The sequence below is a fragment of the Coturnix japonica genome, chromosome Z (assembly GCF_054131305.1).
Source record: "Coturnix japonica strain WE chromosome Z, WE-NBRP24, whole genome shotgun sequence".
Classification (NCBI taxonomy): domain Eukaryota; kingdom Metazoa; phylum Chordata; class Aves; order Galliformes; family Phasianidae; genus Coturnix; species Coturnix japonica.
Window position 1 is genome coordinate 8,849,283 of NC_140702.1, and position 121,003 is coordinate 8,970,285.

At 47.0% G+C, this 121,003-nt stretch overlaps 7 protein-coding genes and 3 long non-coding RNA genes across 18 annotated transcripts; 5 read left to right on the forward strand and 5 right to left on the reverse strand.

The window, feature by feature from the left end:
- Nucleotides 1–1,263: 1,263 nt before the first annotated feature.
- On the forward strand, nt 1,264–9,836 carry TMOD1 (tropomodulin 1). Its single transcript, XM_032441459.2, has 9 exons — nt 1,264–1,396; nt 2,897–3,053; nt 4,200–4,319; nt 4,495–4,584; nt 5,118–5,248; nt 5,575–5,682; nt 6,183–6,326; nt 6,514–6,658; nt 8,334–9,836. The coding sequence occupies exons 1-9, from the start codon at nt 1,277–1,279 to the stop codon at nt 8,396–8,398; spliced, it is 1,080 nt and encodes a 359-aa protein (XP_032297350.1). The 5' UTR covers nt 1,264–1,276; the 3' UTR covers nt 8,399–9,836.
- TSTD2 (thiosulfate sulfurtransferase like domain containing 2) lies at nt 8,769–24,934 on the reverse strand. Of its 2 annotated transcripts, XM_015849962.3 has the most exons (9): nt 24,819–24,934; nt 24,407–24,684; nt 23,364–23,472; nt 20,070–20,195; nt 18,086–18,191; nt 16,209–16,327; nt 15,405–15,563; nt 14,623–14,761; nt 8,769–14,349 (listed from the first exon to the last, which is right to left on the reverse strand). In XM_015849962.3, the coding sequence occupies exons 1-9, from the start codon at nt 24,915–24,917 to the stop codon at nt 14,090–14,092; spliced, it is 1,395 nt and encodes a 464-aa protein (XP_015705448.2). In that variant the 5' UTR covers nt 24,918–24,934; the 3' UTR covers nt 8,769–14,089. The 2 variants fall into 2 exon arrangements, with proteins under 2 accessions (XP_015705448.2, XP_085384056.1); XM_085527930.1 differs by lacking the exons at nt 8,769–14,349; nt 14,623–14,761; nt 15,405–15,563; nt 16,209–16,327 and adding an exon at nt 16,019–16,187.
- Nucleotides 24,935–24,975: 41 nt separating this feature from the next.
- NCBP1 (nuclear cap binding protein subunit 1) lies at nt 24,976–51,363 on the forward strand. Of its 2 annotated transcripts, none has more exons than XR_014939070.1 (23): nt 24,976–25,109; nt 25,222–25,307; nt 25,446–25,546; nt 26,524–26,680; nt 27,998–28,105; nt 28,647–28,768; nt 29,290–29,359; nt 30,966–31,181; nt 32,096–32,193; nt 33,214–33,277; nt 37,074–37,184; nt 38,243–38,307; nt 38,744–38,806; nt 40,138–40,212; nt 40,963–41,066; nt 41,590–41,712; nt 42,044–42,146; nt 42,909–43,002; nt 45,474–45,577; nt 45,834–45,948; nt 47,978–48,354; nt 48,515–48,628; nt 49,084–51,363. XR_014939070.1 is itself a non-coding variant. In XM_015849961.3 (23 exons), exons 1-23 carry the CDS (start codon nt 25,067–25,069, stop codon nt 49,195–49,197), a joined length of 2,382 nt encoding a protein of 793 aa, XP_015705447.1. In that variant the 5' UTR covers nt 24,976–25,066; the 3' UTR covers nt 49,198–51,363. The 2 variants fall into 2 exon arrangements, 1 of the variants encoding a protein (XP_015705447.1); XM_015849961.3 differs by having other exon boundaries at nt 47,978–48,109.
- Nucleotides 51,364–51,896: 533 nt separating this feature from the next.
- Nucleotides 51,897–58,412, reverse strand: XPA (XPA, DNA damage recognition and repair factor). Of its 2 annotated transcripts, none has more exons than XM_085527931.1 (6): nt 58,135–58,412; nt 56,937–57,047; nt 55,237–55,342; nt 53,926–54,091; nt 53,708–53,825; nt 51,897–52,640 (listed from the first exon to the last, which is right to left on the reverse strand). In XM_085527931.1, exons 3-6 carry the CDS (start codon nt 55,287–55,289, stop codon nt 52,492–52,494), a joined length of 486 nt encoding a protein of 161 aa, XP_085384057.1. In that variant the 5' UTR covers nt 55,290–55,342; nt 56,937–57,047; nt 58,135–58,412; the 3' UTR covers nt 51,897–52,491. The 2 variants fall into 2 exon arrangements, with proteins under 2 accessions (XP_085384057.1, XP_015705451.1); XM_015849965.2 differs by lacking the exon at nt 58,135–58,412 and adding an exon at nt 57,319–57,555.
- LOC116652524 (uncharacterized) lies at nt 55,907–56,806 on the reverse strand. Its single transcript, XR_004305647.2, has 2 exons — nt 56,714–56,806; nt 55,907–56,031 (listed from the first exon to the last, which is right to left on the reverse strand). It is a non-coding gene; the product is annotated as an uncharacterized LOC116652524 (long non-coding RNA).
- Nucleotides 58,413–61,719: 3,307 nt separating the features above from the next.
- On the forward strand, nt 61,720–63,215 carry LOC107306654 (uncharacterized). The gene is made up of 3 exons (XR_004305646.2): nt 61,720–61,905; nt 62,454–62,545; nt 62,628–63,215. It is a non-coding gene; the product is annotated as an uncharacterized LOC107306654 (long non-coding RNA).
- Nucleotides 63,216–64,641: 1,426 nt separating this feature from the next.
- LOC146753706 (uncharacterized) lies at nt 64,642–91,407 on the forward strand. Of its 4 annotated transcripts, none has more exons than XR_014939073.1 (3): nt 64,642–64,780; nt 68,984–69,096; nt 91,277–91,407. It is a non-coding gene; the product is annotated as an uncharacterized LOC146753706 (long non-coding RNA). The 4 variants fall into 4 exon arrangements; XR_014939074.1 differs by lacking the exon at nt 91,277–91,407 and adding an exon at nt 78,695–79,354; XR_014939071.1 differs by lacking the exon at nt 91,277–91,407 and adding an exon at nt 69,643–71,196.
- A 6,746-nt stretch (nt 91,408–98,153) lies between these two features.
- On the forward strand, nt 98,154–102,130 carry FOXE1 (forkhead box E1). The gene has a single exon (XM_015849940.2). The coding sequence runs from the start codon at nt 98,207–98,209 to the stop codon at nt 99,269–99,271; it is 1,065 nt and encodes a 354-aa protein (XP_015705426.2). The 5' UTR covers nt 98,154–98,206; the 3' UTR covers nt 99,272–102,130.
- Nucleotides 102,131–108,614: 6,484 nt separating this feature from the next.
- Nucleotides 108,615–113,476, reverse strand: HEMGN (hemogen). Of its 2 annotated transcripts, none has more exons than XM_032441476.2 (4): nt 113,108–113,476; nt 110,869–110,962; nt 110,204–110,451; nt 108,615–109,144 (listed from the first exon to the last, which is right to left on the reverse strand). In XM_032441476.2, the coding sequence occupies exons 1-4, from the start codon at nt 113,184–113,186 to the stop codon at nt 109,038–109,040; spliced, it is 528 nt and encodes a 175-aa protein (XP_032297367.1). In that variant the 5' UTR covers nt 113,187–113,476; the 3' UTR covers nt 108,615–109,037. The 2 variants fall into 2 exon arrangements, with proteins under 2 accessions (XP_032297367.1, XP_015705498.1); XM_015850012.3 differs by lacking the exon at nt 113,108–113,476 and adding an exon at nt 111,114–111,256.
- SPINK4 (serine peptidase inhibitor Kazal type 4) lies at nt 113,460–120,716 on the reverse strand. Of its 2 annotated transcripts, XM_085527946.1 has the most exons (5): nt 120,512–120,716; nt 120,083–120,117; nt 119,651–119,763; nt 117,685–117,783; nt 113,460–113,592 (listed from the first exon to the last, which is right to left on the reverse strand). In XM_085527946.1, the coding sequence occupies exons 1-4, from the start codon at nt 120,579–120,581 to the stop codon at nt 117,729–117,731; spliced, it is 273 nt and encodes a 90-aa protein (XP_085384072.1). In that variant the 5' UTR covers nt 120,582–120,716; the 3' UTR covers nt 113,460–113,592; nt 117,685–117,728. The 2 variants fall into 2 exon arrangements, with proteins under 2 accessions (XP_085384072.1, XP_015705433.1); XM_015849947.3 differs by lacking the exon at nt 113,460–113,592 and having other exon boundaries at nt 117,601–117,783; nt 120,512–120,712.
- Between the last annotated feature and the right edge of the window lie 287 nt (nt 120,717–121,003).

The following is a 121,003-nucleotide window of genomic DNA, read 5'->3' on the forward strand; positions in this document are numbered from 1 at the left end:
TCATCCTCCTGAGCTTTGGGCCCAGTCCCAAAGCTCAGCCAAGCTGCTCAGGTCCTTCTCCAGGTGAGTTTTGCAAACCCAAGTGCTGCTCCCACCAGCTCTCTGGTCCCTGTCCAAGATCTGCATCACTTTGTGGCAAGGATTTTTTCACAGATCCCCACTTAGAATTCCTCGTAGCGCCCTGCTCTGTACCCCTTCAGCTCCCCCAGGCCCCTGTTGTGCTGCAGGCATCACACTGGATGCAGAATACAGATGCAGCTCCACTGGTGCTCACTGGAGGGGAATAACCTCTGTGGGCAGTACAGACCTACAGTGTGGGCATGGTCCCCTGCAGGACCAGCAGACACCCTGCTCAGGTCTGCCCAAGAGGGGATGCTGGCTCCAGGTGTGATGCTATTACACTGCATTTCATCCCCATGACAGCACACCTGCATTCGTATCCCTTGTGAGCAGCAGTCAGCAGTTGTCCACGTGTTGCAGAACCAGGGAAGACCTGCTTTGTGGGTGGCTGCAGTCCCTCCCAATAGTAGTGGCAGAGGTGCTGGTTGACGCCGTGTTTCTTGTGCTGTAATGATAACTCCCTGGTGAGGGCCAGGGAGAGCTGCCCCAGGTGGGTGCTTAATATGTGCTGGGAGATGAGCTGCCTGCTGGCGCGGCCACCAGTGAGGCATCATTCCCCAGCCCCAGGTGCTGAGTGTCAGGAATGCGGGGACTGCAGCCCTGCCAGGAGAGGCCGAGCATCCAAGCAGATGTCGGCTCTAAATTTAAGGGCTTGCCGTCGAGCTGTGTACGTGTTAATGTGCCCTTTTGTGGCCAAGCTAAAGATAATTCTCCTATCTGGAACAGCAGCTGCCCTGCAAGTTGTGTAGAGAAACCGCCCTGCTGAGGAAAACTTGCTTTAAATAAGTTTGGTATCCTCTGCAGGTCTGAGCCAGAAAATGGCCATGGGGCTCCAGGGGGCTCCTTGAGCACTGCCCAAAGGGTGGGCTTTGGGGTGCAGCAGTGCAGCGATCCCACCCAGAGGTGGCTCACACTGCAAGACCACAGGGCAAGGTGCGTCCAGCACCATGGAAATGGGCAGGGGGCCCTGAGCAATCTGACCCAGCTCTGGAGATAGCCACGCTTAGAGCATAAATCTTGTGCAACTCTGTGATAGCCAGCACTCCCCCGCCAGCAGGGCTGCCGGGTCATGTTTCATGCAGGCAGTGCTATGCTCTGTGTTTGCATTTCAGGTCCTGCTTCGGCACAGGAGTGAGATTCAACAGACTGCTTTAAGATGTCTTACAGAAAGGAGCTAGAGAAATACCGGGACCTGGATGAAGACAAGATCCTAGGAGCCCTGACAGAGGAGGAGCTCAGGAAGTTGGAGAATGAACTGGAAGAGCTGGACCCTGATGTAAGTTGCTTTTAAATGAGACCTGCTTGGTGGTAAATCCCATGTAGCTGTGGGCAGACGAGCTGTGCTAGTGCCCTGTTCTGTGACCGAATCCTCTGCAGAGCCTGCACTTGGTGCAAGGATGGAGGAGGCCCCAGAGAAGCAGAAGCAGTTGTGCCACTGCCAGCACTGTCTGTGTATGGGGCTTTGTTTTATGCTGTTCCCCGGCCCATTCCCAGTGCGCACACTGCAGTGTGACAGCGCTGTACCAATTTCTGGCTCAGCAATTAATGGCCAGACTGTTGGAAAACTTGCTTGTTGTTGCACAGCTGTTGCTCTGCACCGCTTTTTGCAGCATGGTGTTGGCCACTTGGGCTTCTCGCACTGTCCTGACACCCTTCTGTTTTGGCAAGATCTGCCTTCATACATGGGAGCCTGCGGAAGCTGCTCAGTCACCTTGGAGGGGGCATTTGGGTTTTGAGGGCTGGGTTTCGTTTTCACAGCAGACTGCAGGTGGTTGATACGTCCCTATGTATAGGCAAAAAAGCAAACCTGCAGGATGGGCCAGTTGCTTTATCTCTTCCTGACTTTGGCAAGAGCTGCATGAATGCACACACCGGACATCATAGTGCCAAGCAGCTAATTAATGCCTTTTGGATGTAGAGCTGTCCTGTGCCCATGGCAGGGGATGTGTGGAGCCAGCTGGCGGGCTGCTGGCTTATGGCAGCACCAGGTGATGAGGCTGGGCACTGCCAAGGGAGAAATTGCTCCTGTGATGTGCAGTCAGTGTTACTGGGGGAAACGATGGGTAGCGCCGATTGCATCATCAGTGTTTTTAATTGCAAATGTCAGCACAGAAGAATAATTGAGGGGTGTCAGGCTGTCTTTTAGGATGATGCATGTGCGCTGGTAGGCTCACCTGGAACAGCACAAAGCTGGAGAAGCTGTGCCTGATCAGCACCAGGTTCAGATGTGTCTGTTCCCTATTAGTTCTTCATAGGATTTTCACTGCAGTAGGTTTAAATTAAAGTCAGTTACGTAAGTGGGCTTAGAAAAAAAATGAGCATCTTGTTTAAAATCACCTCGGATGTCTTAAAGAATAAATGGCGACTTCTCTCCAGCAAAGCTTTAAAGAACATGCCTAGCACCAAATCCGGGAGCAGTCTTACTTATTGCATTAAGGCTGTTCTATATTTAAATATAAGCAGGTGCTTACGTGCCGTATGTGTCAGGCACAAAGCAACTTCCCATGGCGGCCCATGCGGCTGAGTAATAAGAAGGCAGCCTGGAAAGAGAGATGGGGCTCTCGGGGCTTTGTTCTGTAGTGGAGCTGCATGTGAAGCCATTCTGGTGTGACCTTCTATGCCTGTGGTTGTGTGAAGGGTCACAACTGGCTGCAGAGAGCACTGCAGCTCTGTTCCTCTGTGTGACACATGTGGGGGGTTGCCTGAGCTGATCCTTATGGGATTGTGGTGGACCAGGCCTGCAGGGATAACCCGTGTTCCCCCCTTTTGTGCACAGAATGCGTTGCTGCCAGCAGGGCTCCGACAGAGAGATCAGACGCAAAAGCCACCAACAGGCCCATTCAAAAGGGAAGAACTGATGGCCCACCTTGAGCAGCAGGCGAAAGACATTAAAGACAGAGAGGACTTGGTGCCTTTCACTGGTGAAAAGAGAGGTATGGTCCTGCACTGCACTGTGGTGAAGGCGGGATGGGTGGGAAGCCTGCAGTGCACACACAGCAGGACTACCCCCTCCTCCTGTGGGTGCTGCTCTGCCTTCCACCACAGCTCCACTCAGCCATCACGATCCCAATGGTTTCCTTCTGGCCTTCATCATGCCCTAACGGTCTCAGCCGTGTTTGATGATGAGCCATTTCACCATTTCACTGCTTATTGCCACCCCCATCTCGCCACGGGAGAGCCCTCCATGCAGCTGCTCCTTCCCTGGGGCTAAATTTAGTTCCTCTGTGCCTGCAGACCCCTGTGAGCAGGATCTTTGTTTCTCCCCTCCGGTCTCTGGCTCTGGTTTCAGAGAGGAGATGAAAATAGCCCTGGCCGACGTGCCGGGCCTTGCACTTGCTATCTGTGCAGCCATGCTGGGCTCTGAAGGGAAGGCCGGTAGGGCCCTGCCACACAGCTCCTGCCCTCACAGAGCCTCCCTATCACAGGAGGGGTCCCTGACAGGGCAAAGCCCAAGGGCTGCAAAGGGAGAGTGCCCTTTTTTCTCCTTGGGGTGGCAGAAGGGCAGTTTGATGGGGGACACAGCCTTCAAAGAAGGGAAGTTCCCCAGATCAGGCTGTTCTTTCTGAGATTGGACTGTGCTGGCTGCACCCTGATGGGAAGCCATGCTCTGCTACAATGCTCTCCCTTACTCCACCTCTGCAGCAGGACGGGGTGTGGGAGGGAAAATGTGATGGAAAAAGGCTCAAGGACTGAGATAGCAGCAGGGAGATCACTCACCAATTATGGCCACGGGTCAAACAGACGCAGTGTACGGAGATGAGTGTGATTTATTGCCTATTGCTAAGAGATAAGAGCAGTCAGATCCAAAAGCAAACTAAAATCACCTCCCACCACCCATCCCCATTTTCTCCTTCCCACAGGCAGCACAGAGGAGCGGGGGCTGCAGTCAGTGCCTGACACTTCAATTTTGCTGCTACTCTATAGTCCCTCTCTCCTAGGTCTGGCTGTCCCCGCTGCCTTTTACACCACACAGTTCCCACCCCACAGAAACACGCTGTCAGGAGGAGCAAAACAGAGCCCTGCAGCTGTGGGACAGGTGCTGCAGCTCTGCCGAGTGTGACCTCACTTTGCATTTATAGGAAAAGCTTGGATCCCCAAGCAGAAGCCAATGGATCCCGTGCTGGAAAGTGTGACTCTGGAGCCGGAGCTGGAGGAAGCCCTTGCTAATGCCTCTGATGCGGAGCTCTGTGACATTGCTGGTAAAGCAGCTACATGTTAATTGGGGGTTATTTAGCTGATAGTTTATCTTTTTTTTCTTTTCTTTTCTTTTTTTTTTTTTTAATGGGAGCTCAGCTCTTTGCTGATTGCGTAAATGTCACCAGTTTTGACAGGATTTAGTTCTTCATTTTTGCTCACCTTTTGTTTTATTTCTAGCCATCCTTGGCATGCACACCTTGATGAGTAACCAGCAGTACTACGAGGCGCTGGGCAGCAGCACCATCGTGAACAAAGAAGGACTTAACAGTAAGTGATCCCGCACGCCTCGTGGGCTGCAGCATTGCCTGCCAGCCTGGATGCAGAGGTGAAGTGGGAATTATTTTTAGGCTGAGGGTTGGGTTTTTATTTTCACTGGACTCCTGCCACCCCTGCCAGGCTCGTGTGTGAGCAAAGGCCCTCTCTTTGGCTGGAGCACAGTTGCTACAGCTGTCCAGCCTTGGGCTGGTGCCCACCAGAGAGACGTTTCCTTTGCAGTCTGCCATCTCCTGGTGTTTGCCAGAGAAATGGCTCTTCTGGGGTATATTTCTTTGTGCTCTGTCTTTCCTTCCAAATCATGACCAGTAGGGGAGGACAGGTAGCACTCAGAGGAATGGCAATGGTGGCATCACAGAGCAAACCGATGGGAGGAGGCTGCTGCATTAGCTGACAGAACACTTTGCAGTGCTGTGGCTGTCCCTTCTTTGCCATCTCCTCATGTGTCTTAGCATGGGCCTTCTCTCAGATGGGAGTTTGAAGAGTGTGGAGGATCACAGTATCCTCAAATAGCTTTTCACTTACAGGCGTGATTAAGCCCACAAAGTACAAACCAGTTCCTGATGAGGAGCCAAACTCAACAGATGTGGAAGAAACTCTGAAACGAATACAGAACAACGACCCTGATCTTGAGGAGGTCAACCTCAACAATATTATGGTATGTGCACCCACCTGCCTAACAGCACCAAACGTTTGATATGAAGAGGGCAAAGACTGAGCCTGCTTTGCTGCATGGGGTGATACCATAGTAAAACTGGGCGATGATGGTAAATGACATCACCGTGTTCCTTAAGCCGTACAATTATAGCAAGAGAGCTTATAAAAGCACTTATCAATCCCTTCCTAAATCGCTTCAGGGCACCTAGTAAGGTGATCTCAACAAGGTTTTCGGAATATAGTTCAAATGTGTTAGATATCTTTGATACCAAATGCATCACATATCTTTCATGTCCTAACACAGGTCCTCTGCATTCCTTTTTGCAGAATATTCCCGTACCAACTTTAAAAGCCTTTGCTGAAGCACTGAAGACTAACAGCTACGTGAAGAAGTTCAGCATAGTTGGAACGAGGAGCAACGATCCTGTTGCTTTTGTAAGTGTGGTGCCATGCTGTGTTGGCTGCTTGTGGTAGAGCTGCAGCAGGGCTGGTTCTCAGACAAGGTGTTTTCAGAGTCAGGTGGGCAAGACTTACAGCTAGTGGCAGCATGGCTGTAGTGTCGTATGGAGTAAAACATGGGCAGGTTGAAGGTTTTCCAGAGCCATGGTGCTGGCTTTGTAAGAGGGGTGGGTAAGAAGGACTGTCACAGGGCAGCCACAGGAGGGGGCTGTCCTTTTTTGGGGTGGGTCTGAACATTTCTGCATACAAGGCATTGCTGTGGTCTCCAGCATGCTCAGCTTCAACAGTTCCCTCAGAATTAGAGGGAATCCCCTTCGTCTTTCACAGAACTCTCCTCTCTGGTGGCAGTGATGCCCCAGAGCATGCCAGCTCTTCCAGGTATCCGCCAGAGAAGAGGGGAGTGAACCCCCTCTGCTGTAGAGCACTCTGACACTGCCTGTGTCATACCAGCTCTTCCCAACTGCTTCTGCCTGCAGGCACTGGCAGAAATGCTGAAGGTCAATAACACGCTGAAGAGCCTGAATGTGGAGTCAAACTTTATCTCTGGGTCTGGCATCCTGGCTCTCGTTGAAGCACTTCAGAGTAACACATCCCTCATAGAGCTCCGAATTGACAACCAGGTAAAGCACAGACAAGCAGGAGCTCTGGTCTAGTGACAGTGTCCTGCTAGCAGGAAGTCAAGCAGCTGGTCAGAGGGGAGGTGACTGCCTTCTGCTGCTGCCAGTTTGTTTTGGGAAGGTTTTAGCTCCTTGTTTGTGCTGCAGGTCTGCTTCTATCTTCAACAGTTAACTTTTCTGTTTTCAAAAGAGCCAGCCTTTGGGCAACAAGGTAGAAATGGAAATCGCAAACATGCTGGAAAAAAACACCACCCTGCTGAAGTTTGGGTACCATTTCACTCAGCAAGGCCCCCGGCTCCGCGCATCCAATGCCATGATGAATAACAACGATCTAGGTGAGTGGGCTGGCGGCAAGCCCTGCAGCCACTGTGGGCAGTCCCTTGTGGGAGGAGGACAACCACTCACTTGTAGGCTCTGCTGGGTGTACTTGAGTCAGATCCCACCTCCCCAAGGGCCTGATGATTCCTTGATCCTTAAGGAGGAACATCTCCTCCTGCCAGTTCCTAAATGCCACAGAACCGGTCGTGGCTGCTTCTGTTGTGGCAATGGAAAGTGCTCTTAACCTGGAGATGCTGTGCAGCACAAAATAGTGGATAAGTGTTTCTGGATGTAAGAGTGGACCTTGTTGGGAAGGAATGAGAGCTGTAAATGTGCCTTGGCAGTGACATCCATCATACGGCATATGGCAGCGCTTGTGATTCCTGCCAACTGCTCGTCTTCCTCCAATTTCATTTCCACCTTAACTAGGAGATGAAAAATATTAGAGATGCATTTGGAACACAGTGGGACTTGGCCCCTTCTCCTCCGTAAAGCAAACTGGAAGTATTTCTAGGGACAGGTGGCTTTCAGTTCTATTAATACTCCCAATGAAGTGATCAGAACTGCTTGTGAAGCAAAACATGGTAAGTCTGAAAAGTGCTGTTTAAGCTAATGCATGTGACAGAGGGTTGCCACTGCACTCTGGGACAAACCCTTCCTTAGAAGTCTGCACAGTGCCCAGGGACAAAGCCAGTGCCTGCCCCAGCAGCTAGGGAGGTTCCTGCTAGGAGGTGGGGCCATCTGAGGACAGACCTGATGTTAAAATGGCAGCGATGGAGAAATGGTGAAAACTTAGAACCCTGCATTTTAATCTGCATGTGATTTACCATTTATGGGGTCTTCTGATCCTTTGTGAGTTAAATTCAGCTCAGAAAGCACAACAAATGCTAAGCAGTTGTCATACTCAGATAATAAATGTAGTGTGATTTTTGTTGGCTTTCATTTTGTTTTAAATAATGAAGCAATCTTGCTTCAGGCAGTACCATGTGTTTAGCAGACACAACCAAGCATAGACCCATGTCAATTCCTCACTGACCACACAGAATACTTACTTATTACAGCTTATTGTGTATTCATTCTGCCTTCTGCTGGATTCCTGTTCACTACAGAACTGCTCCAGGAAAGGCTTGCCATTTTCTGTCCTCAGAGCAAGGCTTTTAATGAGCATGAATGCACAATATTCAGCTAGAAGATCTGGATCTAATGTTTCAATTGTTCCTGCTCTTAAGGGAAGGAATGTGCAGCTTTGCCTTTGACCAACTTAATCACAATCGAAAGCCTGAAAGCTCAAGTCATTAGTTAAAAATGTTGTGTTTGGTTGTTTTTTAAATGTATATATGTATGTATATTTAATCTGACCAGGAAAAACGAGAAGAAAGAACTACGACATCTATCTCTTGTTGTCACCACATCTGCCATTACCACACACCTTCCAGAAGAGATGTTTTAGCCCAAGTCAGATTACTAAGACATCTGCATGACTAAGCGAACAAAGGCTGAAAGTAGTTTCTGGCTGTGAGACAGCAACCTCAGCCTGCTTTCCTTATCTTTAACCTGAGTAAGGCCATACCTGCTCTTCAAAGCAGGCATTCAGAAGCTTGTGCTGTAATTTATCTTTCCTGGCAGGAAGCGTTTCTAAGGTCCTTCTCCTTCCCTTTGCCATGGCTGACTCCTCTTCCTCTTCTTTTTCAGTGAGGAAGAGAAGACTTGCGGAGTTGAACGGGCCTATCTTTCCCAAGTGCAGAACTGGAGTGTAGCTCCCAGCCACGGCGGTCATTCCCAGCGGGTCTGTGCTACTCTGACAACCTACAGGCAAAAAAAGAAGTGCCTTGACAGAGTTATTTGTGGTGCCTTGGTTCTGTTTCATGCACTAACAGTTTAAAGTACCTAGTGGCTGTAGTTGAAGATTTTTATCCAGTAGCACTGTTGATGTTTTCTGTAGAGCTGGAAACTATTCAAGCCAGTAACCTGACAATGTTATGCAGCCTCAGCTGAGCGTACATCCCGGTGTAAAAGTAACCACATTAACCTGGGACCTTATTTTTCTATAAACGTTCTGCACAGTGTTCTATAGAGGTAGGATGTAGCATATATGCATGAGTGAGAGATACAGCTGTTCCACACACATTACAGAAGTATTAGAAAAATACTTTATTTTTTATTCCCCCCCCCAAAAACGATCTCAATTAACTATAGAGGAGCAACTAGTTTAACAAGCATTTCTATTATTCAGAAACATGGCTAAATTAGTGTACTTTTTTTACCAACATTTTGCTGAGTCAGTTATTTAGATGTGCTGCTTTTCAAACGAATCCCCGTGTTTTCTTAGAGAAGACTGATCCCCACCCACAGCCACGCAGTTAAGTTGAACGTAAGGCCACCAGTTGTGAAATAAGAGTCTCAAAAACTGAGCGCTGGAGAATGGGGCAGCATCATTCCACCCTGCGTGTGTCTGAGTACAAGCATCACTTCTATGGATCTGATGCGTATCCCGAGTTTAGTTTGGCTATTTCAGGCCAATCAGTAAATGAGAGTCCTCTCTTCTAATCCCCGCAGTTTCATAACATTAAAAGTGCACGTCCAGATTCTCACTGGAAACAACTCAAATCCCCTTTCTCCGCTGCTTTGTCAAGATGACCCTGTCCATTAAATTCTGTTATGCTGCAGATTGTTTTGTTTAATGCCACCCATAATACATGCATCAATGCAAGGGTAAGCACCATGTCCTCAGAAAGCTGCTAACAAACACAAATATCCTGACTCTAAACTTAAGACTGCCCACAGCCTGAAAGCTTTCTGTCCTTCACAGAGGAGTAATTAACTCCCCCTGGGGATACGCGCCTCCCAGACACGCAGTGTAGTGGATCCAGGACAATCCCATCCCACATCCCTGCTAAGATTCTGACTGATAGGAAGACTCACCGGGCAAAAGCATTGCCATACAAAAGCCTTAGTCTGACGACAACACATCCTAGCAAGAGTTCTCACTGGCAATAATCTACCTGTTAAAAGTAGTTCTACAGCCTCTTACACATACTCCAGCAAAAGCCCCACGGATTTCTACAGAGCTTATGCACCGATACCATTCACTTTGGCCCTGGACAACAGAGCAGAGAAACACTACTTCCATCAATGTGGGAAACATATTTGTCGCTCTTCAAAGCTTAATAAATGTGCCAGCAATGCCAAATAAAATGTGTTTCTATAGCTTCTTCCTCCCTCCCCCCAGGCCTGCAAGTTCCATTTCATAAAATGAAAACAATACATAAGAAAATGGCTTGAAGATATTAAACAACAAAAAAGAAACTGGCAGAGAACGTCTTTCTACCCATATGTGCTGCAAAAACTTCAACTAATTCATCAAGGTCAGCTGAAACAGCCTACTGAGATCATAGAATGGCTTGGGTTGGAATGGACCTCAAGGATCACCAAGCTCCAACCCCCCTGCTGCATGCAGAGCCAACAACCTCCATATCTAATATTAGACCAGGCTGCCCCATCCAACCTGGCCTTGAAGACCTCCAGGGATGGAGCATCCACAGCCTCTCTGGGCCGTAGCAGGATGAAGACAAAACAGAGCGGGTGCTCCTCAGAAGATGAGACCCAGGACAGGCCTAAGCTGCATGACAGAATCAGGTGCTTCAGGAATTCAGCAGTGATAGAAGAGGAACATCTCATTCAGCGTCCTATGGACACTCAGCCTCTACACTAACTGAAATCCCACTTGCCCAGGCACTTGTTGATGAACGTTGTGTGAACATATCAGAAAAAGAAGTTACGGATCTCTTTGAGAAAATGATGGAAGACATCAATCTAAATGAAGACCGTAAAGCTCCTTTAAGAGACAAGGATTTGTCCACAGAACGTCAGATGGCTGACAAGTACATTTCTGCAACTGCCAAATCTGGTGGACTGAAAAACAGTAAACATGAATGCACCCCATCCTCAACAAGGGTACATTCATGAATTCCAATCTGGAATTGCTGAGGAAAAGCTTCTTAGCTGTCCTGAGCCTTTGAGAGTGCCTTTAACCAGCCACCCAGTTAGCTATGGTAACAGCTTTGGACATGAAGGACTTCTGTTGGATGCCTTGGAAAGGCTTCTGTACAAGAAACAGCAGAAAATATCAATTAGAAGAAACAACATACACTTGCAAATGTGGATTGCAAAGGATTCTAGGAGGAGAAAGAAGTCTCTTACTGTTATCAAGAGCAACTGATGCAGAGCAAGCCCATGATGACAGCAGCAGTGAAAATACTTTCTGCTGTGTACACAGACTTGAATGGAATGGGTTCAGCAGCCCCAGTGACTTCAGAACTGCATAAACACACCTTACCCTGGGAAATCCTGATGGCACCCAGACATGCAAGGAGATGCAGGGAGCACCGTCATGGATGTGACAGCAGCATCCAGTCTTCAGCAACAAAAGCCCTTTAAGAAACATCTTTTCCTGTTTTGCCAGAGTAACATCCACATTAACCACACAGTCCAATCACAGGTAGGCTGATGGTACCCAGCCCTGATAACTCAGCTGATCTTCCTCATGGAACTGCTTTGATAAACATGCATGTCAGAGAACATAAGTGAGCTCACTAACCACTGTCAAACAGAGATGTTGCTGTGCCAAGAAGCACCAGGCTTTGTGGTGAAAGGCATCACACTGTGCAGCAGCGAAGTTACAGTGATGTTTAGGAGCAAGTGGATCACTGTTCCATCTCAGCAGCTCTCCGGCAAAAAGGGAAGAAAGCTTCTAGGTGACTGTGGACAATCCTGGCTCACTCACCTACCCTGGAGCTGACATGCCTTCTCTAAGGCATTACCACCAGCACACAGCAATTCATACCTGCATTTATCTCAGAAAAGCAATGCAGAGAACAGGACAAAAAGGCATGTATCGTACCCTTCCCCTCACCTCTCTGCAGCAGAGGGAACCTCTGTCTGTACATTTCAAACCCTTCTCCACTGTTGCCTTAGTGCAGCAAGGACCAGAACAGGCCCTGTGACTCTGAGGTAGGTAGGATCTCCAGCTGCCTGCTCTCAGGAAAGTTGTACCTGGTAGCCAAGTCTGCCACAAGTCTGGGTTTCAGCATTTACTGTTAGAAAATTAAGCACCAACGACACACGAAGTGTATTTGTGCAGTACTTTAAAAACTATTGATGGAAGCGCTGAAGGTTATTAATCATTATACCATTTTCAGAGGATCACAAATATAGTCTTCCTTGCTTTATTCTGTACTGAAAAGTGGTACAGAAACAACTTCCAAATGACTTTCACTGGCACTAACAAGCGTAGCCAAGGTGACAAGACAGTGGCCTTTTTTATGATAAAAGGTGCGGCTTGCTTAAGCAAATGGGTTGGAGAATCTGAACAACAGCTTTGTTTATCATTTGATAGGCCTCTCAGGTGAGACCTTCAATTATTTTCTTCAATGAGATAAATGGTCTTGCACCTGTTCGGTCAAATAAGCAAGATCAGATTCACAGTTTAGTTTAATTAACATTTCTGGCACTTACATATAGCTGATACAGCAGAAGGGAGATTGCAGTTAACAGAGGCACCAAGAGACTAGATTCCAGAGCTCCTACTTTAGGAAGACCTGCACACTTTGATCCAGAGCTGAAATCTTGCCAGATAAAGAGGCTAGAAGAAAATCTGCAAGACTCACACCCACAGCTGGGCACTTTTCTTAATGAGCTGGATGAAGTGCGTGTTGGATATTCCGGTGCTGATATTTCTGCATGCTGCATCTACCCTGTGTGCCCTTCGCTGACACTATCCTCAAAGAGTATTGAAGTCATGTATTAAATAGAAGATTTTCTCAGGGCTATGCAGAAGACTGTCCCAGCGTCACAAGGGTGGTGGCTTCACCTGCACAAGTACCGTTACTTGTTATTAAGCCACCTTTCAGAAACACGCTAGACAGAATTCTAGAAGCCTTGAAAAGGTTATTTTCACACATAGACCTTGCATAAGAAGACCAAAAGCAAGAAAGTATAGATCAGGCATGTCCAACCTGTGACATGGGAGAGCTAGTAATTAGCCCCTCAGATTTGTCTCAGAGGAATCTGAGACAGGCTCCTCAAAGAAGCTGAAGTACATCCATACTGATGCTCACAGCATGGGAAATGAGCAGGATGGATGCCACGGTGCAATTAGAAAACTGTGGCCTAATAGCTATCACAGAAATGTGGTGGGACAAATCACACAAGTGGAATGCTAAAATTGAGGGCTACAAGCTTTTTAGAAGAGATAAGCAGGGAAGGAGGGGCAAAGGAGTTGCCCTCTATGTTAAGAAGTGGACAGATGGCAAAGAGCTGCCTCTGAAAAACAACCATGAACAGGTTGAGAGCTTGTGGGGTAAAATTTAAGACCAGACCAATAAAAGGCATCTGTTGGCTGGTGTCTTCTACAGCCTCCTGGTCAAGGGAAGCCTGTTGATGAGGCCTTCCTACTTCATCTACAAGAAGCACTGCGTTCAAAGAATCTCATTTTGTTGGGAGATCTTAACTGCCTGGATGGGAAAACAAGGCAGCAGGTTTTAAGCAATCCAGAAGACTCCTAGAGTGCACTCAGCATAAACTTCTGGTCCAGATATTAGACAGACCAACAGTGGGTGAAGCATTTCTGGACCTGGCCCTCACCAGTGCAGAAGAGCTCAATGAAGAGGCTAAAACAAGAGGGAGAGTGGGCCATAGGGATCACAGAACAGCTTGGGTTGAAAGGGACCTCAAAGATCATCTAATTCCAGCCCAGCACAGGAAGCCAACTGTTTCCTGGGCTGCATCAAAAGAAAGGTGGCCAGCAGAGCAAGGGAGGTTACTGTTCCCCTCTGCCCCCATAAGGCCCCATCTGGAGTAATGCATCCAGGCCTGTGGTCACCAGCACAAGAAAGACAAGGAAAGGCTGAAGGGACTTCAATCCAAAAGCCATTCTGTTTCTATGATACCGAAACTCAACCTGTATTTGCAAAGCACAAATGCTCCCAACAACCTGAATTGTTTAACATGGGTAATAAATCTTATTGCTTTTTCAGACATTCACACACACATCACCATCACTTCCATTGCCATAACTGGTATTATGACAGTCTCTGTCCTCCCCTCTTTGTGTCTCAGTAGCAACTTGCTTCAAGCTGTCATTTCTTTCTAGTGTAAGCACAGCTGAGCCCCATCACACAATCTCTTCTGCAAAATCCCCATTGTAGAGGCCTGGCTACAAGACAAGGCAGGGAGAAGAATCCAGTGGCACTAGTAATATATTGTACGCTCAGGTATATAATGTTCAAGTAATGGATATTTTTTCAGTATACTGAAGTGAGTTATAAACAAGACTTTCCTAGCCAACAGACTTTTGTGATTTCTTAGTAATCCAGTTGAGTAACAGATAGGGATTTGGTCTTAGAAGCCCTTCAAATCAGCATGAGTGCTGGATCAGCTAATGAAACAGCTTAATCTTCTCCTGTGCCCCGCATCCCTTGTGAGATACGTTCAATGGGTACCCTTGGCCGTCTTTTTGTACATTCACATTCCTCCTTTAGTGCCTGTCCTGGAGCCCCTGAGGTCACCTGAAGCTCTTTCTCTTGACAAAGTGGACAGCAAGCTGTAAGACCTTTCTTGCGACAACTCAGACACGTCAGGACAAGCTGCCGGCAGTGCTGGCTGGAACAAAGTTTATACTGGTCCCACAGCGTCCCACAGTATCTGCATGCTGGAAGGAGTTAAAACAAACAAATACATTAAGACCCACACTGCTCCATCTGACCCTCATGCAGAAAGTTCTCTGTGGCATCAGGAGGCTGGAATCTCATTTAAATGGCTATCCACTGTCCTTCTGCTTTAGTTTTATTTTCTAAAAACATACCTCATTTTTAAACTTCTAATTTTAGTGTTAAAAAAAAAAAAACAAACATGTTCTACACATCTCAGTGGAACCCACTGCAGTAACTCCTCAGCCTTCTGTATTTCTGTTATCTGTTCTTACCTGAGATGACATCTTCATTGGAACAAATGGCATAACGATCATCAAATACAAACAACTTCCCCCTGTAGAACCCATCTGGAAATTCCTCCAAGTACTTATGAATTCCACCTTTCAGCTGGTAGACTTCTTTGCACACTGCCTGTTCAAAGCACAATAGCAGAAATACTGAAGGAGACAGCAGCAGTGGGCCTGTGCCAGAACTACAAAATCAAACTTGAAGGCATTAGGGGTTCACTGAAAATAAGCAGTTTCTCAGTAACCCTCAGATAGCACCACATGTGCCCATAGATCTAGTCAGTGCCATGGCTAGTCTCACAATGCTGGCTTGTTGACATAATTCAAAATGTATTGCACAAATAGAACAGTGCAGTTCCAGCTCCACTGCACTGGAAAATCACTGACAAGCTGATTTGAACCACAGTGAAATGCTCAAGCTGTGCTGCAAGAAGTACAAGTGTTGCCTAGATAGAGCTTGCAGAAACACAAAGCTCTCAAACTCTCCTAAAACTCCACTAGAATGGTCAAGGCACTTATAAGTAAATACCTTTTCTCAAGAAATAGGTTACTATTTTCACACCCACAACTGTAAGCCTATGCACATCATGCTGAGATGCAATATACCATCTGTGCCCTGGGTAGGCACCATGAAGCAGATGTGAGACAAACATTTCCCCACACTGAGCAGTTTATACCAGTAATCATTTACCAGTAAAATAAACGACAGGCCACCCTTCAAGCAGTCTCAGCTCCTCAACACTATCACACTCAGAATGGTATCTCACCTTGCTCCGCAGGTATGCAGAGCCTCTTTCACAACGAATGCCTCCTGTGCAGTACATCAGGACACGTTTGTTTTTGAACAGCTTCAGGTTTTCATCAACATAGCTGGGAAAATAGCTGAACTTCCTGATATCTGGAGCCAGACAGCCCTGGAAGCGTCCCTGCAACAAGAACAGATAACCATGTAAATCGGGTATAAGCTCTCTTACATGGTAAGGTCTGTATCTCAGACTAGAGGAAATAACTAATTCTGGGACCAGATCAACCAAGTTACTGCACACACCTAACACTACACCTACTTAAAGCTGCTCCTCAGCTGTGATTATGCATCACAATAGCTGTTAAAATTGTTAACAAAATTCTGTATATGTTTCTTCTCATTCAAACATAAATGAGGAATCTAGTAAGAACACACTGTCAGAGAAAGGATGAACTACTCGTATAACAGTGCTGAAGAGCTGGGAAATGGAATACAAAAGGCAGGACAACCCCATCTGTGACATATGGGACAAGGCAAGAATGCAGGAAACATCCTTACAAATTATACTAATTTTAGTTCAAACTGTCTGATACTCTGTATTCATGCTTTACAAACCACTTTGTCTTTTCCACACTCCAAGATGTTTAAGCACCCTGCCAGGCAGGCTCCATTCTAGGAGTCCCACTGCCTGTATCTAACCATCACTGCTAAGCTGATCTTGTTACGTGTTCCAGTCAGTGTGACCAGTCTTGGTAAAGTTACATCCCCCAGGCGTGGACTGCTTCTCTGCAGCACCTGTAACACACTGCAAGAAGCAAACACTTACTATTTTACTTTCATAGAAGTTCCTACAATCCAGCAAGATGGTATCACACTGTCCTTGACTGGACTGAGACAGATAATGTTCTACTTCTCTGTGAAATTCCTGAGGGGTCAAATGGATTCCTTTAAAGAGAAAGAAAACAAACACAAAGTTTTGAGAATCAGAACTACAACACAGCAATCATATATGATCTTGCTGATTCAGATTCTCCTCAGATTTCCAGTCAAAAGCCAAAACAGAAATTTTTCTGTGACAATTTAAGAAGTTATCATCTCAACTCATCTAGACATTATCCATGTTCAGCTTCCAATTGCAATTCTTTCCAAAGAAACCATAGTTATTTCTATTCCTTGTGACAGAAAAAGCAGCAGATAGTTGCCTGTCTGTATGGTTGTCTTTGTTACATCTCCTTAGCAACTCTTACTACTCTAAAGAAATATCAAAATATGTTTTCTTCCACTTGGCTCATCTTTCACTGCATTTAGATGTGCTGAAGCTTACAAAGGAGCAATGTTTTACCTGAAATTCACATCTGTTGATCAAAATGAAAAATTACTGTAACTGTTCACCTGCTTTAAGGCTGCTCAGGACTTAGAGCTCCCAACTTACTGGAAAACAAAAAAGCCTCATTCACTAAAATCCCTTAACATACCAAAAAATAACCCTACAAGCAAATCACCAAGGTGATGGGAACCATCTCCACAAAATACTGTTAAATAGAAGTATAAAAAACAAATTGGAAAATAAGAAAAGAAAAATACAAACCTGGTAGAACATGAAAAGCCTCCTTTACATCCTGTAAACTGTTCCCCTAGAAATAGGGGAAAAAACAAACAAAAAACATCTGCGAAAACTGCAGAAAAACACTGGGGAGAGAGGAAGTCACAAAAACATGCTGCAGAAATTTGCCACCAACAAAAACTGCTGGGGGAAAAACATGCTCTGCTAATCAGTATTTGCAGCGCTACTGCTCACTGTTCAAGTGCACAGTAACATGAGTACAATTTAGGACTGATCAGAGGAGCTTTATGAAGTGAAAGATTGGACAGCAGCTCCCCCTTTGCTCCCTTCTTCTCTGTGATGTGAGTACAGAAATTCAATATATCATTTCAGGAAAAAAAAAAAGTACAGGGTGAGGAAAAGTAATGCTAACAAAGGCAGGTATCCATGCCTGATAGTGGTGGATTAATTATTAACAAATAACTGTTAATAAGGGCTCCCAAGAAGTGGTTCCCTCTGTAGCTTGTTAATTGTCACAATTGTAAGTAATCAAATGATGAATAAGATGGAGATGGCTCTTGACGTAGCCCACACGAGTGAAATATCCAGTATTATTTAAGCTCAGAAATGGAGCAATGCAATGATCACAGACTGTCAGCTTCTGGTTCAAGGGAATGCTCTTTTTCTTGAGTAATTTCTTAGCCAGACCTCTTAATCTTAAATATAAATAATTCTATCAACACTTTACAATCTATTTAAGCGTCCTTAGGGTAGACACATAGCCAGTTATGTGGCTTTCCAGTCTTAATCCATACTAAACATTTATAGGAAGCAGAAAACAAATGTTGTTTGTGTCAGGAGCTGTCATGGATCTGATTCAGAAGCTGGTTCTGCTGTGCTGTGACAGACAGGAGTGTGGCTGCTACCCTCAACACACAGAAAGGCAGATAACAGTATCAAATGAGGAAAGATGTATGTACTCAAGAGTGAGCTCCAGCAGGATTCTAGCAACTTCTAGAAGGAAAAAAAGCTAAATGCAGGTCTCTGCATCCACAGCAAGAGAATCCACTGTATCCAAAGGACTGCAGGCTAATGACAATAAGAGCAGTGGAGTGCATCTCTCAAGTGAGATCCTCTCATTTTTCACAAAATCTACTCACCAGTTTCTTTATAAGAGATTTCTTTTGGATCAATGCCCAGTGGTACAATTTCTTTGAATACTCCAACTCGAAGATCTGGGAAACAGTGAGCTCCTCCTGCACTACTCTAGGAAATAAAACACAGGAATAATCCAATACAGTTTCCAGGTGTGAAGATCAAAAATATCTACTTTAATTTGTACAATGCACTATAAACTTGAAATTGTCTCAGTGGCTGAGAGAAAACAACTGCCAAAATCCAGAGGGCTAGGGATCAGTTTGCTCCCAACACCAACAGACAGGTGTCTTTGTCCCAGTGACCTCCCAGCCTGTGTCAGTCTCCATCTGTTAGGAGTCAGCAAGCAGTGATAAGGCTGAGAAAACCTTTCTTAATTAGAAACACGGTTGTTAACATCCATGACATGAAGGTCAAAGCCTCTGACCCTTCTTCTTGGCACAGGAACTTGAAACACTCAGTCACTTCAGTATTTGGCATGCAGAGGAATCAGAGCACATAAAAGGCCACCATGGACCACCACCATCAAGAGTGCTGGTGCCTGGAGAGATCATGCAGAACTGCAGATTTTTCCAAGGTAAAATTCCATCTGTATTTTGTTTTTGCAACTGCACAGTAGCTGGTCAGGTTTGCCTTTGTGCCTCATACAAACTCAATACACAAATTGCTAAGAGTGAATCAGTGCTGCAGTTCTATGTGGGATATGAGAGTCACAAGCTTCACTAACATATTTCAATTTAGTTATTTATGCAGAATACAGTATTACTCCCTGCAAGAAAAACTATGTGGAAAAGCAAACAGCAGTAAAAACAAAAGTAGCTTTTCTTCCCCTCAGAAAAACTACATGCAGTGAAGGGTTAGCAAAAGCCCACCATAAAGCCATATGGTGCACACAGGTGCCACCATCATCTGAAGACAGTATTCAGCATATATGTTTAGGCTTAAGTAGTTATGCACTAAGTGCAGTAAGGAGGAAACTCTTGACTCCACTTATATATACTTATTTATTTATGTATTTATATAATTTTTCCCCTACAAAACATCTGCATCAAAACATGTCAACATGGAATTGACACTGCACCCTGTAAGGACAGCAAAGCCTACACAACACCTAAACCAGTAAGTAAGGACCATGAGAATACACTGCATGGGTTGAGAAGCCCAGGTTTTGACAGTTAAGTAAGAGTAATTGCTTGCTGAAAAACAGCAGATTAAAAGCATATTCCTTCCTCCACCTGTACACAGCCTACAGGCTTTGCAACGGATGCCATCACTCCTTACAGTAACTGCTACTGCTGCTTGCACCAGCAGATTTCTAAACAAAGTTTAGGAACACCTATCTGCACAAAGATAGCAGAACTGCTGCTGAGCCACAGAAGTATTGAGAGAAATGAGCCTTGTTCACAAGGTATCCTCACACACAAGTTGCATAGAAGCTTGTATATTCCTCTCTGCTTGATGTCTATACTTATTTTGTAAACTCTCACCAAATACAGCTTAAGTTACAAAGGTTGATCAACAACTTGAACTTAAGAACTTTGGACTTACTGTACAGGCTTAGTAGGCTAATAAATACTAAATTCTGCGCCCTGAGCAGCATTAAGTTGGAGTTAATTACAGATGTGATGCAAGATACAAAGTGGGGGGTTACATATCAGGGGAAACACATATTTGGCAGACAGGGAAGTCTAAAACCTCCAAGTACTTCAGCCAATGAGGAAAGGAAAAGGGACCATAAAGTCAGAAGGCAGGGATACAAAGGAGGCTGTGGAGGCACTTTGAGACCCCAAGGGGAAATGTCCCTGTCCCTTTATTTGAGTCAAAAAAGCCAAAGATTCTCCTCTGTCCATTTTTGGGGGAAATAAAGATTATTGAGCATGCCTATTTAAGCAGAATTTTTCCCATCAAGTATATTATTAATAATCAGTGTGCTCATTTTTTAAAATGTCCTACATTAACAGGGCCTAAAAAGAAAATAGTTTTTCATACCTTGAAATCATCTCGACACAAAATGTCTTTGAAGAGAGGCTGAGCAAGCATAACTTCAATGTAGAGATTGGTAGCTACTTTGCTTCCACCAACTGTTCCATTAATTCCTTCCGAAGCAACTCGTACCTAGAAGGCAAGAGCAGAAGAAAAGGCCTACAGCTTAGTACCAACAGAAACAGATTGTGGTGAAAATGAGCAAAATATGATTCAGTTATGAAAGGCAGACACAGAAGTAGGTTTGGAAAAGAGACTAATGAGGCAGGGATGGAGACAAAAATGATTACAGTGAAGCTGAGCAGAAAAAAATAAAGCATAGTAAAACATAAACTGGAATTAAAGAAACAAACAAACCAGGAGCTGCCTTTATGCTATTTCAAAAGACTGACAGAGAGGTAAGTTTGAGCAGTAAACAGAGATAATAACTGGTTAACTGGTAGGGTTACTCCAGGCAACCCAACAGGCTCCCAAGCAACCCTACATGCTTGAGTTGGAATAGCTGAAAACTGCTTGATGGAAAGAGACCGATGGGCTGTCAGCTGAATATGAGCCATCAGTGTGCCCAGGTGACCAAGGCCAATGGCATCCTGGCTTGTATCAGGAATGGTGTGGTGAGCAGGACTAGGGAAGTCATCCTATACCTGGCATTGGCACTTCAAGTACTGTGTTCAGTTTTGGGGTGCCCAGTACAGAAAGGACATTGAGGTGCTGAAACAGGTCCAAAGAAAGGCAACAAGGCTGGGGAAGGGCTTGGAGAATCAACCCTATGAGGAGTGTCTGAAGGAACTGGGGCTGTTTAGTCTAGGGAAAAGGAGGCTGAGGGGAGACGTTATTGCTCTCTTCCAATACCTGAAAGGTGCTTACAGCGAGAGTGGGGCTGGTCTGTTCTCACTGGTGACAGGAGGGGAAATGGCCTCAAGTTGCACCAGGGGAAATTTAGTTGGCTATCAGGAAACACTTCTTTACAGAAAGGGTTGTTAAGTACTGCAATAGGCTCCCCAGGGAGGTACTTGGGTCACCATCCCTGGACGTGCTTAAAAACAGTTTGGATGTGGTGCTCAGGGACATGATTTAGAGGAGGGCTGTTAAGATCTGGGGTAGTATGGTTGGGTTGTGGTTGATCTTGATCTCTAAGGTCTTTTTCAACCTGAGCAATTCTATGATTCTATGATTAACAAGCAAATACTGCAGTCAGCATTCAAATTCCTACTGAAAGTCTGCTTCAGGAAGAGCAGTGGGATTGTGCTCAATGACTCAGATAGCTGAAAGGAAAATGTGAGAATGTATAATACAGCATGCAGTACTAAATGTCAGCATGAGTCATTTCACCTACATCACTGACACAAATCAAAACTTCTGAGGTGAAATGGGGAAGAAAAAAGACTGAACACAGGAGTGGAAAGAAAAAAAAAAGCATTTGAAAAGGCAACTGCTGAAACAAATTGGAAAGGGAAAGAAAAAAAGACTTTCTTCCTCCCCTATCCAGCCACTAGAAAAGATACTGAGCCAAAGAAAAGAAGTTAGTGCATCAGAGGACATTTTACCCTCAGACTCTGCAGATGTGGACTAAGGGAGATGTCTTCTTTTCTTTCCTTTTGAGTAAGGAAGGTTGGGTCTGTAGAACATGGAGCACTGAACCCATTCTGCTTTAAAGATACCCACCAGCAGCAGTAATGCACTTGAACACAACATGGCTTATCTTAAGGTACAGAGGCAGGTCTTCTACTATTGGCATAGAAAGAAAAGCTATTCAGGAAGACAGGTCATATATCAAAGTAGTGTCCTGATCTGAGCTGCCCTCTTGAAAAAGTCTTCCTCTCTTAGGAGCTTTTGAGCCCAGAGTTTGCCTCTGCCCATAGCCTCCAGTAGCCAGCTAGATGAGCCAAGTGGCCTGTTGGCCCAAAATGAAACTGAAGCTGAGAAAAGTGAGAAAGTAACGTGACATGCCAATGAGTGTCAAGCAGGCATTCCCTTTATTACAACACTGAGTGTGTATAATACGTACATGTGCACTGAGAGAAGCAGAGACTCCGTATTTAAGGGTATTGCATATACACACTCATTACACTCCAAAGACATGGGCAGAAATCCCCCTTCTACTCAGCTCTTCTGAGGCCCCATCTCGAATGCTGCATCCAGGCCTGGGGACTCCACCACAAGACATGGAACTCTTGGAGTGGGTCCAGAGGAGGGCAGGCCACTAAGATGGTCAGAGGGCTGGAGCACCACTCTAGAATACTGAAGGAACTGGGCTTGTTAAGCTTGGAGAAGAGAAGGCTCCAGGGAGACCTCATTGTGGCCTTCCACTATTTGAAGGGAGCATATAAACAGGAGGAAGAACTGCTGTTTACAAGGGTAGATAGTGATAGAACAAGGGGGAATGGTTTTAAACTAAGACCGGAAATTTAGGTTGGACATTAGGAGGAAATTTTTCACATGGAGGGTGGTGATGCACTGGAACAGGCTGTCCAAGGAGGTTGTGGATGCCCCATCCCTGGAGGCATTCCAGGCCAGGCTGGATGTGGCTCTGGGCAGCCTGGTCAGCTGGGTGGTGACCCTGCCCACGGCAGGGCCTTTTCAACCCAGGCCATTCGATGACTCTATGAACCACGGCTGGGCCTTTTCAACCCAGGCCATTCGATGACTCTATGAAATTCCAAGAAATAATTAACACCTCTGGTGGCCATGGGATGAAGCCAAATAGTCATTCTCATTATAAACTTCCAACCTTTTAAGGGGGGGGGGGGGTAGACCAAACAGGTTCTGACTGATTTTACATTGAGCTGAGGCATCCGTTTTGCCATCCTATCTTCAACAACAGGACACCTCTATTCTACTTTCTTATCTTCACTTGTTAGTTTCACAGCCTCCACATTTTGTACTTGAGCTTACATTTATGCAAACATCCTGTCCTTCAGCTTGTATCCGCTCAAGATATGCAAAAGGCTGTTCTCACAATATGGAAAAGCTGTTCTCATGATTCAAAATGAACAAAGATACCATGTAGGAAGGAGCACTGCTATGTTGTGGTGTGACCAAAGCAGTTAGTTGCTCGCTTTTCACTCTTGACAATTCTGAATTACAACTTGGTGCCATGACCCCAACCACTGCACTTGGTATTGACACATCCAGCAGACCCCAATCTGTGTGTGCTGCATGTCCAGCTTGGCCTTCAGGGCATGCTGAACTGCACTTGTTACCTCACCACAAGGTAAAATGAGCATCATTGATCACAGAGCCTACAGTACATCACTCACTCACATGTTCATATCTTAATATATCTGCCTAGAACCTTACCTTGCCAGTGAGATGCAGATGCTGGCACAGAGCCTTCTGCCAAGCACAGAGTTTCTCTGGATCCTTCACCTCACAGTAGCAGTAATACAGAAGTACTTCTCCCACCTTGCTGCCCAGAACACACAAAAGATGAACAAGTAGGAAAAGGATGTTAGAGTTGAAAGCACAAACCCGTTAAAAAGCTGACGATTTTCTCCTGGTGGATGTAACAGGGGAAAAAAACACAAAATTCTGGAGAGGTTAGAACTGCTGAGTCTAACTCATTTCCAAGAGAAAAGATATAAACTAAGGGTAGTACCAAAATTCCTTCTTCTATGAACTAAGGTGTGGTGTCCCACCTTCTGGCTTGCCTGAGCCAGACTGACTGAAGCAGAATCATCTTGGGCCACATATATGTAAGGCTGATCCAAAATTAAGGCCTCCTATATACTCTCAGAAAGTACAGTCCATGCAAAGAGCACAATAACACTATTAGAACAACTTATCACCTAAAAAACACTGTTTTTCAGCATTGCCACCAGCATTAGCTACACATTTCACTAATGATGAACAAGAGTCTGCATGACAAGCTAGGGATTAATTCTGGAGCAGTCCTCATAAAATGTATAGAACAGTTTATATCACAGAATCACAGAATGACCCGGGTTGGAAGGGACCTCGAGGATCATGTAGTTCCAACCCCCCTGCCTAGCAGGGCCACCAAACATACACCTTTACTAGATCAGGTTGCCCAGGGCCCCGTCCAACCTGGTCTTGAACACCTCCAAGGACGGGGCATCCACAACCTCCCTGGGCAGCCTGTTCCAGGGCCTAACCACTCTCCTAGTGAAGAACTTCCCCCTAACATCCAACCTAAATCTTCCCTCTTTTAACTTAAAACCATTTCCCCGTGTCCTGCTATTGTCAGTTTATGCATGTAAGTATCTCATTGCAACTCAACACATTCCATTGAAAACTTATAGCTCCTATTCTCAGGTTCCTGTAGCAAAATAGAAAGCAAGAGTACATATTCGTGCATAGAGCATAAGCCACACCGGCCTTACCTGGTCAGCTCGTCGCTGCGTAGGCCGCTGGTGTCGGGCAGCACCTCGCAGAGCTCTCCACAGGCCTGTCCTCCCGCCCGCTCAGCACACACCGCCCTGCTGATGGTGCCATGCCCTGCCGCCTGCTGCTCCACGTCCCCGCCGTGCTGCGTACCGACGTGCCGATGGATACCACGGCGCTCACGGAACGTCTGCCGGCAGCACCTCCACCACACGGCCGCCCCGCTGCACGGGTAGGCGGCCGGCACCTCTTTGGCCTTGACGAACAGGGAGAACGCCTGCAAGGCAGACGGCCGTTACCACAGGCGGCCGTTACCACAGGCGGCCGGTTACCACAGGCGGCCGGTTACCACAGGCGGCCGGTTACCACAGGCGGCCTGGAGCCCCAGCGCCCCGTGCCCACCCTACGTACCTTCCTTCTGGCGGAGGCACGCTGTTTCCTAGCGGCGGCCGCCTGAGCCGCAGCGCTGCACCGAGATACAGCCTCCGTCTGCGCCTCGCCCGGCGCCATCTTGCTCCTTCGGCCCCACCCCCGGAAGAGCTGTGAGGCTGAAAGCGGAACTGGAAGTGGAGGCGAGGCCGACGGAAGCGGGCGGGGAAGGAGCGCGGTCGGCTGAGTCCCGCTCGGCGCGGCCCGGTGTGTGCTCGTCACTCAGCGCCATGTCGCGGCGGAGACACAGCGATGATAGCGATGACAGCGATGGTGAGCGATGGGTGCCCCCACGCTTCTCCCTGCGTGGCCCTGTGGTGGGCGGGATGGGTGGGCGGCAGGTGAGAGGCTGGGCGGTTAACGGTGTGGTCGCTGTGTGGAGCAGGGCAGCCCCACAAGAGGCGGAGGACGTCGGAGCCGTCCGAGATCGAGGAGAGGCTCGAGTCGCTCATCTGCAGAGTGGGGGAGAAGGTAGGACACAACGGCGGCCGCGTGGCGCACGGAGCGGGGCTGGTGTACTGCTGTATTCAATGGGCGCTGTTAGACTAAGTGTTGTCTGGTTGATGCTGCAGCATTTCTTTATTTCTTCCTTTATTTTGCCTTCTGTAGAGTAATTCATCCCTGGAGAGCAACTTGGAGGGCCTAGCTGGTGTGTTGGAAGCTGATCTGCCAAATTACAAAAGCAAGATATTAAGAATTCTGTGTACTGTGTACGTATGCAGGCTGGGGGGGACTGAGAGGTGCTTGCTTTCCTTGCATTGGAAACATTGGAGTGTTTGAGGCAATCTGAGCATTCTGTGGTGGTTTTTTAGTTCTCAACTGTTGTTACCTTTCCTACAAACAGAAGAAATAGAAGGGATGAACTCACTGAGTTCTGGGGGTAATTTAAGGAAAATATTTCCTTGCCGTATGTGAACTTGAAATGTATACAAGGCTTCAAGCAGAAGAGAATCAGCACTGCTGCCCAGCAGCAGCAAAAGCACAATGCTGGGTAACACACTGCCCCCCAAAGAAATAGAGGCATTGAACCTGTAGGCTGCCAGTACCTCTTGCTTGTGATGCCTTCCTGTGGCCTGTTCCTCTGCTCTGGGCATGTGGTGGTGCTGATTAATGAGCCCATCCTTGGGAACACAGAGGGGCTGCTGGCAGCACTCCAGTCACTCCCTATAGTGGTAAAATGTATTTGAAAATATAGAGTTAGTCTACAGGTATGCAAAAAAGGTTGAGGAAAACTAGTTGTTTACAATAGGACCCACCATTTTCTGTTTTTTCCCTACAATCTCCCTAAATCAATTGCTTTGACTCAAGAAACTTAGGATCAAATTTATCAGTGTAAAATGTGTAAATCTTGTGTAGTCTTAAAAGAGCGTTTTGCATCTTTGAATAAATTCTATCACGTTACTTAGCCCCATCTCCAGGACATTTAGAAATTAGAAATAAATAAAAAGCAAATTACTTAAATTAGTTGCAAGTGACATCTGCTTTCCTAAAAGTAATCCTCCCTCCTAGAAAAAGAAACAGTCTGAAAGCATTAACCATAGGAACAACTACAGATTATGTTAATGTTTTTTGTTACTTCCACATGAAACAAGTTTAGCTTACTATAAGCAAGTTCTGGGCTGGTATGCTGTTGTTGGTTGGTTTATGATGAATAAGTGCTAACGCTGTGTTTCTCTTTCTGTGTCAGTGCACGTCTGTTACCAGAAAAGCTTACTGTTTACACAACACTAGTTGGGTTGCTGAATGCCAGGAACTACAACTTTGGTGGGGAATTTGTAGAAGCCATGATTCGTCAGCTTAAAGAATGTCTGAAAGTCAATATGTACAATGAAGCTGTGCATTTAGTAAGTGTCTCTTTGTGTTAGATGTTTTCCTCGCCTTTTTTCTTTCCTCCCTTTCACCTTTCCATGAGAACTTGGCCTTTCTACATGTATTACAGTCTTTAAATTTCATTGATGCTTGCTTTTATGTAGATAAACTGAGAGGAATTGTATGTTATATGAGGAGTACTTCCTTCCCAAGGGGAGAAAAATCATGTCACAGTTGCAGACTGTGTTTCAAATGTGTATTTCCTCAGTTGCAAATTAATTTGCAGCCAAGGGAGGTCATTCTGCTCTTGCCAGCCTTTTCTGCAGCAAAGTATAAAAAGTGGATGAAACTCATGCTTTTTGATATTTTGTATTAGTTGCTCTTTTGGCTCCCATGGAAGGGGAAAAAAAGGCTCAGTCTTAAACTAGTGTTTCATGACTGCTACCAGGCCTGTGTTATTTGTCCCCCAAAGAGGGGTAGTCAGAGAAAGCAGACAATTGTTAGTGCTTTCTCTGAAGCCACTTGCTCAGCTCTCACTTCAGAGATCTCATAAGAGAGAAGACCAGTTGCAAGCTACACTGCTTCTTTTAAAGCCCATTGATGAGGGAAGAAAGAAGAGAACAGTTCCCACTATAACATGTTCCCAAAACTTTTTGTAGTACCCCAAACCTTTTCTACTTAAATTGCCATTTATGCTGGTCTGGATTTCTTGTTAGTATGCCTCCAAATGAATGATGTATTCCTGCCATGAGGAATGTTTTCATTGCCAAGGCTGATTCCTAGCCTTTGTCACCTTTCTGAGACCTGACAATGCAGTCAGCTTTTACATCAGCTTTCCCTTTGTAGCTATCTGTGTTTATGAACAAATAACTATGGAAATTTGTCTCATCTGAAAGACTCTAAATGATGCCATTTCTGGTTCACCTCTGGACTCATGAAGAAGTTGATCAATCCAACTTCAGCATTTAAGAAGGCATTTGTGGGTTTGTTTGTTTGTTTTACACTTGGGGAAGAGAAAATGTGGTTGTTCTATATGTTTTGTTACGTGCTTGCGTGCCTTTAAATGCATATTGGTGTTTCCCACCCTGCCATTATTAGGAGTTGTAGTGTTACAGTTATTACGGATGTTACAGACATTATGGACCTCATGGACATTACAATGAGCAAATTGTTTGACTGTGCTTACATTGTTCCTTGTGGTTGCCAGGGGTACCTGTACAGTATTCAGTATTTCTGCCTTCCCAGTGCTGAATGATTACCTGTATCTTTGGTTGTAGTTGTTGAAGTAGTGTTTATCTCGAGCAGCCAGCTAAAATACTTTCATTGAAAACACTTTTTTTGGTCTTTTTTAGGTTCGTTTTCTGTCTGATCTTGTGAATTGTCATGTCATAGCTGCACCTTCGATGGTAGCTATGTTTGAGAACTTTGTGAGCGTGACGCAGGAGGAAGACGTACCACAAGTAAGCCAAAGATTTGTAGGCTCCTCCAGGGCTGTTTTCAAGGACATCATTACTTTACCATTGCTTTTGTACTTATGCTTGGCACAGGATGGTTTTAGAGACAGCAACCTAGATGGACTGGCATCTGCATGTTCCTTGATATGAGTGAAAGTGGCCCCTGGCAGTTGGGAAATACTTATGTATAGTAAGGAAGTGTGAGCCTCCATAGTGAGGTATCTGCACTGAATGAATCTTACTTTACCTTGGCAGCTGCACAGTGCCTGGCTTGTTCTGCCAGGTTTGTTTACACTCAAAATATAAAGATAACTGCAGGAAGACTGTGAAAGTGATTGTTTTCAAGCCTGATTGTCATAGTTCAAGTTAAAAGTTGTACATTTCTAGCAGTAATGTATGTTTTTTCTTCATTACTTACCTACTGAGTCTTCAGCTGCTGATCTTTGTGTCACCACAAAGCAGTAGTTTAAATTAAAATGGAATGTATGTAGGAAATCTTCTAGAGCTTAGTTGTGTGCTTAAGTCTCAGAATATTTCTTTCCTGTAGGTACGATGTGACTGGTATATGTTCGCATTTCTGTCATCTTTACCTTGGGTTGGAAAGGAATTGTATGAAAAAAAGGATGCTGAGATGGATCGTCTTTTATCACAAACAGAAAGCTATCTGAAGTAAGTTGTAAAATATTCCTTCAGGTACTTATTCAGGATAACAATAACCTTGATTAGTGTTCATTTAAAAAATACCAGGTCCTAGGTCTAAGTTGTTTTCGTTGGGGTTGGGGGGAGAATGCATGGAGAAATGTAAGAACACTGTAAAAATGGACAGATGGAGTAATCTACCTTTTAAAATTTAAAAGTTTAGTTGCATTGTCTATTGTTAGGGTATGGTGACAGTCTTGTCCAGCTTGTGCTGGGACAGCTGTAGCAGTAACTGCTGCAAATACTGAAAGGTTACCTTAGTACTATGCAGTGAGACTAGATTTTGTCTAGGTGATTCAAGTTAGGATTGCTCTCAGGATATGATTACAGAGATGATAATTAAAACTCTTTTTTTTTTTTTCTTTTGCATACTAGACTTCAACAACTGAAGAGATTAAGTAGTAGGGTACTTGTTTTTTCTTTTTTTTTTCCTTATTGTGACTGTACTAAAAATGCTGTTAAGGGTTAGGTTTTCTTTTCTGTGTAAACAGACGCCGCCAGAAGATTCACGTTCCAATGTTACAAGTCTGGACTGCTGATAAACCGCATCCACAGGAAGAGGTGAGTGGGTTCTGTATTGTATTCTTTGAGAAAGTCTGAAAATCTGTTGTGGTAGAAGCACAGGCAGCTTCTATTCAGACAGCTAGAAGATTAAGAGGTACCTCTGAAAGTATTTGTGCTGTTAATTGTCTCCTGTTTGTCATTATTTAAAACAAGTTCTAGGTAAGGAGTTCCTGTCTAAATCTTAGACCTAAGTTGTGGCATGTTATGGGGTGAGTATTAGGTGTTACTAAATGAAGAATGGCTGTAAGCTGCGGCAGTGCTTTTGGAACTGCAAATAGAAGGCTTCGTGCTACTTTTGTGAAAAGCAAAGTGTAATTCCATGCCCCATAGTGTCTTCTCTTTGCTAGGAAGGAGTCTTTAAAGTGGCTTTGCTTTCTCAGCACTAGGAAGTACTAAACAAATGTACAGAAACTGTACTCAGCAGCTTCTGTGCCATCTTTCTTGAATTAAAGTAAAAATACTACAGAGTGGAGGTGGTATCTTTGTAGCTTGGTGTAGAGTTTACCTTCTCTGGTTTTGGTTTTTGTTTTTCTTCTTATTCCTCCCCCAAGTTTGGGGGCAAACTTGGTTGAAAAGTGTGATTAAAAATTAAGTGTATCTTCAGGGAGTTTTTTGACTAGTAATCCTTTGTACATTTTTCTCTGTTCTGATTAAATCAAATCCCTGTTTTTAAATCTCAACAGTCTTAACAACTGTCTTGTTAATGCCAATTTGAAGAAATAGGATTTCTGATAATGACTGTTTCATCATGAGTACTGTCCTTGCTCAATATCTGTTTTCTCATTTAGTTTAGTAAAAAAGAGATTAGCAGAAAGCATTTTAGAGCTTGTGATGTCCAGCATACCTTCAGTGTTACTTTTCATATCAGGTGCTAGTTGTTCGTATGTTTTTTCCATTTCATAGAGTGGTGCAAATGACTTCTTTGTGGAGATTTTTCACCTTAAAACGTGCATTCAGTAAGGCCACACACAGATTGCTAAAGTCTGTGGCCTCCAGACTTCTTGAGCCTGCTTTTAGCAGGGGCATTGAAAGCAGCTGGACAAAGTAGACATGTAGCTAGTATTACAATTAGGTGTGTGTACCATTTCTGAGAGAGTGTTGGGGTTTCCAATTGATCTGAAAATCATAGCAAATATATTTAATTGTTGGTACTATTGCAATTGTCTTCAGTATGCAGCAGCTGGTACTTTTGAACATGGTGGTTCTCCAGAATGTCTCTTCACTTTTAAGTACAGATACTGAATCTCTTTGAATACCACTTGTGAGCACTGACTGAAATGACTGTAGTCTTGCAGATGTGTTCAAAGGGTGGCTGTCATGCTTGCCTGGACTGTCTTTTGCTGTTTAAGAACAGTGGTTAAATTTTGTTAACAGGATATTTGGTGAAATTGGGAGCAGCTCTGATGTTTAGTTTTTGGTTTATTTCTTGATTTAATAAATACTAGATCCCACAAGAAGTAATTTAAGAAATTTGTTTTGTTGTTTTGTTTTTGGGTTTTATTTTTCCTGAATTTAAGGCATGCATTTCTGATTGCACCATAAGCTGCAACTTTTGTTATTGGATTCAGCACATCTGATGTTTTTCACTGTTTTTTCCCTTCAGTATTTAGACTGCCTCTGGTCTCAGATTCAGAAGTTGAAAAAAGACCGCTGGCAAGAACGACACATTCTGAGGCCCTACCTGGCTTTTGATAGCATTCTTTGTGAGGCTTTGCAACACAATCTGCCACCATTCACTCCTCCACCTCACACTGAAGACTCAGTATATCCCATGCCAAGGGTAATTTTTAGGATGTTTGACTACACTGATGACCCAGAGGTACGTAACCCCTGCAGGGGAGGGTGAACTGATTTTGCAGGTAGTGTCATGGTACAACCCAGGTCAAAATATGATGTCCTTTCTCCCAGAATAGTTGGTGCTTTGAAGATGTGCAGTAATTATACTTCAGTGCATCTGCAGAAATGAACTGGATGACAAAGTTACAGTGCAAAGGAAGTCGATGAGGAGTAGAATTTAGGGAGTGAAATTTTTCCAATGCTTGGATTCAGTATTACAGTGCTGAATAAATTCTCTTATGTCTCTCATAATAGCAATCACAAAGATTTTGATCTTTTACCTGACTGGGTATTTATTGCAGTCTTTAGAAAGTACAGTTTACTTCTCTGTTAAAACAAGATGATGCACATTTTTGGGGAAAAGAAGTGTGATTTGTTGGAGTAGGGGAAAGGTCCGTCTAGCCCCCACAGACTACCTCCAGCAGTAGTCTGCAGCAGATGCATAGATAAAATTGTATAGGAATGGGGAGGAGTATGTACTGTTTTCCCCTAGAACCTTTGTAAGTCCCTTTGCTTTAGGTCTACTACCTTCATTTTTTGTCCAGTGATTTTTGCAGTCAGTGAGATCATGACTTTATTCTCTCTGCTCTATTTTTTTTATCATATCCTTACTCAAGAATGCTTCTGAGCAGCCTGTTAGTGGACTGCCTGATTGCTGTATAGATCATAGGAAGAACTGGGTGCGCTGTGAACTTGTGATTATTTTCTCTAATTTTGTTTCCCTCTGTAATGAATCCTCGTATTCATTTTGTTTTAAATACAGGTCGTCAGTGTGCATTCCCAGTAGAATACAAGGCAGTTAAGAACTCACCATGTTTGTTCTATAAACAGCTAACTGTAGTGGCACTGCAGTAATCTTTCATGAGTCATCACCTGTTGTTTTTTCTGTCTAACTAGGGCCCTGTCATGCCTGGCAGCCATTCTGTTGAACGATTTGTAATAGAAGAGAACCTTCACTGCATCATCAAATCCCACTGGAAAGAGAGAAAGACTTGGTAGGAAGAGCTTTGCACTATGGAGCCCAGGCACTTTTTATATAAGAACATGGCTTTGGTAGCATCAGGGATATTCAGAATCCTGGACTGGTTAAACAAGAGCTAGAGATTAAACATTCCCTAGAGCATTTGATTCACTATGGTTATCTGTATTGAAACTGTTACTTGGAATACTGTGGGGCTGTAGTGATAGTGAAGAATCCATCCAATCACAGGGCTGGAGTGGCTGTGACCCCTTGGGAAAGGAATTTGTTGATAATGAAGAACATGCTGCTAAAACTGACACAGACCCACCTACCTCTTTATGCTCCCATGAAGCCCAATGGAGTGTGTGGTCATATTATGCTTCCTGGAATTTAAGAGAAGCTGATCTGTTGAGATGCAGTGAACCTTTAGTTAGTTTATCTATAGCTGGTATTCATGAAGGTGCTTTTGCTGCCTGCTCCTTACTGCAGTCTTTATTTTTGGGATTACATGGGAGAGAGAACTCAGGTAACTGAGCAGCCATTACAGAGCCATAAGATTTCTGCTATTTGAATTTGGAAGTGCCAGGAACCAGTCAAGCCATGTTTCTTCCTTTCTGCTTTGGTAAAGGCTGATGTGGGAAGTGAGGTTGTTTGCCATGGGTAATTAGTTGCCTGTGTCATACTTCTGTGTGAAAGCCACCAAAGTTGGTGTAGTGTGTAAAAATGGTCAGAACCAATGTTTAATAGAATTTGGTGAAGTTATTTGCTTGCAATTTCTTTTTTTATTCTCTTGAATCGGGGTTGTTGCAGGCACTGGAATAATCTCTTACTCCTCTGACAAAGTAAAAGAGGAAAATTTAGTTTGCCAGAGGTAAAAATGTGCTAGTGTGATCTTGTGTTATTGGCAATCTTTGGAAGGGATTTTGGTTGATTATTTTTGCGTGACTTGTGTGACTTCCTGCTGAGAATTAAACATTTCCTATAACTTTGTTAGTTAATCTTTACATTACGTTTGCTGTGTTACACTGAACTAAATGTGTCCGTTCTTCTGCAGTGCTGCTCAGCTGTTGAGCTATCCTGGAAATAACAAGATACCCTTGAACTATCATATAGTAGAGGTATGTATTTTATGAGTTATCTCTTTTGTGGCTCTTTTTTTGCTGTGGTGTTGGTTTTTTGTTTGTTTTTCATATTGACTCTGTTGTCCTGGTCCTGAAAAGAGCTTGTAATGGTACAGTGGTTTGCTTATTCCAGGGCACCTTTCATTTTAGATGATGTATCAGAAAAACAGTACAGATTTTCTCTTGCTGCCAGCCTTCAGGAGTCTGTTTCTAGGATGCAGGGCTGTTTAAAACCTTGTTCATGTCACCTAAGGCTTTATGAAGAACTAACTACAAGTAGAATTTTGTAGTTAATTATAACAATAAATATATCTTCTGTAGGAGATTTATTTTAATAGGATGGGATTGAGAATTCCTGCTGGCAACAAAATGACAAATAATAAAAGTGCTGTTAAGTTGTGTTACTTATGGTCAAGTCTGCATAGATGAAATGTCTGCACAGGAATGCAAGATTGGTGTATGAACTGTATGAATGTAACCATCAGAATTCTCTTTTTTTCTGCAATTTCTGCATAAATTTTAGAACTTTATTTAGAATTTTATTGCCTATGACTGTGAATTTTTAATGAAATTCAAGAAGCTTTAAGGCATAGCATGTATTTTACAAGCTTCTGAACAGTCTGCTTGCTACTGTTCCTTTATAAGGTCTCTCTCAATAGTCAGGTTAGTATTTTGTTGCTTTCAACAGCAGTTCAGCAGAATTTTCTCATACATTCTGTAATACAACTCAGAACAGCAGAAATAACATAGTCTAACAAATACAGGTGTTATATAAGGTTCAGAAAGTAACAGAGTGACAGAACTAAATGTAGCCTGATGCTGCTCAGCATCTTCCCAAAATGCACTTAGTTTTGAGGTCCATGATGCTCCATGTTGTAGTCTGTCAGCTCAAGCATGGAATGCTCCATGCACAGGACTCTGAAACGTGTTGCCTTTTCCTCAGTACTTTCTTATTAAAGTTTACGTGGGTAATACTGGTGGCTGTGAACAGAGATTGTCTGCACAGCGTCACTAGGCTGTTAAACTAGTATGACCTGTTGTACTTGTAAAGCTTTTGGTACTGCTTGGGCCAGACAAAGTTTATATGTTCAGGTTCTCAGTGTATTGACCTTTCTTGTCACTCAGTTGTTTCCACAAAATTTGGTACTGCATGAAATGCTTTACATGAATATTTGATAATGAGCATGTGAATTATATCAGAATTATCATCTAAAGCAGCATCTCAAATAGCTAATGACCTGTCATCCAAGTGTTGTTGTTTCCTGTCTTGAGAGCAGTAGCTCTGTACTTAACGTGTTCCCCAGTGCCTTTTTACCATACATTTCTTAACAACATAATTGAAACAGAATGGCTTCTGTGTACTGTGGCTTTAGTTTCACATGCACACACTTCTCAGCACTGTAAAGTCTCTGTGGATGATATCCCTTCCTTCTGCTGCATCACCTGCACCACTCAGCATAGTGCCATCAGCAAATCTGCTGATTGTGCCAACCCTGCTTTCTAGGTCACTGATCAAGATGTTGGAGAACACCAGTTCTAGGATGGGCCCCTGGGGATCACCAGTCAGTCACCAGCCTCTACATGCTGAACACAATCCTCTGGCTGCAAGCATCCAACCAGTTATTTAACCACCCTTCAAATCTGTATTTCTCTAGTTTAGGGATAAGGATGTAGTGTGGTGTTGCACCAGAAGGGGTTCAGGTTGCATATTAAGCAAAACCTTTCCTCAGAAAGGATGGTGAGGCATTGGAACAGGCTACCCAGGTAGGTGGTGGAGCCACCATCCCTGGAGGTTTTCAAGAAGAGTGTAGATGCAGCATTGATGGATGTTGTTTAGTAGGCATGGTGGTGATTGATTGGTGGTTGGAGCTGAGCATGTTAGAAGTCTTTTCCAACTGTAACTATTTTATGAACATGTCAAAGGCCTTGCAGAAGTCTAGGTAGATGGTATCTCTTGCCTTTCATTTGTCCACTGATGCTGTCACTCCATCACAGAAGGCTGCCAGATTGGTCAGGTATGGTTGGCCCTTGGTGAAGCTCTGCTTGCTGTCTCATATCATCTCCAGTTTCCTGCCTTCTCTGCTTAGTAGATTTCTTATGCTGGGGATGGAGAGGTGTCTTGAAAGAGCTGCCAGCTCTGTACTATTCCTTTGTCCACAACAACAGCTTTATGGGGATCCCATCCAGTAATTCTTCAAACAGATGAAATGTCACTCTCCTGAATGTCAGGGTCCCGGCTTTGATCTGTGCCAGGCCCATCTTCCTTAAAATCACAAACTCAAACAGGATGTAGTTGCTATAGCCCATGCTGCCTCCAGTCTTAACCTGTTTCATGATTTCAACTGCATCAGTGAGCTCCAGGTTCAGTAATGCTTCATCCCCTGTTGGTGCAAGGAAGCTGTCCTCAGTAGCACTGCAGAAGTCTCCTGGATTGCTTAAGGCTCACCATGTTGCTTTTCCAGCAGACATCCATGTGGTTGAAATTCCCCATCAGAATGGGGACAGACCACACATCTCTTGCAGACAAAGCAAGAAGACCTCATCAGTGGGCTCCTTGATCAGGGAGCCTGACCACCAGAGGTCCCTTATTGGTATGGTCCCCAGAAGCACTCAACCTGATTGTGACTGTTTTCCAGAGGCAGCTGTTCACACTCTGCGCTTATAGAGCAACTCCTTCCCCACTCCTTCCTTGCCTGTCTTCTGAAACGTTGCAGCCCTCAGCTGAAGTGTTTCCAGTGTTGTGACTTGTCTCACTATGTTTCTGCAATGGCAACTACATCACAGTTTTTAACTGCACCATGGTGTCATCTCCTGCTTATTTTCCATGCTGCATGCATTGGTGTAGAGGTACTTTGGGCAGGCTGTTGGCCACGATGCCTTCTTGTAAGAGCCCTCTGAGACAGATCTGAGGTTTTTCTTTGCTGCTTTCTAAAGTGACAGTGTTTCCTGGCTATTCTCTGTCACTTAAAAGTACAAGCTCTTCCCCCATCAGATCTTATTTAAAGTTCTCTTAGCCCAGCCAGCTTTCTGCCCATTAAATTGTTGCTCTGTCCCAACAGTTGCATACCATCCAATGTCAGCCTACCCAATCTCTTGAAGGTGTGTCCAGAATCACAGAACCCGTAACCCTGAGATTGATACCATTCCTGCAGCCAGTCACTGGCATGGTCCTTTCACTGCATCCACGTGGGTCACAGTCTCCAGCCAAGAAGAATGAAGAGAACACTACCTGTGTTCCTGATATTTCTGTATCCCAAGGGAGGAGCTTATCGTGTTTTTGTCATTTCCTTGTGGCTTCCTCATGTAACTCATCTTGAAAGAGCAGGAGTGGATAGCAGTCCTCCATCTTTATCAGACCCAGAAGCTTTCTCCATGGAGTTCATCTCCTTATAGAGTATAGAGTGAAAAAGTACTGTCTAATTTTCATGTTGGTTGTCTTTCATATTATATACTTAGGCTTTGCTTAATGTGTTTAATGTTTATTGTTTAGTAGAATCAGGTTATTCCCACTTTGTTTTGCCAGCACCATTTGGTAACGCTGAATAGAGCATAATGTAGATGTATTTCTTAGATGTGTCTAATGCTGGGACTGTGTTGTGTTAGTACAAAACGATGAGAGTGGTTTAGAATCTTCTAATATGATGTAGAGTTACCACTGTCTTTGTAAGCATCACCTTTTTCTCCTTTTGCTTGACAGAATAATAACAGCCAATTTGAGTATGTGCTTGTTTAAGGCTGATGTTGCTGATCTGAAGCTGACTGTGCTCTGATTCTATGCCTTCCTCTCCTGCAGGTAATTTTTGCAGAGTTGTTTCAGCTTCCTTCTCCACCACACATCGAGGTCATGTACACAACGCTCCTGATTGAACTGTGCAAGCTTCAGCCTGGCTCTTTACCACAAGTTGTATCCTTCCTTTGTTTCCAGAGAGCATTTTTAAAATGGAGTCTTTATGCCACTTGTTCTGTAGGTGAAGAAATAGCAATAAATATTGTCAGTAATCTATTTTACAGCTGCCATATGAGGCTTTGCTTGTAATACTTGCATGAAAGAACAGCACAGCCCGTGTAGCATCGGTCTAGTCTGGGTGACTGAGCAAGACTACTCAGATTTCTGAACACTACGCTGGTACTCCTTTCACCTTCCAAAGAGTTGCTGTTCTAGTATCCTGTTAGGACTGCATAACGTGTGGCCTGATTGCATATTGAAGGCTGAGAAGGAAAGGAAGGGATAAACTTAATCTGTGTGAGCATAGCAGATCATTTAAAATGAACCTGCACAAGTTCCTACTCAGATGCTCTCAGTGGAAGCATCTGGACATGGAAATCCAGACATGGCCTCACCAGGGCAGGAAAGGGAAGGATCACCTCCCTCAGTGCATTAACCACACCTGTTGTAATGCACCCCAGGGTACCATTGGCCTTCTTGGCCAAAAGGACACATTGTTTGAAAATCACGTAATGCCAGTGATTAGAGTTAGAAAGGTTCCTAGAACTGTGGGATCTCTGTGCAGAAGGCTTTTAATGTTAATAGGGATGCTGTAAAAGAACAAAGCCTTTGTTGGGCAAAGCCAGCGTAGACATAGTTTCTTGAGTTTTCAGTTATGATCAAAGGTTGTTTGTGCATGAGTATCAAGAGCAGCCTGTTAAGGTACAAGGAAGGTTACAGAAGTACTTGATTGTTATCTGTTTGTGTCTGTACAGTTCTGTTGCTTGAAGAGAATTCTAACTTGGTGTAGCAGACAGCAATCTCACTGCCATGGAAGAGAAACAGTGTTAGATGGGAAAATGCTTTTTGGCTTCTTGTCTTTCTGTTATCCCCCCCCCTATGAATTTAGTGTGATTTACCTGCTTCTGGAATAGTCCAAAGGAGCTATCAGTTCTTGCCGTTCTATTCCAAAACTGAATGGAATTGCATTTGATTTATCCTAGTGCTTTTTTGTTAACCTTAATAAGAAACTTCAGCTTGCACAAGCCACAGAAATGCTCTACATGCGTTTGGATACAATGAATACAACCTGTGTTGACAGGTAAATGTGTTTTCCAGGGATGGAAAATATTCTTTGTTTTTTCTATGTGCTGGGCATTAAGGAATCTACAGAAAAAATAATCCAAAATTCTTACTATAAATCCTTAGTGCCATTCAAAACAATTTTGGAGGGCTCTTGATATGATCAATGTAAATAGAAGTTTGGGGCCTTGTGCCCTTTCTTTCTAAAACACTCCGCTATAGTGCTGGCAAGAACTTCTGTGTATCCATCCATATGGTACAGTAGGACATGACACTCTCTCTTGGTCCAGAATATCTGGTTTCTGATTTTCCCAACTTAGTCTTTTGACAGAAGTGTAATGCTGTGCTGCCTTTGACATATAGAATGTATTTACAAGAAATTCTCAAAGGAAGGAATTTTCTGCACTCTGAATATTTAATAAAGCTTTTTTTTTCTTCTTCTTCTTACAATGAAGATTCATTAACTGGTTTTCTCACCACTTGAGCAACTTCCAGTTCCGTTGGAGCTGGGAAGATTGGTAAGTTTATCGCATATTAATATGAAACTCATATTGCAGAAACCATAAACTTTCAAACTCAGCCAGAAAGTGTCACAGTATACTGGCTGTATTAATTACTTTCCTCTAACTTTTCAGAAATTTATTTTTTTTAATCTGTTCATCACCATTGTCCTGATAATCCTTTCAATTTCTGTATTGTCCCTGTCTAATTTTGTGATAAATATCAAGGCAGCAAGAGTGTTCCCTAAAGAGGAGGAGTAGAAACACAGTTTCTTTGTTTTGTCTTGTATCCTCGGTCTGTTGTTGGCTTACTTTCTGGAATGGCTCCCTAACTGTAATGATTTGCCCTTGTGCTCTGTGTGTATCATGTACTCATTCTGTGATGTTCTGTCCTACCCTAAACCTTCAATTTTCATCGTTATCTGTGAGATCTTTGAGTCAATTTCCCTCCTGCAAAATCTTAGTACCTGACATTCCAGCAGAGCTGGCCCCGCTGTCCATTCTTATGCTAAATCTTGAACTTGCATTCCTGGCAAGAGCTCAATGGTTTCCAACAATGCCTAACCGTAGGCTTCCATGGGATTTGTATTCCAGGCACTCTGCTGGCTGCCTGCTGCCTTTCTCATATACTGTATGCTGTTGCTCCCTCTCCCACTAAGACTGGAGTTAACTTCTTAATACAGTCCCAACTTCTGTAGACTGCTACCACATATACTCTCCATGGCTGATCCACCCGGCTGTCGTGGAGTGATATTCAGTCTTTCTTAAGATATTGTGACATTACTTAAGTTTCTTGTATCATCCTCACAGCTGTATGCTTGCTCTTCAGTCCAAGTAGAATGCTGACTGACCCACTGCAGGTCTTCATAGCACCAGTTTTTTCTTTGCATGGATGCTCCTTGACGGGATTGCTTATGTGCTTTTTCTCACAAGCTGCTGTTTTTCACTAATCTTGTAATTATTTGAGATATTTCTTAATCTGAAATGCATCTGAAATTGGCCAGAAACTCAAGAAATTCCTGTGAAGGAGAAACAGGCTATAAAATCACACCATGTTCTTTTCCTAGAGAAAAGGAAGGCAGAATAACCATGAGCACAAGTTGCTTTTAATCTGTTGTGGAGAGCTACTTAAATACATCACATAAAGATGGCTTTTCAAGATTACTGATAGTAAGGAAATAGTGATGAGTTATCTCACTGTGTTAAGAATGTGTATGCTTTAGAAGGGTGTCAGGCAGTCCAGCTGTGCTTAGACCATGATTGTTTTATATGCATCTTTTTGTATAGCCACAAAGAGACTAAATCACAAACTCTTTCCCTGAAAACCATCACTTTTTCTTCTTTGATAGGTCAGATTGTCTTACTCAGGACCTTGAAAAGCCCAAACCCAAATTTGTGAGAGAGGTTTTGGAAAAATGCATGCGGTAAGTAAAATCTGTAGGTAGCTCTGCTCTAAGTAAAGTGATCTCTGCTTCTGGGTGCTGCCACGCTCCTTGTAATGTCTCCCTTACATGTCTGTTCTTCTAACTCCATTTTGAGTAAGGGATGTGTCTGTTGGTCGTATAAACTAAGAGTGGAATTTTAATTCTTGTGAGTCTCTCTGATGTCAGTAGTCCATTTTTAAGAATACCCTGAAGTTAGTCCAAAAGTACTGTCTCCTGCTTTTATTATGTTGCCCACAATGCAGATGGTGGCGGTATGGCTGTAGGGGTTGAGCCTTCCCGTGAGGATTCCATTCCATGTTGTGGCTGTGCAACAGATGGCAGTAGAGGGGCAGTCTAGCAAAATGGCGTCTGATAAGGAAGTGCATAGGGAGCAAAGGTGTGGGGTTGAATTCCTTCACGGGGAAGTTAATATGTAGATTTTTTTTTTTTCCTTTGACTGGGGACTTAGTAGTTTTCTGGATGGCTTCTTAAGCTTTTACATGAGACATCCTACCAAGCAGCCTCTAAATCTTGTCAAAAGCTGAATGGTGTGAGGATGAAGTCCCAGTGTCAAGGTACTCAAGTAGCGAGCATCTGTTAAGAAGTTACTTAGATCTTACTCATGAGCACTTAATTCAGTACAACTGTGTTTTCTTAACATATGTGAAACATAAATACCATGGAGCCATTGTAAAGGAATGACTTTAGAATTAACCCTTTTCATTCTACTGCTCTTAAACTTATTTTCAGACTCTCCTACCATCAGCGAATAATCGATATCGTTCCTGCAAGCTTTTCTGTTCTCAGTCCTGCAAATCCAGTGTGTATCTACAAGTATGGAGATGAAAGCAATAGTAAGTATTAAACTCCACGAAGAGTCAAGTCTGAAGTGCCTCAGAGCAAGGGAGCACACTAGTATTTTGAATTTAATGGAGCAGTAGAACATTCCACTAGTAATGGAGCATACAGAGACAGCAGAGAACATGAAGACTGAGCGGGAAAGAAGTCACTTCATGTAACCAGTAATAAAAGGAGTCATGGACAGTCATAAATGTGAAGGCTTCGTCATCCAAGATTAAGGGAAAGAAATAATTTAGTGTTGTATTTTTGGAAGTTTAGGGAAGCAATGTGGAGTGTTAAGACAGAAGAGTGAGTTATTGGCCTCAGCTCTAAAGATCCTACTGAAAGTTTTGAATTTGGCACAAAGATAAGGAAACCTACTGAGCAGTTTTAATACAATAACAATGTGGACTGTGTTATTGAAACAATTGGTTATGTGCAGCTGGGAAGTGTACTTGCTTCTCTGAGAGGCAAGTTAATATCAAAAGATACTCAGTTCCTTTCTAATTTTTGTTTTACCTGTTTGCTGTTGTTTAGGGTCTCTTCCAGGATACACTGTGGCACTCTGTTTAACAATTGCAATTAAAAACAAGGCCAGTAATGATGAAATCTTCAGCATTTTAAAAGATGTGCCTAATCCAAACCAGGATGATGATGATGGTAAGGTGTCTTCTGTTAGGTTTTGCAAGGCTGTGGTTACTGTATACACTTTATATGCTGTGTGTGCAGATAAGATGTCTTGAATGCTGGCTAATCTTCCATAGAAGATTCTCCCAAGATAGAAGCACACAGTGCCATGGCAAAATGGGAGTGTGATTATTCACAACATGGATAGTGCTTAGGAAAATAAATGTAAAATTGTTTGCCAGCTCCCTTCTCTGCCTTGCATGGCCTTATTGCCAAATCTTTGCCATGAAATGAGTTAAAACCATTGGTTATCTCTACTGCTTTATATGTAATACTTACAGTATCAACTTTAAATAATTTGCAGATGAAGGATTTACTTTCAATCCTTTGAAAATAGAAGTCTTTGTTCAGACTCTGCTCCATCTAGCTGCAAAGTCTTTCAGCCACTCCTTCAGCGCCCTGGCAAAGTAAGTGTAACATGTGCACTATTTGAGGGTTGACAGAGCTGTTTGGTTCTAATAATGAAGTGATGAAAAAAAAAATTTAAAAAAAACAATTACCTGCAAGCTTCAGCAATGTTTTAGGTACTTCTCAATGCAGTAGGACTCTGAGAGAGCTAGTGGCACTTTTACTGAAGGAACAGAAATATTGTTAATGTTAAATGAAAGATATGAATGGAGTTAACAGAAAGGTATATGTCATACTGAGTTTAATACTTTGTGCTTTGGAGATATTAAGTGTTTATGACCCAGGAAGGCAGTAGTCAGATGCACTTCAATGAATTACTTTTCTGTTCCTCAGTAAAAGTATGTGATTGATACAAAAACCTGTACATGGAAGCATTTTACAGGCATGCTTACAATAAACTGCAGGTGCTAACCTGCAGTCAGTAGTATAAGAGGCAGGCTGAGGTGAGTACATTTTGCCCCAGCTGAGCATAGGTAAGCACAGGAAGCATTTCTGTGTGCCTTGTACTTCTAGGAATAGGACAAATACAATCCTCCTTCCAGGAGAAGATTCACCACTGAGATTTAAGCTACTTTTAGGAGTATATCTTTGTTAGTTCAAATGTTCCAATGGTTATATTTTCCTGTTAGGAGTTGTTCAGGAATTGCTGTATAAAGTCCCAAAACTTCCTTTTTTGGACAATCTCAGCCACTTAACTCATGTCAGATAGCCTTTTGACCTGAGCCCTGCTCCTCCACTGACTGATCTACGTCTGTTAAAAGGTTTCATGAAGTCTTCAAAACACTTGCTGAAAGTGATGAGGGAAAACTCCATGTTCTGAGAGTTGTGTATGAGGTCTGGAAGAACCATCCACAGGTGAGGCGTTACAGTGTCAATCATTAGTTGAGTTTAAACTCTGAGGTCACGTTAAATAAAGCATTACAGTTTGCTTTATGTACTTTAAAACTTTCTTTGCCTTATATCAAGGAAAGTTTAAATTCTGTTTGCCATTGCTAGAAGTGTTTAAAGTGAAGGTTGGAGATAAACTGCCATATAGTATATATTCTATTTCTCAGTGTTACTTTTGTGGGAGAGCAAAGGCTGTGTCATTCTAACTCGGGTTCATGCTGTGCTCTTTGTCATACAAGAGAACTTGTTTCTGTTCAAAACTGGAAAATGGTGTTGATGCTTAGAATTGAAATAGGATGTTGATCTTGTAACAAAAGCAGGCCAGATTCTTGGAAACGGGGAAACCTGGTTGGCCTTTAGGCTTTTTCCACTTGCTAGCAAAAGCTAAGCAGTTACTCCACAGAGATCAACCTGAAGTTGCTGTTGCATATGGGCAGAATGAGCAGAGCTGCAGTCAGTAACTGTTCAGAATGGAGCAGTCAGACTGCAGAGGCATGATTGCATTCATTCTTGAATCAGAGGGGAATAGCACCCTGGAAAGCCTATGGAAAACACCTCAGCTATTTAAACAAGTTATGTTTCTTCACAGCAGTTGTTTTCTCCCCCAGCTGTCATTCTCCTAAACATAGAAATAAAAATGAGGAGCTCACACTGAATTTGCCTGTGTTAACTATGTGTTCCTTACTGATGCACTTGAGTTACATGGTACTGTATTAGAAAGGGGAGCATACCTCACGGCTGCATTGTACAGACATTAAGAAACAGTTCCACTGTGAACAGGGGATAATCCTTGCATCTGCTGCTAAACCTATGGTCTGTTTTCCATGTTTCCTAAAGGAAATTTAGTGCCTAAAAGACAAGTGGCACCTTGTATAGATATCCTTCAAGACCACTTTTTAAGTGTGTGTGTTATATGTATATATATAAAAAACTAGTTTTTTTTTAAATATATTAGATTTCTTGCCCAAAATACTGACCTTGAAAATGTGATGATTACAATCTTGACCTCCTTTTACTTTAATTGGATCAGAAGAAATTACATTACTGCAGTCTAATGTCCATATCCTTTTCCTCTTTGTTCCTTTGTACTGCAGTATGACCAAGCTGTGGTGGAGGCTTTAAAGTCATAATGAACAGTTAGGTCAGATTTCTATGAATAAACTGAAACTGTGTTTAAAAGAATACCAAGTGCTGATGTTTTGAAGGCCTTGACCATGGAACCTAAATTTCCTTTCCTGTATGTACTATAGTTGAGTCTTTTGCTGCTGCTCAGGTGCTGTCTTGTCTGTGTGTCCACAACATCTCTGGCACACTGGCACTTGTAGAGCCAGTTTCCTTGAAGGAAACTACTCCTGTTCACCCTACTCTGCTGTAAATGGGAACATCTTCTGGTGTGCTTTAAGCTGTCAGTGTATTGAGGGCCATGTTGCAAATGGTCATTTTGGTAGTCACTGGTCTAGTTTAGTGTGGTTGTGGTGGTGACTTCATAAGGAGAAGTTTTGACAACAAGATGAGATGTTTTCCCCAAAATCCTAAGCTTGTTCCTTGGAAGATCAGGGGAAGTAATCAGAGATTCTTCTTGGCATTGCAGGAAGACGCACAGAGTATAAGATGCTATCCTGGGATGTGAAAGTTGAGTCCTGAGTCTTCTGTATGATTCATTTGGTTATTTTAACTTCCCTTCCTTAAAAGGAGCTTTGTTACACTTCCTTATGTGTCAGAGGGTCGTTGTGAGGATAAATGCATTGCAGGCTGTGGTTCTTAGACGTTGTGACATTCAAGCACATGAGTAACCAAGATAAGCCTTTTTTTCTGAACAGCTTGTAACTGCTTTAGTCTGCAGCTCTTCTCTGCAGTTTCCTTCTGGATTACTTGCAAAGCCCCTGGAATCATAGCACTACCTGCAACAAGCACTTCACTATTGGCTCTGTCCTAAAATGCAATAGTACCTGCAGGAAAGAGGTTACTGCCATATTTGAAAACTACTGCGTCTCAAGGAGAGTGTAGGCCAACAGCTGCTCTTTCTCTTTGGTGATGTGACAGTTGTGTATGCTCTGGTTTGAGTACCTTGATGTTCTATATTTGGAGCTGTGTCTGTGCTGCTTCACTTCCAGCCGTGATGCTTGTGTTTTTTGTTTTCAAAAGGTAGTTATGCTAATGTAGAACGATCTGTTACTTTCACAAGGAATAGAAGAAACTGTTAATCAAAATAAGAATGCTTGCTTTAGGTAGTTGATACTGATCCTTTAAGTAGCTTTAGGCTAGACAAACCAGATGTCATTTTTAGACAGCACTGGTTTTCTGAAGACTTTAAAATCACCCAGTAATACTGCTGTTGAGTTCATCAAACTGTTTCTGGTTTTATGCAAGGCTGGGGTACCTGGGCTGGCTTTTCTTATCTTGGTAGAAATGACAGTTTTGTCTTTCACAAAATACAGATGATCGCTGTGCTTGTGGACAAGATGATTCGGACACAAATCGTTGACTGTGCTGCAGTAGCAAACTGGATCTTCTCCTCGGAGCTTGCACATGATTTTACTAGGTAACATGTGAATTTGTCTCTGAATTAGTGTTTCAAGTGACCAACTTACAGCATAATCTATGAAAAGTAATGCAAGGAAAGGGTACACTTGACCTTTAGTCTTTTCTACAGAATATGTACAGAACATGGGATTGTGTTTATATGACAAGAATCTTTCTAGCATATCGTTTTGCAGTTAGTCTCTGAACATGTCAGATTGGAAGGACACTGGAAAGTATTCCTAGACAAGAGCCGTTACTCCGTTTTGTGTGTTTAGGTTTTACATCTGGGAGATCTTGCATTCCACAATTCGTAAGATGAATAAGCATGTTCTGAAGATCCACAAGGAACTGGAGGATACAAAGGCAAGATTGGCCAGACAACACAAGAGAGTAAGTAATTTGTTTGTCATTTTTAATTATCTTAAGTGAAGTCAGGCAAACCTGCACGCAGTCAAAAATGATGCCTATCTGCTTTTGGGGTAGGACAGTAAATATGCCTATCAGGATGCATGTATCTATATAAACATGTCATTTGTAGTAGAAAGACAACAAAACTGGATACATATTCTCAATCCACATTTCTGAAGGTAGCCATGACTTAAGAATTTAGTGAAATCTGTAAGGGAATTCATATGTCTGTGCTCTGTCCAGGCTTTCTCGAAGAGGTATCTGTTTCAGTGTTAGCATGTCTTGTATTTGCATTCTCATCTGGATTCCATTACCTAATTGGGAAACAATAAGAGCAGGTAAAAACTATCTACGTATTTAGAGTAAGTTCTGTTAAAGAGTACTCTAGTGGCTTCCATGCAGAAGTGCACGGAAACAGCTGTTGCCTATTGAAAAGTTGGCTGTTACTGTTCTTCTCATGGAGGCTGCTGGATTCTGACGCTGGCACCTGTTGTCTGCTTTTCCAGGTTATTTTTCTGAGCACTTCTGTGTGACATAAGTTACTGTGTGCAACAAACTGATGGGCAAGCCACTGTTGGGTTCTGTTGTCTGAGGTGGGATAGTAAAATAGGGTTGAGAGTGGGTCTGTCTGGCAGCTGTTGGGACATTACTGTTGGCTGAGTTAACACTTGTTAGTGACTGAACAAGTCAGTCTACGGATACATTGAGAGCTGCAGAGAGCAAGTTTGCTAGTCAGTGATTGGTCTTTGAACATAAATGTTTGCGCAAAGGTTTTAACTTGTTCCAAAAACCGATAGTTTTTGAAGAAATCCATGCAGGTCATTCATGCTTTCAGAAGTATCTGCAGAGAGTTCACGAACACCTTGCAGTCTGTCTGTGTCAGTTTGTCCCAGCCCCCTTTACTCTAAGCAACAGCAGTTACAGCTGTCTGCATCCTCAATCTACATTGATCAGCAGTTAATAAATGCCAGTAATTATTTGAAGGCCTGACTGCAGTCATTGATATTACAGTAAGGCAAAGAGCTTCTCTGGCACGCTGAAACAAATATGGCAGTGCTTTTGTGTCTGTTCTCATATCTTGCTGCAGCCCTTTATTACTGAATGCTTCAAATGAGTATTTTGCCAGGAAGAAGCATTTGTATGCAACAGTGAGTGGTCCTGCAGGCTGGTGCTCTGCTGCATCATCGTTCCTTTTAGAGGCAGTAAACTGTCAGATTTTTATGTTCCCAGCATGAAGTGGATTGCCTTACTATGGAAGGAGTCCAAAGCTTCTCTTAGGTTGCACTCAGCATTTTAAGTTCAAGAAGTCTTTGTAGATAAGGGGGCAGAGGGTGGAAGTGAGATCCTATAAAAAGAATACACTGAAATTCCCATTGCTCTGGGATTTCAATTTTTTGATGCTGGCTTGGAGCAATTGCTATCTCCTGTTAACTAGTTTCATTTGCTGTTTAATACCTAAGGCATGGTAAGTCCCTGTGTTTGTCACAGGCTGCACATGCTCCTTTTACACATACTTGAGCTTTTTAGCAGCTAATTTGTGGGTGTTTTTACACAGAAACAATCAGGGAAATAACTTCTGTATTTGAACGTGCTCAGACTGTATACTGTTTGATCTTGTGTGAGACCTTGGCTATCTGAGAATGCAAGTTTGGCACCATGTTCTTGTGTTTATTTTATCAGCTCATTTAGTGAGGAGTGTTACTGCTTTACTTTGGAGGAGTGAGGTGTTTTGGTTTGTGGGCAGTGATAAAACGACATGTTTTGGCTTTCATGCTAGTAAATATCTAAGCTTCCTCTGGATACTCTGATAGCTTTTTTCAGACCTTTTCCATACTGGCTTTTTTCTTCCAAGTGGATTTTCTGATTGTACTGAAAGTAAATGCCCTTCAGAATACAAAACCTGACGAGCTAAAAAGCAGTCTCGGTCTCTCTGCAGCTTGTGCCAGGTGGAACCATAGGGCACTGACAGTTGTCCACGTGTTACTAGTTAGGTTTGTGTTGTCCTTTGCAGCGAGACAGTGATGATGATGACCGGAGCAGTGATCGGGAGGACGGACCTCTGGAGGAGCAAATAGAGCGCTTGCAGGAGAAGGTCGAGTCAGCACAGAGCGAGCAGAAGAATCTCTTCCTTGTTATATTCCAGGTAATGGTGGATGAGCTGTCCTCTCTGCCAGCTTCAAAGGTTACTGAATTTACAAGGTTTCAGTGCTGCTTGTATCTCAGGCATCTTGTGCAGGGATGAGGATGTAGGAAAAAGCTGAGAGGCTTTGCTGTGGGTTGGAGTTGATCCTTCATCACAGCAGGCTGCAGACAAGCAGGACAGGACCTCTTTAGTTTTAAGCATACAGAAAGGGAATTATTTGACTGTGTGGATTCCTGGATGAAAAAGTAAGTTGATTTATTTTCCTGACACAATCCAGTGTCTGTGAAGTGAAATAGCTATTTTTGTGTTGTTATTTGAAGTTTCTGTTCTCTTGATGCTCTTATCTGAGGTGAGGAACTGCTTTCATTTGATGACATTGAGTATATTTTTTCTTTCCTCTTGAAGCGCTTCATTATGTTGTTAACTGAGCACTTAGTGCGCTGTGAGACCGGTGGAATTGATGTGTTTACCCCTTGGTACAAGAGCTGCATAGAAAGGCTGCAGCAGATCTTCCTGCAGGTGAGTGCTCTCTCTGCTCAGCTCGGGAGGTGTGGGCAGGTGTAGGAGTGCTGGTGGCTGCTGAGCGCAGCAGTTATAGTCTCTGTTAAATCAGGTAATGCTTGACAGTTGCAGTGCCTGTGTGTGCTGCATGGAAAGGTGGGTGACTGCAAGGAGCAGTGCTGTAATTCTCCTGTGGGCTGAAGCTTTATCTGGTGACAGATGTGGCTTCAGATTAACACAAATGCCTTGGGTCCATTACAGTATCTCTGCAGAAGTCTCTGGATATGACACCTTGCACTCAGTTCAGAAGTGTTGTGCTTCCTGGCACCACACAGCAGTGTGCACTTTCCCTCTGCCACCAACCCTGCATAGTGCTTTTCTAGTCGTTGGTGTGTTTGCCATGGAAATGAAATGTGCATGGTAACTTTGACAGCATTTCACCAACACAGGTGTTTGTTTTTTTTACCTGCCAGCATCACCAGATAATCCAGCAGTACATGGTGACCTTCGAGAACCTCCTGTTTACAGCTGAGCTGGACCATCACATACTGGCTGTCTTTCAGCAGTTCTGTGCTCTGCAGGCCTGAGGAGTGTTCCTGGGTGAAGTCTTGTTTGCAGGACTGTAACAATTTCTTTCTTTTTTTTTTTTTTTTTAAACTTGACATGGGGATGAAAAAAACTTTTTGACTAAAACTGGCTTTCATATGCTCCTGCATAAAAACAATTCAGTTCTCTAACCAACAGCAGACTGCAAGCGTCCTAAGCCTTACTAGATACAACTCATAGGGGATTGACATGAAGTGTGAATCTTTTAACCTGTTTTTATTTTGGTTTGACTCTTGACTTCATGGTGGCATTTTTCTTTCTCCCCTGTGTACATAAAATTGAGAACTGGGGGGAAAAAAAAAAATCAATATAGAATTTGTTACCTCTGCCTGGCCATTAAATCAGAGAAGCTGCAAAAATGTGAAGCAGTCTGTAGTGTTTTCTAAGTGTGAAAGGGAATGCACTTTCTAAGTGAGCAGCGTGATGAAGTCTCTAGTATGGCATAGGAACGGTGTCTTAATTTGGGGGCATGTGAAACAACGCGTTAAGCTTTTGAAGTAGTGTAGAGCATATGGATTGAGTATGTTTTTAAAATGTATTGTCTGGTGTCTTATTCCAGTAGCTATAAGCAATCAGTAGAGGAGTTTGATGGATAAATTCTGAAGAACACAATCCTTTTTGCAGTCTGGTCAAAGCTATGAGCTCATCTTGGCAGTCGCTGCCACTGCTAAATGGAGGCAGTGAGCAACACGTGGAGTGGGGCAGACATTCTGCTTTGGCACTGCAGCCCTTACTGTGTTTCAGGGCTGCTGTGCTTGCGCTGAACAAGACCTGCAGGCCTGCAGTGCTGCCAGAAATGCTTCTGTTACCCACAGCGGATAAACCAGGTGCCACTCCGTGTCTGGCTTAGCAACAACTGCTTTGTGGTGGCTATATCTGCTCCCGTGTCACCTGAGAACATATTGATGCTCACTGAAGTGGTACCTCGCCAAGAGACTCAGACTGGGGAAACACGTAACCTGAAGATAGAGTAGCCTTAGTTTTGAGTTATGCAAATAACATTACTTATATAAATGCCAAATCAGAGTGGTCTGTGTTATGATAAGCAGTGATGAATGGCAAAGACACTGCCTTAGGTGCTCAGGTCTGTACTGTACAGTGTACTTCCAAGCTGTTTATGTTCTCTTAACTTTGCGGGTGAGTGTTTTTAACAGTTTCATACACAGCGCTACACAGTTCAAGCTTGAAAGCGATGAATTTTAAGTAATTTTATTCCTGTACAAATTATTATTTTTTTTTTTTAGTGTTATGCTTCGTAATGCAATTCATCCCAACATTAATAAATTGACCTCCCAATAAAGCGAGGAGAGCAAAAAGGAACATCTTTTGAGTGTTGACGTAAGCTTGTATGTGGCTTGTTGCCGCTGGATATGTCCTCATAGGCTTCAGTTCATTACTCCTGCTTTCACTGCTTAACCCCCTCTGGTTTGACTGATCCCTCCTTTCCTTTTAGGGTATACTATTATTTGTTATGAATTTGCTTCATGCAAGGGTTCTGTCAGTTATGCACAGTTCAGATCTTTCTGTTGATGTTCTTGAGCAATTAAATAGTGTTTTTGTGGTTTTTTTGTTTTGTTTTTTTTAAAGGAAACATTTAGCATTGTAGAGGTTTTAATTGGGGCTTGGCTTTTTCCTTCCACTGTCTCTCAGATCGGTAAGGAGTTCTGATATTAACTAGTGATGGGGATCTAAAGGACCGTAAATGTGATTTATAATGTCTGTAGAAGTGACAATGTGGTTACAACGTGAAAACCTGTAACTTGCTCTGAGCCTTGACAAACAGTGGTGCTGGGGATCCAGTTGCAAATACTTGCACGTGGACAGTGTAATCCTATGACTTAAAAACCAAATCTGCACTTTCACTATAGATGGAATTCCCATGATGGGCTTTGACATCTCTATAGCCTGTTGGAAACCTTTCCCCCTTTTTAAGTCCAGTAACGTACATCTGTCTTGACTTGGGAAACTGGTTGGTCTGCAGGAAGAATGAGATGCTTTTAAAGGGATACCAGCATCTAACTTGAGCAACCTGGTACTGCTGAAGCATGGGGTGGTGGATAGTGTCAAGGTGCTGCAGAATGTGGTGTGCTTGGAAACAAAAATGCACAATTATTAAAGTCAAAAATAAATGAAGGTGAAGCAGGTTACTGATGTGTTTGTCCTGCCTTCCTGGGGAGCCTGTGAAGCAGAAGAGCAGAGTTACATAGGCGTGAGATGCAGACAGTGCTTTCATTTCCACTGTCCCACTGCTGGTACGCTGATGCACTGCTGTACATCTGTGTGCTATGGGCTATCTTAACTTAGCCTGTTTGCACAGCCACAGTGAGTGTGCTGACACAGATCCTCCCTTTGTTCCCACCTCTTTTTAGTTTTAGTGCTGCACAGCTATGGGGGTCCGGGCTCCCCTTATTGCCTCACAGGATTTCACATTGAATAAATAGAGAACAGCTGAGAGGGTGTTCCCTCATGGTGGCCACTTTCACACATTTTCACCATTCCCTGGTCGCTGTGTGTAAGCAGTGAGGGTATGAAAAACCTGAGGAATTTGAACTGGGACCAAAGTCCACCTCTCATGCAAACAAACAACGCTGGGTTCAGTTTAGACAGGCCTGCCCTGCAGTGCTGCTCCCCACCTGCCCACCAATAGATCTGTACCAGAAACCACTCACAGACACCAAACTGGTAAATGAAGACATGCTTTTACTTTATTAAGAGTCATCTTTTTGGTCCAAAATGTGAAAGAAATCAGTAAAGGATACTTAGGCCATCACAGTACAGAACATGGCAGCAGCCTGTCTGAACGCTGTAGCACCGTGCTTTCCTTTGAAAATCCCCATGAAACAGGAAACCTCCCTCAAGATGGAGGTCTCCATCTCCACCAGCAGGGAGAACCAGCCTTGTGGCACTCTAACCGCTTGGGTGGAGCTTAGGAACTGGCTGCCTGAGACACAGAGAGGCAAACCGACATCAGCTGGAGCAACTACAGAGACTTCCTTCAGCTCTGACGAGTCAAGGGAAAATTACCTTGTTTAAATTTCATCAGCATGTAAAATGAGTGTAACAGTGCCAGCTTCTCGTCCTGCAAGGCAGCCATTTCCAGCCTGTTACAGAAGTGCATGCTGTACCCCAAGATCTAGCTGAGAAGTCCTAACCTTCTGTGCAGAACTCACTGCATTATTCATGGAGCTTGATAACAGCTTGTTCCCAATCGCCATTTCTTTAATAAAGAATACGATTAAAAATGATGATAATTAATTTTAACAAACAGATCAACGTTACATCTTTTCATACGTTAATTCATGGCCGCATACAGTACACGTCTTCTTGTATGTATCTTCGTCAATGTTTTCTTCTGGTCCGTATTCATGCTCATGGATGCTAGTTGTCTTCTTCCACAAACTGCTCCTCACCGCACGGCGAAGCTCTGGTGAGGAAATTTAAGTTTTTTGGGGGGGTTTTGAAGTGTTAGTTAACAAAACTCGAGCCGCCCACCTTCCCAAGGCCTACACTCGGGCAGTGCCAGCTCACTGCCTTCATGAACATGGAGGTAAATCTGGTATTTCAAGAACAAGTTTGGATTTGCCTCACAGCCAACGTAACCTCACCTGGTTTGCATGACTTTAAAGGGTATGAGCAACCCTGAGAGTATCTCACAGGAGTTTTCTGTCTGGAGGGAGCACGTGTTGCCCACTGCCTTTTTAGGTGCTGCCCTTCAATGGCATCTATAAAGGATGGGTGGGACGAGGAGGAAAGCATCCCACAGAAAGCCCTTTTATAAAGGCCCCCCTGGTCTCACAGCACTGAAAAGAGCTTTCCATGCTGCTCTCTAAGCTTTATGCCCCGCAGTGTCGGTTGGGCATGCAGCTGCAGCAGCAAAGTTGCGACCAAACTAAGCTCAGATCTGTGCTGCAATGAGTAGCAAGAATATCAAGCAGCAAAGGGTGGTAACGCCTTCAAACAAGTCAGTCAGGGCGCAACCACTGTCATGTCAAGGCCTGTCTCCCTGCCCTGCGCTCCACCATCTTGGCTGCAGCCTGCTGCAATTCCCATGCTTGCTCAATCCTGTGCTCTGCCTCCTCCAGGCTCAGTGAATGAGAACTGGAGCTGAGCAGGCATGATATGGGCAATGCAGACACCATGTGAAGCAACAGCTCCTGCTAAGAAACTAATGTGCCGCATTAAAAACAGCCAGCATGTCAGAGCTGAAAGCACTGGTCAGAATTAGTCTATCTGAAAACTGTTCTAAACGTTAACTTGGAATAGTAAAGGATGATAACCACTAAGAACACGGGCACACTATGCATGACACCAGAGAATTCAAATAGCTCTGTAATGCACTGTGTGCTGTAATTCATTTCTGAGGCAGTTCCCAGCCATGGCAGACCTCCATTTTGTCTTACTGAAAACTGACCATGTGGGGCAGATGGAGGAAGGAGCCATCAGAACTCTGCTTTAGCTGCTGTGTTATCTAAGCCAAGTTCACCCATTTACCTTTAACTTTCTTATCAAACTTCTTCTGTTTCATCTTCTCCCTGCTGTCGCGGCGCTGCTCCTTTGCTTCTTGCAAGGATTCCTCACTCCCCCATACTTCCAGTGCACGCTTGATTACCTGCAGGGTGGACACAAAGGTGTTTCTTTTTGCCCTGAAATGACAAAGCAAAGTCATACGGAGGTAAAAAGAGTTGGAAAGGTCCCGGGTTTCTCTATACCTGCAGTTTTAAGTACAGTTTCATGTCACCCCATCGAGGATTATGAGGGTTTTTCTTCACAATGAACCTAAGCACCGGCTCCCTCTTGTCTAAGTCACAGTCTTTAAGCAGATACTCTTCTTTTGCTTCTGTCCTTGTGATGAGCTTATGTTTATCTTCAGTATCTCTGCAAGACAATAAAGTAACAATGAGAAAGCTGCCCATGAAACCCAGGCACTATTCATTCTCCCAAGTCCCCATCAAGTCTGCACGCATTCCTTGAATTCCAGCGGAGCAGCGGCCCCCATCCATCCCCTCCATTTTAATGCCCGCAGCTCATGGAGCTGCACGGGCCCAGCTGAGCTGCAGGACAGGTTTCCCGGGATCGAGTCCCGTTTCACCCAACAGGCTGAACGCCTTTTGTCTGAGACCTGAAGGGCTTTTTTCTCCAGCTTTTATTTTATCATAAGGAACGTAACCCCAACTGCACGGCATTACAAATCAGTTCGGCACAAACTGGGTGCGATTCTGGGGACAAAAGCACGAGAGCCCAACACATGGCTGAGAGATAAGCAGTGTGATTTGAGCCGGGCCTAACACCGAGTCACAGCGCACACACTGTGCCGCTGGATGCCGGAGGAAGCAACGCAGCTTCCCACCGCCAGGCCGAGAGCAGCAGAACACCGCGATCTGCGATATTAAGCCGTAGGGCGTGCAGTGAGGAGCCCATTCATCACTTAATATGGGGGGGATGTACACCATGTATGGCTGGGACCACGCGGTGCGGGGCGGCATGGCCGGGCAGGAAGCGCCGCAGCCGCAGAGCAAAGCATGCGGCCTTGCAATGGAGCTCACAGCCCTGAGCTCACCCAGCTCGGAGCTCACAGCCCGGAGCTCACACACCCAGCTCGGAGCTCACAGCGCCGTGCCCTATAGCCGCAGTCGGGCAGGCAGCCCCACGCTGCCGGTCCGCACGTGGTACCTGGCGGCAGAGCTCCGCAGCCATCTTTTATCCCCACCCATTCCCTGCTATCCGCCGGTTGGCTGCGGCGCTTCCAGCACTTTCTCCGCACTAAGGGGACGCGATGGGGCACACCGGACCCGTCCCCACCCCCCAACCTCCTCTTTGGGCCTGCCCCGCTGTGCCCCCTCCCCATTTACCGACCCCGCCGTGCCCCGCAGGCCGCCATGCGGCGCTCCCCTCCGTCCCTCCCCCCGCACACCCGGCTCCTCGTGGTGCCGCTCCCCGTTTCGCAATGCTGGGCTCAAAGGTCAGCGCTGCACTCCGTGCTGCACTAAGGGAAATGAGGGCTCGCCCCATGTCTGCAGTACCTGCAATTATCGCACGTGGCCCAATCAAAGTGCTGCATTAGGTACGAGTCCATGAATTCTTTGCCACAGTCTCCACAGATGAGATAGTCAAATTCTAGCACGGGGGCTAATGGAAAGAAAAACCTCGTGTTTTTTTTCTATACCGGCTTTAAACACAACGCAAGCGAAGTTGGGTACGGCAAGCAGCTTTACTACACATTTAATTGTATTTCACACCGATGGTTACAGACCGACTCCCGTTCTCTATCATTCAATACAATACATTGCCGTTCGCCCACGCCCTCCCCGGTTGGGTTTCACATGGATTTATCTTTAATGTCTAAAGGCAGCACAGCCCCCATCCCTCGCAGCCTCACGCCCGCTCCCAGCGCTCCCTCCCCACGGCCGCACATGGCACCACGCGGCACGGGGCCGAGCGGAGGGCCCGGGGGAGGGGGCGGATGAGAGGAGGGCGGTAGGGGCGGCCGGGAGCCGAGCGGGCACTCAATGGCCTCAGCTCGGCCGCCCGGAGCCCGCACAACACACCCGGCTCTCTGAGGGTTTGTGGACGCCCGATGAGGGCACGGCTCCGTGCTTCGGCCGGCAGCAGCGGGGGTGGATGGCCAGAGAGCTGCTAGGAGTGGAATGGGGATGGAGCTCCACTACAATCCTCTCCCCAAGCCCTCTCAGCACTGCTCCAAGCCCAGGCTCAGGTCTGCGCCGGCCGGGTGCTGTCCTCGCTGGGTGCTGGGCTCCGTCTGCTCGTGCTCCGCGTGACACCGAAGAACTGCTGCTCGTTTAAAACAGAAAGCCATCCTAGCAAAAAAAAACCCCACGCCTTACAGTTCCCATTCATTGGTAGCGCTGTAACAGGGGAAGAATATTAATAAAACCTGAAAGAGAAGGTTAATTCGCGGCGTGAGGAGTCATTCATCTTTAATAGCGGCCGCGATGGAGCGGATCGCGCCCAGCCGACATCCGAGCCGGGTCAGCCCGCCCGCATGGCGAGCGCTTACATCACGTTTCGTAATGCACGGCTGAAAGGCGCTGTATTAGGACAATGACATCATGAATTACACAGCACCAACCGCCCGCTGCAAAGGCATCCCGCACCCACACGCCTTTTATCGGGAGAAAAAAAAAAGAAAAAAAAAATTAAATTTAAGCGAAATCATCTTTAAAAAAAGGGTAAAAAAAGAGGTAAAAAAAACCCCATCCCCAACAGCACGGGGCTGCGCGTTGCCGTAATGAATCCGGCTAACAAAGGACACTGCACCACGGCGCTGCGGCGGATCCGGCGCAGAACAAAGCGAGACAAAGGCATTCCCAGAAAAGAAACTGCCCTACTATTTCGGGATCGCGACGCCTCCGTTTGCTGCCGGGCTGAATATCGCGACGCAATATGTCGCCATCCGTTGTACCACGCGGGGCAGATCGCCCCGCCGTATCGCAAATCCGGCATCGCGAAATAAAAAGGCAGGAATAGAGCGGCTCTTACCGGCTGGGCAGCGCCCCGTGCCCCACTTTCCCGTTCCGCAGTGCCAGCACAGCACACACCGCGGTGTGCACGGCGCGGCGCGCCAGGAAGAATGGGGGTAGGGACAGCGGGGAGGGAACTAAAAAACCCGGGAAGGGGGGTAAAAAAAAAACCCGCGGAACCGCCCTGCCCGCGTCCCCCCGCAACGCCCTCCTTCCTTCCTTCCCCGCCCCCGCGCCGTTACCGGGGGGATGCACGATCCTGTCGGCGCTGTGCTGCTCCTCCTCCTCGTCCTGCAGGAAGAATCCCCCTCCCGTGTCCACGTCCTTGGCAGGTCCCCGTACCCTCGCTCCTCCTGCAGAACACAGACCCCGCCGTCTCAGCTCGCACCGCCGCCAGGGGGCGCTCCCCGAGCCCGCCGCTCCCCGCCCCCACCCACCCAGCCCCCCCCGCAGTGAGGAGCGCGCGCGCGCCAATCCCTGCCCCCACCCGCTGTGGGGGATGGGCCCCTCACAGGCGCCCCCCACCGGCCGCTCTTTACCCCCCCATTTCATTCCCCCCCGCCGTTCCCAGCCGCCTTCCTCCCGCTCCTCCCGCAGCCCCATCAAAGCGCTCGGTGCTCCGACCTGCGGCTGGGTACGGTCGGGCCGCCAGCCGCGCCTGCCGCAGCGCTAATGCCCGCCGCCGGTTCCGCTCCATCCGCGCCATCGCCGCCGCCGAGATAGCGGGCCGTTCGCTCTCCGTGCCTCCATGTGTGCCGTGTTCCAGCCCGGCCATGGCGGCGTCGGAGCGGAGGAGCTTTGCCGGTCCCCCCCGCACGGAGCGCGGCTCGCCCTTCCCTCAGCGAGCCGCCGCCGCACTGCGCCTGCGCACACGAGGAGGCGGGGGAGGGAAGGAAAGGGGCGAGGCCCGCGCGCATGCGCACCTCCATCGCCCCGCCCCCCCTCCCCGCCGGCTCGCTGGGGGTGCCGGCCCGGCGGGGCGGGGGCTGCGGCCTGCGTGGCGCCGGGCAGGGGGCACCGCCCGCAACGAGGGGCTCCGGAGGGCGGGGGAGGGGAAAAGCAAGGCCCGGCCATTTCACAGAGCCGTTCGAGCGCTTTCTGCTGAGCAATGTGGTTAAAAAAAGGGGAAAATGGGTAAAAAAAAAAAGCCTCGAGGCGCAGCGCCATCACGCGCCGCCGGCGGTGACCCCTTTGTCCTCAGCCCGCCCCGTCTCCGCAGCACAATGACCCGACACCAAGCGGTTCCTCCTTTCTGAATAAAAAGCAGGGAAAAATGGCACACCGAGCCCCCCCCGCCTCGCTCTAACCCCACACAGCCCTATATTCCCGCTCCCACTGCCCCACTTCAGCCCCACACCCTTCCCGGCTTTGTCATAACTAACACGGCCCGACCCGCTGCCGTGTCCTTGAGCACGATGCAGACATCACGGCCGCCATTACCTGCCCGGCCCGGCTCCGTCCCGCAGTGTCGATGTGAGCGATGGGCGCGGGCTCAGCGCAGCGCCGACATTTTGTGGTGCACATCCCGTCAACCTTCCTGTGTGCGATGAATCGCCGAGTCATCCCCTGCCTGCCTTTCTGCCTGCCTGCAGCACGCTGGTTTTTCTGCAGGAAGCCGGAAAGTACCGCAATGGGCATGTCCCGGTGCCTCCCAGCCGGGCAGGCTGGGGCGGGAGCGAACTCAATAGCTGAACGCATGTAAATGTTGGCGCTGCCCCCTCAGGAAATGGCCCCGCCGTCAGCAGGCGTTGGGCTGCGCTGCTTTAGGCCGCCGCGGTGTTTAGCAGGTATTCTGCAGGTATTTAGCTCGGCTGAGCGCCGTGCTGGCACTGAGATGTGGAAATGGGAGTTCTTTGTTTGTAAAACAACCGCCGGGTTTCGAGAACTATCAGCAGAGTGTTTGAAAACAGCCCTATCTGTTTGCGTTTCTTGTGGTCGCCTTATCGCGTTAATGCCTCCCGCGTCCCATCCGAGCCGAAGAGCCGGGAGAAGTGAACTTTGGAGCCCTGCTCTTTGTGTTGTTCCCCGAGCTGAAGCTGCGTTTGGTGCCATTAGAGGGTTTTGAGCATAGGAGGATATTGCTGTTATGCAACCAAATCGGCATTAGGATTAGAAGAATCCATAAACAAAAGCAAATTTGGAGAGGCAAGGCACTTAAACAGCATAGGCCTTGCAGTGCAGACAGGGCTTGACTGAGGAAAAAGAGCAGTGCTCCATGGGTTTTCCCTTCCCTCAGGATCTGGGCAATCTGAGGGGCTGCACATGAGTTAATAATAATGCAATCATCGAATCCTTTAAGTTGGAAGAGACCTTTGAAGGGCATCTCACTTAGTCCAGCTCTCCTGCACTGAACAGGGACACCATCAGTGCTCAAAGCCCCATCCCCTGACCTTGGGTGCCTGCAGGGACACAGCATCACATGTCTTTTGATATTAAGACACAAAAAACATACTTTTTCCACCTTGGGTGCCTGCAGGGACACAGCATCCACCACCTCTCTGGGCAACCTGTGCCAGTGCCTCACTGTTCTTATTGTAAAAACTCCTTCCTTATATCCAATGTAAATTTCCCTTCTTTCAGTTTGAAATCATTTCCCCTTGTCCTGACACAGCAGGCCCTGCTATAGAAGCTGTCCCGTTCCTTCTTACAGCCACCCTGTAGATACTGAGCGGTCACTCAGCTCTCCTGGAGAGCTCTCTTCTCTAGGCTGCACAGCCCCAGCTCTCAGCCTGTCCTCACAGGGGAGGCAACCACAGAACCATGGAATATCCCAAGATGAAAGAGACCCATAAAGGTCAGTGTCTCCAACTCCTACTGCCACGCAGGAACACCCAATAATCAAACCATACCATCATTAGGTTGACCACACTTAGATAGTTCTTCAGGTATGGTATGCCAGGCAGTTTATGGCTGTGGTTACTTGGCTGCTGGTAGCCAGTTGTGGATGTCCTTTATCAGCATGCATTAACTCATGGCCATGGAATAGAGCATCAGTGAGCAGCTGGGTGTGGGGAAGCAGCTTCACAAACGGCACTTGACAACTCAGCATTTTCTTGGAGGAGAGAAAGGGTGAGCAGTAAGACAGCAGTGCCTGCTGGCAGCACAACCATTGTGGAGCTGGCACTGCAACCTGTCTGCTGGCAATACTACCCTTGTCAAGGACGAGGGTCATCTGTGAAGAACTGTGGGTATCTGGGCAGTAAAAAAAGAGTAGGGTAGATAAATGATGTACATGGGGAAGCCTAGTCCTAACTGTACCTAACTGGTATCTGAACCTCTCATGAAAAGCAGTTTGGTAGGTCTGGGCCCTGCACCCTGAAAATGAATTACTTGGAAAGGATGTGCCTAAGGCCTGACTCATCCCAAGGGCTCAAAGAGAATGGACTGGACTGGCTGTCCAAGTATGTGTGGTCTGGTGTGCGGTGGTAGGAAGCCTTGTTAGAAGGTCCCCCTTGCACAGTGCCATGGGAGCAATGCACACCACATCTCTACTCAGTGCAGGCTGCAGATAGAAGGTGTTTCTCTGGGGCATGGCAAGATTGTCCAGGCAATGGGGAGAGCCCATGTAGTCAGTGAATGAGCACCCTCTGACGATGCAGCAGTCTCCCTGTGCTGGAAATAGTTGGGGGCTGTGGGAGTGTTGCAGAGGAGGAAGCTCAGACTTGCCTCATTTTTCATTTTCCCTCTGTGTTTGCCTGTGGCCAGTGGAGGAAACAGGGCTGAGCGGATTTGGTATCCCAGTCAGTGTGCCTCTTCCTCCTATTCTCTGAGAATCAGCCTCTGCTGATATTTACTATCTGGAGCCATGTGTGATGGGTTCATCTGTACTGGGAGTCACTTGCGGAGCAGCTGCTGTGCTGCATTTACATTTCCCCTCGCAATATATTTATTCCTGTGTCCAGAAAGTATTAATAGCAATCTGCATGCGGTTGCATATCTGCAACAAAACCTTTTATTTGTCCTTGAGTGAAAATATATCCTCCACGAGAAACACCCAAAGTCATCTCGTTTTCCTTGGGTCGGTCTACTGAAGGGAGTGGCAATGCAGAAAAATCTCTCCCCTCTCCCTCTGATGGCTCAGGTGGATGCATGAATTTTAGCCGCATTTGAGTTGTGCAGTCAGCAGCTGAGCGGCCAATATGCACAGGCTGATTAAGTGGTTGGCTGCTTCCTCTTAGCATGACTAAGGAATTGGATTTTGCCCAATGATTTCAAACGTTTTTTATTGGAGAGAAGACATTTATTGCATCCTTGGGGACGTGAGGCAAAAAAAAAATAAATAAATACCGTGCCCTATGAGATGAGGCTTCCGTTGGGTTTTTAGTTTGATGCACCTATTTCTTGGCACTACCCTAAAATAATTAATAAATGGCAGAGCATTATTGGTGAAAAATGAAGCATGAGGGCTGGAGGAAATGAAGGGAGTTCAGCTGCCTCTGTGCCCGACTGCTCTGCTTGCGCCCACCTCTGCCATAGCGCCTGGGTCAGAGCCGCACTGAGTCATCCTGGTGCACAGAGTGGGGCACGCGGGGTAAATTGATTCTCATCTCCCTGCGAGATTTCCTCATTTGTTCTTTATCTGTAGGAGGGGATTTCCATAGTAATGCGACCTGTCTCCGTGCTCCATTAATCGTCTCCCAGCTGATGTAGATCGTCCCGGTTGAACAGATAGATAATGGAGAAGTGTTGAGTGCTTGAGCGACGCATCTGAAAGGAACAGGTAGGCAAGAATTGAAGTGCAAATGTTTAAAGACAAAACCCGACATTCTTCCCGGACAGGATGTCTTCATGCTAGTTTACTGTTATTTTCTAGTTGCAGAACGCGATAGGATGAGAAATTAGAATGTAAATGTTTTATTTTTTAGTGTTGCACGTGACTTCTCTGGTAAGTTACTTTTCATGAACAGAACTCTTAATGACCTTTAATACCAACAGCAGTCACTGACTTTATGTGTGCCAGTACGAAAATGTGAAGTTGTGATGAAAAATGCTGTTTTTTACGGTGTCAGAGGTCACCAAAAAGCTGACTGCACATTTCTGTTGCGAGTTGGTTAGTCCAGAAAAAGAAATGCTCCTCCAGGATTTTGCGTCTTCCATCCACATAAGGGAGTGAGAAAATGTAGCGAAACAACAAACGAACACAGAACTAGGAAGCTCAACATCTTTTTTGATGCCCTCTTCAATGCGAAGACTAACGAAAATAGCAGGAAGGTAGGAAAGAATGCTTTTTTCCCTCTTCCCCTCCCCGCCCCCCCAAACTAAGGCACCGTGAGGTTTTCCTTGCCTCACCCAGGACCCGTAGACAACGTCACAGAAATAGGTTTGAAGACCATTTCTTAACTGCCACGAATTCTGTGAATTCAGAGTTGAGCAATAAAGTTAAAAGAGGAAAGGGGGGAAAAAAAAAAAGAAAGAAAGCCATCGGGCTGGAATTCCTTAACAGCAGCACCCTGCTAATGACCCTTTTGTCCTTAAAGCACCACTCAACCTCTGCTTTTACATCCCGGCTTGTTTTGTTCTGCGGGAATATTCACATATCACTTGAAAGGGATGTGTGAACAAACGCATTTTTTCCCCCCATCAATATTCCTATTTTGTCAGTTACTTAATGCATGCAGGAACCTTTCCCATAGCAACACAGAAACCTTAAGAAACTTTGCCTAATTCTTTAATTACCTTTTTCTTTCTATTAAGAGGAGCTCGGGCATTTCTGAGACAGAAAATCAATACATCATCTATTATATTATTCTCTGGAACAGGAGATCTGGCCGTACTGATGGTGAAAGGCCGAGTTTTCTGGAATAAAGTGTAGACTTCTGATCTTCCTGAAGTAATTAAGGAGATTGAAAATGTAAGTATGTATAAAGTAACTTCAGGTTTATGTTTCACGTGATTCAAAGTATTATGCTCTTTTTTTTTTCTTTTTTTCTCAGTTTTAGCAATACCATAAAGAGCTCATTTCTGTGATTCCAAGTCAGCCTTAGTTGTTCTAATGTGCATAGCAGCTGGAAGAGAAAGCCACGCGATGGCTGAAGAAGTTGTCTGCAGCAAGAAAATCACATCTCAGTTCCCAGGATTTCAGAGAGATGAGTCTCCTTCAATAGTTACAAACCTCTGCAAAACGTTTTGGTGCCTGTTGTGCACTGGTTTGATCGGATCTTGGTGATTTCCTCCTGCATGCAATCCAGGGCCTGGTTCTGCTCTTCATGATGGATGATGCTACCAGGAACCGTGGCTGATTCATTGTGCTGAAGGAGGAGAGAATGGGGATGTGGAGTTGATCTTCATAATTGGCCTACGTATTTTGGGTAACATGTAACGTGTTACATTTATTCTAGGCTCACAGCAACCTAGTTGTGAGAAAAATGTGGAACCAACATATGGCTTGGAACTGCTAGCAATGCAGGGCTAGCAGGAGGCACTTCTGAGGTGCCACGCCATCCACAACATTCGAATTTTAAATGTGATCTGAGTGTGTCCTCTGTGTGTGACCTGACAATAATTATTGATCGGGGTCTTAAGTCGCTGCTTTGAATTCCTTGGGTCAGTTGGTTTTGTCGTCTTTGTTTTGCTTGCTTAGGGGAAAGGTTGTTTGTGCTGGGAGGGGAGGAATTGCACCCACCATAGCACTTCAACATGTAGCACTAACAGATTTATTCCTTGGGACAAAAAAAAAGGAGGGGGTTTCAAAGGTTCTGATACTCCTTTTTAAACCAAAACAGTTGGCAAGGAAAAATGGAAGAGGAGTTAGTGATGCTCTTGACTACTTTCTTACATGTCTGAGACTATAGGTGTGTTAATTCCCCTCCGTCTAAGTGTTCCTGACTGCTCCGTGCCTTGCCCCGAGCGGAAAGATAAAGAAGAGATCCTTCCATTTGTATCAGACATGGCTTCCTTCCTGGGTTGCCTTTCTTTGTGGCGTAGGTACGCTGAACTCTGCCGCTTTCCAGAGCCCTTTTTCAGAAGGTTTTGGTACGTCCAGCGTTTGCCCGGGGCTCGGGGCCATTTGGGGGAAGGGAGCGCTGGGGGGAGGGGAATCTTTGTCTCTTCCCGGGCAGATTTGAGATCTTGCGAAAGCGCACCGCTTTTGTTGCAGGAGACTACAGTTTCCCTCAGCCAAAGTTTTAATTACATCAGGGGTCAAAGGCTCGCTGTTTTCAACCCCCAGTTTGAATGCGGAGGCAATGGAACGGTTCGCCTTTGAGCGAAGGCATTCACACTTCCCCGCACATCTGCCCGCTCCGTGTCACACGCCGCTGCCCACCATTGTGCCGGGCCTGGCCCTGCGGCCTCACGCTGCGAGGAATGCGGTGATAAACCTCTGTAGCACGGCGGCAGCCTCGGCTATGGCCTGACAAAGTTCGTGTCTTCCTCAAATCACTTTATTTGTTGTTTGTTTCTGAAACAGAACTTCGTTTGGCTTCGTCTGTTCTGAAGTTTGCAGGGGGTCCCGAGTTTCGCATATACATCAGCGCTGTCACTGTAGTATTGATGAGATTCTCGTTTGTTTATTCATTCGTTTATTTACAGCTTTCCTGTGAAAGCGGTAGGTGGTCACAGACGGAGATGAAGATGTTGTTGGCAACACCCAATGTGTTCATTAGCTGCTCTGTGCCATTCAGCCCATAGGGATCACCTCGAAGGTCCGCAGGCTCCAGCAGATATCTGCATTGCAGCCCCACCTTTGAGCAAAGCTGTCTCTGTTGGTACCTTACAAAGCATGGCTGCTTTACCCCATGTCATGCTTTCCCAGGCCTGTTGTCAATGGGAGTGATCTTCCCACTGCAGAGCAGAGATACAAGCTCAGCTTTAGCCCTAACACCCCAATAACATAAATGTGTGTTTTTAAATGCTTATTTTTCATTCATTTTGTCTATTCCTTTGGACAGCACGGCGCTGGCAGAGCTCCTCACGTGGCACAGGAGCCGTGCTGACTCACGCGCTCACACGGGAAATCCCAGCATGCTTTCTGGCTGCTTCTCATTCAAACGATTCTTCCCAGCCTTCTGCTTTTGGGAAGGGAGCCTCAGTCTGCACCTCACACCCCGGCACTCTGCTGCTGTAATTCAGCACAAAGATAGCACAGGTAACTTGACCAGAGCTGCCTGTAAGTTACCTAAATGTACCCATCTTGTTCTTATAACTGTTCTTACATCTCACGACTGTTGCCCTATAGTTTAGTTTAGCGAGTATTACTTTGATTTAATCAATAGAGGCTTTAGTGAATAAACAACATACAGCCTTGCCGCTGTGCTGAGTAAAGCACCGGTAGCGCACAGCGCACGCGCGTGCATATTCATATGGACTCAGAGAGTGTTCCGTGTAAGGCAGCAGAGCCATTAACTGTTTGCTTTAATTAATTTCCGCGTTAATGACCACCAGAGGGTGCTCGTGTATCCGGGTGAACGCTGCTGCATTTTCGTCCTCTGAGGAACTGGGACGACGGATTCCAGCGCCGTAGGAATGAGAGTGAATTGAGAGTCGAACCCCATCAGTTATTTAAGCCGGGCACAGCGCCTGGCCGTGCGTGCCCCACTCAGGTGTGATCCCTCTGACTGGGGGCTGCCTAAACCAGCAGGGTCTTCTGCCCTACGTCTTCAGTACACTGTGCTTTTTAAACAGCAAAGACAACAACAAAGGCTTTAATTTAGCTGAGCTGCAAGCGTTGAAGTTAAGAGCTTCCTACTAAAACGCTTTGCATTTGAGACAAAAGCAATGCTCTTCCAAACATAACAAGAGTTTTCATGTTTGGTACAGCCAAGGCTGAGCAGTGTGATGCTGTGAGGCTGCCCTATCTGTATGCACGCTGCCAGTGCCCTGTGCGATGTGTGCTGAAACCGCAACAACTTCCAAGCAGACCACCCACTGCATTGTGCAGGAATGCCTTTTACATATCGCACAGACCTTTGAGTTCCTCCCTTTTTTTTTTATCTTATTCTATCTCTTCTAAATCATGTTCCTCCGAATCTGTCATTTATTGAAAGATAGATGCAAATAATGGTTTGGTTCTCTGGATGTTCACACTTACTGACAAGAAACTATCAAGATTAGAGGGAGGGAGTTTTGTCTCTGCAGAAAATGAAGTGGATGAGATTACTCGTGCTGCAGCTCATGCTGTGCAGTTCTGAATGAGGCAGCCAGCTCATGGCTGATGCTTTTTCTTCCTCTCAGAATGAAAGGAGGTAGCCTTGAGATGTAACTATTGCAGCAAAAGCCACCGTACTCCTGAATTAGCCCAAACCGCAGCTGTGTCATTCTGGAGCTGGGAGCCTTTCCCACAGGGCAGCGCTGCCATCCGACACGACAGAGAGGTGAAGACAGAGCCATTCTTACCATGGCACAGCACTGGGATGCTGCTGTCAGAAGCATCTGCATCTCTCCAAGGGCTGGCAGTGCTGTGCTGCTCTGCCATGTTACAGCTGCCCTGGCAGACATGATGCTGCTCCAAAATGTGCATTCGCTGCAGTTGGCACAGTTTCTTCTTAACAGTTTAAGTTCTGTTTGGTTGAAGTGCATTTTGTAGACTTTTATAATGACGTGTTTTGATTAAAAATACAGGTCTTTTAAGGTGGACAGATCAGAAAAGCACATAATTTCTTTGTACACACACCATCAGTCAGACTGCTTCTCTGCTGCCATCTGTCACACTGCAATAGTGTGGGATGGAGTATAGGTGGGAAGGTGCAACCCCTACTGCTGTACCACCAACATCCATTCTGATGTCATGGGCCAACATCACAAATTAGGAGGCATTACTTCCAGAGCAGCCCTTGTATAAAGTGGTTTGTGGGCATGTTGTGGTGGTGCTTTACTTTTCTATTTTCAGTCACCATCCCTGCAGACTATCAGTGTGTAGCACAGTTCTGTTCAGATTGTTAAGGGGTGGAAAAAGAGAGCAGCTCAAAGTGAGCCACGGCAGTGTACCATTTCTTGTATGCTAGAGACCTCAAGATATGGGGAATGATGCTAGAATCATGATTCCTCAGCAAGTCCTCATTTTCCCATACATAAATTTTTCCAGTCCAAAAACAGAATCTGGTGTGGGTTTGGTTAGTTTTTTTTTCCAGCATCTGTGGGTGTCTGGTAGTCTATTCAAAGAGTGTAACTTAGCAATAAGTATCTCAGCATGCATTGTTACTATACAGGAATCCTTAGTAAGGACCAAGAAGTGTAGATTCGTTTTGTTTTGTTTTGTTTTAACAACCACTAGATCCTAAAGACCTGGAAGATTCCAAGCCCTGGTCCCTGGTGTCTGCAGTCATCCTTCATGTGCTCAGCCAGTCCTGGGTGTCCCAGGCACATCTGTAAAACCTCTCCCTGTGTGCTCAGTAAATCCACATGGCTACACAATGATCACCATTCAACTGCTGCATGACATGTATCCAAAATATCATCTGGTAGAAATATGGGAGCCTTGTATAAAAATATTAAGGATTATGACATCATTACCTCAGCCAAGATGACGATTTTGGGTGAAGATCCTGTGCTGAATTTGTGCCTGAGGCAATTTGGTTTCATCCACAGGGTGTAAAGTATCCTTCACAAGATAACATTTGGCCACTGTTGCAAGGTCTTCCTACCCCCAGGCAGGTCAACACTTCTAGCCAACTTGGTGTCATTTGCAAACTGACTGAGGGTGCACTCAATGCCCTCATCCAGGTTATCACTAAAGACATTGAACAGGACAGGCCCCAGCACCAACACAGGGGAACACCACTCGTGACAGGTTGCCAGCTGGATTTAATTCTGTTTATCGCCAGTCACCCCTGGTCAATTTCTGTCACTTCTGAGATCTCCAGCTGCATTAAAATGAGCAAAGGAGCGGAACTCCTTGGTTGCAAGAGAGTCAAAGACAATTTACATTACAGTTGGGCTGCTCTTGAGTAGTTAGATCAGGCCCAACTCACAGTGCATTCAGCTGCTAAATTATTCTGAATTCAATTGGTAACTGAGTCAGACCAGAAACTGGAGAAATGAGGCAATAAATACATAAATAAATGAATAAGTGCATTATTTGAACGACTGTCATTGTTACCTTTGTGGTCAGTAAGCAAGCAGAAGGATGGATCTCTCCGTGTTTACAAAGTGCTCTCTGATGCATTCTCAGCTTCATAAAGTTTTATCTGAGTGACAGAAGATGCTCTTCAGGGCTTGTGAGTCTTACAGCAGCGTATGCCTCCTTTCACTTCCTCCAGAAAAAGCAAATTGCAGAAGTGAGACAGAGAGAAAAATAATGTTGTTACAGGGGATGTGGAGATTTTAATGAAGAGATCCAGCTGAACTCGTGGGTCTGAGCTCTGTGTGAGGAGAACTGTATGCATTATTTGTCCCGTGTTTTAGAAGGGCTGAATCACGGGAGCTGCTCTATGTCAGGGCTACAGGAAGTGTCACTGCCTATTCCCACCTTTCCCAGTTGAACAGGAGTCCCTCGCTGCGGTAGACCTGGTGTTGCAGATCCTGCTGTACATCAATGGGACACTGAGCTTGTAATACAGCTGGAAGGGGATTCCTACATTTAAAGCAAGACGCTGCTTCTCTTTTCCCTAAAATATCCCCTAGAGGGCACTACTGGAGGGCTGCTGCCTGCAGGATCCTGCAGATGGCTGCTGACAGCTTCCGACCCGCTTACTGGTCAGCACAGCCCAGGTTATGTGGATGCTTTGTCTTACACTTAGCTCAGCGGGCATGAAACTCAGTTTGGTCTACAACCAAAGCAGAACATGCTGTGTCAAGTAGACAGCCTCCAAAATGGTATGAAATAACAGTTTTCAGCCTGGCTATCGTTTGAACCAGGGAAAAGGCAAAACCTGTGAGATTTGTGGGAATCCCTGATGCAGATTATCACAAGGCAAGATGGTAGAGAAGTGGCTGGAGGTACTGCAGCATGTGTGCTAGATACAGCATCTCCCAAATCCTTTCCAGGACTGCAGGGCAGGCAGCAGAGCGAGGGTTCTTCATGAGCTGAAGGCTGAGTGCCACACCACACAAGAAGTCTGTGGGCTGATGTCTCAGCCATACACAGAGGATGTTCTTCTGTCTAAAACACTCATGTATTTGATTAAACGTGGATGAGCAGTTTTTCCTTACATCCAACCCTTTCTTGCACCTTGTGCACACGTTCTTCTCCCCATCACCAGGAACCTTTGGTTAGAGTCTGGCTCTTGTTTGCTCTGTAATGCTCTATAATGCTTTCTAGGTGCTTGAGGGCTATAATCAGATCACCCTCAGCTATCTCTTTTCCACACGAAGAGGTCTTTTTTTCACACAAAACGTTATCTGTGTTTTGCAGAATGGCCTCAGCTGAGAATATCTTTAGCACAGTTAAGAACGTGTCAGTCTCCAGCCAGAAGCACAGAAGCAGCACACATCTTTAGATGATACAAGCCAACCTGCTGCCTGGAGGTAAGGGTGGCCAGCTTTGAGATATTATATCTGTCTTTATTGTACCAATACACACAGCTCCCTGAGGGGACAAAAAGGCACGCTTGTGGAGGCTCACCGCAAGACATCAGCACATGTTACAGGTGATGCTGCATGAAGGTGAGGTCTAGCAATGAGCAGCTGCAGTTCTCTGTGCATGGCTCAGCATGGGCAGGGGCATCACACACCTCTCTGCTCTGCATCACTATTTGGCTGTTTGCTGAGTCAGAGTATATTCCTCCCAGCTACAGTAATATTTGCTGTATGGATTTTGTAGCTTTACTCTTTGACTTTATCCATAGACTTCTGTGAATTTGTCCTATGGTTTTTTTTGAGATAGGCAAAGCTGCCAGAGATGGAATGTCTAACAGTAATGGCTCACATGGTTCAGCCATGTCGGCTAAGAAGGAATGCCTCCTTGTGAAGGAGGTGAAGCTGCCACCTGCTGGTCTTGTTCGTTGCCTCTTTGCTCTTTCACTGGGAGATGCATGAGCAGACTTTGCCTGCTGATCTCTTTCCCTTTCACAGCTGGTGGGATCTGCCTTCATATTTGTCATCTCTTCACATCATCGTGTCTCCATACAGCCGACTGATGAAGAAACTTTTCTGACTTCTGATCATCCCTTCATACGTTTCTGTCCTTTCCAGTTCTTCCATCTCCTTTTTGAGTTGAAGACATAGAGGTCAAATATTGCTCAGAGGCACTAAAAGAGGCATATGAAGGAAGAGGCATTGGTGGATGTGTTTGGATATGCTTAATGAGGAACAGAGAACAGGCTAGTTGCTAATTGTTTATCCAATGCTGTCACCAGCTGTCTGGAGTCTTCCCAGTGATGTAGGTGAAAATGGTGACCTGCACAAGGCCTTCACTACTTCGCAGTCACCTTCTCCTTTGTCCAGGGCCTGGTCCCAGAGGCAGCTTCAGTAAAGGTCCCAGCAATGCTGTAACCCTTTCCATATTGCCTAATTCATTGCCTGCCAAGACATGTTTGAAATAGCCCTGTCTGCAGCCCTGAGGACAAGAGCTGTGTTATTAACAGAGTGCTTTTAAAGAAAAATGGCTACTTTTATTTCCTCTCTCATTTATTTATTTGTTTGTTTGTTTGTTTCACTCCTGCCCCAAATGATCAAGATAGAGAAGCTAAATATTGCTCAGTGGCTTATGTTGTATGATAAATATTGTCTGTTTCAAGGTGCTATCTGAAAGCTCATTCTCACTCATTTGCAGACAGAACGGTTATTTCAGGACGGGCATAATATGGAAATGTTTCTCCTACCCATTTCTGGAGTCTTTTTTGGTATCCTGAGCAGCGCCAGATATTGGAATGGCTATACTGTGTCTGAGTGAAAAGACAGGGTACCTCAGCAGTGGCATCTACAGCAGGGACAACCACATGGGTTGCTCTAAATCAGGACCAGGAAGATTGTACTGCACGAGAGACTGCCAAAGCTGACATGGGCCATGATGTCAGACTGCTGGAGAAACACCTGGAGGAATGAGGGGCAGTGAGGGGCACTCATAGAAGCAATAAAAGGGCAGAGAAAGCATCAATTTACCAGTAGGAACAGTATGCTAGTAAGATGTGCTGTGCTCCTTTTTCATACATTCTGGGCCATCCCTGTGGGCGGCATGACGGTGATACTTCAGACCAACATATAACACTGTGCAGCTCAGTACTGCCTTGAGAGCTGCACCACCGGTGATAAGAGACAATGCAACACGTGCTGCTTTGCCCTTGAGTCCCTCCCTGTCCCCTGGTTCTGCTCTACAACCCATTTATTTTCCCACCTGAATGCCATCTCTGTGCTTTCCTTTAACTTTCACCAAATCCTGCAGGGGTCTGGTATTGCAGGAGAGTTTCCTCCTCTGGCTGCACACCTGAGAAAGAGCTTTAACGAAACTAGAAGATGGCCAGAGATTTTGTGTTCCTGATATTCCTCGCAGCAAATAGATATCCACTGGGGAAATCAGGTTATTTTCTTATCTCAGGAGCTGCTGTAGATGATCTTCCTTCAAATCCTTACCAGAACTGAGCCACTGCTGCTGGTGGCAATTAAAACACATGCCATGAAAGGAACTGATGGAGTTATGACTGTGTTGGTGAAATGCTGGTCCCCACAAAGACCCTGCCCACCCCCACCAGCCTGGACCATGACACGATTCATCCTCCATCACTCTGGAGCTGGGCAGCTTCTCATGGCCAGGTCAGAACCAGCACCTGGGCTGAAGGCATTGGTTACGAAGAGTAAAACAGAGAGAAACAAACAGCAGAACTCTCTCCAGAAGTGCAAACAGTGCTTGTGAGAGGCAAGAAGGCAGCACACATTGATGGCAGTGCAGTTTCTATTAGATGAGTATACTTGACATGACCCTGGCTGCATCCGTGATCAGCAGACCACAATACCACCACATTGTCAGCTGCACCCTCAGAGTCTGTGTGAGCTTTGCTTGGAATTAAGAGCCAGACTTTGTTTGTGCAACAGTCATTTATTTCTGCTTTCTTTACTTGTTGTCCAGCATAGGCCCTGCTTATGGTTCTGGGCTCTTCCAGGACTGGGGAGAACACAAGGCGCTGCTGGCCCTTCTCTTTGGCTGTGCAGGTGCACAGTGGAGTCAGTGAGCCCACTGATGAACTCTGCTGTGCTGCAGGTTGGCTTGCACAGATGATGCCCACTCACATGTCACAGCAGATGGGATACGGCACCTCTTCCTGAGTCATAGTGTCAGCTCACTGCAGCCAGCTGGAGAGAGCTGAGGATGTGTATGATATACTCCAGCCTCATCCTTGCTCCTCATGCCTTGCATCAGGGGAGGGGAGCCAGCCATTCAGCCATTCCATGAGAATACAGCCTGCTGGGAGGTCCCCACCATCCTTCCTACAGCAGGGATGTCTCTGGGCTGGCGCTGGCTGGCTGCTCAGGAAGGTAGAGATGAAGCTGCAAGCCAAAGATGGAGCCTAGGGCCAGCAGAGGAGCAGAAGTTATTTGTGTCTTAGGTATCCTGCTCTCTGCTCTCTGGTCCTGGTGAGACAAGCATTCAGGAGAGCCATTCTGCAGTACTGGTACACAAGGTCTTCATCACAGTGTCCACGAAGAGAGCAACAGACAGTTCTCAACCTGTCTGATTGCTGCTGAGTGCATGGTTTGTACTTGCTTCACTTCTGCCTCTCTCACTGCTTTACGGCTCATTTGGCTGAGCTCTTCATACAAAATAGCGTGTTAGACCAGCTCTGTGCTGGGAGTGCTGCAGGAAGGCATTGGATGGCTGGGAAAGGGATGGGCAAAGGGGACTCTGCTTTCAGCATCCACACTGCCTGCCTACCATGCTATTGCGCTTGTTTGTTTTGCTAACCCATATGGAATAATAATAATGTTTCAAGTCAAAGAAGCACACCTATGAAACCAACCCTTCCTGGTCAGTGACTCTGCCCCCAATCTTCCCACAGCATGTCCAACCACTGTGCTGCAACTCTTTGCTTTGTGTCAGACAAGGAAGAATGAGAATAGCATGTGCCTGATATTTGGTGATACATTGGTATATTCAGTACTGATATATATTGATGCATATTTGGTGGTATATTGACATGTTTGGCAGTATATGAATATATTCAGTGATGATGAATGAGCAAAGGAGATACTTCCAGAGCTCCATTTTCAACCTCCTTTCAGCCTCTTGGGGGAGCACCCAGAGGACATTTGCTCTCTCATTGCTGGCCCCATTCATGTCTGCAGTCTAACAGACTCACACATGAACCAAGGCCAGTTTTAGAAATCCTTGGTGGAAGTACAGTATGTCAGACATAATTCCACTGTTTGGAAACATTCCTTTTTATTACTTGATATTTAGATCATTTCTGTCCATGTTTATGTTTGTGCGCTTCCTAACAGGCATCTATTTGCAGAACAGAGTATGAGAAGTGCTTCTGACAGGCACATGTAGTGGCTGGTTTCAGAGAGATGGGGCAGGACTCGCCTTGCAGACCTTTTAGACTTAATTAGGAAGAGTTGTGGGGAGAAACAGCTGCACCCACATTTTCTTTTTTTTCTGTTTCCCACTGCTTTTGGCTGCTATACTGTGGGATGCACTTTTTGTGTGTGTGTGTACAGAGCAAAGTTCATCTGAGCCTTTACAGCACGGCATTATGGCAGATGGAAACCATTCCCAGCTGCCAGCTGATCTGGTTGCCCTTGGTGTAGAGCAGGACACTGAATAGATAACCCTCTGCCAAAGCAACAGGTGCTGTGTCAGTGTTAGGGGTTTTGTCTTTGTGTGGTTATAGCTGCCCCTCTAGCCTATGCTTAGGAAAGGCGATCTTCCTTCTTCATGCCATGGTGACCAATAGGCTGTCCTGAAGCTTTTTGCTTTTTTGCTGGTTTGCTCTGGCTCCTGCAGCAGCACCAGGCAAGCCAGGAGGCTTAGTTGTCAATGAGAAGGGAGATGAATGTGGGGGTGCTACCAAGAGCAGAAAGGAAAGGAACAAAAAAGGCCGCATCTCCTGTGCAGCCCTCCTGCTCAAATGCCACCATAAACAGTTTTTATTTTATTTTTTTAATATAGAAAATGATTTATTTTCTAATCAAATGGCTGAGGGGTTTGATTCATCTCTTGTGATCCTCCAAAACCATAAGCTGTTTGTGTAAGTTGCTTGCTGATTAAACTCTGTACACTGCTGTAAATCAAATCCTGCATTTCCCAGAGGTGATTGGAAGCGATCGTGCTGAGCTCTCCAGCATTAAGGCCACATTATTTCCTTCCGTCCAAGGTGTTTTCCAGGATTGCACAAAGCAAGTGGAGTTTGAAGGAAGTCTTATTTCACATTTTGGAAATGAGTAACTTCTGGGTTATGTTCAAGCTTTTTGGTAACCAGAATGGTACATTACTCATCTGTTCTCATTAAATGGGATTCAGCAATGGCTGAAGTCCCAGGAACTTGTGTATGAAGAATACAAACAAGATGGTTCTTTTGCTTCCTTGTGCTTTAACACTGCATTGTATCTCTGCATGGTTTTAAGGTGTCAGGAATGGATCCAGAAGGCAATCACGTCACTTTGTGCTCCTGTGTTTGGGCAAGTTGTTACTACATAGGCATCAGCAGCAAAAGGTGAAATCCAGATCTACGCATCCCCCTGTCTGAGTGGCTGCTTATAGACAAAATAATTGCTTGTAGTTAATTTGGATATATGTATCTTCCATTTGTAAGGTAGTATATACAGAGACACATCTGATTAAGTGACATTCTGCCATTATTGCCTTTTATTAAACAAAAAGAAACTGGAGAGTAACTCTTATAGCAGTGAATTGGAAATAAATGATAAAAACCAGGTTCCTTTCTCCCCATACAATTTTGTTCAAGTGTCACATATACAAGGACGTGGATGTGACTGTTACTGGCCACAGTAACCCCATGCAGTGCTATAGGCTTGGGGCTGAGTGGCTGGATGACTGTGAAGAGGAAGTGGACCTGGGGGTGTTGGTTGATGCTCAGCTGAACATGAGACAACAGTGTGCCCGGGTGGCCAAGAGGGCCAACAGCATCCTGGCTTGCCTATCTTGTGGTTTTCTATGACTGATGTCATCAGAGGACTAAAGAAGAGCAAGTGATGCCATCTGCCTGGACTTCTGGAAGGACTTTGATATGGTCCCACACCACATTCTTACTTCCAAACTGGGGAGACATGGATGTGAAGAATTGATTATTTGGTGTATAAAGGCTTGGTTGGATTTCCACAGCTAAAGGGCTGTGGTCAGTAGCTCTATGTTCACATGGATGTTGGTGATGAGTGGTGTCCTCCAAGGGTCCAAACTGGGACCATTGTTCTTCAACTTCTTTATCAGTGATATAGACAGTGGAATTGAGGGCACCCTTACCAAGTTTTCTGACAATACAAAGTGAAGTGGTGCAGCTCACCCAGCAGAAGGAAGGGACACCACTCAAAGGGACCTGGACAGACTTGAGAAGTGTGTCCAGGTGAACCTAATGAGGTTCAACAAGGCCAAGTGTAAGGTGTTGCACTTGGGTCTGGGCAATCCCAGATGTGTACAGACTGGGAAAACTCACTGAGAGCAGCCCTGCAGAGAAAGACTTGGGGGTCTTGGTGGATGAAAAGATGGACATGAGGCAGCAGTGTGTGCTTGCAGTCCAGAAAGCTAACAATATCCCAGGCTACGTCAAAAGAGGGGTGGCCAGCAGGGTGATAGAATTATAGAATAATAGAATTACCCAGGTTGGAAAAGACCTCGAAGATCATCAAGTCCAACCGCAGTCTAACCATAGTACCCTAACTCTAAAAACCCTCTGCTAAATCATATCCCTGAGCACCACATCCAAATGGCTCCTAAACACATCCAGGGATGGCGATTCAACCACCTCCCAGGGGAGCCTATTCCAGTACATAACTACCCTTTCTGTAAAGAAGTGTTTCCTAACATCCAACCTAAACTTACCTTGGTGCAACTTGTGGCCATTTTCCCTCGTCCTGTCACTTGTCACCAGTGAGAAGAGACCAGCCCCGCTCTCACTGTAAGCACCCTTCAGATACGGGAAGATGGTGATAAGGTCTCCCCTCAGCCTCTTTTTCCCCAGACTAAACAGCCGCATCTCCCTCAGCCTCTCCTCATGGAGCTGATTTTCCAAGCCCTTCACAAGCCTCGTTGCCCTTCTCTGGACCTGCTCCAGTACCTCCACATCTTTTTGTATTGAGGTGCCCAAAACTGAACACAGTACTCAAGGTGAGGCCTCACCAATGCCAAGTACAGGGGCAGGATGACTTCCCTAGTCCTGCTCACCACACCATTCCTGACACAAGCCAAGATGCCATTGGCCTTGAGTTCTGGATTCTATATTCTGCATATCAAGAGAATGGAATGTACTCACCAGATCACAAAGATCCATAAATCTTTACCTTAAAGGTAATGTTGGCTAGTGGACTGAGAAATTTCTTTTATCATGCCTTTGAGCTGTAGTGGTCTGATGATAACGCTCTAACAGTGGTACTAGATGGAAGAAAATCTTGCATGCTCTTCAGATCCTGATAAAAGTAGGAAAGGATTAATTCTCCATCCAGGAATACTCCTCTGTCTTTGGGTCTGACACCCCTGATCAGCAATCCTGTAGCCATGTTCCAGGAAAACATTAGCCCCAGTCTTTTTGTACTGCAGTATGCCTGGGGGACAGAGAGCAGAGTGGTAGGTGGCTCAAACCTATAACTATTTATTAACTGTCAAATGTCTGCAGCTTTACTGCCTTAGCTTAATCTCACGGCTGTGGAAGTACTCATATCTACACACCTAAGGAAACAGACTGGCAGGCAAAAGCCAAACTCTGACTATTAGGTTAAGGCCATTTAGCTTCTGGAGTTGCTCACCTGGCTCTTTTGTACTGTGGTTCCAAAATTCAGGAAGGACAATCCCCTCATTTTTAAGATCCTCAGCATGTATTCACTGCAAACAGCCTTTCCAGAAGTGCTGAGCTGTAAAATCACTGCTAAGGAATGGCACACGATGCACGGAAATAAAACAGTCCTCTGACAGAGAAACACAGAGGAGTACAACTACTGGGCTTTCAAGCCATGTTGGCTGTCCCAAGGACCGTTAATGGGAAAACACAATTTCAGCTTGAACTTTGGGGTATGTGTTTACAATGGGCTTTATTTACTCCTAGGCACTGGGGCTTTTTGTTGTCGTTGTCATTTGTTTTTTGTTATTTGCTTGGTTGGGTTTTGTTTGTTTGTTTATAATGCATATGTAACTTAAATAGCTCTCATTTTATGCTTGTTGCCTCTCTAATTCAATAGGACAAGTGGGTTGTAGATACATCATATTTCCATCAGTATTAATCCTATTACAGGGCACAATGACTACCTGCTGTTTTGGACACAACAGTAGTGTAGGTCAAACTGCCAGCTGCTCTTGCTCATGTAATTACCTCTGTGCTGATAATGTGAGGCCTACGTTGTTTCGTTTCTGATGCATTTAGAGCACCACAAACACAAAAGTCTGTCAGAGGGGGAGGTAAAATTGCCACAGAATTACAGTCATTCAGATTTATAATAGTCAATGAGACTGCTCATTGCTCTGGAAGTATTTGGGGTGTGAGAAAGCATTATGTACATGTTTGAAGTTCATGTAAAGTGTAGAATTTGGATGAAGAGAAAAGAATGCAGTTCATTCTTGTAGGTGGCAGTAGCCTCCAATCCTCTGGGACCTCTCCAATTGAAACACTGGCAGATGATGTAATCTTGTGGGGCTTGGTAATCACCCCCACCAGCTCCCTCAGCACCATTGACGGGATCCCAATTGACCCCATGGACCTGTGGTAGTCCATCCAGGTGGAGTAGTAGGTCTCTCATGGTTTCCTCCTGAATTGTGGGGGGTTTAATCTGTGCTCCATCCAAGATTTCCAGGTCAGGGAGTGGAGTACCCTGAGGATAACTGACAGATGAGAAGAAGGCAGTGAGAACCTCAGTTCAAGCTGGGCTTTTGCCTTTCTGATTTTATAGCAGCTTCTTTGTAGGGCAGGATATGGCAACTCCTTGTTAAGCTGGGTATTCTACTGCATGACCATGATACCATTACATGCTTCTGGTTTCAGTGTGAAGTGCTAAGTGTACCTTCTGATCAGTAAAGCCTTTGCATTCTGCCATCTCAGATGTGTTCACATGAGGTCCTTTGTTTTAGCAGGGTAAGCTGCTCAAGGTCCATCTCCTGCAGCAGACTTCTAACTTAACAGACCTTCGTCTCCCCTTGTCTAAACCAGTGGAAATTCAGTCTCTTGACACCACTGGAAAGAGCCTGGCTTCATCATTGTTGCGGCCTCCCTTCTGGGCAGGGCATATCACTGAGCTACATTTAACTTGGTGTCTGTCAGGACTCCTAGGTTCTTTTCTTCCAAGCTGCTCTCTAGTTAGAGCATCCCTCAGAACACAGTAATGCCTGGAGTTGATCCTCCCCAGGAACAGGACTTTGCATTTCTTGCTGAACTTCATGAGGTTATTTCATCCCATTTCCCCAGTACACCGAGGACCCTCTGGATGGCAGCATAACCCTCTGTTAAGTAAGGTCCTCCACAAGTTCGATGTCACCTGTGAATATACATAGGGTGCACTCTACCCTAACACCTGAAGCATCAAAGATACTAAGCAGGTGTGAACCCAGTGTTGATCTTTGGGGTACTTTACTCACTGCTGGCTTCCAACTAGACTTTGCACTACTGGCCATCGCCCTCACAGTCCAACTGTTCAGCCAATTATCAGAGGCCTTCCCTAAGCCTTGTGCTCTGGACTGAACACACCACAGGACCTCTGCAAAGTCTCACTGCCCTCAAGAAAGTCAGCAGTTCTTCCTGATTTAGTACTGTCCACAAATTCAGTGTGTGCTCAACTCCTGTGTACATGACATACATGGAAACACAGAAGAGAAACTGCCTTAAAATTGAATGTTGGGGAACCCCTAGTGACTGGTTGCCAGTCTGATGTAATCTTGTTTACTATAACTCTTACTTCATTACTGAAATTTATCAGGTTGGTCGAGTATGATTTTCCTTTGGAGAATACACGATGTTTACTCCTTATGATTTCCCAGTCATACACATACCTGCAAGATGCTCCTGAGGTTACCTGCTCCATCACGTTCTGAGCTGAGGCTGTCTGGCCCATAGTTGCTCAGGTCTTCTTCTTGCCTTTCAAGAAGACAGGAGTGACATCTGCCTTCCTCCCATCTTTGAGTACCCAGTTGCCATAGTCGACCATGGATGATGAAGTTAACCTCACCATCAGCTCTGCCGGCCCTCTCACCACTAGAGGGTGCATCCCATCCAGGCCCACGAAGTTGGAAATGCCCGGTTTTCTTATGTATGTATCTGGCTTTTGTGACATGTATTGGAAAATGCATTCAAATGTATTGGAAAATACTCTTAAAATCATTTTTTGTTAGGGTCCAATAGCTTACAGTGTTCATCAGTTATATAAGATACCCATGGATTTGTCAGTATGTTTTTACCTGAGAAAGCAAGAAAGCACTGAAACCCAGTGTTTTAGAGACAGATGCAGAGAATGGCAGCCTGAATTTCTCAGTACTCCATCATGGCAAAATGAACTTCAAAATGCATGTAAGGATGAGCTCATGCTGTGTAAGATGAGTCAGATTTTGTGTGCTGAAACTCTGCAGCATAACCATCCAATCTGCTAGTTTTATGTTTCTGTTGCTTTTTTTTAATATATATTTTAATTAAAAATGTATTTTAAAAGAAGTTTTGATACTTACCATGTGTTACATCTTATATATTTTACATGTGGCCCTTTATATGCAGCCTAAGACAATTCCTCTTCACTCAATGAGGCCCAGGCAAGCCAGAAGGTTGGACTCACTTCTTCTACTGCTTGCAGTGATTTGCAAGTGCCATGTGAGTTTGAGCATGTTAGCTTTCATATTAGAAATTTAGCTAAACCAAAGAAAGACTGTGTTTGTCTGTGTGTGAGAGCTCTACACCTGAAGTAATCTGAATGGAAGCTCCCTACTTGCAGCAGCCAGATGCTGCAGGCTATGCAGCGCCTTAAGGATTAGTGTCCTGCTATTCATTTTGGTCTTTTCAGAGTGACAAGCAGTGTAATACTTTAGCTGCAGAGCTTTGGCAGGCATGCTGTGGGTATTACTCACCACACACCTTTGTCAGTACGTCAGATTAAAGCACACCCAACCTGTGGATAAATCCAGGTTTCTTTGCAGCATGTAGATCATTTCAGTAGTACGCATTTTGTCCCAAGATAATAAAAGTGTCAGTACTCCTTTTCTGCTAATTAGTGAAGCTATGTTTACAAGGTACGGCCAGTCCACTTCCTTCATATCATCTATTTTATTGTCTGGTGAACAATATGTGAACTTTCTAACTCTAGGTATTTATAAAAGATGGATTTCCCTGCTAGTTTTCATACATGACAAAGACTTTTTGCTGGTGCCAGTATGAAATGAAGAGTGGGTGTTCTATTTTATAATGAATAGGTATTCATAACAGCAGGCATGACAACAAAACACTTATTCTCAGGTTGAGTCAACACCAAAGCATCACAAAAAGTGTGTCCACAAAAAGTGTGTCCACAAAAAGTAGTGCTTTGCAAACATTACTTTTGTAGCTAAACTGATGTAATACAGACCTCACAGATGAACTGCAAAAGATGCTGGAAAACTGAATGCTCCATCAACTCCAAGGATGCTGCTGCACCAACATCTGGCTGGCAACCACTTACAACTGCTGCATCTCAGGAGTCAACACCTGGCTGGGATTGTTCAACATCTCCACCAACAGAATAGAAGAGAGGATGGAGGGCACTGGGGATGGTACCAAACCAGAGGAGCATTGCATGTACTTCAAGGCAGTGCTGCCCTTCAGAGGACCTCAGCAGGCTGCAGAAAATGGCTCCTGATAGCCAACTGGAGCACAGCCCAGTATTCTGCCCTTGGATGGGACGAGCCCATAGCAGTGCAGGACGGGACCAGCAGCCTGTAGAGCTCTGCAGCCCTGGTGGGCAGCCAGCATGTGTTATACAAGGACTCTGTGGCCTCAATGGCTGACCAGGGACTGAGTGATACTTGCAAGCTTATAGAGGCTCTCCCACTGCTTCTTAACGCTCATTGGGTTGCTTCTAGAATGGAGCCCGCTTTCTGAACCTCCAGTTTAAGAGAGATTTTTCAGTAAATGGTGACAGATCTACCCAACAAGACAAGTGTAAACCTGGGAAAGCATGGAGAGAGATGGTGGGATTTCCATGTTTGGGATACTCAGTGGGAATGTAGGAACCTCACCTATCTTTGTTGTAAGCCCTGTTGGAGCCAGGTTGGGCTGTAGTGGTGCCTTCTGGTCTAAATCATTCTCAGTTCCTTTGATTACATTTTGCATGACATTCGCAGAATGACTGAAACTGAGGCAGATAATTAGTTTTGACTGGTCTTAAGCTGTTCCTACCAGCTTTGCACTCTCCTTTGGACATTCTTCATTTCTGGTGGGTGTGTGGTGGGGCTCTATATGGCTGTTTCCTGTGCATAACGTCCTGGCACTGTACAGGTCATAACAGAAATCTTAGTCCTATCTCAGTGAAGTGTGAATGACAATCATGTATTAAAACACAAAAAGAAGCATCAGAAAAAGGTTAAAAGGATAGTCATTATTGACAATCAAGGGAACAACTAATAGCAACAAGCACTAAGAAATGCAGCTTCTTACACCATGTCTAGAAGACTTGCGCTCAGATGCGTTTGGGACTTAACAACAGCAGAGAACCTCTACACAGAGATCAAAAGGAAGTCAGAGAGGTAAAACTTCACTTTTGTATCCTGGAAGATATGAAATGAAATTGAAACAAGCTCTGCAGTTATACCTGGAGGCAGCCAAAAATGGTAGTTTAGGTTTGGCAAATGGCCTCTCTTCCTACTGGCAACACACAGGTAATTGCCTACTTATTTGAATCCTTCTCCTAAACAGATACACAGAAGATGCTGTACCAGAGAAACAGCTGAGGAATTATAGGTGGAAATCTTGTGTGTCCACTTGTCTTACACTGTCAGAAGCTGAATAATAAACATTGGGCCATTGAGTTACACTTAGTTTTTCAAGAAAGTCCTACACTTGGTATTCATGTGAGTAAAACCCTGGGTTAAATTAATAACCCTCATGATTATCGAGAAAGTCATTTGTAAGATATGATTGACACTAGCCTGGGAATTCAATCAAACATAAACCCATTGTACCTCTGAGAGGATGCTGGTAGCCACAGGTGCTTTCCCTCTTTCCACATCAGCACTAAACCAATACATAAATAAAGCACACTACCTTTCTGTTCTCTCCTTTTTTATCAACTTTGCTTTTCCTTTTCCTTCATCCCTTCCCTACTTCCTCTCCCCTCTCCTATTTTTCTTCCCTATTTTTCTCCCCCTTCCCTTCCCTTCCCTTCCCTTCCCTTCCCTTCCCTTCCCTTCCCTTCCCTTCCCTTCCCTTCCCTTCCCTTCCCTTCCCTTCCCTTCCCTTCCCTTCCCTTCCCTTCCCTTCCCTTCCCTTCCCTTCCCTTCCCTTCCCTTCCCTTCCCTTCCCTTCCCTTCCCTTCCCTTCCCTTCCCTTCCCTTCCTTTCCCTTCCCTTCCTTTCCAACTTGTGCCAGGTCACTAAGAGAGAAAAGCAGAGCTGATCTTGGTGAGGTGAGTCTGCTCAGCAACAAGAGAGCACAGGCCTTTTTCTGGGTGTTTGGGAAAGTGCACACATAAAGCCATAGAACAAAGTGGTAACTCTGACCATGTCAGACTTTGAAATCGTACTGTACCTGATACCTGTTTGTGCAGCTCTTCCTGCTCACCACAGTGCATTCACAGCTTGCAGGCTCACTGATGGATACAGTTGGTTTTAACCAAACACACTGATTTCAGCCTTAACCTCATCCTGTTGTGGACAGGTGCACACTGAACTCACTGTTATGGTCTCTCAGAGGGGTGCAGCTGAAGTTTGAGAGCCTGGAATACCTGCTTCCATGGACACTGCCCACTGCAGTCAGCCTGCTTGCTGGCCTTGGCTCTAAAGCAAGATTTAGCAGTTGCCAGCTCTACTCTAGGTAAAAACAGATACGAAGCAGGGAATAAAAATGAGATGCAGTAAGCTTAAGAAGATATGCCAGCATTTCTGGTGTCAGCATGCTGCTGTGGAGTAAGTGGATGTGACTGGTTGACCTGGAGTTTGCAAGAAGCTCACAGAAATGCATGTCAGAAAGAGCAGCAACACAAAGAATTCTCCAGCATTTGTTCCTCAGTTGTACTTGTTTAGACAAACCAGACAGAAAGTACCTGATTTAGTCTGAAGAGAGAAGCCAGAGTCCAAGGTAAACATGTATGGGCAGCACTTTTGAGTAGCTTGACTTTCAAGTTTCCTGAGAGCAGTCATGCCCACAGAGTCGGTAATGAGAAGGAATTTGTTTGCTGAAGGATTTCTGGGGCTCAGTGCTTCTTTTCCAGGTGGGGGCATTCAGACAACCGATGAATGAAGCGTTTTCTGTCTGGGACAGTAAATATTTAACTGGAAAGTTTAGAAAGATCTGCGTTTCTGAGTTTTCAAGGCCTCTCCAGGGGAGAAAAAAAAAAACACACACACAAAAAAGAAAGCAAAACCTTAAAAAAAAAAACCCACCATCTTTTCTGCAGGCACGAAACAAAAAGCACAGAAAGGAGGAAAGAAAGTGGGAGACACAGGGAACTCAGGAAGGCTGTGCTCTCCTACAGCGTGCTGTGGTCCAGCATCACCTTCTTTGCAGAATGTGTAGTAAACTCGTTGTCTCAGCATCTGCAACACACTGCAGAGCAGTTCTGTTTCCCTGTTCATATTATTCCACCACCCAAAAAATCCCATTAGTCACGTGAAATCCAATCACTGGATGTTCAGTGTTTTCATTCCTGAGGAAACCAAACAACACAAAAAGTGATCAGCTCAGAAATCCCAAATTGATGAGAAAGGGCACTTTCTACCCGAAAATGTCTTTCTCAGGTCTTCCCAGTGTTGTGCCTAGCAGGTTTTGCATATAGGAGTGGTACCACCAAATCTGGCATACAAACTTCAGAGCGGCTGGGTTGCCAAGGACATGCTGGGATGGTGCATGCAGAGCCCCAGCATGATGGGCTTTGGGGCTTGGTCCAAGTAATGTAGGGTTTCCAGTGATTTCAGTAGGAACTGAAGTTGCTCTCAGGAAGATGAATGTTGAAACCAGCAATATTCTCCCATTCAGTAACAAGGATTCATTTTCTGCTTTTTTTTTTTCCTGGAAAAGCAGCTCCAGACAAAGCCTTCAGCTGTTGTTCTTTGACTGACCTTACTGCCTAAGAAGAGCTGTCTTTCATTGCCTTCTAAGATGACTGAGATAAGTGCTGTGTGCACCTGAGGCCACGGCAGGTTTGGTAGTCAAGCACAGTGGAGAGCCCCCAGAGATCTGCACGCTCCACTGCTGCAACAAACTCAAGGGCCTTCTCCTTTCTGGTATGATGCACACACTGGCGCTGGTGAAATGCCTGCTTAGCTGTGCTCTCACAAGTAGGCTGGAATCCACACTAAACCACTCCAGGACTCATCCAAGTGAGGACTGGGAAGAGAAACACCTGGGGACAAAGTGTTCTCGAGGAGAGGTTGCAGTCTGCTGTCCTGAGAGCAGAGCACTTCTTCCAAGGTCACCATTGGTAAGAGGAGGGCTGGAAGGGCAGAAGTGAAAAAGCAGAGATGAGATCTATCAAGAAGATTAAACGGGCTTGCTCTTGCTGTGAGCATTCCTCTGGAGCAGGTCTGTGTCGATCTTGATGGATGGGTGCTAGCGGATTCTCCAGGCTCCTGCTGTAGGATGATTAACTTTCTTATTGATGGTGGTCAGAAATGGTCCTTTTGGGTTACCAAAACTCTAAGCAGTGAAAGTGAAAGGGGTTGGGATTGTTTAGGCTGGTCAAGGGGGTAACAGGCTGCTGCCTAATGGAGCTATAGAGAAAACAGGCAGATTGATCTCACAGGTCCACAGGAGAAGAGCAAAAGGAAAAGGAGACAACAGGGAAAGTTCTGGTTGGACACAGGGAAAAGATTCCTTCCCACAAGAGTGGTGCTGCTCTGCAACAGCCATTAGAGAAGTGGTGGGACCTCTGTCCTTGGAGATACTCCAGATTGACAGGGCAACATGATATAGCTTTGGTGAGCCTTGCTTTGAGTAGACTGTTGAGATGAAGGCTGTGAGACACAAACCCTAAGATCATCCACAGTGATCCTTCTGTGATCGATCACAGAGAGGGAATGCACACAAGTCTAATGCCAGCACATGAGAACACTGGCTCACAAGCATGTAAAGAAGTTACTACAGCTGCTGGCCCTCTGTGCCCCATGAATGTAAGACTCATGGCTTGCTGCATAGGAGGTGTCCCCCAGTCCTTGATAGTGCAGACACACCACAGCTAACACGTTCTGCTAGTTAGTGTTTGGCTCCTGTCATGCCACTGATCTTTGCAAGAACAGCCATGTCACTGCCAACAACCTTTGGATGAGATGTGTGTTAGCAGAAATTTCTCTATGCTCTGCAGGAGGAGGCGTGCAGGATGCAGGGAAACCAGGGACCAGAGAAGACAGTGCAGGAAAAACAGTAATAAAGCTGTTGGAAGTGTCCATAGACTTGGGAAGGACTTGATGAGCCTACAGTGGGATGCCATGCTGAGGCCTGTATGTGTACAAGAAGAAGGAAAACAAAGGAGAATGTCAGTAGAGGCAACACATAACAAACAGTGAATCCTCTCCCAAGGTTTTCAGATGCCAAGTTTTTAAATGCCAGGTTCTCCTTCCTTTCTCCTAGGAGCAGGATGCTTGCAGTGCAGGGCTGCTGTGTACCAGGTTGTGTTCTGCCTGCTCATCACAAATTTGATGTTCCAAAGAGTTCAGTGAAGAGAGTGCTTTCCTTCTGTTATTTTTCTGATTCAGGATTTTTGCACCCAAGGCAAAGATTAGGGTGGCAATGCACCTAGAAGTACTCAATGCATCCACTTGGCTTGTACTTTTACATGTTATCACAAGCACAAGCTGCCATTTACCTCTCAGTATTTCCCACCCCATAACAGATATGCCCCAGATAAGACAGTGACAAGCTAAATACACTGCATGCATTCAAGGCCTGCCCACCAGCAGGTCTTGAAGCTCATCATACGAGCTTTTGGGCTTCTCTCCTTTCAAAGCCCACAGAGCTTTGCCAGCGCTCCTTATGTAAATGGCAAATTTATGCGCACACACACCCATGCATGTGCAGCCATCCCTTCTGCTTGCTCTCTAAAAGGCTGTCAGATATTTCAGTTTTTCCAGCTGAGGCCTCTCTTCCCAGTCACAAACTGCTGGACAAATGCTGAGGATTTCATGTATCTCCCTGTTACAGGTTTACCAGTGGTGTTTGGCCCTGTGTTGTTTCCAAAAGTGGAAGCATGTGGATTTTAGGAACTGCCTTCCAGACTATGTCCCATTGCTATGCACTCTTATAATGCCCTCAGGATGGGAGCATTGCCACTACATTGTGCACCATTACTAGACCCCCCCTTTTAAACTGACCCATGTCTCATGAAGGAAACTGGAAGATGTTCCCCCCCCATCACCCTGCCACATCACCTGCTATTGAGTGAAGTAACTCTATTAAGAAAATGGCTCTTCATGTTTCTTATGGTGCACGGTGCGACATCCTACTACTGTGCACTGCAGCCAAGTGAGGCTGTCCCTGTAGCACACTTTGCAGGGGATCACACGTTTTCTGTGCTTTATGGCACCTGGCACAGCTCGCTTTCCCTTCCCCATCCTTTGAACAAAAACTGCAGAAGCTGCAGATTTCATCCAAAGGTGGCCAGCAGATCAGATGCAACAACCTAACATAACAACCTCAGTGAAGCAACAGCCACCTCAAGAATGCTGAAACACCTCAACCACACAAAGCATTTTCTGTTGGAGGATGCAGCTTGAAGCTTTCTCCCCTTTCCGCCTGGCTTGCATTTGAAACCTGCAGAGGCCATGCAGGAAGCTGGGGAAATGTGACTCACACTCACTTACACCCGTGAGTGATCCTGCATTCTCACCAGTCCTGCCCAAACTCCAGCTAAAGGCGCTGAGCAAACAGGAGGATGGCAATTATAGCCGTCAAATGGCTTTGCCAGCATCTTCAACTTAATCTCATTTAAGTGACTAATTAGTATCCCTTGAAGATCTGTGATGTGCTTGTCACATGGATTACAAGGCAAGCTACTGATAAAAAAACTCAGCATAAAGTCCTGTTTTTGATGATTCCTGACACAGATTCAGCAGGCGTCTGTTATCGGTACAGCACTCCAGAGCAAAGCAGCCCAAGGTCTATAGAAGATGCTGCTGCTGGTGAAGTGGAGGCATTGGCAGAGTGGCACAGTGCGTGTTATACCTCACACACATCTAGGAAGCACAAGTGTCAGCAATACTTGAGCACGGGGGCTCATGCATGGGCAGGCTGTGTTGGCAGCTGCCCAAGCTGAGACAGTCAGAGAACAGCAGAATCATTAAAATTGGAAAAGACCACCGAGTCATCTATTGCCCTGCTTCCATTGACAGGCTTCTGAGATGAGAAAGCACGACAGCACTGCTCATCTGGTAAGTCTAAGTTGCTGCCTGCAGGTTTTTACACTTATTTCCAAAAGGAAAGCTTCAAAAAGGAACCAGGAGAATGATAGCATGTGAACAAAACACTGAAGGAAAACAAAAAGGCAGAGTAGCATAGAGCCAGTGGAACAGAAAGAGATGTGAGAAGTATCTCCAATGGTAAAGCATCTCTACTAACAGGTAACCCCACTGCAGCTTAAAGCAGTCAGACATTTTAGAGTCTGCAAAGGAAAATCTGCAGCAGGGAACATGTCTGCAGGAAGTTCCTGCAGGGTTGGCTGCATTTCTTTTAAGGGTTAGGACTTTGCTTTTATACTTGGTGAAAATCATGATGTTGACTGAAGCCAAAATTCACAGATGGGAGAGGAAAAATGACAGCAGCCTGTTCACAAGGAAGGATTATTCTGTCACATAGGATACAATAGAACCTTCCTCTTTTACCACTTCAACAAGTTTTATTTCATGCTGGAATTCCTGCTTCAGAAAGGCACTGTCATGGGAAACAGATTCTGCCTGCAGACCAAACATTGCTCAGGATATTGCTTCCACCTCTGCGTGCTATTCATCATTAACGCAGCTCTAAGCAAAATCACAAATCTATTGAAATTTCTTTCTTCATCTCCCCCTTTCTCTTCAGTAAGCGTGTAACAAGGATACAATTGTCTGAAAGCTCAATGGTGGAGAGAACAGAATGAAGCCTTCAGACGTGCCTCAATGATTCAGATACTATTTAGATAGCCCTAAGTCTTGGGAAAGACTGGAGGTCTTCCATTGTGTTGAGCTCATCCGCAGGTCTTGAGATGCCACTAGCAGATGACCCTTCTGTGGATGTCCCACCTAGGATTATCCTGACTCTGGGATAGAACCCTTAGTAAACCGATGGATCACAAGCCTTTGTCTTTGAGCACATGCAGTTTGTGTTGGGCAGCTGCCCATTTGATCAGCAGGAAATTGCTTCTTCATTGAAGTGATTGAAGCTTTTGAAAAATGAAGGTAATCAGCACGGGGCTGCATTTGAGGAATATCGATCCTTGTTACCTAGAAGTTACTCGTCAGCCTGCTGCTAATGGAGCGTGAGCAGAGGGAGGATGTCCAGCCATTGATGAATACATACAATCCCTGGTCAGAATCCAGCCCAGCCCCACAGAACGGGCTCTTTTTCTCTTTTGCCTTCAGCTGCTGGGTCACCTTGTGCTTCAGCTTCTGGCTAGACTTTGTCTTTCTTGGTGCGCGTAATGTATGCAGGCCCACTCTCTGCTGGGCCATAGGGAGCACTGGGAAGCAAGTCTGCAGTGGACATCCAAATCCTCTCAAACCACCAAAGCTCCTCTCTTGGTGGCACCTTTGCTCCACTTCCTAAACACAACACTCTTTTCAAGCCCATCACATTTTTATCTCTGGGGCAATACTCTCTCCCTGGGCTACACGTTGCCGCAGGAGCAGGAGGGCATGGGGAGGAGATGTTTGAGCCCCATATGTTGAGGTTCAGTCATTTAAAGACCACTGGGCCAGAAAGTGGACCCAGGGGCAGCATCACTTCTGCTCCTGCTCAGAGAAGTGTTTGCACATTTTACATGTCAGCAGTTTCATGGAGCAGCACTCCAGAAGTCCTTAGAGCAGGACAGGCACAATGAACCCTTCCTGGCAGGAGCAACTGCCTGGTCACCCTCAGAGCCCTGTGCTATTTCAGCTGGAGCACAGGGTGCCCCAGCCTTGGTGCAGTGCACAGCACAGCTCATGGTGGGACAGCCTGGCTCTTGCTTTTCTGCAGTACATTCCTGCACCATTCAGGAAGATGATGCTGACTGATCCACGACAGGCACTGTGGTATTACTGCAGCCTTTAAAGAAACATGGCATTAGCAATCAGTGCCATGGTGGCCAGAGTGCCCAGAGCAGTGCTAGCTGCTGTCACACCCCTGTTCAATGCTTGGAGGTATGTATGCTGCTGGGCTCATCAGTGAGAACAGAGGAGCGTGCTCCCAGTGCAGCAGACTTTGATTCCACAACCATTTGTGCAGAAAATCTTCTATTCTGACTCAGAATAGAACCAGAAAGAAATATGTATCTTACTGCTGCCTCTCTCTCTACATGACCCCACCACATACAGTGATCCTGAAAGCCCTCTAGGCTTTAAAACAACACCCTCACCCCCCCACCCCCCCAACAATAAAATAAATAAATAAAAGAAGCAGTACATGATGAGAACCATAACGTGAAGAAGGACCTCAGGCACCATTTAGGAAAGGCACAGTCTCTTGCTCTGGCACAGTGCCACCCATGCTCCATGCCTAGAAGGCTGGGAAAGGTTCTGGGGAGAAAAAAAAAACAACACTGTGCGGGAATGTTTTAAGGGCCTGAGTGGTAATGAGTCAGTGCTGAGGTTTGGGTTCAGATGTTTCCTACCTAGCACCTGCCAAATGTGCCAGAACTCGATGGGGAAGGACATGGAATAACTTTATCTCTGGTTCACAGACAGGAAATAGGAGCTTAGCAGAGGGAATGCATGCTTGAGACAATACTAGGAGAGGGATGAAATCATACAGGTGTCAGGATCCCTGACGTACAAAAGGCAGGAGCTGGAAATCCACCATGCCCATCCTGCAGCTATTGCTGTTCTACTGATGACCCCCACAAAGGAAGGCAGGAGGAAGAAGCAGCTGCTGTCCCAGAAGATGGTGTGTGATAGGTGGACCTCCCCTCTCCTACCTCATGTGCTGCTGTAGAGGTTGGGCAATAATCAGCAGGAATTTGATCAGGAGCTCAATCCTGGTTACCAAATATGTATTGCACTGGGCTGGCATGTGGGTGCAAACCCCTTATGCTCTGTTTGCACTCGTTCTGGCGCTGACTCCATCCTTGATGAGCTCACTGGAAAGCTGCTTTGTGCACAGCAGCCCTGAGAGATAGGCTTTCCTCCACACCCAGTGCTGGCCCCAGTGTGGGAGGGGAGACCCAGGAGGCCACAGCCTGCTGATATGCCAGCAGGGATAGGTGGCAAGGCTGGCTAAAACCCACATCATGCCTGGGGTGGGGGGCTTTGGGCCAGAGTCCAGCTCTGCCACATTGCATGAGAGCGCATGGGAGGGCTTTGGTGTGCAGAGCAGGGTGTTTAGGCTGAGCCCTGTGGGGGAAGAAGTTGGCATAAACATCTTTTGGACTTCCTAAAGATCAGACCTTTAGTGGCAATGTGAGCTGATGTTGCTTTTCTGATCAGAGCAAAGATTCTCCAAGAGCTGTGTATGAAAAGAAGCAGAACAGCACACACATCTTGGTTGTGTGCTTATATGAACAAGGTTTACTCCTGCGCTAGACCAGCTGTGTTGAGCAGCTCAATTGGTGTACAAGGGAGGGCTCAGTCCCCAAAGTATTGAAATGAAAACCCATTTTCCAGCTTGCTTTGTAGCAGCACTAGGCCTCAAAGCCACAGACAGTGGCAATAAGCAGCAGGAGATGAATGCAGGTGGGTTGGTAGTGCCCTCATCTGGTGCTGGAGCTGCCAGGAAGCATTCCAGATCTTGAAAGACAGGTGGTGACCATCCCTCCAGTCATCTCCAACAGGGTCTGAGTTGAGAATCGCAGAATCACAGAATTGCCTGGGTTGGAAGGAACCTTAAACGTCATTTGATCCAACCCTCCTGCCATGGGCTGGTTGCCCCCCACCAGATGGTGCTCATTTAGCCTGTGCCACTGCCTCAGCATCCTCATCATCAAGAATTCCAGCACAACACTGAGGGCTACCACCCATCCAGTTTTTCAGGCTGCAACACATTGTGGGTTTCGGGTTGCACTGGGAGGACATTCCTATAGCACTACACTCCCTGCAGGGCTAATCCGCAGGGGAATGTGCCTGCAAGGTGGGGCTGCCCTTAGGCTGGCCAGGCTAAAGAAAGCAGTTGCAGTCTCACTGCATGCTCGTGCCAGCCTCGCCTGGCCTAAGCCCGGACAGATATTGGAGAAGGGACCACATCAGATCCTGGGTAGTCTTACACCTGCCATGTGTTGCTGTTTTTTGCAGCTACCCTGACAGCAACATGTGCTCCATGAAGTCTGAGCAGCTGAGGACACCACTGCTCTCTGCAGAAGCTTGGGCACAGGGACCCCAGTGCTCCACTGACACTTTTAAAAACAGTGGAAAAATGACACCCTCCAATCCAGATGCTGGAGATGCTTCTCTTTGAAACACTGCTCTGCAACTTGCTGAACACGCATGCGAAGATTTCAGGTGAAGAAAGCAAGCTGAAGTAGTTAAACAGTGCAGAGGAGAATGATCTCTATGTCCAGCGCTGCTTCAGGAAATCCAGCCTCCCTTCTCCCTGCCCACTTATTTAGGCAGGAATTCTGCTTTCACCCTTACCTACCATGTTGGCCTCGATGGAGAAAAGTGGCTGCAAATAACCCTGAGTTCTGTCAAAACTCCAGTGCCGCTCTGCCTGAACTTGGCTGGTGTAACCCCTGTTAAAAAATGCAGAAAATATTTCAAAGTTAAACTTTAAAGGGACGGCCATTGTTTTATTTGTGTTTAATTAAAAATAATAATAATTGTTTTCCAGTCCCATGGTAATTAGCAGTCCGATCTACAGCTCCCATGGGAAAGAGCCTGGAACAAGTGAGCTCACATACTGCCTTGCTTTAGACATTACCAAGGTGTTGAGTAGAGCAATTTGTTGGGAGGGGGTTTCCAACTTGGACTCTGTAGCAGTCAAACTGTCATGCTCCAAACCACAGAGTTTTACTGCGGCCTCCATTTCCCTTTGTTTTACCTGAACTTCTCATCCTGCTCTACAAATCCTATGCCAGAATGAGTCATTCCTGCAGGACTAGCTCTTATTTTTCAGCTCTTCTGTCAGTGTTGCCTGGACTAGTTCAGAAGAGAGAAAAAAAAATTGACACTCCCCATTCAATAAAGCTGTGTAACAAGTGACTGAAAGAAATTACCTCCAGTGCTCAGCTATTTACACTGAAGCAGTGAGGAACACCCTGTCTGCACGGCCTCCAGCACAAGCCAGGGGCTCACAGTGCTGCTTCCCACCCCAGGGAAGGAGTGGGGGGCATAGCGAGCTGCCTGTGGGGTGTTTGCAACATTACAGCATGGTGCTCTGCTCGTGATTTGTGTCTGAGGACCTATGTGGCACAGGCAAAACCACCAGAGCCAGCTGGGAGAAATGAGATCAGAACATCAGGCAGGAGGAAAAGTTGTTTTGCTTCTGTCCATGGGTCATTTTCCTAAATGGCTGACAGGATTGGAGCTGACTTGGTGGGAACTTTTGGGAATCGTGGCTCAGCCTCACAGTGTCTCTCATGGTAATAGAGAGAACTGCAGAAATAATGAGGTCTCTGGTCCAGCCTCTTGCTGAAAGTGCAGGTGAGGATGACTTTCTATGTGATACCTGCTGGGCTTCACAAGGCACAAAGCACAGAGATCCTGCTGTCCCCTTGTAAGCCTGTCCTCAGGCACAGCTGTCATACATGACATACGGACTCATAATTGAACAATTAAGGCCAGACTATTCAAATGATGCTGCCAGTGCACAGCCACACAGCAATGTTACAGCACGTGGCTTTAAATGCAGCACAAAACTTAAAAGCCCTTCCCTCTATCCAGATTAGCATGGCGCACACACTCCTGGAAATACATATGGCCTCAGGTAAACGCTGAGATTCTCACCCAGTGTAAATGCTCAAAGGCTTTGCAGTAGTACTGCTGCTATTCACAGCCTTTGCAGAGCAAGGCAGTGCACCTAGCCATTGCTACACAAGGACAGTGACAGTGATTAAGATACATCACCAGTTGCCCTCATACTTGTTATTGTGAATCTCAGTGGTTGTGAGATTCATCCAGCGGTCAGCTTTGGTTCCAGGCTTGCTGTTCAGGCCCTACCACTTCAAATAGGTGGCCGTGGTACCTCAGAGAGGTTTGGTTGGCATGCAAGAAGGCTGATAGAAGAGTGCTACCCACGCCATAGGTCCACATGGATTATGTCCAGTCTTCCCCATTTCAAAACCAGGTGCAGGGATTCAGGCCAACCTTTTCATTCCTACACTGTTTCCATAATGAAGCATCTCAGATTGGATTTGGGCATTAGATAGTTTCCTTTCTCAGGACAAACTCTCAGCTCGTCCACAAGGCTGGTGCCTGGGCTCTCCAGCCAGGCTGACAAACTGCCACAAACAAGAACATGGGAAAGCTCATAAATGCACTCACCTGCACTCACAGCCTTTCCTTTTCCTACTGTTCCTCTTTTACTACTAAATATCTGGAGCAAAAGAATGCTACTTCTGTCGAACAGCTTTGATTCACCCAAATAGTGGGCCTACCTCCTGCTTTGATCAAGGAAACAAATGACTTGGAGCCAAAGAGGGTTCTGTAGCAAATATGGAAACAGAAGATTTGAAAGTTACACAGTATTTTCTCATTATTAACTTTCCAACATTAATAATGTTCAGTAATACTGTTTAATCACTGAACTTCCTTGTCCTTAAAATAATAATAAAGAACATGAAGAACCCAACAGTCCTCTCACAGACCCTTTAAGATCAATCCTAAAAAGCTGTAACATTACTTCTCATGTTCATTTGCTCAAACCTCACAGACGCTTACACACAGAAGTCTTTGACTCCAAGCCGAGCCTTGGAGGAGAGAACGCTCTGGTGGGCATCACTTTCTTTTGTCTCTCTCCTCAAGATCTTCTCCATGAGAGAGACATCCCAGCCAGTCCTCCAGAAAAGGTTCTAATCTTCTTCCAGCTTCAGGCCCAACCCTTCCTTTCCACTGCCTTTCTCCTTCTCCTCCTCCTTCCCCTGCTTCACATGCTCTCACCCTTGCTCTACCCTTGCTCTCTCATCTACTTGCTCCTAAGCTTGTTATCTCCCTCCTCAGCCCACTGTCTTGTGACCACAAGGAAACTGATGCTGAGCCTTCTGCAAGGACTGTAACATAGAACAACATGTCAGGGACAGACTGATTAAACTGCTAACTAAATCACAGGACAACTTTCGACTGCAATTTGTTAAAGACTTAATGGCCCTACTTGGGTGGAACAAGAAGAACACTGCCACAAAGAACACAAACACAAATTCTCTCCTACCTGTGATGGGGAATTAATCTCCAAACAGTTTGTCTGAAGATGACCCAACCCCTCTCCATCCTGCTGAAGCACTGTTTAGAAAAAGATGATGTCCAGAGTAATGTTGTTCTGTCTGCAATGAAGAAAAAGAAAGCCAATGTTTCTTTCCATATAACATACTGAAATAAAGCAAGATATTTGCAAGGACACTTTGTTCACACAGAAGCAAGTAATTAAATAATTATTCTTCCTAGGTAAGCAATAAACTATTATCTCCAAATTGCTGCATCCGTTGCTATTATTGTCTATTAGGTGTCAGAATTCACCACTAGCTGCAAAGAATGATGAACCAGAGTTCCAGCAAGCAAAACTTCACACAACACAGGCCTCGGGGTCTTCCAGGCCCTGTGGGCCCCACAGCAAAGCAGACGGGTCCCAGTAGGGCATCGATGAAACACAGGTCTCATCTTGCAGGATCTAAGCCACAGTTGTGTCCTCCATGCTTGGCCTTTCCCTGCCCATCCAAGGTTAGTGACATGCCTGTGACTCTGTTGCCAAAATCTGCACTGTTTGTCCAGTGTCCCTTGCCACCATCCCCAAGGGTGGCAGGGTGGACTTGGGGGGAAGGAAGAGCATTTTTACAGGGAGTGTGAATGCTATAGATCTAAGCCACCGTGAGGGGATTAAACCTCTCCAAACTGCTGAATGACTGTTGAGACGGGCATTTGGTAGGCAAAACAAGGGAACTTATTTCCATGCCAGCAGCCCGATGGCTATTCAAAGATACCACCTGCAAGATTTTCATGAGCTGGTGAAATGCACAGGCTTTAGAAGAGCGAGAGCCATGCAAACCTCACAGCACCTGCAAAAAAAAGCATAGCAAATGGTTTTCTTCCTACAGCAGTGAGCCTGATTCTACTTTGCATGTTCTCAAAAAAGTCAGCTCCTCCTCTTACAGAAGCTGGCAGATCTGCTCAGCTCCCAGTGATTTCTTGGAGGTACAGAGGCAAGAATGGACAGCTCATTCTCTTGCAAAGTGGCTCTAAATATTGCTCACAATAAAAACACAACTGATGATAAGCAACCAGGCTACTGATGCAGCATGAAACCTGGCTCCCACTGGAGTGGGCATGTAAACATCTCCTGATGTAAATATGCAAAGATCACTTCCCATTCATTGTTGCATTCCAGCCTCTCTCCTGCTGCATGGTCACAACCCCTATGGCAGCTGTACATCAGTTCAAACAGAACCAACAGAGAACCAAAGCTGCCATCCCATCAGAGATCCAGCTGTGCTTTGTGTGCGGGCTGTGCTGCAGCATATTGCTCTTGTTCCACTCATGTTGAGCTGATCCAGACATGACTGGAAGCACATTAAATACAGCTCTGAGTTCCTGGGACATGGAAGCAGAATTAAACCTTTCTCCCTTTGGAGATGAGAGGCATTCTGATGTTGGAACCAAAGCTATGAGTGTGCAGCACCTGAAAGGGCTGTCCACACACTTTGTGCCCACTTCCCTCCAGTTTGGTGGTGGAGAAGCCCTCCAGGGCATGGGGCTGATGGGGAGCAGGGCTTCCCAGATTACTCCTGAAGTATTGCAGGGGTGTGGTTTGCAGCACTGGAGTCAGAAATGAAGGATGCCTGGAGGACTGGATTTTTTCCATGGTTGGAAATTGCCTTTGGAGATCCAAGCAGATGGGATTTTGGATGGGATAATTCTCTGGCACCTACTGCTACTTACAAACTCCAGCACTGAAAGTCAGCGGCACAATGCAGTATCTGCTGCATTTGAAGGCAATAGGATCTGACTTGGGAAATTCAGACAGAAATACACTGACAGTGCTGGTGCTGTCCAAAAATGCTCTTGAACAGGAAGAGCATCAACCCTCCTGCTCCACCAACAAGCAGGACTTTGATTTATAGGAGATGGAGAGCAGCAGCCTGAGATGCACCTGGCTGAATCCCACAGTCCCACTTCCCATCAGAAGCGGAAATCAAAAGAGGTACCAGATGTACTCCTGCTCCCAGACTGGAGAGCTGGATGTGCTTTTAAGTAGGCAGATGACAACTTCAGATTGAGGATAATCACCAGGACATCACGTTACATGAATGCCACTTCACTCACAGAAGCTGGCTTTGCAGCTTGCCACGTACAGTGAGGGAAAGAGAAGGAGCAGGAGCCAGTACATGTAATTTTGGTATCCAGTTCACTTTGCTTACAGGCTGGGATCTACTAAAGAAAGTGCTTTCTTTGGAAAACCATTTCCATCACCAGCAGGGAGGGTAGAAGCAGTTCCAGCATGCCATCCTACCCTGTGCACACCTCTCCTCCATCATCTACCAGTGCAGAGTGAAGCATGATCTGACTTTGCCCTCTGGAGGCATGGAATTGGCATGGCGCAGAAAGGCACAGCCCCAGAGGGACTGAGACACCGAGCTGATTTTTAGACAGAGAATTCCTGCCCTACTTCAGATCTCTTTGAGCTGGAGGGCTCTGCAGGAGAGGCAGCTCCACTGCTTTCATGCAGGAGGAATCTGCTTCTGGGTTTCTCCAGGGCAGCACTACCCCAGGGTTCTGCTTACTTTAAGAAGAAGGGTGTCGGTGCAGGAGGATGACTTTTGGCATGAAGGCTGCAGCATGCAGCATCAAATCCTGCCACATCTGCACCCAGCTCCTGGGGCTACAACTCAGACAGAAAGAGGCACTGCTTACTTTTTGTTCTGCTAGTAGATACAGAAATAGGCAAGTGGGCTGAGACTCTAGGGACTCTTATTTAGCTGAGAACCAGGGCTTGGGCTTGTTTGGTGCATGCAAATGGGTCCCCACACACACAAATTTGCCTCTAAGTGGAGAAATGGCATTGCTGCACTTCTGTTTCACTGGGAGCATCTCCCTTTATTCACCTGAAGACCCTTTGTGCAATGGTCCCAAAGGTTCTGAAGTGCTTTTCCACAGCTCAAGGCTCATCACATTGCTGACACGAGTTTTGGTAGAAGTGACAGTGGGCACCAAGACACGGGCAGCACCAGCTGCACAGCCATGCAGAACATCTGCATGGATCTTTAAGTCCAGATCTCTGCACACCTGCATGTCAGCCTGCCTGCAAACCCACTCCTGCACACCCATGGACATCATGCCCCGTACCCGAGCACACTGCCACACATAACTAAGTGCACTGCAGATCTCTGTGCTTGCACACACAGACACATCCCAGCGCAGACCCCATGAGCTCCATGTCCCCAAGCCCAGATCAGCAGCCCAGCACACTTGTGCCTGTGTGTGCTGTCTCCTGTGCACACACACCTTTGAGCACGCCTGGACACACTGATTCCATCCATCCCAGCTCAAGAAGTCTCACATCCCACTCACTACTCACTGGTCATGAGCTCCACATGCCAGCGCAGGCAGCTGTGCTGTTGCAGTGCTGGTGCAGGGGTAGCACTTCTTACCAGCTGGTGTCACTCAGATGTGGGTCTAACCCTAAGATCCCAGTAACAGGCAAGAAGGGGCTGTCAGCTCCCAGCAGCAGCCAGGGAGCACCCAGGAGAGCTCCTTCCAGCTCATAAGGACAAAGTCCCGAGGCACTGGGACCAGCGGGCTGTGTGGGGTGAAATAGCGCACAAGCAGCCAGCGCTGTGTCGGGTCATTGCTCGAGACGGGGGTTGCGGTCCGAGCACGTCTCGCTTAGACAGGCTGCGCTTCGCTATCCAAGCCCGCTCACTCACCGCCCCGCTGGATCTGTCACAGAACTGGGCTGCGAGCCGAGATTGCGCTCCGCACTCCAGCACCGTGGGGTCCCGTCGCGTGCTCGTGGGGCTCCCACCCGGCAGCGTGGAGTCGGGGAGGGGCTGCGGGGCTGGAGGGGCCCGGAGCGGGGCGATGCTCCTACCCCTGCCCCTGCCCGAGGCGGCGGCGGTGCGGCACGCCCGGCCCTGCCCGCGCCTCCCGGGATGCGGGGCGTTGCAGGGGGAGTGCCGGCCGCCGGGGCGCGGAGCCGCCGGACACCGCCGCATAAAAGCCGCGTTGTCGGTGCCGCGCTGCGCTCCTCGTCCCGGCCCGCGCCGGGGCCGCCCCGACGGCCGCATGACCGCCGAGAGCCGGCTGCCACCGGGACCCCCGCTGCCGCTGCCGCCGCTGAAGGCGGACCCGGCGCCGCCCGGGGAGGAGGCGGCGGCGGCGGCGGGGGCGCGGGGCGGGCGGCGGCGGCGCAAGCGTCCGGCGGAGCGGGGCAAGCCGCCCTACAGCTACATCGCGCTGATCGCCATGGCCATCGGGCAGGCGCCCGAGCGACGGCTCACGCTGGGCGGCATCTACCGCTTCATCACCGAGCGCTTCCCCTTCTACCGCGACAGCCCGCGCAAGTGGCAGAACAGCATCCGCCACAACCTCACCCTCAACGACTGCTTCGTCAAGGTGCCGCGGGAGCCCGGCCGCCCCGGGAAGGGCAACTACTGGACGCTCGACCCGCACGCCCGAGACATGTTCGAGAGCGGCAGCTTCCTTCGCCGGAGGAAGCGCTTCAAGCGCAGCGACCTGTCCACCTACCCGGCGTTCCTCGCCGAGCGCCCCGCCGCGCCCTGCCGTCTGTTCCCACCGCCCGCCGAGCTGGCCCCGGCCCCCGCCGCCCCGTCCTGCGCCTTCGCCGCCGCCTGCCCCGCTCAGGGCTGCTCCGGTGCCGCTCTGCCCCACGGCTACGGCCCGCTGCCCGCCGCACACGGGCACTACGCGCCGCCCGGCGCGGGGCCTCTGTACGCGCCCCCGGGGCGCTTCGTGCTGCCCGCCTCTCCGCCCGCCCCCGCCGGGCTGTACGGCCGCCGCTCGCCCGCGCCCTACGCGCCGCTGCCCCATGCCTACGGTGCGGGCGGGCAGGTGGGCGCCGCAGACCCCGGGCTCCGTCAGAGCGCCTTCCACGGCGGCCCCGACAGGTTCGTCCCCGCGCTCTGACCCGCGGCGCTGCCCGACGGCGCGCACCGGGCGGAGGCGGAGGACGCCGGGCCCGGAGCCGTGGGAGCCCGGAGAGCCCCGCCGCCGTCGGGCTGGGTGAAGGAGCCCCTGGGTGCTGCCTGCTTTGGGCGGGCAGGTGAGCAGAGCTCCCCGCTGCTCTTCCCGCTCCCTCCTGGGGCTGATGCCTGGGACTCTCGGAAGATGCCGCTGTGAAAAAACTCTGCTGTCCGTGACTTTGTTTGCAGAGGAAACTCCTGTCGGTCTCGGGCAGGAGGGAGGCAGGAGGATGCCCTCTCCAGCCCCGTCGAGCGGAGCAGTGCAAGTGTGGTACGTGGTGCCGATGGTAGCGCGTCCCTCATTTCACACTCTTGCCGCATCGGTGATGCTGTGTCCCATATCGGCAACACAGCCAGGATGGGAAAGGTTCGGGGAAGCAGCTGAGCCCAGTGGCATGCTGTGTGCTGCAGGAGGTGGGGAGAACTCTGGGACTCAAAGGGCAAAGTTCTGCCATCAGCCCCTAGAAGTAAGAGAGACCTAGGGAGGCTCTGGGGTCTCTGCCCTCAGTGATCTTCCCGACTTGATTGGACAAAGCCCAGGGATTCTCATCTGGCTTTAGAGTGGGATCCAGCACTGAATTTTGACCGTGGTGGTTTGGGCCAGAGATCTGCAGGGAGGATTCTCCCGTCCTCAATTACTCAGACCCTAGAGTCAGCCCAGCTCTGCCCGTAGCCTAGAAAGGACAGCATCTCCTTCAAAAGCAAGGCAGAGATGATGTCTTCTGATCTTTGGTTGCACATTTTCTGTTCCAAGCTCTCCTAAGGATGGAAAAGTGAGAAGAAAACACAGAGAGGAGCTTTAAAAATCTATCCACGAGAGGCAAAGGCTTTAAAATAGATCCATGGAGAAACCCAAGCAGATCGCTCCAGACAGATCCCACCACCTCTGGAAGGAGACTAGGAAGCCCAGAAATGAGCAGGTCTCACTCAGGAGCTGTGAGCAGGGGGAAGCAGACGTAGCCCTGCTACTGCAAGGATCCCATACAGCTCCTTGTCCTATGGAGGTGGGAGGCTGTGTGAGTGGGGCAGAAGAAGAAGGCTGGTGTGTGGGTCGTACAAATTGGTGGAGCTCTGACTGGGGAAGGTTAAGTGGGAAGCACAGCAGGAGCCTCAGCAGGAGTGTTGGGAATGGAGAGTGTGCACATCAAAGTCAGCATTGGTGCAGACTGCAGCGTGACTCAGGTGGGAGGCTGGAAGTTGGGAAGCTTCTGTTCCAGCCTCATGCTCAAAGGAGTCAGCCAGGAGTAAGGCCAGGTTCTTGGGGCTCTCTTGCAAAGTCTAGACAATGTCTGAGGCTGGAGACAGCAAAATGGGCAACTTGACTGTCCTTTGGGGGGAGTTTCTTCTGTACATACAGCGCTTCTCTAGTTTCATTTCATGCCTCTTGTCCTGCTGGTGCAAAGAGCTCACATCCCCTGAGGACAGATGATCCTTCAGACTTTTCAGACTTTTCCCTCAGAGGATGGCGTGTGGTGGATAATCCATTTGTGGGTTAGCCCAGAGATGCTGTCCTGGCCTGGGCAATCTGTGAACCTGATTGTGTCCACCTGCACCTTTATTCCTAAGGAGCAGCATCGCCCCTTTCCATGTCCTTCCCAGTCTCAGAGTGCCCAGGGACTGCTGCCATCGCAAGTGGTGCTGTGCTGCATCTTCCCAGCTCTGCTCCCAGACAACCCTCTCTGAACAGCAGGAGGAGCCTGCGTGCCGCCTAGGGCTGCATGCTGCATTCAGGGATGCTGTGTTTGGGCCTGCAGGGTGCGAGCTGGATCCCTTCACTCACCAGGTTGTGTTTCCTGGGCTTTGTGCAAGCAGGGCAGAGCTTTGCTTCCGAGGGAGCTGCAGCTGAGCGGTGTGCCTTGGCTCTTGGTGTGCCTGTTCTGCCTGCAGGTGGTGGCTGCACATACATGTGCACACGTGTGAGTGTTGGCATGTGGGTGCAGGTGTGCCTGCATGCACTGCTGCTTGTGTCTGACAGCTTGCACTGGTGAATGCACAGCTCACTGTGGACTGCATGTACATATGGGTGCATCTTCTGTACTTCTGTACAAAGTGCCTTCCTAGCATCAGTGCTTTGCATCGGTGCTGAGCAGGGACAGAAGGTTCTGGGTTCACCAGTCCTCAGCCACCTCACCCTGGCCTAACTGGAGGTACAGGGACATTTATGTTAAGTGTGGGTTATTTTTTTTGTTTTATTTTTGGTGGGAAACTGTCTCCTCAGCCTTCCTCTGGCCAGCAGCTGCCTTCAGTTGCCTTTACCGTCTGCTGCTTCTCCTCTTGCCAGGGGATGAGGACGGCACGGGGCCACACACCACCTGGGGAGCATCTGTGCTCAGCAAGGAGCTACATGGCCCCTGTGTGCGACTCTGCGCAGGGGCTGCAAGGAAATGGGGATATGCCACATCTGTGGGGAAATGGGGATACGCCACGTTGGACCATGGGATGTCAATGCGTGTTTATCTGACTCTTCGTTTGTAATTCTCAGAATAAGGAAACTTTTGATTTTTGGGATCTCGGCTGTAAATATTGCAGGGCTTTCCTTGCAGCAAAGGTAGTCTAAGATTCAGAGTAGCCTTTTATCTTTGGGAGATGAGTGCAGCAGGCTGTGGTGGGCACTTGCAGAAGGACAGAGCAGTGCAGCTCCTGCTCCACGTGGGGTCTGGGGCAGGCACACCTCACCTTGCCTACAGGAAAGCTGTTGATGAGTGTAGGGGGGGGGAATTTAAGTATGTATTAGAGATATTTTTTGTATTTACTCTTCTACTTCACTTGTAATAGAAATAAATCTTGGTCCTTTTGTTTGTAACAGAGTGTTACCGTAATGACAGCATCTGCTCATTGTCCAAACTGATGCAGGAAAGCAGCAATAATGCAGCTGAGATGGCCATACACAGAAAAGATCCTCAATGTCTAACCCCTTCCCTTTCCCATTCCCCCCCTTTCTCCTTTTCTCTAAAACTACTTTGATTTGATTAATGTGTGCTAGTGATCCTACACTGACTGACCACCGCAACCAGCTCAGACCCTTGCTGCCACTCTGGAGTCACAGACAGCTCAAGCCACACATAATAAGTACTCATTATCAGTATAAATCAAAGCAAGTGTATCTACAAGTTATCTGACCACGGATGGGTGCTGCAGCCCAGCTGCGTTTAAATGCGATCCCACTCCGTGCCGCGGACACGAGGGGCCGCAGCTGCAGCGTCTGCCACCAGGGGACGCGATAGGCCATGGAGAACAGGGAGATGGATCGGGAGCGTGACTGGAGCCCGAGGGGGGGGGATTACGGAGCGATGGGGAGGGGGTTTCTCAGAGCTGTGCCGCTAAGGGACGAGGTGTGACAGCCCTCCCATGAGGCTGCTCTGGGGCTGAAGGGCTGGGATAAACTCCAGTCTTGGAGACTCATTTGTTTGGAAAAAGCCCCGAGCAGAATTAGCCATAATTAGCCATGCTCTCAGCGTTGTACTCAGCATCTCTTGGGGTCTCTTCCCACTTTAGTCTCCTATGATTATGTGGTTTCCTGGTGACACGGTGCCCACAGGGCACACCACTGCAGTCCTTGGCAGCCCCAGCGTAATTAGAGGTGTATTTATTTAAATGGAGGGATCAGAGCTAACATTTTCTCAATAAGCAACAGTGACCAAGGAGGGAGCGGGTGTTTGCAGTTACCAGGATTTATTGCTTAAAGTCAATATTGGTAAATCAACAAGAACCTCAACAAGAAAAACAGTTCTCATTCGGCAAGGCCAAGATCCGTCAGGGTGGAATGGCTTTTCAATGGCCTCTGCTGGCCACCTTCTTTCTGCTTTGACTTTGCTTCTGCTAACCAGCAGAAAGCCCTCCAGGTTCAAAGCATGTCCTATGAGCAGGAGCCCCTGCAGATCTCCCCCAGCTGCCTGTAAGTACAGGGTACCTCATTCCTGAAGAGCAATTCAAAAAGCACAAAGTGGTGAGCAATGGTGGATAAACCAGAACATCTCCCATGCTGCTGGAAGCTCTGTCTGCTCTGAGTGTAGTTACCTGTGGGGCAAAGCAGGGATCTGTCAGGTTGGGGTGTCACACTGTGGCTCATGATCCCGCAGGGAACTCACTTGTCTGTGTCACAGCCCCCTGGATGGGGGGATTTGTGTGGCTGTGTCCTGTCATTTGCTTTCTGCAGTGAGAGCAGAGGATATGCTCAGAGGCCTCTGCCATTCTGGGATGTTTACCAGCTGTTTAATCTCTTAAGAGGCCATGAGAAAGATACCTAGGAGCAACATGCCACTGCGAACTGTTTTCATTACACTGTGGTCTGTGCTGTGATTGTGTGAAGTCCAAACTACAGCTGTGTCTTCAGCGCCAGCAGCACTCCTCCAGCCATCAGCTATGGAAATAACTATACGGCAGGCAGGGGGGTTTATGGAGCTTGACCATCCCTATCTCCCTCTATGTCCCTGTCTCATGCAGTCCTGGGGCATGGCACCATGGGACTCTGTAAGACACAGCTGACCTAGTGCTTGTCCTGCTGTCATTAGAAAGCTCAACCAGAGATACCGTTCCCTAGAAGGTTTATGGTCACAATTTATGACCATCATCTATAGCAAACCTTTCTTCCTCCCCAGTGGGAAGCAAAGTCTTCCATTCACATACACCCAATCCACAGCTAACTGTAAACTCATAAAATCTTGCATCATCAGTGCCAGGCAAACTTCACCAGGTGAGATACTGCTTTTTGTTGGGAGTGGCCCTCAAGAAACCTTTGTCTCCCATCCCAGAGCGAACTTTGCTCCTGCAAAACCAGCTCGGGAGTTTGCTGTCAGGATGCACTGTTTCTTTCCTGTTCCTTGTAACAGTTAGTGGAAGGAGGGCATCTCCTCCTCTGTGTACATCTGGTAAAGGTCCTTGTCCAGTGCCACAAGGTATTTGCAAGGGAGGAAACGACAAATAAGAACACACAGGGACACAGTCTTGACAAACAAATGATAAGAGTGGTAGGAAGATCAAACTGGACTTTGCAGCTGGTGAGATTTTGAAACAGGGTAGAGAACATCAGTGGGACTCTGCAGACCTGTTGGGGATGGGCAGGGGAAGCACAGCAGGAGGAGCAAGGTCAGGGAGCTGGCAGAGGAGAGGAGGCAGAGTGAATGGGCCAAACCTGTGTAAAAAGAGTGCTTTGCTCACCTGTCTGCATTAGCCTTGTGCCTACTTGCCTGTCTGCCTTGTCTTCTTGAATCTTCTTATTAAGCCTCTTCTTAATTCTCCCTTTGCAAATTGCACCCTCTATGCTGCACGTCTGTGTGTGCTGCAAGGACTCCTCAGTCTGAAGGGCTCAGGTGCCCTGTGGGAACCTCAGCTCCCAGTTGCACAGCACAGCACAGCAAGGAGGAGAGCACCATGCTGGGCAGTGGCCTGGTCTCTGCACTGACCCCATAGCTCAGTAGCCATCTCCCTGCACCCACCACCCTTCCTGCATCATCAAGAAGCTCCCTGATCCCCCCCAACCCCCCCCAGCCTTCCTCTTCATGTTAGACCCAGACCCTCTGAGTATGGAAATCTTTCCTTGTTGATCTCCTTTGCTCCAGGCAACAGCATCTCTATGGGGCTCAGGAAGGAGGGGAGGAAGGGATGAGTGAATGTGTTGTATCTGGATAACAACTACCTCTCTCCCTTAGATGTAACAGCTTTTACTTGTCCATCCTCTGCTCCATTTGGGCAGCAGGACCCATCTGGGGGTGCCCATGGACCACTCTGTGGCCAGTTCTGCACCCGAACCCCTGGGAAATCTGCACAAGCAGGGAGCTCTGTTACCTGTCCTCATGCCAGAGGAAAATGAAGTGTGGTGTACAAGTGAAAGTGCTGATAAAGAGGGCTTTATCTTTGTCGGGGTTATTATGCAATAAAGTTTACTACCTGCAGACACACCTTTCTCACAGGCTGCCAAAGAAGCCAGCTGGAGTGAGAGCTCTGGTGTGGGTGCACAGTCACTGTGCACAGTCACATCCCTACCTCTATGTGGGGACCAAGGAGGTAAATCCCTCCCCACTGTAAGGGTAGAGCAAGTCCAAGAGTGCCTCCTTAGAATGAATGAGTATAAGTCTATGGGGCCAGATGGCGTGCATCCCAGGATCCTGAAGGACCTGGCTGAGGTGGTTGCTGAGCCGCTCTCCATCATATTTGAGAAGTCGTGGCTGTCAGGTGAGGTCCCGGATGATTGGAGGAAGGGTCACGTCACTCCCATTTACAAGAAGGGGAGCAGGGAGGACCTGGGGAACTACAGGCCGGTGAGTCTCACCTCTGTGCCTGGGAAGATTATGGAGCAGATCCTCCTGGACAACATGCTCGATGACATAAAGAATGAGCATGTGATCCGAGACAGCCAGCATGGCTTCACCAGGGGAAGGTCATGCTTAACTAATCTTGTGGCCTTCTATGATGGAGTGACGGCCTTGGTGGATGGAGGGAAGGCGACCGATGTCATTTACCTGGACCTGAGCAAGGCCTTTGACATGGTCCCCCATCACATCCTCATCTCCAAATTGGAGGGAGGTGGATTTGATGGGTGGACAACTAGATGGATAAGCAATTGGTTGAAAGGCCGCAGACAGAGGGTGGTGGTCAATGGCTCTATGTCCAGGTGGAGGCCGGTAACAAGCGGTGTCCCTCAAGGGTGTGTCTTGGGACCGGTGCTCTTTAACATCTTTATTAATGACATCGATGAGGGAATGGAGTGCACCCTCAGCAAGTTTGCTGATGACACCAAGCTGAGTGGTGCAGTTGATACGGTGGAGGGAACGGATGCCATTCAGAGGGACCTTGACAGGCTGGAAAGCTGGGCTCGGGTGAACCTAATGAGGTTCAGCACAGCAAAGTGCAAGGTTTTGCACTTGGGCCGGAAGAACCCCAGGCACCTGTACAGGCTGGGAGGAGTTGTCCTTGAGAGCAGCTCGGCTGAAAAAGACCTAGGGGTCCTGATAGATGAGAAACTTAACATGAGCCAGCAGTGCGCTCTGGCAGCCCGGAAAGCAAATGGGATCCTGGGCTCCATCAGGAGAGGGGTGGTCAGCAGGGATAGGGAGGTGATCGTCCCTCTCTACTCTGCTCTTGTGAGGCCCCATCTGGAGTACTGTGTCCAGGTGTGGAGCCCTCAGTACAAAAAAGATATGGAGATTTTGGAAAGGGTCCAGAGGAGGGCCACAAAGATGATCAGGGGGCTGGAGCACCTCCCCTATGAGGACAGGCTGAGGGAGTTGGGTTTGTTCAGCCTGGAGAAGAGAAGGTTGCAGGGTGACCTCATTGCAGCCTTTCAATACCTGAAGGGAACTTACTCCCAGGAGGGGACTAAACTCTTTGAAAGGGCTGACAATAGCAGGACACGGGGAAATGGTTTTAAGTTAAAAGAGGGAAGATTTTGGTTGGATGTTAGGGGGAAGTTCTTTACTAGAAGAGTGGTTAGGTCCTGGAACAGGCTGCCCAGGGAGGTTGTGGATGCCCCGTCCTTGGAGGTGTTCAAGACCAGGTTGGACGGGGCCCTGGGCAGCCTGATCTAGTAAATGTGTATGTTTGGTGGCCCTGCTAGGCAGGGGGGTTAGAACTACATGATCCTTGAGGTCCCTTCCAACCCAGGTCATTCTGTGATTCTGTGATTCTGTGTGACTCCAGGACCCCAAGGCCACCAAGGTCAAATAGCTTGGGGAGGGGGCTGCTTTCTGTGGGCTACCTTGCTTCCTACAAGTCCCCTCCCAACAGCAGTTCCCCAGGCACAGCCACAGGGTATGGCACCTCTGCCCACCCAGTGCTTCAGAAAGGATTATTTCCCTGTGCTCACAGAAACCCTGCCAGGCTTTCACCACTTCCCATGGCTCAGCTTTGACAGCACAGGGACAGGGCACACATCATTTCTTTGTGTGCTCTTGACTGAGGGGGGCAGTGATATGAATGTGAAACCTCCTAGAAGCTGCTGCTCCCCAGCATCCAAAGAGTGGTGGGATGTGGGTGAGATGAAGCCTCTGTGGGTGTGCAGGTGGATGTCAGGGCAGGATTCCTTCCCTGGGGGTTCTGAAGAGGGCTGGGGAGCTGGTGACAGCTGCCAGCTATTGCTGCCACTTGCCATAGCATGGGGCTCTGCAGACAGGAGTGTCTCCAGGTCCTACAGCCCAGCTGCCTGCAATGTGGTGTGGATGCAGTGCTTGCAAGAGTACTCTGGCACAGCTCTCTTTATAGCGCTCATCTGTGAGTTTCTCCTTTGGCACCCAGGAGATGTTTTGTTGCTGCTGGTGCTGTGACAGCAAAGGGTCTCAGCAGGTGGAGAGAAGGCTGCAGGTTGTGCCCATGAGCACTTATTATCCCTCATGCAAAGCCCCATGGGCCAAAGGGGGGTTGGGTGCCAGTGATGTAGATGCTGTCTCTGGTGAGATGTCACATCCATTGAGATGTGCAAATCAGCATCATGGATATCTCTAGAGTGATCTCACTGGTTATTCTGCTACTGGAAGCCCACATATCACCCCAAAATCAAGGGTGACCTCAGTAGTGGGACAGCCCTCTAATAGTGGTCAGATGGTGGCAGTGAAGACATCCCTCCCTCTAACAAAAGGAAGACCACCTGTGTCACGATGTTACAGCAGTGTAAAAAACCTACCCCCAGTGAACAGAAGAGAACATCCCAAACCCCTGAATGTGGAAGAAAGAGAGGAAACCTTCATTCTTCCCTAATTTCACACACAAAAAATGTGAGTACACTGCGTGGATCTGCTTCTCTAAAGTCTTGGCCTGAAAGCTGGCTGTGGAAAGTGAAGTGCCACACCTGTGCAGAGTGGCCTCATGCTTTTGCCTCTGGTTGGACTTTTCTGGCTAAAGTGTGCAGTTCAGCTGACTTTCAGTCTGCTGCATTCAACTGTTCTCAGCCACCCTCCTTCTGCCCAACTCAGCTCAGCAAGGTCAGTGTGAAATTGCTGGCAAGACAAAAACAACACACCTCCCAGGCTTGAGGAGAGCAAGCTGATAACTGGGGAGGAAGGCAGACTATGAGAAAGGCCTTCAGGCCCTGCAGATAACAGCATGAGGGATTGTAGGATGTGCTGAAAAAAGCCCAAGCCACTGCACCCCTGCCTGCTGAAAGACAGAGTGGGGTTCAGCTTTGTAAAGGGACTGATGTTTCTGTTGGACACACTGGGGAACATTTTGGAGGTGAGGATGAACATGGGGCTCACCAGCCATGCTTACAGCTCTGCTGGGGCTGAAGGAGCAGCATCCTTCCCCCCCTCCCCCACCCCCACCCCCAAACCCCCCCAGCCAGAAAGCAACACAGGAAGCATTGCAGAGAGATTTTTATTGTTCCTGAGGAAAGAGCAGCTTCAAGTGTCTTAAAAAGACTTTTCAGTATTTCTTAGTCTTAAATCTAGAAGAATATACATATGTGACACAATATACACAAGTGACAGGATGAGGGGAAATGGCCTCAAGTTGCACCAAGGTAAGTTTGGGTTGGATATTAGGAAGAACTTCTTTACAGAAAGGGTTGTTAAGTGCTGGAATAGGCTCCACAGGGAGGTGGTTGAATTGCCATCCCTGGATGTGTTTAAGAGCCATTTGGATGTGGTGCTCAGGGATATGATTTAGTGTAGGGTTGTTAGAGTTAGGGTACTATGGTTAGGCTGTGGTTGGACTTGATGATCTTCAAGGTCTTTTCCAACCTGGGTAATTCTATGATTCTATGTTAGTTGTTACATAAAACTTTAAAACGGGCTTGATGAGTTTGTGTCAATTTCTGATCCATTATTTTCCAGTGAAGAACTCAGTACGTCCTCTAACTCATCCGCCAGTTTCAGCATATCCTCTTCACCTGCAAAGGACACCAGAGAGAGAGGTCAGTGCTGCCAGGGGCTCTGCTGGCTGGGCCATGGGGTGCCTGTGATGACAAGCATCTCCTGCTGGCCCTCATGGCTTCCAGGGGATGTGCTGGTCCCCTGGGTTGTGGGGTTTAATGGACTTAATGGCAGAAGACAAATAAGTGCTGTCTTGATTCTTGCCATTTCAGAGTCTTGAGACTGGAGGCTGGCCCTGGTGCAGGGCAGTGGTGGCACAGAATCACAGAATCACAGAATGACCTGGGTTGGAAGGCACCTCAAGGATCATGTAGTTCCAACCCCCCTGCCTGGCAGGGCCACCAAACATACACATTTACTAGATCAGGTTGCCCAGGACCCCGTCCAACGTGGCCTTGAACACCTCCAAGGACGGGGCATCCACAACCTCCCTGGGCAGCCTGTTCCAGGGCCTCACCACTCTCCTAGTGAAGAACTTCCCCCTAACATCCAACCTAAATCCTGCATGCATTGTGCCTCCAGCTGCCCCTTCCCCTCCCCACCACCCTGGGACTAGTGGGCTGTGGGCAGACAGTGGCTGGCACTCCCTGACCTCTGGGATCTGAGCTCAGGAGGTTGCCTATCCTTTTCAGAGCACCTCTGCCCTGGTCTGGCTCTTGGCAGAGGAGTGGTTAGCATTGGTGACTCACCATCATGGGCAATTAACTGCTGTCCTTCTGGCCATCTGTGGCCCTCTGGTCACTTTCTTTAGTTTCAGGCAGAAGAGGACCTGAGGCAGACACTTATCTGTGAACCAACTTTTGCTGTTGTATATAGTGTTTCCCTTGCTGACCTGTTCTCCTGGGGGAGGTGCATCAGGACACAGCTACATCTTCCCCCTTCAGGAAAGGCTGCAGAAATCCTTAGGACAAGAAGCTCTATATGGGACTAGGGGCCACAGACCAGGGTGCCAGTGATTCTACTCACAGCAGTGAGCTTTCAACCCCTCCCCATGATTCAGAGAGATGGATCTGTTCCCACAGCCCCAACCTGCAGCCCCCAGGATCCCATGGGGATGGCAACTTTCCATGGCTCACCCAGGGGACTCTGGCTCTCAGAGGCCAATATCCCTTCCAGATCTGCCAGCTGCACACCAGAAAACAGGTCCTGCGCATCTATCTGGGAAGACTCAGCTTGCTGCGTAATCACGGAAGACATCGTCTCATCTTCCTCTGTCTTCAGGGACTGAGGCCTTTGCTGTGGTGCAGGCTTCATTACATGCCCACGCTTCCTTCCCCTCCTGGCACCTTGGCTTTTCTTCTGACGCTTGCTTTTCTCATAATCCCTGCAAGGAGATTTCATGTAGCAAAGAGTTAGGTGCCAAGGGCAGCTTGGCCCCTCCTTACCTGGCATCTGCTCTCTTCCCAAGAGACTTTTGCCAGCACTCAGGCTGTGAGTGGCACTCAGTTCACCCCTGCAGAAACCATAATTCTCCGCATGGGAGTTTCCCATGGCCAGACGAGGATGCAGGGGACTGGATGCCAATTTTCCCTTGCCACCCACCCACCACCTATGAGACCCCCACTTGCTCTCTCCTCAGCACCAGTGCAGCCCTTTAGCAGATACAGGCTGAAGGCTGCCTGTGCCAGCCAGGACCACTCCTCACAGAGAGCACAGGGATGACCTGTCATCATGCAGTGTTTGTGCCTGACCTCAGGTCACGTGCACAGAGAAAGGACCACACAGCATTAGAAAGACTTACCCTAGAGCCCACTGAATTGAATCCTTCTCCTTGGCTTCCGCCTTTCTCTTCCGGAGCATCTCCCGGTCTCTCAGGTGGTAAAACATGCTGGAACCTAGAGGACAAACCAAGTGCTAACACGACCTCTTGACCATGGGACAAGGCATTCCCTCCCTGTCTGCTGACAGGGCACCGATGAAAGTAGTCTGAGCCTTTTTATGATGAGGCAGGTCTTTATACAACATTATGTACAGCACTGTACTTACTAAGCAGCATCAGCAAGGGGGATCTGGTGACGTGCCGCACAAATCCATGCTGTTCATCCAGACGGGCCAAAAGATGGATGAAGAATGCTATTCCTGTGCCTACTCAGCTGGTCCCACCTTGAGGAGCTGAGAAAGCTGTGAGCATTTCCTTGCCCTTTGCTGGTACGTGAATAGTGCCCACAGTTCTCAACCCATTTTACTATCATGTCCAGTGGAAAATTACCAGACCTAGATGCCTTCTCCTTGTAAGCCTTCTACAAGGCCTTGTCTAGCAGAACATGGGAACAGGTCTGTGGTGGGGAAGGTGAGCCAAAGGGCCGTATATGGTCCCATATGGCTTCCCGACATCCCAGCCTACACCTGGCCTTCACCAAAGCCAGCACCAATCTTCTGTCCCTCATCTGATCCTAACAGGTAACACTGCTGACCACGTGCAGTCAATTCTATGGTTTCTGATCAAGTCAGCTCCACTTTTTTTTTACCTTGGGCTGCAGCTTGTGGAGTCTTTATTAGGACCTGTCTTAGATCAAATAGCACATGAACATTCCCTTCAGGGAATACAGGGACATATTTCTGGGCCCCTATACTGGCAGAAATAGCAGCGGGAGCACCGCTGCCTGGAGCGCAGAGGGAGCTTCCCACACATGCACTGAGGAATTCGCACAAGCACTTGATTTCACAGTTTCAGCAAATACCACATGAGTAAAAAGCAGCCGTAACAGTGACCTGCTCCCTGTAGATGCAATCAGATCCAGCTTCTACTTTGGACTCAGCTTACAAATGTTAGGTCAAATAAGTGAAGAGTGGTCGTTTTGGCCAGCTGGGAGAGCTGGCAAGGTGAGAAGGACTTCTGAGGCTAACCTGGCACTGCAGCTCCTGTACCTCAGGTGCCTGAGTTAAACATGTGAAAAGCCACAGTACGGGACAGATTTAAAAACAAAACAAGCAGAACAAAAAAACAAACCGAAACAAACCAAGAAAGAACCCTAAGAGCAGCAGCCGACACATACTCAAATTAGATCTGATCTGCTGATAATTAATAAATGAATCTCTGTCTCAACGTCCTCCTCAGATCCCCTCCCTGAAACCTTTCATCCTACCTGGACCACAGAGAAGAGAAAAAGATGGGTACAGCATGGATGCGAAAGACACCACAAGCACAGACAGTGTGAGGATTTCTCAGCAGTGGCAGCGGCATCTTGGCACGGCCAGAGATGGTACTAGTGATGGGCAGCCTCTGAGATGGAACTGCACGCAGACTGCACAGCTTACAGCTGTGCCAGGCAGTGTGTGTGCCTGGGTGTGAAGCAACGTTAGGGCATCTCTGCCAGCTGCAGAGACCAGAGGCAGCCTGCAGAAACGGAGCTGCAAGCAGCAGCTGTGGGATCTGCACAGCGCTCCAGCCTGGCTGCCAAAATGCGCATCCCTCGCATGCTCCTTTGCGGCTGCCAAGCTAACTTTCTTTCACTTTCAAAATACCTTCTGAGCCATAAAAGCGCTTCCAGCTGCTTGCTATCTGTCTCCTCCCCAATCTATCCTAAGCAAATAACTGTGCACAGCCAGAAAACATCCCTCATTCTTTTCTATTTGGACCAACAGAGTGCTCCAGGGCTGCTCCAAAGCCGTGCCACCTGCTGCAGTCAGCGGGAAGAATCTCTCTGAGACGCCTGCATCCCAACAAGAAATTACATAGCAGAGAACACAACCATACAGAAATGAAATGAAAAATCCCTCCAACAAAAAGTACAGTGAGACCCAGTCTGCAAAGGGACAATGTATTGAAACTGCCTGAGAAACTTCAAGTTGAGAAGCCTTTCTGTGTGCTTTATAGGTGCCTTTGTGACCTGAAAAACAGGTTGGAAAAAGCCACATGCATTTACTATGACACATGCACCCCCCATCCCCTAACCCCACACCGGTAATCCCTTCCTAGAAAGTATTAGTGACAAAAGGACCATTCTTCCTTCCCATAAGAGTTAGAAGTGCATCATTACCTGACAGAGGTTCCTCCTTGAAGGTTGTGCAGGAAGGCGAAGTGCTGGCACAATCGCCGTCTTTCTCTAAATTGTCCATTGCTCCTTGCAGTCTCGAGTAAGAAGTGGCTGATTTTGTTGGGAATGGAATCTGGAGTTACTGGTGCAGCAGAAAGAGAGCTTGAAATAAATGCAGACTGTCCTCCGCAAACAACTTATCTGACCAGGCCACCAGTAGGGTAATAATATTCTCCTTATCACAGTTCAAAGATGTGTGAGTATCTGCCCAGGACCTACAATGTGGACTGCAAAACATGCCGATGTTTCTGTACAACAGTTCCGCTTCAGATAGGAAACTCATGCTTGCTGCTGCCAAATTGTGACTCGCCCTCCTTTAGAGCAGAGAGGGACTGCGTGGCCCAGCAGGATGCTGCATGGTCTTGCTGCTCATTTCCAGAATGAGATGCATGGAGGAGTTATTAGGCTCCCAGGATCTGTTTTGAGATCTGTAATGGGATGTAAGCTGTCAGAAAAGCATTTGCAGAGGGCTGTTGAAGTGCTTGTGGGAAGGTACCTGCACCCCTCACAGCAGACTGCTTACAGCTTGAGGGCATGGCACATTTAGGAGACCCCCAGGGACAGAAGTAGCCAAATCCAGTGAATTCCAAATGGTTCAAGCAGTGGGAGAAGAACTCTACAATGTGGCTTCTCCCAAGGAGTTTCTCACCTGTTTTGGCATGGGTGAACCCAGCTGACTTGCCCTATATCAGAACAGCTCCTGGGGGTGCCCATAGACTTTGCTCTCAGCAGTCTCTTGGGAGATCCATGACAGTCCCAGGCCAAGCTACAAATTTCATGCCTGGGGGTTTCCTAAGATGGAACCTGGGGGAATGTGGTGATCTCTGCTGCTTTCCTGCTTATCCCCCCAGTTACCACTTCCCCTTGGGGCTCCTCCTCTGTGTCCTTTGCAGATTACGTGGTACCTCCAGAGAGGTGGGGCAAGTTTAAAAGGCCCGAACGAACCAGCAGGGTGGTGGCAGCCCAGCAGATATGGGAAGGGTCTGATATGCGAGGGCTGGTGAGGAGTGCAAGTGACATCCTGAGATGGGGTGCTTCTGAGTCACTTGTGTGAGTTTCTTGTATCTCAGTCAAAAGTGAAGGCCAGGTGTGCTGTGCTGGTGAGGCTGTGTGATGCTGCATGACCCCAAGTCACCCTGCCTCATGCAGCCTGGAATTACCATGTGTGGGGAAGAGGAAAGCACATACCTGGTCACAGGGGACATCACATTTGGAAGTGCTCAGAAAGAACTGTTCTGGGATCCCTGGGCTGCTGGCAGCTGATATGAAATGCAGGAGAAGGGATGAGTACCTTTAGGTTTTGCAGGGAGTTGAGGGCTCTAGGCTGCCAGAGTGGGCTGCCCAGGGCAAGCTATGGGTTGAGACCCACACAGGGATGCTCTTGGCTGCAGAGGCACGGGGGTCTGCCAGCCTTGATGCCACAGCTCTGTCTACCTGGGCTGTGCAAAACTCAGCTTCTGACCCACACGTCTTCTGGCAGAGAGAAGCACTCAGTCACTCCAGAGCCTGCTGAGGTCTGATAAATCTCTCTTGACTCAGCAAAACATTGCCACTGGACACAGTGGAGATGGTGCTGTGAAGGTTGACACTGTTCCACCCATTTTCCAGTTGGGTATGTAGTAAATTTATTAAAATTGTTCATAAATGAAAGAGCTGATGTGCTCTCAGGGTCTGTAAGAGGTATTTAATGGGATAGATGGGCTTTAGCATCTTACTGAGCCTGCACTTGCGTCTCTCAAGACCTAGATCCCTGTGAAGGTTTGGTTCTTGTGCACCAACTGCTCCAAATCCCAAGCAAGTGAACTGGTGATCCTATGGGAATGTTTGGTGTTGGATATCAGTGTGGAAATTACAGACCCCCACCACCCAGCCATGAGCTATCTCTGCTCTGAGGTGAGGGTGGCACAGCTGGGACCATTTCAGAGCCTTCAGTGCCCTCCTGTCCCCAGCCAGCGCTGCAGCACAAAAGAACTCTGCAGCAGATATAGCCCAAGCTTTGTCCTTTCTGCTGTACTTTGAACTTTCTGGCTAATTTCAGATGAGTGAACCAATACAGCTGGACGCTTCAAGTGTGCCAGGCACTGCTTCCCCATGTTCACATCTTGTTTCCTTTGGCCCTGGGCCACCTTCACCCACATGCAGCTCCCTTGACGGGACGTGGAGGAGCCTCATTAGAGTGCATTGTGAACCTCACTATTGTTTTCCACCCTTCTGGCATTGCTACTGCGAGGCAGCAGCCAGAGAATACCTCTCCTTCCTCCATCAACAGACACAGCCTGGACCCAAAGGTATCCAGGAGGTCAGCATGGGCAGCCATGCAGCTGTCACTCTAGCAGAAGTTGGGGCACAGCTTCCAGTTTTGTCCTGCAGAATGGTGACCTGACATGGGGCAGGATGGGGCAAAAACCTCAATCAAGCCTGTTCCCAAGGTGCAGTGCACGCTACCTGCCAGCTTCCCATGCTCTCTGGCTCTCTCAGCCTCTAACTTCTCCTTCTTCATCTGAGGGCTGAAAGGGGGAAAGATGCTGCTGGTTTTTTCAGGAGAGCCCTATGGGATAGATGGGGACCTGCAGAGCTGCAGAAGCAGGGAGTGGATGAGTGGTGCAGCAACAGAATTGCAGACCAGGCTGCATGCAGTTGTGGCCCCCACCCCTGCAGAAGTGGAGAGGGCCCAGAGCTGGACAGCAGGGTTGTTAAGCCCTCTGGACTGCTGTGAGTAACTAGCCAGGCTGGATGCAAAGCTTGTGAAAAGGCAATGTCAGGGAATCAATGGCAGTTTGCCTCTCCAGAACTCACAGCCAGGCACTGAAGGTAAGCAGTAAGGAGATGAATCCGGGTAATCTTGCTTTCACAGCCACTGTTCTGTCCTTGTAATAGTCACTGATAGCTGATAGTTTTCAGATGGCAGCAAGGCTAGGGCCAGGAAGAACTTCTAATGACAACAGCTGCCTCTAGACAAAACAATGATTGCAGTCCCATAGCTCTGTCCCTGCACAGTTATCCCCTGTTGCACCCTCCTACAGGTGTTTGTTCCTGCTCATTGCTCTCTGTCTTGGTTCTGGGGACCCCAAGTCAAAAGAAACTCAATGATTGACCAACTATGGTTATTTTATACTTCTCAATATTATTTTCAGTGGCAGCATTAAATCTCTAACAGCTGTGGTCTGGATGTGAGGGATGAACCATGTAACTGACCAGCCAGGTACACCAGCCATGATACTGGCACAGACTCACAGTGCGATCACTGATTTCAGGCAGCTCACTTGACTTTATGATGCAATTGGACCCTTTCCCTGGTAACTTTAAATGAGTCATGAGTACAGAGGTAAGACAAAGCAGTTTGATGTCTTGTGGGTGAGCACAGGATTCACTTTACAGCGGAGCATTTCTCCAAGCAACATGAAGCTTTGTTGAAGCTGATCAGAAATCATAATCAGTCATTCTCTAGGGACTTGTCATCTGGAGCAGAACTGAATGGACTTAAGGTGGGAAACCTCGTATTAGCCAGATCTCTGCCAATGTGAGCAAAGGGACCCCTTGCATACTCAAGCTGCACAACTTGGTTATACATATTCCATTAGGAGAGGGGTGGCCAGCAGGAACAGGGAGGTGATTGTGTCTATTCTGTGCTCGTGAGGCCCTATCTGGAGTAGTGCATCCAGGTCTGGGGCCTCCATTAAAAGAAAGACAGGGAGCTGTTGAAGAGGGTCCAGAGGAGGGCTACTAAGATGGTCAGAGGGCTGGAGCACCTCCCTTACAAAGAAAGGCTGAGGAATCTGAGCTTGTTCAGCCTGGAGAAGAGAAGGCTGTGGGGTGTTCTCACTGCAGACTTTCAGTACCTAAAGGGTGCCTACAAACAGGAAGGGAGCCTACTCTTTGAAAGGGCAGATATTGGCAGGAAATGGTTTTAAGTAGAAGATTTAGTTTGGATGGGGATCAGGTCTGTTTTGAGAAGACCCACCAGAGATTCAGGCTTTCTGAAATTCAGAATCTCCACTCTGCTCTTCTGGTGCACCTGGGCTGATTTCTTTATGGAGCAGTCTCATGTGAAAAACTAAATGATACGAGAAGTGTGAATGTTGCTATTTTCCACTAGCGCCAGCTCTGGATGTGAAGGTGGTTTCTAGGGAGCTGGAGAGAAGGCCATCACCTCCCACCTCCCACACCAGAGAAACTGTACCTTTGCTAAATTGCCTCCTTCGGAAAATCTGTGTTTGTACAGCATCTCCTTCACCAGGGTCTCAAAGCTGTGTCTGTTTCTTCTGCTCCCACATTTTTCCCAGGAACAAGGGAGAAATGTACTGTCCACAATGTGCAGAGCCTACTTTGTGATACAGATTGGAAACGAATGTTTTGACTACACTCTTTTAGTAGCTCTTTGTGGAAACTGGCTTGTGCTTTTTCCCCCAGCCTGGCATAAAATAATGTAGCTGAAATAAGATTGTGTATGCAGTTTTATTATTTACCATCACTGACTGAAATGTGTGAGGCACACGGATCATACAGCATCAATCAATCACCTGTTTGCAGGCTCAGGAAAGCCACTGGAAAGGCACCAGAAGGCTCAGATATCTTGACACTCCCCATCATTCAAAATCTGGATATCTTGCCTGGTTTTCCTAGGATAATGTAGAAAAACAGAGTAAAGAATAAATAAATAAATAAATAAAAACAAAAGTGTTCCCAGACTCACTCTTGGCCTCATTTGGCCCATGGAATGAAGCTGACCTTTCTAAAACCACTTGCTCATTGTCCCTTTGAAAAGAGGTGAGATGACTGCAAGGCACGCTGGCCTGCAGAGGTCTCTTCCCTGTGTGTGGTACATGTCCCACCATGACTAGAGATTATTTCATCTCACCTGGTTTGCAATGTGAGCGCTGAAGCTTTGCCCAAGCCCTCTCAACCTCTCCGAAGATGAAGACCCCTCCCTCCCTGGTTCATCACCCTCCTGACAAAGGAAGGGCTGTCCCCTGTGTCCCATCTGAACCCTTCTGGGACTGTGTTTGTGGCCGTTGCCCTGTGTTGTAGCAGCAGCTTCCAACAAGAGGGGCATGGCTCCATCCTTTCCCTTTGTGGCCATAGGCTGCTGCTGGAACTCCTCAGCCTCCCACTCCAAGAGCTGCCAGAATCTGGACATAGTTCCTACACAGCTCCTCATAGATCCAGGCCTGCAGCTGTTTGTGGACCCTCTGCAGTTTCCCCACACCCCAGGAGACAGATATCCCAGTGGCACGCAGCAGCCCCAGTGCCCAGCACCCTGCAGAGGTGGCAGCAGCTTCCCATGCAAGCTGGTTGTCCTTTCCTACAGCTCACGTTCTTTGCAATGCAAGCACCTGCTGACCTGCATTCAGCCTGATCTTCACTCAGCCCATCACTTCCCAGCCTGCACAAGATCAGTCTGGTCCTGCCCCAAAGCAACCCTCATGCTTTTCCCTTCTGAACACTGTGATGTCCCTGTTGCCCTACTCCTCCAACTGGTCCCTTTGTGGTGGAGCTCTGCCAAAGGAACCGTGATGTGGATAACTGGGCATCTGCACTCACAGAGCTCCACTGAGAGGATTTACTGGTGCTATTTGCCTGTCCATACTAGCCACCCAGTGCACCTTTCTAAACATCTGCATCCAAATCTCCCTTCTCCAGTTTGAGAAAAAACATGGACATGTTAGAGGAGGTCCAGAGGAGGGCTGCAGTTATGATCAGAGGGCTGGAAAACCCATCTTATGAAGATACACTGGAGAACTGGGCTTGTTCAGCCTGTAGAAGGCTCTGGGAGACTTTAAAGTGGTCTTCCAGTACAGTACCAGTTGGTGGTGAGGCAATGGAACAACTATGCAGAGTAGCTGTGGATGCCACATCCCTGAAGGCATTTAAGGCCAGGGGCTTTGAGCAACCTTGTCTAGGTGCAGGCATCCCTGACCAAGGCAGGTGATTGGAACTGGATGATCTTTAAGGTCCCTACCAACCCGAACCACTGTATAGTTCTGTGACTATTCATTCATAGACAGTACAGACTGGGGACCTTCTCTCATCCTCTGCAGAGCACCTTGTTTGTTGCTTGTTCTTTTGTTGGAAGATCATCTGTCTGTGACTCTTGACCCCACATTTTGTACCTGACACCCTATGATGCATGATCTAGCAAGCTGCTCCAATGGATAAATATTGCTCCCTTCTGTGGGGTCAGTACTCTGTCAACACAGTGAATGAATACTGAAGTTTGCAGCTGTGCTGTCCCTAAACATGATGCCAAGGAAGGGGCTGGCACCTGCAAGGGCTAGGGGCATTCCCATGCCTATTCTTGGGCACTGCTATCACAGGGTGTTAAAGCTGAGGGTTGCAGAGCCAGGCTCAAGAGGATGCCAAAAGCCCTCTTCTACCTCACAGTCAAGATCTTGTGTCCTTCCTGTGGGCTGTGGTTTTCCCACGGTGTTTGACAAGCACATGCATTTATATAGCTAAAATTAGACCTGTGCCCAGATGTGAGCTTACATTTTCTGCACACAGAGCAAGCACTCATTGGCATAGGTGTTCCCATCGCTCCCACAGACCGGCAAGTGCAGCAGGGGGCAGGCCTGCAGTTCAGCCATCTCTCCACATGTTGGCTAGAAAGGAGAAACCACAGTGAATGCTTCAGTGCCAGTAGCTCCCACCTTCCACCCACGGTGCCTGGGTAGCAGCAAGCGTGGCTAGAGCTGACTGCACAGTGGCTATGAGGATCCCACTGCCCCTTAGGGCAGAGCAGGAAGAGGCAATGTGCCTCACTGTGGAACTCACTGCACAGGGCTAGTACTGGGCTGAGAGCACTGAGACCCACAGAGGTGGTGCATTTTCTATGGACAGCTTTTCTCCCAGTCATGCCAAGCATTGAGGCAGCCTAATAGGATCTGAAGCCACTAACAACAGCAAATGGAAATATCTTACCCTTCTCAGGCTCTTCCCCTCTTCCAGTTCTGCCCCTGAAACAGAGCAGAGATCCAAAGAGTTCAGCAGGGGGAAGAATAAGTGGCAATTGTGACCAACCTTTCCAGAGAGAACTGTTGGCAGGAGTGTGGGGTAGTGACAGAGGGACAAGGGTGGGAATGCCTGTACCTATCACTGAGTCCCTTCCCACAGCCCTCTCTCCTGGACTCTGGGCTGGGAGCTCCACTGAGCATCAAATGCATCACAGGCACATCCCAAATAGTGTAGAATGTGTGTGCTCCTGTCCTTCTCTGCACCCCACCATGCTGCTGCTGTGCTGCCTTAGCCCCCTAACCTCTTCTCCATAACAGAGACCCTACTTCTTTCTGCCCTCCTCCCCACTCTCAGTCCCTCCACACCTCCCAGCCCAACACCACAGAGCAGACTTACCATTGGCAGCACCTAGAGCTACCAGCATCAGCACCAGCACCATCAGCTTCTTTGTGGGCATGGCTGGCATAGGAGCATACACTCGTGCACCTCACTCTGCTCACAGCAGCCTTTATAGCAGAGGGCAGCAGCTAATCTCGGTGCTGGGAAAAGCAGCATTTTGAGCAGTTTGACCTGCTCTGGGAACAGACAGGCTGTGCACGCAGTGATGAATGACAGCCTGCCAGCTCCAGGTGCTGCCACTGGAGGCTGCTATAAAATCTCTTTGACCCATGGTGCAGGCTGAGCAATACTGCTCTCCTCTCCAAACCAGACAGCCTCCCTCTGTGCACATTACCCCCAAGCCGACCCTCCAGCTTTGTAGCTGCCATTCCTCATTTTCTGGTGACAGTGACAGAACCAGAGGGAACAGCACAGAGCTGCATCAGAGGAGGGTCAGGTGGGGGTAAGGGAAAGGCTGTGCCCTAGAGGGCAGCACTGCTGGGGCTCGAG

Bases quoted from the DNA above. Each gene is read 5' to 3' on its own strand.
- HEMGN (XM_032441476.2), bottom strand. From the start codon at position 113,186: ATGGACAATTTAGAGAAAGACGGCGATTGTGCCAGCACTTCGCCTTCC. The intron at 110,963-113,107 runs GTAATGATGCAC...TTTGTCCTCTAG, and splicing joins CAAGGAGGAACCTCTGTCAG to GTTCCAGCATGTTTTACCAC. The intron at 110,452-110,868 runs GTAAGTCTTTCT...ATCTCCTTGCAG, and splicing joins TCAATTCAGTGGGCTCTAGG to GGATTATGAGAAAAGCAAGC.
- TMOD1 (XM_032441459.2), top strand. From the start codon at position 1,277: ATGTCTTACAGAAAGGAGCTAGAGAAATACCGGGACCTGGATGAAGAC. The intron at 3,054-4,199 runs GTATGGTCCTGC...TTGCATTTATAG, and splicing joins TTTCACTGGTGAAAAGAGAG to GAAAAGCTTGGATCCCCAAG. The intron at 4,320-4,494 runs GTAAAGCAGCTA...TTTTATTTCTAG, and splicing joins GGAGCTCTGTGACATTGCTG to CCATCCTTGGCATGCACACC.
- SPINK4 (XM_085527946.1), bottom strand. From the start codon at position 120,581: ATGCCAGCCATGCCCACAAAGAAGCTGATGGTGCTGGTGCTGATGCTG. The intron at 120,118-120,511 runs GTAAGTCTGCTC...GCTCTGTTTCAG, and splicing joins AGCTCTAGGTGCTGCCAATG to GGGCAGAACTGGAAGAGGGG. The intron at 117,784-119,650 runs GTAAGCTCACAT...ACATTATCCTAG, and splicing joins TTGCTCTGTGTGCAGAAAAT to GAAAACCAGGCAAGATATCC.
- FOXE1 (XM_015849940.2), top strand. From the start codon at position 98,207: ATGCTCCTACCCCTGCCCCTGCCCGAGGCGGCGGCGGTGCGGCACGCC.
- XPA (XM_015849965.2), bottom strand. From the start codon at position 57,469: ATGGCCGGGCTGGAACACGGCACACATGGAGGCACGGAGAGCGAACGG. The intron at 54,092-55,236 runs GTACTGCAGACA...ATTGTCTTGCAG, and splicing joins GCCACGTGCGATAATTGCAG to AGATACTGAAGATAAACATA. The intron at 52,641-53,707 runs GTAAATGGGTGA...TTTCCTCACCAG, and splicing joins GTTTGATAAGAAAGTTAAAG to AGCTTCGCCGTGCGGTGAGG.
- NCBP1 (XM_015849961.3), top strand. From the start codon at position 25,067: ATGTCGCGGCGGAGACACAGCGATGATAGCGATGACAGCGATG. The intron at 31,182-32,095 runs GTACGTAACCCC...CTGTCTAACTAG, and splicing joins ACTACACTGATGACCCAGAG to GGCCCTGTCATGCCTGGCAG. The intron at 33,278-37,073 runs GTATGTATTTTA...CCTCTCCTGCAG, and splicing joins TGAACTATCATATAGTAGAG to GTAATTTTTGCAGAGTTGTT.
- TSTD2 (XM_015849962.3), bottom strand. From the start codon at position 24,917: ATGGCGCCGGGCGAGGCGCAGACGGAGGCTGTATCTCGGTGCAGCGCT. The intron at 24,685-24,818 runs GTACGTAGGGTG...TCTGCCTTGCAG, and splicing joins GTGCCTCCGCCAGAAGGAAG to GCGTTCTCCCTGTTCGTCAA. The intron at 14,350-14,622 runs GTAAGAACAGAT...AACTCCTTCCAG, and splicing joins CAATGAAGATGTCATCTCAG to CATGCAGATACTGTGGGACG.